The 144,179-nt window shown below is 42.0% G+C and overlaps 2 protein-coding genes across 2 annotated transcripts; both read left to right on the plus strand.

The window, feature by feature from the left end:
- The first annotated feature begins 3,501 nt into the window (after positions 1–3,501).
- Positions 3,502–89,678, plus strand: LOC308665426 (carboxyl-terminal PDZ ligand of neuronal nitric oxide synthase protein-like). The gene is given in 13 exon segments (XM_081323442.1): positions 3,502–3,722; positions 32,330–32,401; positions 46,127–46,222; positions 47,592–47,594; positions 47,596–47,663; positions 50,257–50,365; positions 55,534–55,675; positions 56,001–56,161; positions 57,447–57,617; positions 59,190–59,355; positions 64,215–64,367; positions 80,446–80,743; positions 83,268–89,678. Coding segments are annotated over 13 exon segments (2,028 nt in total). The 5' UTR covers positions 3,502–3,599; the 3' UTR covers positions 83,734–89,678.
- Positions 89,679–93,128: 3,450 nt separating this feature from the next.
- UHMK1 (U2AF homology motif kinase 1) lies at positions 93,129–113,926 on the plus strand. The gene is made up of 8 exons (XM_081322690.1): positions 93,129–93,747; positions 96,200–96,492; positions 98,150–98,341; positions 99,338–99,432; positions 107,782–107,858; positions 108,787–108,885; positions 112,489–112,577; positions 113,661–113,926. The coding sequence occupies exons 1-8, from the start codon at positions 93,483–93,485 to the stop codon at positions 113,805–113,807; spliced, it is 1,257 nt and encodes a 418-aa protein (XP_081178816.1). The 5' UTR covers positions 93,129–93,482; the 3' UTR covers positions 113,808–113,926.
- The last annotated feature ends 30,253 nt before the right edge of the window (positions 113,927–144,179 follow it).

Raw genomic sequence — 144,179 nt, forward strand, 5'->3', positions numbered from 1 at the left:
TAAGCTCGACCCTCTTGATTGTGATCCTAGGGGATCTCATAGCAGTCTCCCTTGGGCATGATGGGGTTCTCAAGAGGTCTCCCAGCCAACAGACAATCCCATCTCTTGGCAGGTGCTTTGCTGCGGCAATCCACAGCTCAATGTCCTTCCTTGCCACACTTGAAGCAGGCGGTGCTGTGAGGTGGGGCAGATGAAGATCAGGCGGTCTCCCCCCGCTTTTCGGTCTGCAGCTTAAAGCTTGATCTCACAGGTGGTGCTAATGCTTGCGTTGATTGATCTCCACTTCCTCAGCCAGCAGGCACCAGTAGTATAGCCGCCACAGGACTCCGCGGGCTACGCAGGCATTGTACAGCTCTTCGTTGAGTCCATCCTGGAAACAGCTAACCAGGATGTCCTCTGGCTAGCGCAGGTGATTGGCCAACTCTCTGGACTCCTCAGTGTACTCAGCGACTGGTCTCCTTCCTTGCTTCACTGTCTTAATCTGCTCCCGGGCATTCTTATCAGCCAGCCGGTCTTCGAAGTGTCTGTGGAGGGTGGCCATAAAATGGTTGAAATTTCTCAATTCAGGTGCGTTGCAATTATACAGGGTCAACATCCAGTCAGCTGCTCCCCCTTCCAGTGCCAGAGTGACCACTCAAACTTTCTCGACATCAGTTGGCAGTGTTCTCCCATAGATTTACATGTAGGTGAACACTTGTGCCAGGAAGTAACCCAGTCACTTCAGGTCTCCATCAAACCTCACCCTGATTGGGATCGGTTTCACCTCAGCCGGCTGAGGTGCTTTGCCTCTGGCTCCTTGAGACGGACCGCCCCACCGCTGTGCTGCCGTCTCGGGAACCTCTGGCTCATCCTACTTTGATTTGTCCTCCGACTCTTCTTCCAACTCACGGCTTTTTTTCAACTGCATCTTAAATTCATCGAGGGTCTTTTTCACGTACTCCATCACAGCTTCCATTGGCCCCACTTTCGGCTCCTCTTTCTCTCCGTCTTTATCAGGAGGGGCAGGTTCTGGATTCTTTTTCTTTGCTTTCTTTTTCCCTCCTCCTCGGGCCAGGGTAACTTTGGGGGCTTTTCCTCCCATCCTTTCTCCTTACCGACTCCAAGTGACCATCTGGCTCGGTCTTCTTCACCAGAAGTTCCAGCTTCCTCCAGGTCCCTGGAGAGGCTTTCATCAGCTTTCAGGCAAAGGAGATCTTCGGACCATTTGTCTGCCTGGAACTCCTCCATGTTAGATTTCATTTGTGACTCCCCCGGTAGGGCAGCAGCTTCTCCGGGTTGAGTACTATGTAGATCTCGCCTTATGTAAGGTAACCACTTCAACTAACCACCCAACAAAGTAGAACTCTTGAAACAGGCATTGTCTCAAAAGGAACTTTTATTAGGGAAGTCAAGGCAAGATCTGGGGAAAAGCCCGCCGAAACGGTATAGTTAAGCAAGCAATATTCCTCCTCCCACCAAAGCCATAATGTCCGTTTGAAATCCAGCCAATCCACAGGTGGTCTGAAGAGCGGGTAACTGGCACCATTGGCCATATCTCAAGGTCTTTCGTTTCTTTGTAACCATCTCCCTGATAAGGGAGACACATTCCTTTCTCAAGGGGAGGGAGGCAGCAAGAGAGAGTAGAAAGAGAAATTATCCCAATCTAAATGCAAAGCTCTCCCTGCCCCAACAGAACGGCAGGCGCCAAAAGTAGGATATACATGCAAGGTAAAGAATAAGGGTTTGGGGACCTGACAGAATGATTCAGTCAAGTTTGGTCCAGTTACGGATCTCTGCCCCTGTTTAGGCAGACTATATTGTCTTTGGGCATGGCTCTTCTCTATTTCATGCTTAGTTTACAACAGACTTCCTGCTGCTGGAAATTAGCAAATAAACAACCTTCTTTTATATCCTAATCTTTTCTATCTCCTGCAGATACAAATCTTGCCATTTGGACCACCTTCTTGCAATACAAAGTTAGGACCTGTCTTGTCCTGGTGATCTGATTCTTAGCTACTGTTACTGCAGGATTTCCTCCTGGCAGTGGCTCTCCTGCAGTGTCCTGCCACTTCTGCCAAATCTGGCAGCGGATCTCCAGGCTTGGAAGGATGGGAAACGAACAGCAACCAATTCTTTCTGGACACCAATTCTCCTAATCCCGTGTACAACCATAAAAGTATGGGGTCTCCTACTTGAGAAGAAGGTTGGACTACAAGACCTCCAAGGTCCTTCCCGACTCTGTTACTCTCTATTCTAAGTGTCAGGAGAAGGGAGTTTGGAAGGAAGCTTCCAGCCCCCCTCCCCTAAGGTGGTCCATCATACCCTGAGGGAAATGGGGGGACACTGCCATTCCGTAGAATACATGGGGGAGGGGGGGAAATGAATCTTTAGCAATCACCCCATGGGATGGGAGAAGCGACACCCAAAAGACTCACTTTAGCCTCCTCCACTTTCCTTGTGAACAGATCATCTCTTCTGTCTCAATGCCAAAGCAAAATTATGTCTCTTTGAAACGCGGCCAGCATATTTTTTTCCGCAGGCTCAGGGACTGGAGATTTTAACACTGCGGACTGGACGGGCCGTCTGAGCAAAATGTTCTGCGGGTTAAATTATCATTACTGCCTGGAAAAGAAAAGGAAAAAAAACACACCACAATAACGGACCTAAGTTTCCTTTTGCTGCTCTAAAAGTAAACACATTTGTGTGCGCAGCCTCCTCCGTCCTGCCGCCCAGCTCGAATGGCAACGCCACCGCCGAAAGGTCCAGCCGACAGAACGGAAGACGGCTTCAAGGAAAGCGGGATGGCGTAGGACTGAAGATGCTGCCAGAAGAGACTTAACCGTACAGTCGCGTTGCTTCCTTCCTTGAATGTCTCTGGGAACCCCATGTCTTTTTCTATTTGTGCCTCTCCAGCAAATTTGAAGAGTTCCCTCCTTACTGCGGCCTATACTATATAAATATGTTGGGGGGAAAAAAAGAATAGCTTGGGCCGGCCTTCTTCCACTTACTTTTTCTTTCTCCCCCCCCCCCACTCCTTTCCACAAAGATGCATCTAAACCAGGGGTCTTCAAATTTGGCCCTTTTATGACTTGTGGACTTCAACTCCCAGAATTCCTCAGCCAGCTTTGCTGGCTGAGGAATTCTGGGAGTTGAAGTCCACAAGTCATAAAAGGGCCAAGTTTGAAGACCCCCTGATCTAAACACAGAACTACTTTCGTCGCCCGACAGTTTCTCGCGGCGAACCTGGGGGGGCCTCACTTTACGGCGCGCGGACTCGCATCCACAGAGAGCGCGACGAACCCAGACTCCTCTCCAGTCCCGCCCCGCCTGCTTCGCCATTGGATTCTCGTAGGAAGGAGATAAACCCTCCCATCGGACTCTCGGGCCCCGGCTTTTCGCCCGCCTTGGCGCATGCCCCGGGAACGCGCTGCCCTTGCTTCTCGGGAAGTCCCGCTGTATGGGACACCACCGGGAGAAAGCCCAGATCCCACCTCCAAGCAGGTCCCGCCCCGCTTCGGGATCAGGCGGAGGAGGCGGCGGCTAGTGGCGCTGCCGTGCCTTACAGAACGTCGCCAGCTTGGCGCGCAGCCTGCCCGGGGAGCCGCTCGCTTTCCCTCGCCATGCCGGTGGGAGCCTCTCCCCCGGTCAGGTCTCGATACAACCTAGTGGACGACAGGCACGACCTGCGCATCCCGCTGCATAACGACGACGCCTTCCAGCATGGCATCGTCTTCGAGGCCAAGGTAAAGGGGCCGTCTGGCCGGTGGGGCGCCGTCTGATGGGGGCCGGGCAAGGAGGAGTGCTTGCTTAGCAGCCCCTGGGCGCTTGCAAAGAACGGGGAGGACTAGAATTGGCCAGGGGGGGGGGGAAAGGAAAATGGGGCTTTCGGCGATTTGAATCTCGGCTCCTTTGGTCTTTCGGAACTTCCTCGGCTCGGATGTGGCACAGTTGTTAGGTCGCTCTTCCTTTAGTTCTTCTCGGCTGGCGTTTGGATGGGTTCTTCGCGGTCTCCTCAAACTCTACGCTCGGATCCCGGCGTCAAGTTTTAGGGAAGGGTTGCAACGGAGCCTGACTGGGGCTTGGAATTCCACCGCTCAACACCTTCTGGGAGAAAAGACGCCTGTTCCTGCTGACCAGGTCGACTCCCAATAGTTGTTGTTGTTGTTGTTGTTGTTGTTGTTGTTGTTGTTGTTGTTGTTGTTGTTGTTGTTCTTCTTCTTCTTCTTCTTCTTCTTCTTCTTCTTCTTCTTCTTCTTCTTCTTCTTCTTCTTCTTCTTCTTCTTCTTCTTCTTATTATTATTATTATTATTATTATTATTATTATTATTATTATTATAAATTTTATTTATATACCGCCCTTCTCCCGGAGGACTCAGGGCGGTGAACAGTTACCTTTCCTGCTGAGCTCCGCTCTTGCATCTTTGCGCCGCTTTGAAGTTCTTTTCGGGGTGTCTGTGTCAAACTCTTATCTTTACAGTACAAATAGCTTCCGAGGCTTGTTCCTCCGAGGGTAAGTCCGGAGACGGGATGAAATTGCTTTGGAGAGGGGGTCGATGGTTCTGCCAAAGACGCTTCCGAGGCAGGATTCCTTAGTAGCTGAGTCCGCCTCGTTGGCTTTCCTAGTCATTCATTGGTTCAACTTTTCGCTTGCATTCTGGGAATTCAGTTTCCAGGTTGGATTACACCTGCAGATACTTCCTCGTTTTATTCCGCGCAGAATTAATGTCTGAAGTTTCAAGAACAGGTGCTTTTTCACTGTTGCCTTCAGTCAAAGACCCAGCGTCTTTGGATGCAAATAAATATGCAGCAATTATACTGTGATAATTTTAGAAGTTATAATTCAGGGTAACAATAAGGGGCAGTGGACCATGGCTTTTTACCTTACTGTACTTCTAACCTACAAATCCCATGGATATTTTTCAGAAAACTGTCACTGTGCAAGACTACTTTGCTCTCCCAATTAAGCACTTTTTAGATTGAAATTATACTCCAATCTAATTTAATAATTTATACAAGTATTACACAAATGTGAACATTTTGTTTGTTTCCAGCATCAACCAGACAATGACTGATGTAACGTCTACAGAGTTGTAATGAGGAGAAAACGAAATAGCTTATTGAATGTATCTTTTTCTAATTAATATTTAACTATAAGTAACCTAATGGAATGCAGCCTTAATTTCTGTGATGCTCTTATGCTGACTGTTCATTGATTCTTTAAAAATGTAGAATTGCAGACCCACAAACACCTAGGAACATTGATACGGTGTTTGATACAAAGAAAGTAAAATTAACTTCAAAGGCAAGTGTTTTTGGAAAACTGCACAATTGCTGGAAACATAGATGGGCGGTGGCTTCCCAGTCTTTCGATACATCATACATATTCTCCAATTTCCCTTGCAAAATAGACAAACAGAAGGCTTAATGGAAAAGAATGTGAGATAGAAAATTGGCAATTGATCCAGTGAAAGAGTTGAGTATTGGGTACCAGGGACAAATGAAGGAGCCAAGAAATACAGATAGCAACTGATCACTTGGGTATAAGGATCATTGTGGAGACAACTGTTGTTAGGTAGCACAAAGGAAAAAGTTCTAATATTTTCCATAGGCTCCTTAAAGGTTGGCTGCTTGCATTTTGTGGAACCTACGTGACACAAATAAGCTCAGAATTGGTCTTTTCTTTAGACCTTGAAATTGTCTTGCTGTGTATCATCTATGGTAACTATTTCTCAGTTAATAAAAACACTTTGAACTCTTGAATTAAAAGCAGGGTACACATAAGATAAATTAAACTGCATACATATAATGCTGTCTTGCACTGATATTCTACTGCTTACATCACTGATGTTCATCTAGCCCCACAATCCACTCTTTTTTTTAATTGTGGAGAATTCTGACATCATTGACCTGTTTTTGAAAGTGATGTTATTGTCCCTGTTTCATCCATTAGCTACTTATGTCTGAAGCGGTCAGTTCTAGTTCAGACACAGAGAAGTTCCATCCTTAGGGACTGACAGGAATGAGTAACTAACAATGTTCTACTTACAGGATACTATATTGCATTTATGTAGTTATTTATTTGGGCCAGATATGATTCCCCTGTAAATAGTGTTCACAGGAGAAGAAGAAAAAAAGTTGATTTTCCCTTATGCAGTGGCACAGAACCTTATCCAGCCTAATGCTTCCTTTCAGTAAATGGCAGATGTTAGGGAGGAATGCAAACCACAAACCATGTAGATATCATTACTGCATATGTGGCTGCTTTGATTCCATTAACATATTTCAAAAAACTTGATCTACCAACCCATATACAAATATCTTTATGGAATTCACAGGAACTTAGCTAATTATTTATTGGTATTGGGGAAAGGCATCATAAATGGTTATTTTTGAGCCCATCTTAGGGAAAGTATTCTCCTTGGCATTTGGGCAATGACCTGTATGGTCAGATGTTTATTGAGTAGTACTCACCACTTCATCCATCGAAAAAACTGGCTACTTCCCATACAGAGTCTTCACTTAAGTTATCAATATTTGGAAATAAATTTGGTGAGTTAATCTGCTAATATCAAGAACACAATTTTGCTCTATTTTGGCTATTAATAACTTTACAGCACCCTTAACAATGGCTTGCACTTAAAAGAAACAAGCAACCAAATGTTTTATAAGGAAGGATATTTTGGGGAAGACAGAATTTTGCTTTTCATAAAGAGCTTTACTCACACTCCCAAGAAAGAAACCACAGTGGTCCTTCAGGTCTCCTTGCATTATTCAGGTGATGGAGGACTTGAACACATAGATATAAAGGACAGAGCCAGTTGAAGGAGCATCATTCTGTGCTCAGTTTTGAGACTGTGTAATTTGACTTTGTGCATGAAGCACACCTTTAACATCAAAATGCATGATATTATTACCGGTATTTGACTATTGTACACTGAAAAACCTGCTCACTATTTGGATGAATAACCCTATAAGGTGTCATCTAATTACCACTTTGTCCTTATCTCCTTCATAGTTCATCTGGTTTTGAACTATTGAGCAATTTTTATAGGATAGAACAATAACAAAAAGTACATAATAAAGATAAAGGATGATCTGATTTCTACAGTGTTGAAATGCTAGAAGAGGCCAAGCTTAAAGAGAAAACAGTCAAATAATATATCAGCGAGAAAGGGAGAGACATGGATGAGAGGGCAGAATTTATACAATAAGCAGAGGTTGAAGGTATCTATAGGCTTATGGGAGGTTCTTGAAGACCATTTGAGGATGACATATATACTTCATGCGTGTGGAGAGACATACATACAGAACACACACATAAAATCAAGTCGACAGTGCCCTGTTCTGATTCCATTTGGCTCTTTAAAATCTTTATCAACTGGAAAGTTATACAACCAATTGTATTTTCTCCTGACCACCATATGTTGAATATTTCTTAAACAGTATTGTTTACCTCCTCCTGCAACATTCCTATCTAGGATCTTAGTCAGTCTGGGTTGAGGCTTCATGGATAATAACAATTCTTATAGCTGTATTTAACTAATAGCACTTCTGTGAGTGTAACTTCATATTTCCTGCATATACTGTATCCAGACTCAAAATATAGAAGTTCCAAACAAGGTATCTGAAATCCTGTAAGAAACTGATACAAGAAAGGAGCTTTATAACATTATCATGCTGTTCTTTTTCTTTAGAAAATGCTTTCAGGTAATTATTGCTTGCCCTTTTGCAAGATTATTTTACAGATGGAACATTAGCTGAATTGAGTTATGTGTCTCAGTAACTTTTGTACATGACTGCTAAATGTTAATCAAGGTATTCTAACATAATAGATTCCCTCTATGTTCCAAGGGACTATTGGAGAGTCTCTAGGTCAGGGGTGTCAAACTCAATTTCATTGAGGGCCGCATCAGCATTGTGGTTGCCCTCAGGGGGCCGGGTGGGTATGGCCAGGCTGGGCGTGGCCTACTGGGTGGGTGTGGCTAGAGTGTGTATGGCCTGCTGGGTGGGTGTGGCCAGCTCTACATCGTTCGCATCAAGGGTGCCTATGGGGGCCTGGGCAGGAGTGAGACAGATCTGAGGGTCTCTGGCAGAAGGAGGGTCTCTGGGCCAAGGCCAAGGCAGTGGGGGCCGTTCCTTCACTGTTTCCAGGATGGCTTTCGCAGGCCACATGAAACCACTTCACGGGCCTGATCCGGCCCCGGGCCTTGTGTTTGACATGTCTGCTCTAGGTAAATTATGCATGGAGCCCAGCTGATGGAGCCATGAGGGTGTGAAGTAGCAATAATGAGACAGTCCCCTCCCCTTCTCCTTTTCCATAAATTTCAGAATATTCCAGGCTGACGCTGGATGAGAGCTTCCATTCTACATTACCATGACTTCTCAACAGACAGCTGGTGATGATAATCCAGTACTGGCATTTGGCTGTATAATTTAAAGGGATTCCTGTTTCTAAATTACAGGGAGGAAGATTCTGATTAAACACTAGAGAAACTTAGAGGAGGAGTACTGGACCTGGCTAGCTAGGGAGGTTCTGAAATCATGCCAGTTTTTCCCAAAAGGAGCAGGCAGGTGGAGAGTTTATATTCGAGACAACAATTGGTTGGAGAGCCGGATTTTCATCTTTTAAATATTCCAAACAGGTGGTTAGTTAGCAACTCATGTCCTCTTAAGTAATTATATAGCAGGCTTAATAGAAGGTTCTGTTTAGATATTAAAATTATGGTACAACCAAGTCATGACTCTGTTATTTTTCTTTTGGGGGGGTAGGTGTCACTGTTTTCCATGTGACATACATGTACGTAAATGTATAAGAGAGAGAAGTTTTAGATGGATGTATATTTCTGAAAAGGTTGCTCTGTCTTCTCTGAACCAAATGGTCACAATTTGACAACTGTACTTGTTTCCTTCAAAATCGCAACTGATTCTGCTTATTTTGCGTACCGTATATACTTGAGTATAAGCCGAATTTTTCAGCCCACTTTTTAGGCTGAAAAATTCCACTTCGGCTTATACTCCAGTCAACAAAAAAAACTTACCGAGGACTTGTGCGCGGCCGAGGCTTTGGTGCTTCCGGGATCGCCCGCACCTCTCCCAAGCCACCGCCGTCCGAGACCTGCCGAAGTTTGGGGAGGTTTGGGGAGGTGCGCGCGCACCTCCCCAAACTCCGCGCCTTGCCTGCCTGCTTCTTTCCGCAGCGGAAAGAAGCAGGCAGGCAGGGCGCGGAGGAACGGAGACTTGCCGACGTTTGGGGAGGTTTGGGCGCCTCCCCAAACCTCGGCAGGTCTCCGTTCCTCCGCGCAGACCTGCCGACGTTTGGGGAGGTTTGGGCGCCTCCCCAAACCTCCCCAAACCTCGGCAGGTCTCCGTTCCTCCTGCCGACCTTTGGGGAGGTTTGGGCGCCTCCCCAAACCTCCCCAGGTCTCCGTTCCTCCTGCCGACCTTTGGGGAGGTTTGGGCGCCTCCCCAAACCTCGGCAGGTCTCCGTTCCTCCTGCCGACCTTTGGGGAGGTTTGGGCGCCTCCCCAAACCTCCCCAAACCTCGGCAGGTCTCCGTTCCTGTTTGGGGAGGTTTGGGCGCCTCCCCAAACCTCGGCAGGTCTCCGTTCCTCCGCGCAGACCTGCCGACCTTTGGGGAGGTTTGGGCGCCTCCCCAAACGTCCCCAAACCTCGGCAGGTCTCCGTTCCTGTTTGGGGAGGTTTGGGCGCCTCCCCAAACCTCCCCAAACCTCGGCAGGTCTCCGTTCCTCCTGCCGACCTTTGGGGAGGTTTGGGCGCCTCCCCAAACCTCCCCAGGTCTCCGTTCCTCCTGCCGACCTTTGGGGAGGTTTGGGCGCCTCCCCAAACCTCGGCAGGTCTCCGTTCCTCCTGCCGACCTTTGGGGAGGTTTGGGCGCCTCCCCAAACCTCCCCAAACCTCGGCAGGTCTCCGTTCCTGTTTGGGGAGGTTTGGGCGCCTCCCCAAACCTCGGCAGGTCTCCGTTCCTCCGCGCAGACCTGCCGACCTTTGGGGAGGTTTGGGCGCCTCCCCAAACGTCCCCAAACCTCGGCAGGTCTCTGTTCCTGTTTGGGGAGGTTTGGGCGCCTCCCCAAACCTCCCCAAACCTCGGCAGGTCTCCGTTCCTCCGCGCAGACCTGCCGACCTTTGGGGAGGTTTGGGCGCCTCCCCAAACGTCCCCAAACCTCGGCAGGTCTCCGTTCCTGTTTGGGGAGGTTTGGGCGCCTCCCCAAACCTCCCCAAACCTCGGCAGGTCTCCGTTCCTCCGCGCAGACCTGCCGACCTTTGGGGAGGTTTGGGCGCCTCCCCAAACGTCCCCAAACCTCGGCAGGTCTCCGTTCCTGTTTGGGGAGGTTTGGGCGCCTCCCCAAACGTCCCCAAACCTCGGCAGGTCTCCGTTCCTCCGCGCAGACCTGCCGACGTTTGGGGAGGTTTGGGCGCCTCCCCAAACCTCCCCAAACCTCGGCAGGTCTCCGTTCCTGTTTGGGGAGGTTTGGGCGCCTCCCCAAACCTCCCCAAACCTCGGCAGGTCTCCGTTCCTCCGCGCAGACCTGCCGACCTTTGGGGAGGTTTGGGCGCCTCCCCAAACCTCCCCAAACCTCGGCAGGTCTCCGTTCCTGTTTGGGGAGGTTTGGGCGCCTCCCCAAACCTCGGCAGGTCTCCGTTCCTCCGCGCAGACCTGCCGACCTTTGGGGAGGTTTGGGCGCCTCCCCAAACCTCCCCAAACCTCGGCAGGTCTCCGTTCTTCCTGCCGACCTTTGGGGAGGTTTGGGCGCCTCCCCAAACCTCCCCAAAGGTCGGCAGGTCTGCGCGGAGGAACGGAAACCTGCCGAGGTTTGGGGAGGTTTGGGGAGGCGCCCAAACCTCCCCAAACAGGAACGGAGACCTGCCGAGGTTTGGGGACGTTTGGGGAGGCGCCCAAACCTCCCCAAAGGTCGGCAGGTCTGCGCGGAGGAACGGAGACCTGCCGAGGTTTGGGGAGGTTTGGGGAGGCGCCCAAACCTCCCCAAACAGGAACGGAGACCTGCCGAGGTTTGGGGAGGTTTGGGGAGGCGCCCAAACCTCCCCAAAGGTCGGCAGGTCTGCGCGGAGGAACGGAGACCTGCCGAGGTTTGGGGAGGTTTGGGGAGGCGCCCAAACCTCCCCAAACAGGAACGGAGACCTGCCGAGGTTTGGGGACGTTTGGGGAGGCGCCCAAACCTCCCCAAAGGTCGGCAGGTCTGCGCGGAGGAACGGAGACCTGCCGAGGTTTGGGGAGGTTTGGGGAGGCGCCCAAACCTCCCCAAACAGGAACGGAGACCTGCCGAGTTTTGGGGAGGTTTGGGGAGGCGCCCAAACCTCCCCAAACGTCGGCAGGTCTGCGCGGAGGAACGGAGACCTGCCGAGGTTTGGGGAGGTTTGGGGAGGCGCCCAAACCTCCCCAAACAGGAACGGAGACCTGCCGAGGTTTGGGGACGTTTGGGGAGGCGCCCAAACCTCCCCAAAGGTCGGCAGGTCTGCGCGGAGGAACGGAGACCTGCCGAGGTTTGGGGAGGCGCCCAAACCTCCCCAAAGGTCGGCAGGAGGAACGGAGACCTGCCGAGGTTTGGGGAGGTTTGGGGAGGCGCCCAAACCTCCCCAAAGGTCGGCAGGTCTGCGCGGAGGAACGGAGACCTGCAGAGGTTTGGGGAGGCGCCCAAACCTCCCCAAAGGTCGGCAGGAGGAACGGAGACCTGCCGAGGTTTGGGGAGGCGCCCAAACCTCCCCAAAGGTCGGCAGGAGGAACGGAGACCTGCCGAGGTTTGGGGAGGTTTGGGGAGGCGCCCAAACCTCCCCAAAGGTCGGCAGGAGGAACGGAGACCTGCCGACGAGCCGCGGCCACACAGGGTATTCCTGTGTATTCAGGCTTGCAGAACGGCGGATCGGCTTATACTCGAGTCAATAACTTTTTCCAGTTTTTGGGGGTGAAATTGGGGGTCTCGGCTTATACTCGAGTCGGCTTATACTCAAGTATATACGGTATATTTGTTCCCTTTGATCATGTGCAACTCCTTCAGATTACACATTTTGTTCACTTTGCTTGAGTGATTCAGTAGTCCCAGATTGGAAAAAAAAAAGAACTGGCTTGCTCAGTGTCACAGGATAATCTGACTTCTTCCCACCACTGAATCTCCTCTTGCTTCATCCTGCCTTTTTAGACAACATGCCATTTATCTCCAGGGTTATTATATTACAAACATTAGTGTAAGGGGGGGGGGAGGCAAAGGCAGTACCTTGTTTGGGTTGCAGCACTGGAGTCCTGCTCTATATTTAGATTAATCTCTATAATTTTAGTCCCATTCTTAAATGGTGTGCTTGAAGCCACAACTAGCCAGTATATGCTGTGAATCAAAATCTCAAATGGTAGTTAATTGCAAACACCATTCTTCTCTCATTAACCTGCCACTTTATTAAAATGAGCAAATGACCAGGTTTCCATTAATTTTTCACAGTTATCATATGATTGTTGGTTTTAACACAAGTTGGCAAACTGCATGAAAGTTGGAACAAGAATTTGTAAAATTATCTTCTACAGGAGTAGAACTTGGAACTTTTACATTAAGCAAATGGAATGAAAAAACTCACTGCAATGGCTGCTTTTCTGGCCAAGGGCCAGATAAATCTAATAAGATGAATGAGGGCCATCCATCTGGTATCCTCACATTTTATTGTTCAAGTTTAAGCACTGATTAGGGAGTATTTTCCTGCTTTTCTTTTTAAAATAAAATGGAGAGTAGAAAGTGGTAGCAGTGAACTAATTGGATTGAAAGCTAAAATTTGGCCAAGGATTGTTAATTTTACCTAATGCTCTGTTTTATTTTTAACATTGCCATTTTCTACTTTCCTTCCACTAGTAATTTCAAAAGTAACTATCATTAAAGTACAAAAATAACATACAGTGGGTACCACAAACAAACAAAAATCTAGCTTGTCAGCAATACACAATGTCTATTGATTTAGTTTCCCCAAAATTTTATTGGATTTTATACTTGGATTTTCCTATAGTGCCCAAAGTCAATATATAGTGTAGATGTAGCTTATCTGCTTTCAAAACAGTCTCTTTTAAACATTTAAAAAAGGAATACAGTATGTTGAGGAATGTTGTGCCGAAAGCAATTAGAGCAGATCTGGGCATTTCATCTGGGTCACATCTGGCCTTTTCACTGTTCCTGTCTGGCCTACATGAGGTTAATTGGATATTACAATCAAATGTAAACAAGTACACATCAAGCATGCAGTACAACTCCATTGCTTTTATTTTGAAGGCAACTGATATTTTTTTCCAATTTACATAAAAGTGTGTGTGCATGCACGCCTACACACCTTCACAGCCCTATTGGTTTTATCCTCCACAGCAGTCACAGTTTCTCATGTGGCCCCTTTGGAAAATTAATTCCCCACCCTGAATTAGAGAATGATATATTTATACCTTCTTTAAATTAACACATGGCCAAATAGTAAAAAGAAAAACTTCATATTCTATTGTGTACTAAACCTTAGGTGAAGAACTTTAGAACATCTTTGCTTGTCCTTTGTGTGTGTTTTAGCACCTCATAAGGAATGTCATTTAAAGGAAGGTTGTGGGGGAAGAAATAATGCACTAATGCAAGTATAGTTAGTGATACATATTAAGTCAGATGTGGTTTTTATTGTTAGCTGCGAAGTCGTGTCTGACCCATCACAACCCCATGGACAACGTTCCTCCAGGCCTTCCTGTCCTCTACCATCTTCTGGAGTCCATTTAAGCTCATGCCTACTGCTTCAGTGACTCCATCCAGCCACCTCATTCTCTGTCGTCCCTTTCTTCTCTTGGCCTCAACCTTTCCCAGCATTAGGCTCTTTTCCAGTGTGTCCTTCCTTCTCATTAGATGGCCAAAGTATTTGAGTTTCAACTTCAGGATCTGGCCTTCTAAAGAGCAGTCAGGGTTGATCTCCTCTAGGACTGACCGATTTGATTGCCTTGCAGTCCAAGGAACTCGCAGGAGTCTTCTCCAGCACTATAGTTCAAAGGCCTCAATTCTTTGGCGCTCAGCCTTTCTTATGGTCCAAGTTTCACAGCCAAACATTGCAGCTGGGAAGACCATAGCCTTGACTATATGCACTTTTGTTGGCAGGGTGATGTCTCTGCTTTTTAGTGTGCTATCTAGATTTGCCATGGCTTTCCTCCCAAGGAGCAAGCGTCTTTTAATTTCTTGGCTGCAGTCCCCATCTGTGGTGATCTTGGAGCCCAGGAAAATAAAATCTGTCACTACCTCCATTTCTTCCCCATCTATTTGCCAGGAATTGAGAGGGCCAGATGCCATGATCTTGGATTTCTTAATGTCAAGTTTCAAGCCAAATTTTGCACTCTCCTTCTTCACTCGCAACAAGAGGCTTTTTAGTTCCTCTTCACTTTCTGCCATTAGAGTGGTATCATCTGCATATCTTAGGTTGTTGATATTTCTCTTGGCAATCTTAATTCCAACTTTAGATTCATCTAGCCCTGTCTTTCTCATGATGTGCTCTGCATATAAATTAAATAGGCAGGGTGACATTATACAGCCTTGCTGGACTCCTTTCCCAATTTTGAACCAATCAGTGATTCCGTGTCCAGTTCTCACTGTTGCTTCTTGACCCGCATATAGATTTCTCAAGAGACAAATGAGATGGTCTGGTACTCCCATCTCTTTAAGAACTTGCCACAGTTTGTTGTGATCCACACAATCAAAGCCTTTAGCATAGTCAATGAAGCAGAAGTAGATGTTTTTCTGGAACTCCCTAGCTTTCTCCATGATCCAGCGTATGTTGGCTATTTGATCTCTAGTTCCTCTGCCTCTTCGAAATCCTGCCTGTACTTCTGGTAGTTCTCGATCCACATACTGCTGGAGTCTAGCTTGTAGGATTTTAAGCATAACTTTACTAGCATGAGAAATGAGTGCAATGGTGCGATAGTTTGAACATTCTTTGGCACTGCCTTTCTTTGGAATTGGAATGTAAACTGATCTTTTCCAATCCTGTGGCCACTGTTGAGTTTTCCAAATTTGCAGGCAAATTGAGTGTAGCACTTTTACTGCATCGTCTTTTAAGATTTTGAATAGCTCAGTTGGAATACTGTCACCTCCACTAGCTTTGTTGTTGCTCAGCTTTCCTAAGGCCCACTTCACTTCACATTATAAGATGTCTGGCTCAAGGTCAGTAACCACCTCACTGTGGTTATCAGGGATGTTAAGCTTGTATAGTTCTTCTGTGTAATTTTGCCACCTCTTCTTAATCTCTTCTGCCTCTGTTAGGTCCCTGCCATTTTGGTCCTTTATCATTTATTTATTTATTGATTGATTGATGGGATTTATATCCCGCCCTATCTCCCGAAGGACTCAGGGCGGCTAACAACAAAACATATAATAAGTACAGAAATTAAGATAAAAATACAGTAAAATTAAAATCATCTGTGCAATAAATTAAAATTAAAAACTAAGAATAAATTAAAGATTGTAAATATAATTAATTAAAATGCCTGTCAGTCCAGGTCAGCCTGGTGGAATAGGAGTGTTTTGAGGCCGCGGCGAAAGGATTGGAGATTTTGGGCCATCCGTAGCTCAGGGGGGAGCTGATTCCATAGGGCTGGCGCTCCCACAGAGAAGGCCCTCCCCCTGGGGGTCGCCAGCCGACATTGCTTAGCTGACGGTACCCTGAGGAGGCCTTCTCTGTGTGAGCGTACTGGGCGATGGGAATTTGTTCCCGGCAGCAGATGGTCCTGCAAGTATCCCGGGCCTAAGCCATGTAGGGCTTTAAAGGTAAGTACCAGCACCTTAAATCTCACCCGGAGGGCAACTGGTAGCCAATCATGCCCATCTTTGCATGAAACGTTCCCGTCATCTCTCCAATTTTCTTGAAGAGATCTCTGGTCCTCCTTATTCTATTGTTTTCTTCTATTTCTTTGCACTGTTCATTTAAGAAGGCATTCTTATCTCTTCTAGCTATTCTCTGGAATTCTGCATTCAATTGGGTGTATCTTTCTTTTTCTCCCTTGCCTTTCGCTTCTCTCCTTTCCTCAGCTATTTGCAAAGCTTCTTCAGACAATCATTTTGCTTTCTTGCATTTCTTTTTCTTTGGGATGGTTTTAGTTGCTACTTCTTGTACAATGTTGCGAACCTCCATCCATAGTTCTTCAGGCACTCTTATCTATCAGATCTAATTCCTTAAATCTATTTGTCACCTCTACTGTATATTCATCAGGGATATAATTTAGTTTATACCTGAGTGGCCTACTGCTTTTCCCTACTTTCTTCAGTTTAAGCCTAAATTTTGCAACAAGAAACTCATGGTCTGAGCCACAGTCAGCTCCTGGTCTTGTTTTTACTGACTGTATAGAGCTTCTCCATCTTTGGCTGCAGAGCACATAGTTAATCTGATTTCTGTGTTGACCGTTTGGTGATGTCCATGTGTAGAGCCGTCTCTTGGGTTGTTGGAAAAGAGTGTTTGCTATGACCATTGTATTCTCTTGACAAAATTCTGTCAGCCTGTCCCCTGCTTCATTTTTTACTCCAAGGCCAAACTTGCCTGTTATTCCGGTTATCCTTTGGCTTCCTACTTAGCATTCCAATCCTCCATGATGATAAGGACATCATTTTTTTGGTGTTAGTTCTATAAGGTGCTGTAGAGCTTCATAGAACTGGTCAATTTCATCCTCTTCAGCACCGGTGGTTGGGGCATAGACTTTGACTATTGTGATATTGAATGGTTTGCCTTGGATTCGAACTGAGATCATTCTGTCATTTTGGGGATTGTATCCCAGTATTGCTTTTCTTACTCTTTTATTGACTATGAAGGCTACTCCATTTCTTCTGAGGGATTCTGATGGTTATCTGAATTAAATTCACCCATTTTTGTCCATTTTAGTTCACTGATTCCTAAGATGTCAATGTTCAGTCTTGTCATCTCTTGTTTGACCACATCCAGCTTGCCTTGATTCATGGATCTTACATTCCAGGTTTGTATGGAGAAAAAATCTTTACAGCATCAGACTTTCCTTTCACCACCAGATACATCCACAGCTGAGCGTCCTTTTGGCTTTGGCCCAGTCGCTTCATTCTTTCTGGCGCTACTAGTACTAGCCCTCTGCTCTTCCCCAGTAGCATATTGGACGCCTTCCACCGTGAGGGGCTCATCTTCATGCTGTTTTCATCTTCCAAGCTGAACTCTTTTCTACTACTATACTGTCTCTCTACGTGCAGAAGTATATGCACAGCCTGGAAGAAAATAAAATTGCATATTTAAGAGAGGCAAGAAATATTTCAGAGAATTAATATAAATAATAATAAATAATCCACATAATAACTGCATGCTGATTTTGCAGAACATTCAAGTTTTATACTGCTGTTATCAGAGTTATTTTTCAGAATATTATTAAATTTGGGTTGTGTGACATTTGTACATTTGTGTACATTGCTTCTCCCTGTGATTGTGATACTCGGATATGAAAAAAAATGTGAAAGTGCATTGTACTATCCAGTATAGTAACAATATTTTTAGAATTGTTTCTTGGCAGTTTCTGATCTTTCCATCTTAGATTTGAAACATTTAGAAATTACACAATAAATGAGATTATAAATCTCATTTGTCAGTGGTTTAACAGAAGTGAGTGCAATGAAATTTAATGACTAAATATTTTTAAAGGAAAACAGTAAAAAAGGGGAAAAGTTAACACTGCTGTTAGTACTGATGCTAATCTTTATGATGATACTACAATTTTGAATTGGAAAAATGCACCTTAAGTGAGTCTTACAGCAGGTCGATATAATAACTGCAGAGAAGAAGCATAGTTGCATATTTCTAATTTTGATGATGCCAAAATGATGGAGGCTGGGTCATGATATCATGACAGACGTTTTGTTCTTTTGCATATGTTGCAGCATTGCATCCATTTAGGTAAGGGGCAGAGTTCGTGTTTTGAGATGAGAATGTATATTTTATCTCTGCCCCGAACCCCTGCTACTTCTGTACAGACACCTGTGACCAAATGTATGATTTTAAAATATAAGTTACTCTCAGTTTATCATGAAGAATTGGTTGCCATGGGCTAATATAGGAAACTGACTCACTGATTGTAATGTTAATTCAACTGATATGTTTAGATTTATATATAAGTGTATGCCTTGTTTTCAATATTAGTTGCACTAGCTAGACTGTAATAATAATAAAAAGTTAAGAATCAGGATAATGAATGAAAATGAAATCATAGCAATTGTTAAAAAGCAGCAGTGCTGAAAGGTTATGTTCATACAATGCACTAAACCTAGTCTGTAGTAAAATTGGCAAGAGTTACTTTTAATTTAAAATATCCCCATAGTTTTTTGGAGTGGAACCAATCTATCCTAAGTATAGGATTAGATAGATTATACCACGCAAGCACAGAAGAGATGCTTAATTTTTTTTTCTTCTGGCTGATTTGTACAAAAGTGAGTATATAAAGTAACTTACTCTTATAATAACCTTTGTCTAATTATTTCACCTTTACTCCAGAAAGTGAGTTGGAATGGACTTTGGAAGCCCTCTAGTCCAACCCTCTTCTCAGGCAGGAGACTTTCTATCATTCTGGAAAAATGGTTGTCCAACATATTCTTGAAAACCTCCAGTGATGGAGCTCCCACAATTTTAGGAAGCAAGCCATTCCATTGATTAATTTTTTTCATTGTCTGGAAATTTTTCCTTAGTTCCAGATTGGGTGTCTCTTTAATGAGTTTCCAGTTGTTAATTCTTGTCCTGCCTTCAGGATCTTTGAAAATAAGTCAACCCCCTCTTCTATGTGACAGGCCCTCAAGTACAGGAAGACAGCTATCATGTCACCTCTAAGACGTCTCTTCAATAGGCTATACATGCCTAGGTCCTTAACCATTCATCATACTGTTTAGCTTCCAGACCCTTTATCATTTTTGTTGGTCTTCTCTGTATACCTTCTAGGGTCTCAGCATCTTTTTTGCATCATGGCGACCAGAACTGTACACAGTATTCCAAATGTGGCTTCACTAGTGCAGTATTACACATACATTCACGCACACGCATGAGCGTGCACACACACACACACACACACACATACACACCTTTTTAGAAACTATCCTTTTATGTTCTTTTTCTAAATGGCTCAAGGTAGTTCACAGTAACATTTAAATTATTTAAAATACATAAACAACCATGTAAAGTACAGTATTGAAAGCAACATAAAACCCACATTAAAACCATTTTAAACTATTACTAAGTATTGGCAGATGTTATCTCAGAACCACTGTACCATATCTTTCATAAATTCTGAAACACTGGGGAAGTACCTGAGGATTGGAAAAGGGCTGATGTGGTTCCCATCTTCAAGAAAGGGGGGGGGGAAACAGACCCAGGAAACTACAGAGCAATCAGCCTGACATCAACACCTGGGTAGATACTGGGGAAAAATAATTTAAAAACAGATCTGTGAACATCGAGAAACAAATAAAATTATAACTAGTAGCCAGCATGGGTTTGTTAAAAATAGATCATGCCAAACCAATCTTATTTCATTCTTTGACAAAGTGACTAAACTAGTAGACCAGTGAAATGCTGTGGACATAGTATACTTAGGCTTCAGTAAGACATTTGATAAAGTAGACCACAACCTATTCCTTGGTAAGCTAGGAAAAGATGGAATAGACAACATCACCACCAGGTGGATCTGTAGCTGTCTGGCAAACCATACTCAACGAGTAGTCCTCAATGGCACTACATCCACATGGAGAGAAATAAGCAGTGGGGTACCACAAGGCTCCATCTTAGGCCCAGTACTCTTCAATATCTTCAAAAATGACTTAGATGAGGGAATTGAAGGGGAGCTCATCAAATTTGCAGATGACACCAAACTGGCAGGAGTAGCCAACACCCCAGAAGACAAACTCAGGATCCAAAAAGATCTCGACAAACTTGAACAAAGGGCCCTATCCAACAAAATGAGTTTCAATGTGGAGCAAAGCAAAGTTTTACATTTAGGCAGGAAAAATCAAAGGTACAAGTACAGATTGGGTGAGACCTGGCTCAAAAACAGTAACTGTGAGAAGGATCTTGGAGTCCTAGTGGAAAATCACTTGACTATGAGCTAGCAGTCTGCAGCAGCAGTCAAAAAGATAATACAATCCTGAGTTGTATAAACAGAGGCATAGAATTAAGAACATGTGAAGTATTAGTACCGCTTTATAGAACCCTAGTAAGACCACACCTGGAATACTGCAGCCAATTTTGGTCACCATATCACAAAAATGATGTTGAGAGTCTGGAAAAAATTCAGAGAAGAGCAACTAAGATGAACAAAGGCCTGGAGACTAAAACATATGAAGAATGGCTGCAGGACTTGGGTTTGGCTAGTCTAAAGAAAAGAAGAAATAGGGGAGACATGATATTCCAGTATTTGAGGGTCTGCCACAAAGAAGAGGTCACGTTATTCACCAAAGCACCAGAGGTCAGGACCAGAAACAATGGTTGGAAACTGATCAAAGAGAGAAGCAACCTGGAATTAAGGAGAAACTTCCTGACAGTGAGCACAATTAACCAGTGGAACAGCTTGTCTCCAGAAATTGTGGGCGCTCCATCACTGGAGGTTTTAAAAAAGAGGCTAGACAGTCACTTGTCTGAGATGGTATAGGTTCTCCTGCTTGAGCAGGGGGCTGGACTAGAAGACGTCCAAGGTCCCTTCCAGCTCTATTCTATTCTATATATTTTTGAAACTCTCTTGAACTGAGTATTTTCCATAAATCGGGCGATGAATGAGAAAGACTTATCCCACTTTACCATCAGACAAGCTGGTGGCATTCAAAGGTTTCTTTTCATCTTAGTGAACAGTGGAGATTTAGCAAAAAAAAAAAGAGTCTCTCAATCCAGATCAATGATAGTTAGATGATAAACAGCACTTTATATTTCATTGATGGGCAATTATATTTAAGAGCACACTTAATATAGTCTCTCCAAGTAGCTCCAGCGACTAATATTGCCATTGCAATTTGAACAAACTGGTTTCCAAACCTTATACCAAGATAGTCCTAAGTAAAGCTCATTGTTGTATTTATAAATGTATTAAAGGTAAAGGTAAAGGTTTCCCTGTCAGTCGTATCTGACTCTGGGGCACAGTGCTCATCTCCGTTTCTTGGCTGATGGAGCCAGCATTGTCCGAAGACAATTTCCGTGGTCATGTGGCTAGCATGGATATATGCCAAACGCACATGGAGCTCTGTTACCTTCCCACCAAAATGATATCTATTAATCTACTTGCATTTGCATGCTTTTAAACTGCTAGGTGGGCAGGAGCTGGGTCAAGTAACGGACCTCACCCCGTTTTGAACCTGGGCTGTCAGCCGTCCAACTGCATCTTTAACCACTGAGCCATCACAAGATATATAAAGGTAAAGGTTCCCTCGCACATGCGTGCTAGTCGTTTCCGACTCTAGGGGCCGGTGCTCATCTCCGTTTCAAAGCCGAAGAGCCAGCGTTTGTCCAAGGACGTCTCCGTGGTCATGTGGCCGGCATGACTAGACGCCAAAGGCGCACATAACGCTGTTACCTTCCCACCATAGTGGTCCCTATTTTTCTACTTGCATTTTAACGTGCTTTCAAACTGCTAGGTTGGCAGAAGCTGGGACGAGTAACAGGCGCTCACTCTGTTACGCGGCACTCGGGATTTGACCCGCCAAACTGCCGACCATTTGATCGACAAGCTCAGCGTCATAACCCACTGTAGTTGTTTTCTTCAGGGAACAGGCACACAACTAGTGAAAATTGCCTTCAACCAGAGCCTAAACATGGAACACTAGGCTGAGAACAAACTCTTGGAGCCTCCCAAATTGCTCACTTGTTCTTTCTAGGAAGTGCAGAGAAGTCCAGAAGAAGAGAAACTACTCTATTTTTCTCACAGACAGCACATTTGTTTGCCTTGCTTATATTGCACTTCAGTTTATTACCCCTCAACCAGCATAAAGACAGCATTGGAAAACAATGATGTGAAGAAATAGACTTGGGTGTCATCCGTAGATTAATAAGACTTAGCACCAAACGTGATGATGTCTCACCCAGGAATTTTATGTAGATATTTAAAAAGAGCCCAGAGGAGCTGTGATGGTGCAGTGGTTAGAATGCTGTATTGCATTCTGCTGCTGACTGCTCAAAGTTGACTCAGCCTTCCATCCTTCAAGGTCGGTAAAATGAGGAGCCAGATTGTTGGGAACAATGTTCTGACTCTGTAAGCCACTTAGAGAGGGCTGTAAAACACTTTGAAGCGGTATGTAAGTCTAAATTGCTATCTCCGTTTATTTCTGATGGCATAAATTATGATTAAACAATAGTCTTATTAGCAAAATTTAAACACATAGCTCAAAGTTAAAAGTTATTTTTCTTTAAAAAAAACTTTTTTTCTGAAACAAAAAATCATGTAGGAAAAGTTTGTGTATACCATCTCAGACAAAGACCAGAATAGTGAGGTAAAGTCGAGTGTAGTAATTGATGTACAGACAATGAGGACCCTTGTCCCTGACCAGAGGGTATATGTGATAGGCATAAGGGTGGACCGGGACGTTTCCCAATTCTATGTGCTGTTGGAGTGGAAGAAAAGTGTTCTGGAGTGCTTTCAGGTTGAGAGCCTTCAATGGACTGAGGCAGGGGTGTCAAACTCAATTTCACTGAGGGCCGCATCAGCATTGCGGTTGCCCTCAAGGGGCCGGGTGGGTATGGCCAGGGTGGGCGTGGCCTACTGGGTAGGCGTGGCCAGCTCTACATTGTTCGCATCAAGGGTGCCTATGGGGGCCTGGGCAGGAGTGGGACAGATCTGAGGGTCTCTGGCAGAAGGAGGGTCTCTGGGCCAGGGCCAAGGCAGTGGGGGCCGTTCCCTCACTGTTTCCAGGATGGCTTCGCGGGCCACATGAAACCACTTCGCGGGCCGGATCCGGCCCGCGGGCCTTGTGTTTGACATGCCTGGACTGAGGATATTAAGACAGGGGTGATATTCTTGACTGTTTGGGCCACACTTTTGACTAAACCATTGGGCCAGAAAAAGGAGACACGTGCTTCGTTTACTGTAGGGGCATCAGAGGTAGAGTCTGTACAGGCTGGGGGAAGCCTGACCTCCATACAAAACTTGACTGGCAGCTATTGCATGGGGGCTGGGTATAAGAAACTACATATTTTCTTGGGGGTACAATCAGTACCAGAGGGAGAGGAAGAATATGAAACCTGGATGGAGCAGGTGGTACAAGCAGTTGAAGAGTGGGATATACCAGATGCCCCAAAGAAGCAGAGAGTTAGAGAAAGTTTAAAGGGCCCTGCTGCAGAAGCTATTAGAAGTCTAAAGTTGAGCCGAAGGCACTTTACTGTGCATGACTACCTCTCCCTATTGCATGATGAATTTGCACCTGCTGAAACAGTTTCCAGCTTACTGTTTCACTTTGAGCATATGTATCAAAAGAGAGGTGAAAAGCTGTCTGAGTATATAAGATAATTGAACAAATTATTATACCAGGTTGTGGAAAGTGGGGGGGCTGGATCCAAGCGAAGTGGAGCAAGCCCAGATGGAGCAACTTTCCCGGGTTGCTTTAGCCTCAGATCCAGTCTGGAATCAAATAAAGACCAAAGCTAAAGGGAGTATCTGGGGGTATCATGAGCTCATAAGGAGGGTTAGGGTGACGGAAGTGGTAGAAGAGGCTAAAGAGGCTACAGCTGATTTATCATCAGGATGGCCCCCAGGTGCGGGAGCAAGGACGGGTGGAGAGGATGACAATCGGCTGACAACTATGCAAGCTCAGATATCGAACTTAACTAAGATGATGGCCTTGTGGATGGCAATGGGCGGCCCACCTCCGAATGGAGGATGGGCCAGACCAGCCAGTGGGAGGATGGACTCTTCCACCTCAGCCAACAATCTGGCAAGTTCAGTGATTTGTTACAACTGTGGGGGTGTAGGACATTATAGGCGTACGTGTACAAAACCGTATAGAAGATCAGGGAATTCAGTTCAATCAGGAAACTATCGAGGGCCCCAGTGAGGGAGCCAACTGGATGCCCAGCAATATCAACTAGCTCCAATCAAAGGGGTGATTGAGGGCAGGTTTGGGTGCCAACTCTTGGGAGTGCATCTCCCCCTAAGCTCCCATCGGTGATAGGGGCAAAAGATCCTGCATATCTTAGAACCTTCCAAAGTTAGAGTGATAGGGCCCCAGCAACAGTCTGTGTGGACTCAAGTACAGGCTGTTGAACCAGATGCTATGTCTCCCACTGCCAAAATTCCTAAACAGCTGGTGGCCCCCTCCTCGATGGTGCCAGTACAAGTGGAAGGTATTTATACGAGGGCCCTCTTGGATTCGGGTGCACAAGTGACATTATTATATCAGGATTTTTATGATAGACACCTGATGCATATACCAATATAGAAGTTGGGCGATTTCAAGATTTGGGGTATTGGGACTGAGAAGTTCCCATATGATGGGTACTTGCCCATCCAGTTAACATTTGGGCCCTTTATTGCTGGGTATACAGAGACTTTTGACACCTTGGCCATTGTGTGTGCCTCTCAGGGCTCATTGATTGTGGGGATGAATGCCAATTTAGTTAGGCGTTTGCTCACCCTGATTGTCCCAGTAGGGAACAACTCGGTTATAGGGGATGTCCATCCCTCACTGCAGACAACATGCTGATATTTGATGCAGGAGCAGCAGGCCCTGGCAGAGGGGGTGGGGCATTTATGGAAATTAGATCAAGCAAAGAGGATATTACAATCAGGGGAAGTGGCATGCTTGCAGGCCTCTGTCAGATTAGATTGGGAACAGCCTGGCCCTTACCTCATCCTCGAATCTGATCCTAGAAGGCAGAATGCCGGAGTGGAGGTAATTCCAGAGGTAGTCTCTACAAAGGCCTTACGGCAGACCAGAGGACAGATTTCAGTTGGAGTCCAAAATATTATGAACCTCCCTGTGAGGTTGAGAGATCATATGTTCAACTACATGTTGATGCTAGTCGGGATGGTCTTGGGGGTGGTGGTATTGTATCAGGAGCATGACAAACATCTGAAGCCCATTGCATATATCAGCAGGGGCCTAACTATAGCCGAAAAGAATTATCCCACCTATAAGCTGGAAATTTTGGCACTTAAGTGGGCAGTAGTAGATAAATTAAAGGACTACCTATATGGGGCAGAGTTCAAGGTTAAGACAGACAACAAACCACTTATGTGCTTGCTCACAACTGCCAAACTCGATGCCACAGGGCATCGGTGACTAGCTGCCCTTTCCAGATTCAGGTTTAGCTTGAGTTACCGGCCAGGTGTGAGGAACGGGGATGCAGATGCCCTGTCGAGGAGACCTCACGATCCGGGGGTACATCTTGTAGAATGGGTCCGATTGACCTCTAATGGTATTCAAGCGTTGCATCAGAGGGTTGAGCACCAAGTTCAAGGAGCAATTGGGGAGGAAGCAGTCGGGATCACTACTGCAGGTGTTCCTAAATTGTATTGTAATCCCATTCAAGTTAGAGGGGAGGGTATGTTTGTTCTGACTAAGAAAGATTTGAAAAGAGACCAGGCGGAAGAACCCCTTTGTAGCCTGTCTGAAAGAGCTTTGAGAAGTGGTCACTGAGAGGTTTTACTCACTGACCTGTCAAGGGGAGCACGGGTGCTGTATAAAGAGTGGGATCGCTTACAGCTCCGGAATGGTGTGATTTATTGGAAGGGTCCTTCTGATGGGCCCGAGGTGAAGTGGCAACTCTTGCTCCCAGAAATACATAGGGAGGTAGTGTTGACTGTGCTACATGATGAACATGGACATCTGGGACCAGAGAAGACCTATAAGCTAGTGAGGGATTGGTTTTATTGGCCTTGTATGAAGACAGAGGTTGGGGATTATTGTCGATCCTGTCTGCAATGTATCCAAAGAAAGACCCTAACTTCCAGGGCTCCACCGATGGGCCATCTGCAAAGCTATGGGCCCTCGGATCTAGTTTGCATTGACTTTTTCTTCCTGGAATCGGATACAAGTGGGCAAGGAAATGTATTGGTTGTAACTGATCATTTCACTCGTTATGCACAAGCCTTCCCAACAAAGGATCAGCGTGCCACTACGGTAGCCAAAGTACTTGTAGAGAATTTCTTTGTACACAATGGGCTACCTCAGGGCATACATTTTGGCTATGGGGCACTTAAACAGCAATGCACAAAACAGGAAGTTGGATCAACCAATCAGCACACAGGGCACACACCTCCCACACAACACGCAATTGGGATTTGGAGAGTGTGCGCATTGGCCCATCTGCAGCCATCTATTACCTACATTTACCCATAAACCACTTTGCAGCATAGGTGTGCGGCGATGGTTATGTGCAATTGTTGGCAACTCTAAATCAGACTTAATAAACACATTTCCTTAAGATAGGGAAGGATGTTTGTGGGAATAAATTTTTCGGTACATGTAAATCCTAGCTGAAAATATTACATAAACATCTGAAGTCTTCATTCCATATTTTGAACATTAGTCCATCAAGTAAAAGGTCTTTGTTTTTGAAAAATAATCTTGGCTGCATGATTTCAATTTACAGACAGCAATTTTACTAAGTGTTTGTGATTGACAAAAGAGTTTTTTGAGTAGGAAAAATTTGACATAGACTTATTTCTTGCAGGCGTTAGCCTCCCTCCAGTCAGATGATGGAGACATGCTCTTTTTATTATTTGGTGGAAGATGCCATTTTTATTAATGGCCTGCGGTTAAGCAGAGCTAACAACTGTACTCCAAATATCTAAGCTGAAAACTTAAAACTTGATCAGGGCAATGGCTTATCCCATTGGTGTTGTTTGTATCAAGCCTTCCTTTCTGTGCTGTGAGCAGGACATCCACAGTGTTAGAAAAAAAGAGAAGAGAAAAATTTTCTCAGTGTAGTGTTCTTAGGCGGGTTCCCGATCAAATAAGGGCAGCAGGCTTGGATGCGATCAGCTGGTTTATTACATCTCCACAGGAACAACTTAGCCCGCTTTCAAACCCCCCTTTTATAGTCGAGCTGGCGAGCCTTCAGCCAATCCCGGTCTGAGGATTCTCCCGCCACTTCCGTCTTTGACCAATCCGCGGTGAGTGCATGCGGAGCTGTCAGCTCGCAGCTGTTTATCGGTAGCCGCATGTGGAGCTGTCAGCGGTAACCGCGTGTGGAGCTGTCAGTTGTCAAAGAACTATCAAACTTGCGTTAATCGTTAAATGCTCTTTTAAACTCATATATTACACTCAGCTTGTCCCTTGCTGTTTTGTTCTCATTCCTGTTTTCTGTTATCTTCTTACTTGGAATCCCCTATTGAATTCACCCAAACACCCACTACCGAGTGGCCCCCCAGACATTCTGCTTAGTTACACTGTTAAGAAATCCTGTATTTTTAAAAAAGTGTTTCCCAGGGGGTAGAATTATGCTTACTTGGTGGTGTGCAGGAAAAATACCAATTTTAATAGATCAAGCTTCTTGAATGAGAAGCGAAACGTCGTCTTCTTCAGGGAAAAAAAGTCCAGTTACCTTTTGAAAAAGCACATTTGGGCCAGTAGGAAATATTTTGGTGTTTAAATTGAAGATCAGGGCCATTGGACCTAGGAATTTTTGCCAGCGCAGTGGCAGACAAAGCTAAAGTTGAGAAGAAGAAGAATATAAAAGGTAAAGGTTCCCCCGCACATGCGTGCTAGTCATTTCCGACTATAGGGGCCGGTGCTCATCTCCGTTTCAAAGCCAAAGAGCCAGCGCTTGTCCGAGGACGTCTCCATGGTCATGTGGCCGGCATGACTAGATGCCAAAGGCGCACGGAACGCTGTTACCTTCCCACCGTAGTGGTCCCTATTTTTCTACTTGCATTTTTACGTGCTTTCGAACTGCTAGGTTGGCAGAAGCTGGGACGAGTAACAGGCGCTCACTCTGTTACGCAGCACTCGGGATTCGACCTGCCAAACTGCCGACCTTCTGATCGACAAGCTCAGCGTCCTAACCCACTGAGCCACCGCGTCCCTGTTAAGAAGAATATATACATATATAAAATTTCTGTTTCACTGATTTTGCAGATTTAATATGGATGTACTTGCCTATCACATTACTTCTCTTCAGGGCAAGCAGTACTATGCAGAGTGGAGAAAAAGAATAAGGAATAGACAGCTATACAAAATTAAAGGCATGAGACTGGAAAAAGTAAACTAAATTTAGCTTACCTCAATACCATTCATTACTTGTCTCCAAACATCTCCATCCTTGTAAACCATTCTCCTTTCTGTATATCTGTACAGATTTATGTCTTTTGTTTTTAATCTGTTGCTTTTCTTTTTTTTAGAAGCTCATCGAGTTTCATTCAGCATCACTTTTCATTCAGCATCATTTTTTTCAGTTTTCCCCTTCCTCCTGATTGATGTATTCTTTCATGTATTTGACTTCAGGTCTTTCTCTTTATATGACCAAACTATTCCAATGTCCTTTTGCACTTGTATATTCAGCACATTATTTACTCTCTCTCTCTATTTCACCATGCACACACTTCCTAAGAATCACACTCCTGTGCACAGAACTTACTTTTATGTTTCTTCTGAGAAACCCAACTCTCCGTTCCATAACAAAGAGCAGAAGCAAGCTCTCATACACTACACAGCTGTGTTCACTTATTTCGACAAACATTTGTTCTTCAAAGTAGACTGTATGTTATGACTTTCTTTTTGCTAGCATTTCTGCTGTTTAAAATATTTCGATACATTTTCCTATGTTTATTTATTTGCTTTACTATTTTACATTTTTCACCAAACTTACAATTGTTCGTTTTCCTTATCCAAAACAATTTACAGTGATTCATTAATTTTCAGATTCATGCTTCAGGTTGAGTCATACAGTCTTCTGACATTGCAATATTCAGGATGCAATTTCCTACAGGCTGCGAAATAAGAGTTTTATGACAGCTAGCATAAATTTTCACATTTTGCAGCATATTTAAATATTTAAAAAGCTGGGTGGAATTGCTAACACTTCAGAAGATAGACTCAAGATTCAGAAGGATCTTGATGGACTTGACCACTGGGCCAAATCCAAGAAGATGCAGTTCAGTGGCGAGAAGAGGAAGGCCTGCACTTAGACAAGAAAAAACAAATGCACAGGTTTAGAATAGGTGGTACCTGGCTCAACAATAGTGCCTATGACACAGATCTAGGTGTTCTAGTACAGGGCTTTTCAACCTTTTCACCCATTGTACCACTTTTAGGATAAGGCAATATCCAAGTACCACCAGCCGCCCAGCAAAAACATGATAAAAAAAAATAATGATAAAGTACAGGTAGTCCTCGACTTACAACAGTTCGCTTAGTGACTGTTCGAAGTTACAATGGCACTGAAAAAAGTGACTTATGACCATTTTTCACACTTATGACCGTTGCAGCATCCCCAGGGTTATGTGATTTAGATTTGGATGGTTGGCAACTGATTCATATTTATGACGGTCACATTGTTCCAGGGTCATGTGATCGCCTTTTGCAACCTTCTGACAAGCAAAGTTAGTGGGGAAACCAGATTCATTTAACAACCATGTTGCTAATTTAATCTCTTTTTCTCCCTCTCTTTCTCTCTCTCTTTCTCTCTCTCCCTCTCTCTCTTTCTCTCTCTCTCCCTCTCTCCCTCCCTCTTTCTCTTTCCTCTCTCTCTCCCTTTCTCTCTCTCTCCCTCTCTCTATTGCTCTTTTTCCCCCTCTCTTCCTCTCTTTCTCTCTCTCTCTCTCTATTTCTCTCTCTCCCTCCATCCCTCTTTCTTTCTCCTCCTCTCTCTCTCCCTCTTTCTCTCCCTATCTCTTTCTCTCTCCTCTCCCTCTTTCTTTCTCTCCTCTCTCCTTCTTTCTCTCTCTCCCTCCCTCGTTCCGTCTTTTTCTCTCCCTTTATTTCTCTCCCTCTCTCTATCTGCCTCCCTCTCCCATTGTCCCTTTCTTCTTTCCTTCCTTCCCTCCCTCACTCTCACTCTCACTCTCACTCTCACTCTCACTCTCACACTCTCACTCTCATTGTCATTTCCTTCCTTCCTTCCTTCCTTCCTTCCTTCCTTCCTTCCTTCCTTCCTTCCTTCCTTCCTTCCTTCCTTCCTTCCTTCCTTCCTTCCTTCCTTCCTTCCTTCCTTCTCCATTTTTACCAAGAAACCTTATGCCCACTTAACTTTAACACTTCTATCATAATCCAAGCAGGGGGTCTTCAAACTTGATATACAGCAGGGGGTCTTCAAACTTGGCCCTTTTATGACTTCTAGACTTCAACTCCCAGAATTCCTGAGCCAGGCACGGTGGCCAGGGGATCGATTTGGAGGTGCGGAGGGGAGGGGAGCGGCCGAGGGCTGCCCGTGTGACCTTGAAGTGGCCACCTTTGGAAGTATCAATGCTTGAGCTGGGCAGAGCGAGTAATGAGAGAGGAGCAGACTGATTGCCTTACCGGTACCTGGGACCCCGACACGCCTTCCCGGCCATGTGTGCCTTGGACGGGGCCGCGCTTCTCCCAGGTGCCTGGGCACAGGGCCAAGCAGGAGCCCTGCGAGCGGCAAGCCAGCGTGAAGAGAGAGAGAGAGAAGTGCAAGTGCCCCCCCTCTCTCTCCCTCTCTCCTTCTCCCTCTTCCTCTCCCTCTCTCTCTCCAAATGGGGGAGGACTGGGAGCTGTAGTTGAAGGCTGAAACACCTTCAGCTGTAACTGCTCGCACGTGTTTGTGTGTGTGAGAGCAGGGATCAATGCTGCTTTCCAGGTGTTAAGTGCTTCTCCGGGATTCAGCAGACACACCAGGACCAGTGCCGCTTTCAGCCCATACATTTAACCCACCCAAAACTGTCCCCTTCCATTGCAGAACAAGAAGTAAAAAGTGTTTTTTTACTAACCTGCTTTCAGCTGCATTCCGTTTCTCCGCTTCTCTGCCTTCGCCACGTGTTTGTGGGACTATTGGTAAAAAAGAGTTTCTAACTTCTCACGGGATGTCTCAAGAAGTTAGAAGGTCTCATGGAACTTTTTTTGTCCCACAAACACACGGCTGAGAAGTGAATGGAGAAACAGACTGCAGCTGAAAGCAGGTTAGTAAAAAAACACTTTTTACTTCTTTTTTTTAACTTTTTTTTACAGTGCTGTTCAACCCGTCCTATGCGTACCACCAGCCAGGTGCTCACGTACCACTAGTGGTATGCGTACCACCGGTTGGAAAGCCCTGTTCTAGTATACCACTACTTAAGTATATGAGTCAGCAATGTGCTGAGCTGCCAAAAAGCCAATGCAGTTTAGGGCTGAATCAACAAAGAAATTGTATTAAGATTAAAGGAAGTGATAGTACTGCTCTATACTGCGCTAGTGGGTTCATATTTGGAATACTGCCTCCTGTTTTGGATATCACAGAATAAAAAAAATATGCTGAGACCCTAGAGAATGCAGAGAACAGCAACAAAAAATGATAAGAGGTCCAGAGATGAAATTTTATGAAGAACAGCTAAAGCAGGGGTAGGCAACCTTGGCTCTTTTATGACTCGTGGACTTCAACTATGCTATGCTGACTCAGAAATTCTGGGAGTTGAAGTCCATGAGTCATAAAAGAGCCGAAGTTGCCTACCCCTGAGCTAAAGGAACTAGATTTGTTTAGCTTAATGAAGGGGAGACATGATAGCAATCTTCCAGTACCCGAAGGGCTGCCACAGCATCAACTTATTCTCCATAGTACCTGAGGGTAGGACAAGAAACAAGGGTGGAAGCTCATCAGAGGGAGATCCAACTTGGAAATAAGGAGGAATTTCATGATGGTGAAATAGCTTGCCTCCCAGAGTTTCAGTGCTCCATCACTGATGGTTTCCAAAAAAAGACTGGATAATCATTTGTCTAAAAAGGTATGGAGACACCTGCCCTGGGCAGGGGGTTGGACGCCAGGGCCCCTTCCAGCCCTATTTCCTATGATTCTAAATGCATGTTGCAGCTTCTTCAATGAATAGGTATCCCTTTTCCACCCCAACCTTTGCAGATACATTGAGAATGCAGATACAGTGGTGAAGCACCAATATCCACAGCAAGCCACCTATGCATAGTTTTATCACTGTACAACCCTTTCCTTACATACTTGTATCCAGATTTCATGTACAACTATATGACGTGCAAAGTTTGCAGCATGCATCCTGTTGTCCCCACCTTCACTTCACAGATGCATGTGTCTGGAGGATACCAAGTTGGGGAAAACTGGTGTATGTATTTCCTGGGTACAAAGAGGAGTAGCAATAAATATTTTCTTGCCGAACCAATTTTAGCCATCCAGCCCTGTTTAGAATACTTTGGTACTCTGATATTCTGCTCTAACCCTTCTACTCTTTCTCCTCCTTCAGTATATTGGCAGCTTAGATGTACCTCGGCCGAACAGCAGGGTAGAGATTGTGACTGCTATGAGACGCATCCGGGTAAGTGATGGCAACATTATTCCAGCTTGTTTATAGATCCCTGAAACATCTCAAAGAAAGATTGGGTTACTCTGTTCATTATTTCTGTATATTCAAATGTGTGCACTTTTCAATTAAATACTGGGTATCTGCAGTATTATCATTGCATTCTGAATATTCTCCATCCTGTAAATTCTTCCAACTCTGGCTTTATTTCGGAGGAGAGTGAATTAGTATCTCTTGTCAGTAAACAATATCCTATAGGAGGAAAAATCTAATGCACTGAATTAACACTGGTGTGATCAGTTTTGAATGCCTTAGAGCAGGGGTGTCAAACTGCTGACCCTGTGGGCTGGACATGTCATCCGGAAGCCTCTCCCACCCCATTGCCAGCAATGGGAAAATAGTCCCGATAATCATAAACTTCTTGTCTCTGCCTGAAGGAGTTTACCATAAGAATTTGGGGCAGAGAAAAATAGGAGATGGGTAGAGGGATGAATTAGTAGGGGAAGATTATACACTGCTGTCACATTTTGAGAAAGCAGGTTTTGGAGAAGCCTTAGAGGGCTTTTAATCTGTATTATAAGGAGGCCTAACAGGTCTGCACTTCTATATCATAGTGGTGGATTCCCATCAGTGTTGAAGGAAGGTTGCTTTGCTTGCTAGAAGACTGGAAATTAAGTATTGTTGACAGAAGATATTTGTTTTGTACAGACACGTATTACTGGTATCTAGATCACTTCTGCTCTTATCGTGTGCTTACGAAGAAAATAGTAGAAATGACACATGTTTCTGTCTTAGCTGCTCTAAATTCCTTCTTGAGATAAGAGGCAGAAAGGAAGGGGACTGGTATCACAGAGGTAAAAGAATTAAAGTAGGAAATTCAATAGCTTAATATATTTTTTTAATATGTAGCAAATCAAGTGTTTAAAACTTTGGTATAGTCCTCCCAGTTACTATGGGTTTTACTGTATATTATGTGAAGTGTTGTGGAGGCAAATGGCAGGGAGCAGAACCAAACTCCATAAAGTCACCAATGAAAAAAATAAAATAATCCCAAGTACTAATATTAAGTTGACTGTAATTTTTAAGCTCTTGCTGGATCTTCCTTTATTTTCCTTTAAAAATGGGAACATTTGTCCTTCTCTAGTCCTCTGACACTTCACCACTGGTCTCAAGATTTTTCAAAGGTGGCACATAAAAAATCAATCGAACCATCAGTGAATTGTTTCAGTATCCTAGGATGAAATCCATCTAACCTAGGAAATGTAAACTAATTCAAAGGAAAAACATTTTTTTAAGTCCAAGATATTGTATACATGTGACTACAGCATTCATAACTACTTTTCCCAATGTGTAAGGAGGATTTCATTTCCTCAACTAGGAATTAATCTTCTTTCCTTGAACTGATAAATACTTACAGCCTCTAATCATATGAGTTTGGTCATTTGCTGTTCTAGTCCTTTGACTTTTTCTTCAAAGACTGCTTCAAAGTTTCGTTTGCTGCATATATAACTAGATTGTTTTAAGATTGGAAACAAATTAAGCCACTGGATTGTGCGCTTGATTCTGCTGATCCATAAACATCACAATGAAAGTTCACTTTCATGTTATTTCTGCTACTTTAAGTGTGTATGCTGCTTCAAAATATGCAGATATTTCTTTTAAAGAAAAAAAGTAATACTATCTTTTTTATTTAAAATGGGTATAAATAGTTACTGGAATTTGTTTTGCATATTTCAGTGGGACAAATCTAAACATCCTTGAAATTGTGACCATCTTTCTAGATAGTCTCCAGATCAGTAGGTTCCATATTTTGTAATCACACTTACTTAATTGTTACACTGATTGTGGCATAAATCTTGAACTAAGCTAGTGTTTCAAGTATATATGTTTAATTATAACTATATATCCCTATATGCCTATTTTTTTTAAAGAAGAAAATTCCCCAATATATACCAAAGAGCAGACCAAGCACGGGCCAATTATTCTGGATAACTGATGGCATCATCCAATTATTTCTGTCTTTGCCATCAACTGTTTGTGGTGAAGGGATCACTATAGTGATCACTGTGTGACATTATGGGATGTTTAATGTTAATATTACTCCGTGTTGCAGAAATGGCACTACCTGTTGTCTGTATGCCTTGGCAATGATTTCTCCAATCCCCTGCCCAACTTCCCCTGGTCTTCCTATTATTATTATTATTTAAACTACACATAGAAAAGGACAACCAACTTTCCTGTCTGCTCTGCCTCTCAACTTGGCCTTTCTTATTCCTCCTAATGGAATTAGACAGGGAGGGAGGAGGGGAGAAGCAGACAGGCAAGTATCAGCACAAGAACTTGAGTTAATATAGTAGAATTTCTTATTCTAAGCAAGGAACTGCTTGGTTGGACCTATGTAGTCAACAAAAGTTGAACTTGCATCAAGCTCATCTTTGTTCTTTATTTTACTTTGTAGTAACATTTAAAAAATAAAGTTGGACCAGAAGGAAAAGTCCTTAGTGAGACATGTCAAACTCACGACGTCATGTGACGTCGCGTGACGTATCAGAGCTTTTTCCCATTACAGGCAATGGGGTGGGCGCAGTTTCCTGGTGACTTGTCCGGCCTGCAGGCCAGCAGTTTGACACCCCTGCCTTAGTGGGTCATGCTTAGAACAGTGAGCTTAGGAGGGAATAAATCATATGAGCTCCATTCTGGAAGATTTTGCTGGCTGTAAGATCTGCGTGGAGGGGAAATCATTACCAGCCTTAAGCATGTTCTGTATTTACAATACCAGAAGCAGCTTACAAAATAAAATAGTGGGTGTGTGCAGGTCAGTGCTTCGTTTCCTTTTTGGTATATTGGTGCTTTATGATTGACAGCACACTATGGTAAAGGTTTTGTGAAACTGCCTGTACTATGCTCTTAACATTTTAAGTGTATTCATGGTCTCAAAAAGGTTGGGCACCCCTGAGTGTGAGTAACTGAGAGCTGTACCGGTATTCCCAGTTCAGTTTTCAGGAGAGCTCTTGGGACTTTGAGATGACAGGGCTTATACCGCTAGAATTGTTTCCTTCTTCCTGTTCCTTCAAGTCACCTGCTTGTCTGCCTCTACTGAAAACTGGAAAGGACAGGCTGATCTGATATTCTGCTCATGCTCTTTTTACCTGCCTGATTTTGCCAGTTGGAGCACTTCCCAACTCCTCTGTTTCCTGCTCTGCTTTATACTTCTCCCACCTCTCCTAGCTTTGCATGAAGAGTAGCAGCTTGTGGGGGAGATGCTTTGGCATTTGTCTGGAATGCTTGGAATTGCTGTATGTTGTGACCTTTCGCCTTTGCCTGTATTAAGGATTTTGTGATGTGCTGCACAGTGTTTGAGAACTAACTTGAATTCCATTTGCTAGCCCCATTCTACCCAAACACTAAACATTTCAACCATAGTTTCATTCCATACAGCATTAACCTTGTGAACTCTCAGGCTTCCTCCTTCCGTTATATATTTAAGATGGACAATATTTAATATTTTATTGTTATGTATATGTAGGGGTGTGGGTCTGTAGATATGTTGTTTATAGTATGTTTTAGCTGTGTGTCATGTATCTGTTTCACTTTGAGAGCGGGAAACTAAATTTCATTTTTGATGTGTGCTGTTGTGCCCGCAGTGAAAAAAATGGCAATAAAGATTATCTTATCTTGTTAATGCAATTCTCTTCTCCTGATGATATGTCTTAGGCTTTATCCATTCATTTTATTTTGTCTGAAATCTGTCCCAGATTCATTGTGTACTTACAGCAATGAAGCAGTGAGTTAGAGGGTTGAAATATAAACTTTATATTTAGCTTTAGCATCATATGCATAAATAGCAAACTAAATTTTATACCTAATAAATTCTATGTTTTTTTGCCAGTACTTAAAGTTCAGTACACAAGATCAGTGGGTATGGTGAAAAATATTTGTAGCTCAGGTGATAGATATTGGAGGTGGTTTGTTCTCCGAGCTTGTTGTTTAGTTTCCAAATGTTTCACCAGGTTAGGTAGCATCATCAATGGAACTTCAGTTGAAGTGTCTTGTTTCAGTTCACTTCTGCTTTTATAAGTCTTATGTGGTCAGTTGGTCCCTCACACAGCATGACCAGCCAGGGTGATTTCACAACCAAATGACCCTCACATGACATGACCAATTGACCACAATAAGACCTATAAAAACAGAGAACTGAAAAAAGACTCTTCAACCAAAGTTCTGCTGATGATGTTACCTAGCCTGGTGATGAAACGTTTGGAAAGTAAACAACAGGCTTGAACAAACCACCACCAACACTCAGTGGATAAGGATGACTTCAAGATTTGCACAAATACAAACAATGTTAATGAATCAAAGGCCTCAACCATAGAATGCTGAAGGATTCAATAATAATTACTGACGTTACGAGATTGCCCAGATGACTAGTAACTCTCTTTTGCTAAGATTTAGTCTGATGACACCCCACCCCACCCCCCCAATCCTTATAGCTTCCAGGCCCCAGAGGATTTTGTTGCACATTGTAAGTAGAAATAAAACACACAAAAAGATCTTTAAAACATATTTCATAGGTGTGTTTTACTTTTGAAATGCTCTACTTTTTTCCTGTTTATCCCTCTTTTACTTTCCTTAGTGCAGGGGTGTCAAACTCAATTTCATTGAGGGCCGCATCAGCATTGCGGTTGCCCTCAAGGGGCCAGGTGGGTATGGCCTGGGTGGGCGTGGCTAGAGTGCGTATGGCCTACTGGGTGGGCGTGGCCAGCTCTACATCGTTTGCATCAAAGGTGCCTATGGGGGCCTGGGCAGGAGTGGGACAGATCTGAGGGTCTCTGGCAGAAGGAGGGACTGGGCCAGGGCCAAGGCAGTGGGGGCCGTTCCCTCACTGTTTCGAGGATGGCTTCGCGGGCCACATGAAACCACTTCACGGGTCGGATCCAGCCCCCGGGCCTTGTGTTTGACATGTCTGCCTTAGTGGGTTTTTAAAATCAAAGAAAGTACTATAGAGAGTATGTACCAGTGTTTCTAAACATTGGCTGCTTGAAAAGGTATGAATTCCAACTCCCAGTTTTTCCCAGCGAGCTTTAGCTGTGCTGGCTGGGGAATTCTGGAAGTTGAATGCAGCCAATGTTGAGGAACATTGGCCACTTTGATACATATAAATTTTTTGAGAAGATTGTATATGACTACACTGGGTATTTTGAACCCACCAAAGCAATCTTTCTGAACGTACATAAAAGATTCTGAACTTTATGATGCTCAATAGAATGTTCCATATCCCACTGTGGTTCTGCTAAAAAATGTTTTCACCCCCAATTACCTCAGGGAAAAGCAAGACATCAAAGATATTCTGGTTGGTTATTAGCTTCTTGCTTCTTATTTGCATGAAATACCAGCTAGATGGTGGCAGCACCTAACTGACCTTGGCTGATCTTGAAAAGCCAAGTAGAGTTGGATCTGATTAATACTTAAGAAAAGAACAGGAAATTCGGACTTCCGGTGGCTCTGCGGCGACGGAGACAGCCTTCCCGGGCTGCCCGCGGCTCAGCTGAGTTTTTTTTCGCCCGAAACAGCGCCGATCAGCTGTTCGGGCGATTTTGAAGCCCCCTCCTCGGGAGAAGAGGAGGGGGTGAGGCCCCAGGTAGGGGTTGAGTTCTCCGGGGCCGCCTGAGCTTGGAGCTTGGGCGGCTGAAGGATTGAACTCCCCCGAAGCCTGGGTTGCTCCCAGCTGGCCGGCGTCTCTGCTCCGGATTTCTTGGAGCAGAGCCAGGCGTCTGCGACCACCCCTGCCTGAAGAAAGGACTATGGATTAAAAGGAGCAGGCAGAGCGGTACAAGAGGAAAAGGTGAAGAGGATTATTTTATTTTACTCTCGAGCTTGGTGGACTTTTTAAACTTTAAGTGAAAGTGCGTCACAATTGAAAGTTAAAGATGGCGACTAAACCTCCCCCTAAAACTCTTCGGAGCGGTGGATCTTCTCCGGTGCAACAATCATCGTTACAGGCGCTGCATCCTCCTGATGTATTGACACCGAAGGATTTACGAGATGCGCTGGATAAACATGCCCAGGTAATTCTGGAATCAATTAACCAATCAATGGGTGATAAATTTGCACAGATGGAGGAGAAATTGGAGAAACTGGAGGAGAAAATAGAAGAGAGGATGGAACAGAAGTGCAGCGTGATGAAGGTAGACATTTTGTCTTCAGTGCATAAAGTGGCGGAATGTGTGGAGGATTTAGATGAAAAAGTGGATGATTTGACCCAAAAGAATGCAATATTAGAAGTAAAAGTACGGGAGAATGAAAATTTAAGAGACAAAATGGAAAGGGAGTTAAGCCTTGCCCAATATTACCAGATGCAGCTTGCTGTTAGAATCAGAGGTTTAAAGGAGAATATTAAGGAAGATTTAAAGCAGCTGGTTTCTGAGGCTCTCGAAGTGGTATTGAACCAGCCAGCATCTGAAATAAGAGCAGCTATGGATAAAGTGTTCCGTGTGAATTCATGACCCAGCCAGAGAACTCTGTTGTGGACCTGATGGAGATAATAACACAATATGGGAAGGTTTCTGGATTTAAAGTTAATACACAGAAAACTAAAATTTTGGCCAGAAATATGACAGTTTCGCAAAAGGCTCTCTTAGAAGGATTAACTGGATTTGAGATTGTTAAAAGGGTCAAATATTTGGGGGTGATTTTGTCGCCCTCTAATACAAAGCTATATAAAAATAATTATGAAAAACTATGGGGGAAAATTCAAAAAGAATTGGAGAGTTGGGAAAAATTGCAATTGTCTTTGTTGGGACGGATTGCAGCAGTAAAAATGAATGTCCTGCCTAAATTTTTATTTTTATTCCAAATGATACCGATTCTTAAGAAAGATTCTAATTTGGAGGAATGGCAGCGAGGTATCAATAAATTTGTGTGGGCAGGGAAAAAGCCACGAGTTAAACTTAAGATTATGCAGGATACTTGTGAGAGAGGTGGCCTTAAATTGCCTAATTTTAAATTATATTATGAAGCTGCTGCATTAGTAGGAATAAGTGATTGGATTAACTTGACGCAAGGGAGGTTATTAAATCTTGAGGGCCATGATTTGTTGTTTGGCTGGCATGCATATTTGCTGTATGATAAGAAGGTAGACAACGTGTTTAGGGTGCATATTTTAAGACAGGCATTGCTGAGAGTTTGGAAGAAGTATAGACATAAGTTAAGTTGCAAGATACCATTGTGGGCAATTCCAAAACACGCAATAGAAAATATACATGCTGGCTTCAAAAATGATGTGACTACGTACAAGGAGATCCTTAGCTTGGAAAGAAATGTTTGGTGTTTGAAATCATATAGCCTCTTGCGAGATGAGAAGGTTGTTCAAAATTGGTTTCAATATACTCAGTTACGGGCCAGGTGGAAAGAAGATCAGAAAAATGGATTTACAATGACTGATGAAAATTTGATAAAGCAAATTAGAAATCAGGGACCAGCACATATCAAACGGATATATCTTGCATTGATAGAGATTGACTCAGAAACAGAGCTTGTTAAGGATTGTATGATAAAATGGGCCCAAAACATCCAGGAAGTTATCACAATGGACACTTGGGAAAAGATTTGGGTGAGGAACGTAAAATTTACTCAAGCTCAAAATCTAAGGGAGAATTTTTACAAAATGTTTTATAGATGGCATTTATTTATTTATTTTATTTTTATTTTAATTCCATTTATATCCCGCCCTTCTCCGAAGACTCAGGGCGGCTTACAAACTTAGCAGTAGCCTTCATTCTATGTATATGCCTGCTTATTAGGGCTTTCACACACCCCCAAGCGGCATTATTACAAAGTCAGCTTAATTGCCCCCAACAATCTGGGTCCTCATTTTACCTACCTCGGAAGGATGGAAGGCTGAGTCAACCTTGAGCCTGGTGGGACTCGAACCTGCACTAATTGCAGGCAGCTGGTGTTACTTAAGGAGGCATTAGCCCACTGCTCCACCAAAAAAAAAAAAAAAAAAGCTTGCAAGTATGTATCCGAATTATCAGCCTAAATGTTGGAGGTGCGGAGATGAAGATGCAACATATTTTCACATATGGTGGACATGTAAGAAGGTTAAGGCTTTTTGGATAAAAGTCTGGTGGAATATGCAGAAGATTTTTAAACAGAGGATAAAGTTTTGTCCGCAACTTTTCTTGTTGGGAATAATTGCAGACGCTACAGTTGTGGACACTAAGTTGATGTTGAACTTAATTACGGCAGCAAGACTTTTGATAGGCCAATATTGGAAGAAAGAGGAACTGCCGACCATAGAAGAGTGGACTTTAAAGGTTTCCGACCTGGCAGAGATGGCGAAGATTTCGGCCTATTTGAAAGATCACTCGCAAGAACGCTATATTATGGAATGGAGAAAATGGATTGAGTTTATCCAGATCAAGTATAGGGTTAAGAAGTTTTATGTAGCATTTGAATGAGTCTTCTTTCGTATTTTTTTCTTTTTTTTTTCTTTTCTTATTTTAGTTTCTTTTTACACATATTTGATATTATTAAGGCTTGTCTTATCCTATATAAGCTAGAGAGTGTTGGATTTTAGAGTTTATAGTTGTTAGCATATGATTGTTTATGATTGCTTTTTATATATATACCTTGTATTTAGCTTTGGGAAGTCGGGGGGGAGGGGGGGAGGGGAGGGGGGGAGGTAGGGGGGGGAGGAGGGAGGGGGAAGGGGGGATTTTTAAAGGAAAATTGTACTTTAAAACTTTTCAATAAAAAAAAAAGAAAAGAACAGGAAATTCCATGCCCTAGTTAGGTAAGCTAAACTAAGAAATTGAAAAACTGTCAAAGAAGAATGAAATTACCACTTTGGAATTGTTGACAAAAAATTGCATATAACCATAACATTTTTATTGGTGTAAAAATAAAAAAGAACTTAATAAATATGTTTAAAATTTATATAATCCTGCAGTTAAATTATGTCATATCAAATGAATGTGAGGCTATTATAAATTATTTTATTTTAACAGAATAACAATAATACTAGCAATAATAGTATTGCTCGAGCAGGGGGCTGGACTAGAAGATCTCCTTGGTCTATTCTATTCTATTCTATTCTATTCTATTCTATTCTATTCTATTCTATTCTATTCTATTCTATTCTATTCTATAACCATAAAATAATTGAATCAGACTCCTAAAGCACTTTTCATGATAATTTGGCCTGAAAAGGCAGGATAAAATAGCTCCAAGGCACTAAAAGCTAGAAGAAAGACTTCCGGTTTGCCACCGCGTTGGCCACGGACATTTGGAAGACGAGCTCCGTCTTCCATGTTTGATTTTGCATCTCTGGGGGACCCTAGAAAGGGTCAAAAGTCACCCTGTAGGGGCAACCAGCAAGGAGGGCATCCCCGCTTGATCACGAGAGGGCGGTAGCTCTTCTGCTTGATCTGGTGCAGCCCTCCAGACTGGCAGACAAAAGACCGGCCACAGAAATATGGCTTGTCACCAGGCTGCAGACAGCCAAAGCCAAACTTACCACCAGGCACCTACAAAGAAGTACAGATGAGACTGGGTGAGGTCTGAACCTCTCTTCAATCCTAACTATTTTTCCCACCTGTATAAGCTGCCTAAAGTATTTTTCCCCCTGTGGAGAGAGGGAAGGGAAACTCTATCCCACCCTCTAATAACAGCGGCGACTGACTATCCAGGGGAGTTTAAAATGTTGAAACAATAACCTGATTTTAACTGGATTTCTATCTTTCCAAAACTTGAGGACTAAAAGATTTCCTATTTTTATTGAAGATTTGGGTTTTTACTTACAAAAAAGAAGTAAAATTGAAAAAAAAGACTATAAAAATCTTGGTTTTTTAAAAAAAATCTAAACTGGTATGGGTGACACCTTGTGGTTAAACCTGATATTGATTTAAATATTGTAGAAAATGATTAAAAAAGAGATTAATTGGCTTAATATTTAGGATTTAGATTTATAAGGGAAATGAAAATTAACTATTAGGATTCAGTTTTGAACTATAATATAAAAATGGACTGAGACAATAAAGGATACTTTATTAGTAAGTGGTGAGGATGAGAAATAGAAAATGTTTATGAAATAAAATAAGAATGTATTTAAGTAACTAATATGTGTATTTTAGATATGATAATTTTTATGTAGTGAAATAAAGGAAATTTGGGTTACCCGAAATTTAAATACTATGGATATTCAAGGTTAAGTTGGAATACCATAATGAAAAATTGAAAATTAGGTAAAATTTTATAACAGGACATGGATATGTATAAGTAAAAATATATTGATAAATGTTTTAACTGAACGTGCTATAACTAGAAATGTACTAGCTTAAAGATGATATAACAAATATTAATGGAAATAGAGAAGGAATTTTTGATGATGCAACCTGAGATATGTACTAAAGATTTTGTTATTGAACTATTGATTGCCCAATCACCACGCTGCTTTCCAAATATTTAAATGTAAAACTGGAAAACCAATAAAATTTGTTTTAAAAAAAGAAATAGAATATAGTCAAATAGATAAGATATGTATTCTGAATACTGGACTTTGTGATGTATTATGATAATGGGAACTTTGGTTACTTAAAACTTGGAAACTAGAAATATTAAATGTTAAGTTAAATATTAATGGGAAATTAAAAACTGGGGAAAACTAATTAGGACATTGATTGTCTATAAAGACTGAATGTTAAAATAATAAGGATATGTATAAGCCAAAAACTGATAAATGTAAGACTGTCATTTTTATCTAATTGATTTAATAAGAATTGTATCAATTTAAACAGGAGACAGTAAATACTAAGGGGAAAAGAGAGGAAAAATGTAATGTAACAGCTTGAGACTTGCACTAAAGATACTTGTATGTCATTGTATTATCAATTAACCCAGCTGCCACAGGCTTTTCAAATACTTAAATGTAAAATTAGAAATAAAATAAAATAAAATAAAAGCTAGAAGAAAACCAAAAGGCAATTTCACCATTCTCTGTCTTCTAAAATAATATAAATTCTAAAATAAAAGAAATATCTCAGGATGGAAGGAGCAATAAAACATTAACAGTATGTTGGCTTGATAAAGAGTAAACCTAAGAAGAGAGCTTAACAGATGTGTTTCTATCTTCTTTATGGTACTGAAAAAACACATTATGGAGAGCAATCCTGAATGTCAAGTCTTGCAACAATTCACAAGGCATCAGATCTTCAAATTGGAGTCATTAAAGTGAAGGGTGGAAGCAGTTCTATCAGAGGATTTTTTAGATTCAGTAGGTGCACAAGTTTTCAGTCCATTTTTTTCTAGCCCATTGTTCCAGCCAATGGGGCAAGAATACATGACTGAAAGAGCCAATCAGGGTATAGCGACCACCCACTTCTAGAACAGTCAATGTAGGAAACATCATCCCAGTACAAGTCCATTCTGCCAATCAAACCACTGAAACCAGAACCATCAGTGGACTTGAAGGCACTATCAAAGTAGGTTTATTTGCCCAATGGAAATGCGAGAATAACACCTGTGGCAACTGCTAAAACATCTGGGCATTCTGTCTCAAGTACTATAGTCACCTAGAGTAACTACAACTATGTGTCTGGAAATTGAGCAAAACTAATGACATAATTACTAATTAGGAAACATAGGAAGTGTTTCAGAAAAGACTATACTTTATGGCCATATCTTCACTCTACAAAGTTCACCTATTGCCTGAACTGTTGAAGAACTTCTGTTTTTCTCTGTAATAAATAGCAAAAACCATATCTGGTACAGTCATCTACTAAGACTAGTACATACCTAGCTCCTCCTAGAGAGGGCACTATAGGACCAATTAAATCAGCATGCACTAACTACAAAACTCTTGTTTGTTTGCCTTGAGCTTTTCTTACTTACAGAATACACTCTGGACTTTGACTCCTTACAAATAGCGCAATAAAAACGTGTTGCATTTTAAGTCCCTCAGATAGGTCTGGCATCCTTTGCAGAACTCTAAAACTTGCATAACCTAACCTTCTATGTAATAAATGTACACAATTATTATGTGTGGGTGTGTGTGTAAGTGTTTATGCACAACCATCCTGCTGCTTTCCTAACACATATAAATTATCCAGCTTAACACCTTGTGCACAAATCCTCCCACCTTTCCTGATGAAGTTTTGTTTTGGTGAACTAAAGTGCCTTCTTGTAACAATTACCGGGAGATGTATTGGACAATGTGACCAGAATTGTCAGAGAGGAGAGGACATTCGTTCTTTAACTGTTTCCCATCATTTATTCACAGCTAGCTTTCACTTTGAACCTGCTGTAATGATTCTGCTCATTAAATGTTACATTAGAGTAATTAATAGCTCTGGTGTTTTTCTTAGTTGGGCTTTTCAGCTGGAGGTTGACCGCCACTCTCACCCTTCACTCACAAAAGCCCCTCACTTCTCTTTCTCACCCTTTGCAAAAGCCCCCTTCACATACCTGCCGACAAAAGCCCCTTGCTCTCTTTCTCACTTTTCGCTCACAAGAGCCCCCCTGCTCTCTCTCATATCCTAAACTCACAAAAGCCTCTCACTCTCGCACTCACCCTTTGCTCACAAAAGCCCCTCTCGCAAGCACTCTCTTCATCGCTTCGCTCACAAAATCCTCTTCTCTCTCTTTCTCTGTGTTTTTTTTCTCTCCTGCCAAAAACTGCTCCTTTTATAGCCTCTCCTCTCCACCCTTCTCCTCCTTTTCCAGGTGCACCGGAAGCTCCGATCAGCATGTAGTCGTGCGTGCTGATCCTAGAGCTTCTGCCAAGCCCTGACAGACTGCAGTTCCAACTGATCTCCTCCAGGCCTGTGCAGCGCCGCTTTAGCTCATTTCCTCCCTTGCTACACTTGCCTTGGGTCGCATACCACCTGCCAGGTGCTAAAGTATTACTGGTGGGAGGAAAAACTGCAAAGCTACTTCTCCAAAGATTATTGGCAAACTGCAAGGGAGTATGGAAATCGCAGGAACTGGCTCCTGCCAATGGGAAACTGCCCATTGCAAAACTCTTATGTTCACCATTTTCTTTGGAGCAGCTACTGAGCTAAATTGAATTGGATCAACTTGCAAAGATTCCATAAATTCAACTGCATCAGAGACACCCAGAAATATAGCACTGCCTGCAGATCATTTGTTGCAGAAGGGGGTTGTGCTCCTTAATGATTAAGTGGCTATAAAGAAGACAGTAATAGCTGTGAGAAAATGAAAGTGGGCTCAGCACAGGTTTAATTTAATTTAATTTAATAATTTGATTTCTATACCGCCCTTCTCCCGAAGGACTCAGGGCGGTGAACAGGGCAATACACAATAAAAATCAGATACAAAAATTAAAAAACCATTAAAAACCAATTAAACATCATGCCCATAAAATCAATACATATTGAGTTAAGAACTAATTTTAAAAACCCAACCCCATCCCGTCAGACCAGGCCAGCTTGTTCGAAAAAGAATGTTTTAAGATCGCGCCGGAAGGAGCGAAGGTCGGGGGCCGTCCGGAGCTCAACCAGTAAGCTGTTCCAAAGGTCTGGCGCGCCCACAGAGAACACTCTCCCCCTGGGGGTCACCAATCGGCATTCTTTGATCGGCGGCACCCTGAGGAGGCCCTCTCTGTGGGAGCGCACTGGACGGACATGTCCTACAGTTGACATGTCCTACAGTTGACATGTCCTACAGTTTGCTGAACAGTGCTGAAGTTAGGCCTTACTAACACCTGTGTTTTACACCTGGCAGTATGAATTCAAAGCCAAAAGTATAAAGAAGAAGAAGGTGAATCTGTTGGTATCTGTAGAAGGTGTGAAAGTGGTACTAAAGAAGAAGAAGAAGAAGGTAGGTTCTTGATTTCTAAAACTTTTACCCTGTAGTACAGTTAAAAAAAATCCACCTTTTCTGGATGTGCTACTAGAGCCATCAACTTTAGCTAAAATAAATTCTGGGGCTTTCCTCCCCCTGTGTAACAAATGTGGGCATGTAATATACTTCTCTCTCTCTCTCTCTCTCTCTCTCTCTCTCTCTCTCTCTCTCTCTCTCTCTCTCTCTCTCTCTCTCTCTCTCTCTCTCTCTCTCTTTCTCTCTCTCTCTCTCTGTGTGTGTGTGTGTGTGAGAGAGAGAGAGAGAAATCATATTTCCCAATAGCAAAGCCAAAACAAACCCAAGTATTAATTAAATAAATTTCTGATTTAAATTGATTTCCTATGAATTAAAGGAACTTAAAATAAATTTATCCCCCTCTGCATAGATCAACTGTTTCTCTTACTGCTCTCATATAGATAAACATATCACACTTAAAATACTGCATCCAGTTTTGCTCACCATATTATAAAAAAGATGTAGAGACTCTGGAGAGAGTGCAGAAAAGAGCAACAAAGATGATTAGGAGGCTGGATACTAAAACGTACAAAGAATGGCTGCAGAAATTGGGTTTGTTTAATTTAGTGAACAGAAGGACTGGGGGTGACATGATAACAGTGTTCCAATATCTGAGGGGCTGCCACAAAGAAGAGGGGGTCAACCTATTTTCCAAAGCACCAGAAAGACAAGACAAGAAACAATGAATGGAAACTAATCAAGCAATCTAGAACTAAGAAAAAAAAATCCTAACGGTGAGAACAACTAACCAGTGAAACAGCTTGCCTTCAGAAATTGTGGGTGCTCCATCATCCGAGGCTTTGAAGAAGAAACCAGACAGCCACTTGTCTGGAATAGTATAGGTCTCCTGCTTGAACAAGGGGTTGGACTAGAAGACCTCTAATGTCCCTTCGAACTCTCTTATTCTGTTATTCTTTTTTCTGGTCAGTGGAATAGCACAAGGGTGGGGGAGCAGGGAAAACTGGATATGGTGTTCAGAGAAGAGCGAAATGACTGGGATGAGGGAAGGGAAGAAGGTAATTAGAAAAGGAAGGAAAGGAAAGAAAGAGAAAACCTCCCCAGGCATTACCAAAAGAATTAAAATTAATTAGACAAACAGCAGGGATGAACTCAGCTGGCTGGGGACAGATAATCTTCAAAGGCTTTCCTGCTTTTCAGCTGCAGAGTATGCAGTCATATTCAGCAATATTTTCCATTCTCGGTGAAGGTGAGGACCACCTCTCCCAGGACAATGTAGCTATGAAAGAGCTTGGTCCCTTAGTAATACTGTCTAAAGGACATTCATAAATGTTATGTCACTCAGTGAAGCATCTGTCCTGCTTATACACAGCTCTCTTTTACAGAAGAAAGAGTGGGACGGGGATGAGAACAAGCTGCTGGTGATGCATGACCCTATCTACAGGTAAGAGATTTGAGTGAGGAAAGCACACAGGTTAACAGCATCATTATTGGCCTTTGGGAGAAGGAAAAGTTAACTAGCAGTGTGCATATTATAGGCAAGTCTCCAATGACTTAGACAAGGTTCTGTTTTGTAGACGGGGCTATTGAGAGCAGTAGCAATAGCACTTGGACTTATATACCCAGTGCTTTTTTTGTAAAAGAAAAAGGTGCCGGAAGTCACACATGTCACACAACCTGCCTTGCCTACCCTACAAGGTTCCATCCAAAAAAGGTGCTGGAACTCCATTCTGAGCATTCTATGAGAAAAAAAGCCCTGTATATACCACTTCATAGTGCTTTATAGAACTCTCTAAGTGATTTACAGAGTCAGCATATTCCCCCAACAATCTGGGTCCTCATTTTACCAACCTCAGAAGGATAGAAGGCTGAATCGACCTTGAGTGGGTCAGGATCAAACTCCTGCAATGCTGCATTTTAACCACCATAGCTCTTAGAGGGTTTAAAGAAGAAGGTAGAAAGTGCCAGCAAATTTGGAAAACTCAACAGTGGCCACAGGATTGGAAAAGATCAGTTTACATTCCAATTCCAAAGAAAGGCAGTGCCAAAGAATGTTCAAACTATCGCACCGTTGCACTCATTTCTCATGCTAGTAAAGTCATGCTTAAAATCCTACAAGCTAGACTTCAGCAGTATGTGGATCGAGAACTACCAGAAGTACAGGCAGGATTTCAAAGAGGCAGAGGAACTAGAGATCAAATTGCTAACATACGCTGGATCATGGAGAAAGCTAGTTCCAGAAAAACATCTACTTCTGCTTCATTGACTATGCTAAAGCCTTTGATTGTGTGGATCATAACAAACTGTGGCAAGTTCTTAAAGAGATGGGAGTACCAGACCATCTTATTTGTCTCTTGAGAAACCTATATGCGGGTCAAGAAGCAACAGTGAGAACTGGACACGGAACCACTGATTGGTTCAAAATTGGGAAAGGAGTCCGGCAAGGCTGTATACTGTCACCCTGCCTATTTAACTTATATGCAGAGCACATCATGAGAAAGGCAGGGCTAGATGAATCAAAAGTTGGAATTAAGATTGCTGGAAGAAATATCAACAACCTAAGATACGCAGATGATACCACTCTAATGGCAGAAAGTGAAGAAGAACTAAAGAGCCTCTTGTTGCGGGTGAAGAAGGAGAGTGCAAAACTTGGGTTGAAACTTAACATTAAGAAAACCAAGATCATGGCCTCTGGCCCTCTCAATTCCTGGCAAATAGATGGGGAAGAAATGGAGGTAGTGACAGATTTTGTTTTCCTGGGCTCCAAGATCACTGCAGATGGGGACTGTAGCCAAGAAATTAAAAGACGCTTGCTCCTGGGGAGGAAAGCCATGGCAAATCTAGACAGCACACTAAAAAGCAGAGACATCACCCTCTTCAACAAAAGTGCGTATAGTCAAGGCTATGGTCTTCCCAGTTGCAATGTATGGCAGTGAAAGCTGGACCATAAGAAAGGCTGAGCGCCAAAGAATTGAAGCCTTTGAGCTATGGTGCTGGAGAAGACTCCTGCGAGTCCCTTGGACTGCAAGGCGATCAAACCGGTCAGTCCTAGAGGAGATCAACCCTGACTGCTCTTTAGAAGGCCAGATCCTGAAGCTAAAACTCAAATACTTTGGCCACCTAATGAGAAGGAAGGACTCACTGGAGAAGAGCCTAATGCTGGGAAAGATTGAGGGCAATAGAAGAAGGGGACGACAGAGAATGAGGTGGTTGGATGGAGTCACTGAAACAGTAGGCGTGAGCTTAGATGGACTCCAGAAGATGGTAGAGGACAGGAAGGCCTGGAGGAACATTGTCCATAGGGTCGCGATGGGTCAGACACGACTTCGCAACTAACAACAACAAAGAAAGTGCTGGTAGATAGCTGATCATTACATGGGTTTGTCTCTCTTTTCCCCAGGTCATTTTGTTCCAAGTGGTATGATATTTGCACACAGTCCAGAATGAATCCAGATTGGGACCTGAGACTAGGCTAGCAATTGGCAGAGGTTTCTAGGTCTTGATGTGACAGGGACAGCACTTTGAAGGATAGCCCCTATTTCAGTCTTCTCTTTTCACTAATCCAACTTCATGCTTTACGATATGAGCACTGTACAGGCAGAAGTATTTGTGAGATGGAATTCTGGAATTCAGATTATAATTCTATCATGTTGCAGCTATAGCCTGCATGACAGAAAATAGTAATTGGTAATTGACCGTGTGCATTTTAAGTATCAACCGGTTCACTAAACAGAAATGGCTAGCGTTGGAATATTATTCCTGTCTATTAGTCATATTAGCAGATGGTAATAACATATCGTGATTAATAAACTATCTGCTTAGAAAAGAGTGCACAAGTGGTAGAGCGAGGAAAAGGAATAAACTGCACAATAGTAATAATGTAAAGATATTATTATTTATATATGCCAGTATTAATTACAATTGATCAATGAAAACCCATACCTTGACTTGGCTGTCTTTTCTCCAAGACAATGATAGACTAGCCTGTTTCGTATGTGGTATGTATACATGCACATATAGTTCTACTGTTTTTGCAGGATATTTTATGTGTCCCATGATTCCCAGGACCTGAAGATCTTTAGTTATATTGCAAGGGATGGTTCCAGTAACACCTTCCACTGTAACGTTTTCAAGTCAAAGAAAAAGGTACGTTGCAAATTGGCAAGTTATAAGCTTAGGGCCTCTTATAAATCCCTCTAACAACTGAAGGTCATCATCCCACTCTGGGGATATTGTGCATAGTTTGTATCTCTTATTTTCCTGGAGCCTATTTACATGGGAATTGTAAAAAGGTTTGCAGTATTTTCTTCTCCTTAGGTAGAGGAGAATAGGTGCTGGGGAAGGAGCCTTTGTACTTTCTAAACCACTCACATAGACCACATAGGAGCCGTGACCAGGGGGGCCTTTGCCCAGGTTCGCCTGGTGCGCCAGTTGAGACCCTACCTGGACCGAGATGCCCTACGCACAGTCACCCATGCGCTCATGACCTCCCGGATAGACTACTGCAACGCTCTCTACATGGGGCTGCCCTTGAGGACCACTCGGAGTCTTCAGCTGGTGCAGAATGCAGCCGCACGAGTTGTGATGAGGGTTTCCCGATACTCCCATGTAACACCTCTGCTCCGCGAGCTGCATTGGCTTCCGGTTGCCCTCCGGGTGAGATTCAAGGTGCTGGTGATGACCTATAAAGCCCTAAATGGCGAGGGTCCGGGATATCTGAGGGAACACCTGCTGCCGGCATCAAGTTCCCTTCGTCCAGTGCACTCCCACAGGGAGGGCCTTCTCAGGGTGCCGCCGGTAAAAGACTGCCGTTCGGATAACACCCAGGGGGAGGGCCTTCTCTGTGGGTGCGCCTGCCCTTTGGAACCAGCTGCCCGTGGAGCTTAGGACTGCCCCCGACCTTCACTCATTTCGCCGGGACCTGAAGACCTGGCTCTTTGAGCTTTCTGGCCCAGGCTGAGAGTTTTAATTGGGGTTTTTATATTTTTACTTCAGGGACTGAATTTAATCATTTTTAATTGTTTTTTAATTTTTGTATTGATGTTTTAAACACCTTGTAAACCGCCCTGAGTCCTACGGGAAAAGGGCAGTATATAAATCTAATAAAATCTAAATCTAAATCTAAACAACATTCTTACTTATGCTCTGTGTTGATGGTACTTGAAACCAGGGCTTTTTTTCTAAAAAAAAAAAAAAAAAGGTGCCGGAACTCAGAGGTGCTCTCACTGGGAGCGATGCCGGTGTCTGTAAGAACCCCCTCTTGCTACGGCGTCACCGCCAGTCTTTGCACTCCCACCCCTGAGGCTTGGAGCCACAGACCACGGGGATTCTCCTCCCCACAGCTGCTGTGGGGATTCCCCTCCCTGCAGTTGCCACGCCGCAGCCCATGCTGAGCCCCCACCCGGAGCTGCTCTGAACCCCGACCCAGAGCTGTGTTCCTCATGGCAGCGGTCTCCAGCGCTGAACAGCTGACGGCCTCTGGCATCGTCCCTGACACCAGCTGAAGATGCCCCAGCCACGGAGCGCTGCATCGGGCCGCCCGGTGTCTCCAGCGCCAAACAGCTGATGGCCTCTGGCCTCGGCACTCATTCACTTACTGCCCCGTCACTTCCAAACGCAGTAAGTGAGTGAGCAAGTGGCGTTTGGAAGCGTTTAGAAGCGACGAGGTACTGTCCATAGGGCTTTCATGGCAAAGATACTGGAGTGGGTTGCCATTTCCTTCTCCAGTGGATCACGTTTTGTCAGAACTCTGCTATGATCTGTCCGTCTTGGGTGGCCCTACACAGCATAGCTCATAGCTTCATTGAATTACGTAAGCCCCTTCGCCAGGACAAGGCAGTAATCCATGAAGGGGAGTTTAACACATTAAGATAAAATAAATTCAGATTACACAAAATTGAGTGAGATAGCTCAAGCCTTAGAAGGTAGAAATAAAACTCAAAAACCATCTTAGATGGGTTAGGGAAATTGGTGAGAATAAAAGAAAATGTCTACACAAGTACGGAATTTCTTTGAATCAGAAGGATTCAATTTTACCCATACAATTTTACTTGCTTTTTTAGTTTTCTAGAAAATCCAAGCTTAAATCTGGGCCTGAAAAATCTTAGCTTTCCCTTTCTCTTTATCCCAACACATCTTTTTTTAAATTTTCATTCCACTTCAGCTCTCTCAGTTTCAGCTAGGCAAGATTGTTTTTTTAACTCGGACCAGAAGGGTTAGGCAGATTCTCTTCTTAATAGAGCCAGAGCATGTCACATAGCCTGTTCTGAGGCAAAGCCAATGTGTTTTGGTTGTCTGGGATGAAAGACACAGAGAGGATTACCTTTACACATTGGCTATTGCTGAGAATTATGGAAATTGACACCCCATCATCTGAAGGTTGGTCAGGTTAGAAAACACTGTTCTGTTTCTAGGTTTAAGTTGCATTACTCTTAAAGATGCTGAGCTTGTCAGCTGGAGAGCTGACAGCCTGGGTTTGAGACCTGAGTTTCCATGCAATGGGGGGGAGCTCCCATTACTTGCCCAAACTCCTGCCCACTTAGCAGTTCGAAAGCATGCAAATGCAAGTAGATTAATAGATTAACTTTGGTGGGAAGGTAATAGCATTTCATGAGCCTTTGGCATATAGCCATGCTGGCCACATACCACGGGAATTGTCTTCGGACAACACTGGCTCCCTAGACCAAGAAACAGAGATGAGCACCATGCCCTAGAATCAGACACAACTGACAGAGAAATCTTTACTTTTACCTTTTATTCTTAAAAAAAAACACCATTTAAACCTAAATGACACCATAACTTTTATGACAGTTATTATTTGTTCTCTGGGGATATAATGTAGGAATGGCCACTCCAAAAATGTATTCCTTGTTAACGCCTTCATGTCTAAGTGACAAACTACATATTATTGCAAAAATGTATCTAGCTTGTTGCTTACTCAAAATTCAGAATAGTGTTATATATCTGCCTTCTGATTCAGGTAGAAGTTTATAAGAGAGTATCAGGTAAGTCTACCAGTATATATCTGAAACAAACTCAGAAGGAACAGCTTAAAGTCGAAGTGCAGCTTCTCAGTCATTCAGTACAACATTCAATGGACTGATTTGCAAATTTAGAAAACCCATCTGTGATTCTTTCCATGTCACTAAACAGCAAGACTCCAAAGTTGAAAGGGAAGAATGTAGGAAAATAAGCTCTTCGGGAGCAGATTATCTAATTATGTTGAGACAATATGTTGGCTACAGAAATCAGAGAAAAGCATTACATGGAAGAAAGTGGATTATTACCCAAATTGACAGCCCAGGTTCGAATCTCAGATAAAGGGTATGACTGACTGATGAGAACATAAAGAGTTCGAAATGGCCATATCAGCCTCCCAAAATTCTTTATTAGCAATTTGAATAATTTGCATATATATATATATATATATATATATATATATATATATATATATATATATATATATATATATATATATATATATATATATATACACATATGTGCAAATTATATATATACCGTATATACTTGAGTATAAGCCGAATTTTTCAGCCCACTTTTTGGGCTGAAAAATTCCACTTCGGCTTATACTCCAGTCAACAAAAAAACTTACCGAGGACTTGTGCGCGGCCGAGGCTTTGGTGCTTCCGGGATCGCGCGCACCTCTCCCAAGCCACCGCCGTCCGAGACCTGCCGAGGTTTGGGGAGGTGCGCGCGCACCTCCCCAAACCTCCCCAAACGGCAGGTCTCCGTTCCTCCGCGCCCTGCCTGCCTGCTTCTTTCCGCAGCGGAAAGAAGCAGGCAGGCAGGGCGCGGAGGAACGGAGACCTGCCGACGTTTGGGGAGGTTTGGGCACCTCCCCAAACCTCCCCAAACGTCGGCAGGTCTCCGTTCCTCCTGCCGACGTTTGGGGAGGTTTGGGCGCCTCCCCAAACCTCCCCAAACGTCGGCAGGTCTCCGTTCCTCCTGCCGACGTTTGGGGAGGTTTGGGCGCCTCCCCAAACCTCCCCAAACGTCGGCAGGTCTGCGCGGAGGAACGGAGACCTGGGGAGGTTTGGGGAGGCGCCCAAACCTCCCCAAACGTCGGCAGGAGGAACGGAGACCTGCCGACGTTTGGGGAGGTTTGGGGAGGCGCCCAAACCTCCCCAAACGTCGGCAGGTCTGCGCGGAGGAACGGAGACCTGGGGAGGTTTGGGGAGGCGCCCAAACCTCCCCAAACGTCGGCAGGAGGAACGGAGACCTGCCGACGTTTGGGGAGGTTTGGGGAGGCGCCCAAACCTCCCCAAACTTCGGCAGGTCTGTGCGGAGGAACGGAGACCTGCCGACGTTTGGGGAGGTTTGGGGAGGCGCCCAAACCTCCCCAAACGTCGGCAGGTCTGCGCGGAGGAACGGAGACCTGCCGACGTTTGGGGAGGTTTGGGGAGGCGCCCAAACCTCCCCAAACGTCGGCAGGTCTCCGTTCCTCCGCGCCCTGCCTGCCTGCTTCTTTCCGCAGCGGAAAGAAGCAGGCAGGCAGGGCGCGGAGGTCCGGAGACCTGCCGACGTTTGGGGAGGTTTGGGGAGGTGCGCGCGCACCTCCCCAAACCTCCCCAAACTTCGGCAGGTCTCCGGACGGCGGTGGCTTGGGAGAGGTGCGCGCGATCCTGGAAGCACCGAAGCCTCGGCCGCGCGCAAGTCCTCGGTAAGCTCCGGGCGGTCACTTGCTTCGCGTCTCCTGAGGGAAGGGGGGGCGACTGGAGCGGGCGTGTTTCCTCGCCTGCTGGGCGCCGCGATTTGCCCGGGGAACGCGCGGGCCCCGAATGGCAGCGTGGAGCGAGGAAGCGGACAGCCAGGGCTTCCCCGAGAGCCGCGGCCACACAGGGTATTCCTGTGTATTCAGGCTTGCAAAATGGCGGATCGAGCCTCTGCTGGCGGCAGAGGCTTGCAGAGCGCGGATCCAGCCTCCGCCGGCGGCAGAGGCTTGCAGAGCGCGGATCCAGCCTCCGCCGGCGGCGGAGGCTTGCAGAGCGCGGATCCAGCCTCCGCCGGCGGCGGAGGCTTGCAGAATGGCGGATCGGCTTATACTCGAGTCAACAACTTTTCCCAGTTTTTGGGGGTGAAATTGGGGGTCTCGGCTTATACTCGAGTCGGCTTATACTCAAGTATATACGGTATATATATATATACATATATATATATACATATATATGTATATGTACTATATTGTACCTAACTGAATATTAAGAGAAGGGACATAGATCTTTTCCCTCAGAAATAACTGTACCTTGGTCTTCAGAGGGGACGTTCTTATTGCTCTTTTTCTCTCTACCTTGCAGAGTCAAGCCATGCGCATTGTTCGAACAGTGGGGCAAGCATTTGAAGTTTGCCATAAATTGAGCCTTCAGCATACACAGCAGAACGCTGATGGCCAAGAGGACAGTCATAGTGAAAAGGCCAGCGAGGATTTGGAAGCACCAGGTAAAAAGACAACAACAATGATAGGAAAGGTTCTCTTTCTATGAACAGAAAATTGAAGTCCCAGACAGACAGGAAAAGAAGTGGCAAAACTTTATTTGAGTGAAGAATGGGTTCAATGACTTGCCCAGAGCAGGTTGAAAAATGCCCTCAGCCCTCGGATACAGAATTGAAAGAGTGGAGCTAATCTTTCTCTGCATGGAAATAATCTTTCTTTGTGGGCCTACTGGGACTTCACTTTTGCCTCTCCTAAACCAGATGTTAGGACCTTATCTTAGATCCTGCCTAGATTGCTGTAATAATTTTTGCTACTGATAATTTCTCATAGCCTGTGGTTTGACTGAACCTGTACCTATCAACACTACTGAGGAAACAGATATTGATGCCGTGGACACTAGTCGATCAGGGAGTGATCACTTGGAGTTTACCAGGGGAGTGACGGACCTTGACGCTGTTGGTAAAGAGATGTCTGGTCTTCTTTGCAGCAAGGTATACGTCTCCTTGTCAGTGATGCTTCTGTTCAAAGAATACAGCTCTAGGAAGAGTGCTTGAATAACTCTGCCTTTTATAGAATCAAAAGTCTAACTGACACGTGGTCCACTACCTTACAGAGCATAGGCTATCCTAATCCTGAAGTGAAAGTAATCAGGAAAATGAATCAAATGAAATACTTATGTTCCTGAACTGAAAAAAACCAATTGTTTCCTTTTCTTGCATTGTTCATGAGAAATGTATCGTTTCATTAATGGGAATTATCCATTCATATTTAATTTGTGGGAAGTATGAGAAATATCGATCAGATGGTTGGCACTTTGGCAGGTCGAATCCCGAGTGCCGCGTAACAGAGTGAGCGCCTGTTACTCGTCCCAGCTTCTGCCAACCTAGCAGTTCGAAAGCACGTAAAAATGCAAGTAGAAAAATTGGGACCACTACGGTGTGAAGGTAACAGCGTTCCGTGCGCCTTTGGCGTCTAGTCATGCCGGCCACATGACCACGGAGACGTCCTCGGACAAGCGCTGGCTCTTCGGCTTTGAAACGGAGATGAGCACCGGCCCCTAGAGTCGGAAACGACTAGCACGCATGTGCAGGGGAACCTTTACCTTTACCTTTATGAGAAATATATCATTCATTGGAAATAAATCGATCCTACACAGTAGAGCCTTTGCCAAAGGAATGGTATGGTGATACATGTCAGCCCATTCCCAATGTTCTCAGCAGATGATCTCTGTTCTTGATGCTATGCAATATTTGAAAACTGTGTACTTCAGAAGCTCAGCTCTTTTCTGTTTCCCTGCCAGATGTCTACACCTTCTCCATCTCCTCCTTCACTTGATATTGGCAGGAAACAATGATATTTTAAAATCTCTGATGTTAAGATGGCTACCTACCTAGATGATAAATTATATTAGCCAGAATGAGTAGAATCTGATCCTCTTGGGTCGAAGCCTCTGCATCATCATGGTTGATGCTGTTACTTTTTTTTTTAATTGGGCAAAGAGAAAGTAGTATGGATGGTTTCCCCAAAACTATGGATGAGCTGGAGGAAATTGTCCTGGTTGATGGTGTTGTTGCTGAGCTATGTAAGCACCAGAACCTCTGTGGTCTCCTTCCTAAAGTAGAGTGTAACCGTGCTTTGGTTGTGCCACTGTAGCTGCTCCTTTCTGCCTATTGGGTGGGGAAGAATTATGTTCCTGACAAATAAAAGATGTATACTGGGGTATAGGAAAGTCTAAACTGCATCCTGCATTGATCATTGCATCTGCTTTTTTCATAGGACTTGGTTCATAAAGAGAATATCTTCATGGCTTCTCCTAAAATGCTTCTCCCTTCTTCTTCTACCCAGTTGCCTGAGCCAGAGGTTCCCCTCTCTGCTCATCACCAAATGCAGTTTCTGCAACAGCTTTTGCAGCAGCAACAGCAACAGACTCAGTTTGCGGTGGCTCAGGTTATTATCTATTTTGCAGGAAGATCTAATTGAAGAAAAGTCTGCATAGAAATCCTATACAAAGTCATCTGAACTGTGTTAGTGTATGAAATGTTCCAGCCTGAGCTTGGCTAATAGTTGCCTGTTCAACTGCAGTTCTTTAGCTAGGAAATAGCAAAAGATTTAAAGGAATAGAACCCTAGATCAGCAGTTTCAGTGCCAACTTTACTGCACAGCTCTCATGGAATATCCTTTTCTTTACTGCCAGTGTATTAATTTATTATTATTTATTTATTAATTTGGTTTATATACCGCCCTACTCCCAAAGGACTCAGGGCGGTTTACAAGGCAAAATTTAAAAACAATACAATATAAAATTAAAATTAAAATTAAATTAAGTCTAGCCGCAAAAATTAAAATCACAATTTAAAAACATTAAACCCCTCAGTCCAGACCAGATAGCTCAAAGAGCCAGGTTTTTAGGTCCCGGCGAAATGAACGAAGGTCGGGGGCAGTCCGGAGTTCCGTTGGCAGTTGATTCCATAGGGCAGGCGCGCCCACAGAGAACGCCCTCCCCCTGGGGATCGCTCGTCAGCAATCCTTGACTGGTGGTACCCTGAGGAGGCCCTCCCTGTGGGAGCGCACAGGACGATGGGAAATTGACGCTGGCAGCAGGTGCTCCCTTAGATAATCCGGGCTCATGCCATTTAGGGCTTTATAGGTCATCACCAGTACCTTGAATCTCACCCGGAGGGCAACTGGAAGCCAATGCAGCTTGCGGAGAAGAGGTGTTACATGGGAGTATCGGGAGACTCCCATCACAACTCGCGCGGCTGCATTCTGCACCAGCTGAAGCCTCCGAGTGGTCTTCAGGGGCAGCCCCATGTAGAGAGCATTGCAGTAGTCTAGCCGGGAGGTCACGAGCACATGGGTGACTGTGCGTAGGGCATCTCGGTCCAGATAGGGCCGCAACTGGCGCACCAGGCGAACCTGGGCAAAAGCCCCCCTGGCCACGGCTCCTATATGATCTTCCAAACTGAGCCGTGAATCCAGGAGGACGCCCAAGTTGCGGGCCCTATCAATGAAAATGTAAGAATATTTGGTGGTGGTTGAAACAATATACCATTTGTTTTCTTACTCATGATCCGTTCCCCTTGGAGACTGATATCACTCTGAATGTTGTTTTTATCCTTAAGCCAATATCTTGGTTTCTTTTTAGTATCTAAGACAGGGGTGTCAAACTTGCAATGCCATGTGACATTCGTAACGTATCGCAACTTTTTTTCCCCATTACCGGCAATGGGGTGGGCGCAGTTTCGCCATGACGCATCTGGCCTGTGTGCCAGCAGTTAGACATCCCTGATCTAAGGGCTCTGCAAAGTATTTGGTGGGTTGGATCTTCTCCTCAGTTTCTGCAGGCCCAAAAGACAGTTTCACTAGCTATCTCAGGGGAAGTAATCTTGAAGTATATTCAGCCTCCATTCATATCTATATTCAAAGTGTAGGGTTCTGTCAGAAAGAAAGCTCTTCTGTACTATCTACTTCTCACTGCAGCTATGTATAACCACGTGTTTTTTTGTCTCTGTTTTGCAGGTACATCTGTTGAAAGACCAATTAGCTACAGAGGCAGCTGCCCGCCTTGAGGCACAGGCCCGAGTACATCAGCTCTTGCTTCAGAATAAAGACCTTCTTCAGCATATATCACTTCTGGTAAAGCAAGTGCAGGAATTGGAGGCAAAACTGCTGGGAGTTAACACCAGTAAGAGCTCTTCCTTCTCCCGTCTATAGGAACCATTTCTTTTCCTGTCTTAGTTTTCTGTCCAGAACACATTTTCCGTTTGTCTTTCATGCCGCAATTTTTTTACAGCAAGTTATATCTGTACCAAATGTAAACTAATTGAATTGTTTGAGGAAAAGTAAAGTGTCTAGAGGAAAAAAGCAAAGGGTCTAGGGCAGGGGTAGGCAACCTCGGCTCTTTTATGACTCATGGACTTCAACTCCCAGAATTCCTGAGTCAGCTATGCTGACTCAGGAATTCTGGGAGTTGAAGTCCATGAGTCATAAAAGAGCCGAGGTTGCCTACCCCTGGTCTAGGGTCTCATCTGTCTTTACTCCGAAGGGAAAATTAGCCCAACTTATCAAATGCAGCACCGTAAAAGACAGAATAGAAGTACAAGTAAAATAGACACTTATGGGTAGAAAAAGGGGTGGAGAAATAATGCTGTTTTGGAGCTTTTACCAACATAACAACGTCTCTTAAGTCATGTCCAGTTAGACTTCATTTTCCTCCAGCAACACTCTCATCATTTCTTAACACTTTTCAGGACCTGCAACTTCTCTGTGAACCACGGGGAGAGTCAAGAGCGATGGGTTGAGACAGGCCGTACAGGCATGATCTTGTCCAAATCCTTGGGTGCCCTTTGATTTCAGGATGTTATCAAGACTTTGGGAGGACTGTGCAGCAACCCACCCACCCCCCGAGCATCCCCCAGTTCCCTCTGGAACCAATTGTGGTCTATCATTGCTAGGGGCGTATTTGAAGAGATCTGACCTCTTTGCAGAGGAGGCAGCATAAGAGAGTCTCAAGAACACCAGGGCGTGATCTGACCATGACAAGCAGGATAATGTTAGATCCCCCACCAGTTCACATTGCCATTGCTTCAATAAGAAAATCATTGTCAGACCTAGCCTGGCTTGGACATTTAGGAAAGAAAGACTCTCGACTCCATTTGTAGCGAAAGGTATACTTGTATTAAAGCCAAGTTGTTACAGAATAAGCAAAGCCAGATCTGAATATTCCTGCATAAAGTCAGTGGTTTTTCCTTTCTCCCAGGTGTTCCCACTTTGGTCATTTTCTTAAATGTCCAATGATATTCAAACTAGGTGATTTAGAAACAGTTCTAAAGTTTGGCATCTCTTTGGCAGGTGTTTGCATTCCATTCCCAGGTCTGTGTCCTTGGATCTCTCAACCGTTGTCTTTGGTTGGCACTTCTAGTTCCTGTCATCCCCCCCTCCCCATATTCCTCCATTGGTACTCCCCCTTTTTTATGGAAGAATGAAATGGAAGCAAGGCTGAAGCGGTTTGATAGCAGATCTGACAATCATGAGGTCACTGTCCTGAGTCAGACCCAAGCCACCATGGTAGTCATGAACTTCTGAGCTGTTTCCAAGGTTGAACCCAGTGATGGCAGGTTGAAGTCCTCCAGAATATAAGTCTAGGGAACTCCACTGCCAGCCCTGAAATGGCCTTCAGTGGCTCTGGCAGGGAAATTGCAACACAGCAGGGAGGCTGGTATGTTAGCAACAATCCCTATTGATCCCATGAGCCCAGTTTCAAAAACAGGATCTCACAACCAGAGACCTGGGGAGTAAGACCCCTGAAGGCCAAAAGAGACTCTGATGATCACTGCCACATCAACTCTCTGAGGTCTTGGCTGGTGCCAGATCCTAAATCTGGCTGGTCATATCTCTAACAAGGGAACCCCCACTTCCAGATTCAGCCAGGTCTTGGTGATGCATGCCAGATCTCCTTGATGTGTTCTTGGATAAAGGGAGCTTTGTTGACTGACCTGGCATTCACCAGGAGCTGCCGAACCTCCGGGCCATCGAGAATATACATTGGGCCATTTCCCCCTGTAATAGCCTGCCTTCTGGCTCCCATAGCATTCCATGGCCATTGCCACTGTAACTTATTGTTCCCTCCCTTCCCCCTGGTCTCCCTCCTCTGAGAACCAAGAGCTCTGTCATCTTCCTCCAGCCACTCTCATTCACTTCCTAAGCCATCCTGGGGAGATAGGTGAAGGAGCGAGCCTTCATAGGGGTATAGCTCAAGCTTGTAGCACCAACAGGGCTTCAGAAGGGAACTTATCAAATTTGCAGGGGAACCAACCTAGAAATAAGGCAAAATTTCCTGACTGTGGGAACAATCAGTGGAACAGCTTGTCTTCAGAAATTGTGTGTGCTTCATCACTGGAGGTTTTTAAGAAGAGACCGGACAGCCATTTGTCTGCCTGAGCATCGGGTTGGACTAGAAGACCTCCAAGGTCCCTTCCGACTCTGTTATTCTGAGGGCACTCTCACCCAAGACTCTTCACCGACTCTCACTTTGGGTGGGGAGCTGCAAGTATCCACCCTAACGCAATAGCCACTCCTAGGCTTTCACCCTAGGAGCGAGGTAATCTCAATTGAAGCATGGATGGGTGGATCCTTTAGTAGCGCACCCGATCTTGCTGTGTTCTCAGTCAGGCCCAGATTATTTTATTCGTTGGAAGAAACACATGAAAACATAGCCAGATTAAGCGAATAGTCAATCAATCAGTCTCGGCATCTCCTGGATTAATATTAATTGAATTTTGGGGTGATCACATGAATTTCTAGTGGCTTTTTGTGAAGGATACACGTGCACTTAATTCATCAGAGTTCTTATGATTATCATATTTTTATTCCACCTTTTAAAAAATACAGTTCAATATATCTAATTCTCCTGCCTATTCTTTTCCAAACAACAACCCTGTGAGGTGAACTGGGCTGAGAGGAACAGGCCCATAGTCACCTAGCCATCTTTCATGCTGAAGGGAGGTCTCCTGGTATCTAGGTCAGCATCTTTGCCATGACACCAAACTGTTCTCAAGAGTTTATTGTGTTGCGGACTTTCATATAATGGTGAAGTTGTATGATATGTTTCACTTTCATTAAACTGTATTCTTGACATTCTGGTTTAATGTTTGCTATCTTAGGAGTGTTTTTATATCTCTTAGTGATGTGATTTTTCTTCACACATTGTTTTTTTTTTATGGTCATCAAAAATCTTCATTCTCCAGTTTGGCCTTCAGTTTATGCATAAAGCCAGCTGCTGCTGTAGTGATGTCTTAATTAGTAGAATAGAATAGAGCTGGAAGGGACCTTGGAGGTCTTCTAGTCCAGCCCCCTGCTCAAGCAGGAGAACCTATACCATCTCAGACAGGCGAATGTCCAGTCTACACTGACTACACTGTTATGTAGTCTATTGCTTTTGTGTGTTGTTTGCTTATTTTAGAATGATGTTCCTTCTGAATGCAGCTTTAGCTTGCCATGGCAATATCTATGGAGATTCTCAGTCATCCAGGTCATAGCTGCCTCAAAGATGCTTTTTCAAAAGGCAACTGGACTGGAGATTTTTTGAGGAAGAAGAAGATGTTTCTCTTCTCATCCAAGAAGCTTCATCAGTGTTGATGAAGCTTCTTGAATGAGAAGTGAAACATCGTCGTCTTCTTCCTCAAGAGAACAGTCCAATTGCCTTTTGAAAAAGCACCTTTGAGATGCCATGGCAATGAAGTTCAGTGCAAGGTATTTAAAAAAAAATGTAATTTCTATCATTAAAAAATTCAGGTGTCACCTCGTGTCAAAAAATGCTCTTAGCTTCACTGTGTTTCAACTATCCTATAACATCCTCACAAGTCCATAAAGAACAAGGATTGTGCACTCTTGAACTGAATTGCATAAATAAGGCAATTTCTTTCTTTGTATGAAAGTTTGTTTCTATTTTATGCAGAGCTCCATGCAGAAAGATTTAGGGATTAGGACCCATTCCATTATAAATATAATGACATCTGTGGCCTTACCAAAGATCATAGTAATCACATTCCCAACTTTGTAAAATACTACTATTCCCACAAAGAGATTGTTTGCTCTCTAGCAGATTGTTCTTTGACTATGAACACCATTCTTTAGGTATGCCTCATACTCCATGGGATATTGGGCATCCTTCTGATCTTACAGGATGAACAGAGACAAATGCAGAAAGATTATCCTATAAATATAAGACCAAAATCCATGTGATATTTTATAGATGACAACCGATAGCTTGAATTGTACCAATTGTACACTGAGAACATATAGCTGGTCCAGGATTTGACTGCAAAAGCAGTTTGGAGTTCATCACAGTATTGTCAACCATCCCACTGGGTTAGACAGGAAAAGCAACTCCTGCTACATTTTTTTTACCAAGAGTATAACTTTACTAAAAATTCTACATGGGTACAGAAGTAGAAAAGCCAGTTCTAATTATTTTGTGTGCAAACAACATAGGAAAACTTTCCCTTTTTCCCCTGGACCTCCCATTGTCCATTGTCGACCAATCATTTGCACTCACTTTGTTTTGGGAATGTCTGTCTGCCTCGGATGTTCCCAACCAGTGACCTTGGGGTGTTGGGTCTGCCTCAGGCTTCCAGTCGACACACTTGCATTTTCCTCACAAGCCTCCATTACATTCCAATGCATCCCCTCCCCCCTTCCCTTACTATTGTCTGGTTGTGAGCTGGGCTGTGTAGCGAGTCAGCCATGAAAAGTATGCTTGTAACATATGTCCATTCTGTGAGCTGCACTGATTACTAGTGGTTTTATGAGTAATCAGCACAGCTCACAGATTTTAGATGTGTTATAAGCATACTGTGATGCTCCCCAAACTGTTTTTGCAGTCGTAACCTGGACCAGCTGTATATTCTCAGTGGTCTTCAAGAGCAGCAGAAATAATTGCAACAGGTAATTGTTCTCTTGGATGGTTAGAGTAGCCATCTTCTCTGACATAAACATGGCAGAAGTAATTGCTCTGATGCTCCATTCTTTCTTCTTGTCTTTCAGTGGACTATCAAGACAGCTTGTTGGAAATAACCTATCGATCAGGTGCCCTGCCTGTTCTGTGTGATTCCACTACCCCTATGCCTGAGGACACCCACCTTCTTCAGCCTGACAACAGCTTCTCCAATGTTTCCAGTTCTCTGGGCAGCCCTTTAGGTAGGAGTGACTGTTTGGTGAAACTGGAATGCTTCCATTTCCTTCCTAGTATGGACCCTCCTTTGGGCAGCCTGGAGCTCATCAAATTTCGTGAGTTTGGTATTGCCTCTGAGTATGAATCCAACATGGATGAAGGCGAGGAGTGGGACTCATGGGCCCAAGAGGAGCCACGTCGCCTGCTCAATATCCTGGACAAACAGGGGCTGGGAGATAGCCTGGAAGATGAGGTTGCCCTTTGAAAGAAAAATGAAGTGTCTTAGGTCTGATAATATATGAAATGATGTTTGCATGTCCTTTTAAAAGGTCTCAGCAAGCCTGTCTATTTCTGTTCTCTCTTCTGAGTACAGATTCTTCCTGTGAAAGAGTGAACCTTTGGAGGAATGATAGTTCCTGGTCCTCACTGTTAGGCCATTTGAAAAACTGCTCTTTTTCCACTGACAGAACAAGTATTACCTCAGATGTCCCACGTCTCTGATCTTCTATCACTTTAGAGCATTGGCATCTCAAAAAAGTTAGTTTTCCTTTAGGAAAGCAGTTTTGAGAGTGAAAGTATAGTATTGAAAGTGCGTGGATAAAAACCCAAAGCCAGCAATGGGAGTGAAGAAGTTACTAGAGGCCTGGAAGGATGTCTTCAGCGTACAATATTTCCCTTGGCCTCTCCCTATAAATGTTGGAAACAGAATATATCATGCAAGTCAAGCAATGTATTCCATTTGCCTGGTTTGCAAAAAGCCATTAGGAAAGAGAACATACTGCGTACAATGTGTTTGACTTTGGTACAGAATTGCCTTGTCTGTACTGTGCTGCCTTCTGTGGGTAGAATATGTAGAGTCCTGCTCTTAGCCAAAACTTTGCAACTTTCTGCCTTTCCTGTTTAAGCCTCCCTATTTAATCTTCAGACAGGACCAGTAAGCGCTTTATGTCTGTGAAATTTGAAGAAAATGGTTCAGCTTTGAACAAATTGCACAGGGATAAATTGTTTAACATGACATCCATGCTCTTTTGGAATCTGAACCTGTTCATTCATGAATACATTACAGAAAAGGCTTCCCCAATTCCAAAAGAATAGCTATAGTATTTTGTCTTTGGAGAAGCATTTTAAGAAGAAGTCCTTGTCAAAGCAGCTTCTCGATTGTTCATCCCAAACAAATGCAGACTATGTGGCTAGCCTGACACCTCAGGAAACCATCTCATGGGAGTGGTTTATTTGGTTCCAATCTAACATCTGTAAACATATCTACTGTCTTTCATTTGATCATCTGCTGCATTGCATGAACTCAGCTGTATCTTTGATGCAACCAAGTTTAGCACAGCCAATCACGTCTGTCTTTTCCATATGATAGATTCTGTCCCATATAACTGGGTGCTGATTACCTAGTAAAGACTCTGCTCTCATACTTATGTTGCTGATATGTCATTTGCATATAGCCCAAATACACAAGTAGCCTTTCTGCCTGCAGTGGTAATGGAAAAAGGTTAAATTGGCATGTGAAGTTTCTTTCTAGATTGTATTTTAATTCAAATGATAAATAACTTTGTTTAGTGTTTGCTTTTTATGTTACAGCAGTGTGACAAATTTACCTGGACCTTTCCTTTGAAATGTGCCCAGATTAACTTCTTAATCATTAGTAGTTAAAATATTTTCTGCTTGATATTGTGATTGCTGCTTCGGAATTAAGTCTGTAGAGTTTGATTTTGTTCAGAAATACTTTCTGCAAAATGGTTCACTAGATTTTTTTTAGTTTTGATTGCAGTAATTTTAAGGAACAGTTAGATAAAGCTGCAGAAGACTTAGGCCGGGGGTGTCAAACTCCCGGCCCACGGGCCAGATGTGTCATCTGAAAGCCACGCCCACCCCATTGCCAGCAATGGCAAAACTGTCCCGATACGTTGTGCGACGTCACGTGACGTCGTGAGTTTGACATGTCTGAGTTAGGCAGGAAAAGAACTGATGTGGTTCCAGTCTACAAAAGGGGGGGAAATGGATCCAGTAAACTGCAGACTGACATAAATAGTTGGGAAAATTCTGGAAAAGATAATCAAGCAGTGCATTTGTAAGTATCTAGAAACAAGCAAAGTTATTACTAGAAGTCAACATGGGTTTGTCAAAAACAGATACATCTGACAAAGTAGACCACAGCCTACTTCATTGTAAGGTAGACTAATCTGAGCTAGACTGCCTCACCACCAGCTGGATACATAACTGCATTCAATGTCTAGTCCTCAATGGAACTACATCTAAATGCAGGGAAGCATGCAGTGGGGTACCTGAAGATTCTGCCTTATGCCCAGTGTTCTTCAACAACTTCACAAATGATTTAGAAGGGGAACTCATAAAATTTGAAGATGACACCAAGCTGGGGGGAATACTAACCCTTTAAGAAGATAGACTCAAAATTCAGAAGAATCTTGAGACATTTGAAAGCTAGGTACTATCCAACAAAATGCAATTCAGTGGTGAGAGAAGTAAGGCCCTACCTTATAGGCAAGAAAAACCGAACGCACGGGTATAAAATAGATTGTACCTGGCTCAGCAGTAGTAAATGAGAATGATCTAGGTGTCCAAGTAGACCACCATTTAAGTATGAACCAGTGGTGTGCTACAACTGCCAAAAAAGCTAATGTAGTCCTAGGGTCCGTGAACAGAGGGATAGTTTCAAGATCACATAAAGTGTTGCTACTACTTTAAACTGCATTGGAAGACTACACTTGGAATATTGCCTCTAGTCTGCTCAGCGTAATGCAAAAATGATGTTGAGACCTTGGAAAGAGTGCAGAGAAGAGCAACAAAGGTGATTAGGGATTTGGAGGCTAAAACATATGATAAATGATTAAGGAAACACCAGCAAACAAGAGCACAGCGAACAAATAGCTGCATGTGGAGTCAGAGGCAGCTGGCAGCAGAGAACGAGAGAGCCAGCTCCGGAGCACAGCTAAGCAGCCCAATGCTGGAGGGGGTGGGGGGAGAAGGCAACGGAGAACAGCAAACTGGAACCAGAGCAACACACACACACCCATCCGACAGAGCAGCCACGCAGGATAACAAAGGGGACACCAGAGGACTTCTAGGCCAGCCCGGCACAGGGAGATGGATGTGGCAAACTGGGCCACGCAACACACTGGCAGCTCAAGTGGTGGAAAGGCAGCTGACAGCAGTGCGAGGCAGAGGACTGGTGAGACAGCTGGGGGAAGCGAAAAGGAGGTGGCCGGTGGCAATGCGAGGCAGCGGACTGATGAAGCGGCTGGGGACAGCACGGAGGCAGTGGGCAGTGGCAGCAGTGGACTGGGAGGCCTGCAGGCGATGGCATCCTTTTCTGAGGACTGGGAGGCCTGCAGGTGGAGGTGAGGCAACAGCAGCGGACCGGGAGGCCTGTAGGCAGTGGCAAGGCAGCAAGACAAAAAACACCAAATATCAAACTCATGGAACAGACAACTGAGGCTATTGTGGTATGCAGTACATGTTCCATGTATGCACTGATGCCCAAAGAACACCCCAACTATATATGCATCAGATGCAAATTATGTGAACTATTACAGGAAAAGATTAGGAACTTAGAAGCAACTCTAGCCAAACCCCGACACACGAAAGAAAGCTCCACCCAGACGGAACCAAACAACGAACAAATAACTCCCACTTGAACCCACCGATAAACCCTTGGAGGAAAATATGTCACACACAGAAGGAAACACAATACCCAAAGAAAGAAACAGCATACCACAAACAACCCCCCTCGGCCCAACCAGAAACAGCCCCACTAAAACTGACCAATTAATTTCTCCCCTTAGACGGAAACATGCAGACCCACAACCCCCCTCTCAAAGAAGACATGCAGACACCTAGCAAAAAGACAACTTCAAACTTCCCTAAAAAGGTCACTTCAAATATCCCTAAAAAAGCCACTTCAAATATCTCTTAAAAAGCCACATCAGCAAACACACCTGAGATAAAACAGAAAAGCACCCCAGACTGCAGTACCCCACAAAAGGAAAGGAGAGTGTTGGTAATAGGAGACTCCATCCTCAAAGGAACAAAACCATCCATCTGTAGACTAGACATACAATCCAGGGAGGTATGCTGTCTCCCTGGAGCAGAATAATTAGGCCCACAGATTACTACCCCTTCCTCCTCCACCACACTGGGACGAATGACACAACAAACAACCTGAGTGCAACAGTGAGGGACTACAAACAACTAGTCAACAAAGTTAAAGCAGCTAGGAGCACAAGTAGTGTTCTCATCCATACTCCCAACGAAAGGCCAACACCCATTGAGGCAAAAAAGAATTTTAGAATTAAACCACTGGCTAAATGGTTGGTGTCGCCAAGAAAACTTTGGTTTCCTGGCTCATTGAATTTCCTACACGAGGGACTCTTGGCAAGGGATGGGCTACACTTCACGAAAACAGATCTCCAAACAACTAGAAACAAAGTCATAACTAGTAGCCAGCATGGGTTTGTTAAAAACAGATCATGCCAAATCAATCTCATCTCATTCTTCAATAAAGTGACTAAACTAGTAGACCAGCAAAACACAGTATCTAGTATACTTAGATTTCAATAAGGCATTTGACAAGGTAAACCTACTGCACGGTGAGCTAGGAAAAGGTGGAATAGACAACATCACCACCAGATGGATCTATAGCTGGCTAACAAACCGTACTCAATGAGTAGTCCTCAATGGCACTACATCTACATGGAGAGAAGTAAGCAGTGGGGTACCACAAGATTCCATTTTAGGCCCAGTACTCTTCAATATGTTCATAAATGACTTAGATGAGGGAATTGAAGGGGAACTCATCAAATTTGCAGATGACGCCAAACTGACAGGAGTAGCTAACACCCCAGAAGACAAACTCAGGATCCAAAAAGATCTTGACAAACTTGAACAATGGGCCCTATCCAACAAAACGAGTTGCAATGTGGAGAAAAGCAAAGTCTTACATTTAGGCAGGAAAAACCAAAGGTACAAATACAGATTGGGTGAGACCTGGCTTAAAAACAGTAACTGTGAGAGGGACCTGGGAGTCCTAGTGGACGATCACTTGACTATGAGCCAGCAGTGTGCAGCAGCAACCAAAAAAGCTAATACAATCCTGGATTGTATAAGCAGAGGCATAGAATCAAGATCACGCGAATTATTATTACCGCTTTATAAAACCCTAGTAAGTCCACATCTGGAATACTGCAGCCAATTTTGGTCACCATATCACAAAAAAGATGTTGAGAGTCTGGAAAAAATTCAGAGAAGAGCAACTAAGATGATCAAAGGCCTGGAGACTAAAACATATGAAGAATGGCTACGGGACTTGGTTTGGCTAGTCTAAAGAAAAGAAGAAATAGGGGAGACATGATAGCAGTGTTCCAGTATCTGAGGGGCTGCCACAGGCAGAGGGGGCCAGGTTGTTAACCAAAGCACCAGAGGGAACGACAAGAAACAATGGTTAGAAACTGATCAAAGAGAGAAGCAATGTGGAACTAAGGAGAAACTTCCTGACAGTGAGGACAATCAACCAGTGGAACAGCTTGCCCCCAGAAATCATGGGCGCTCCATAACTAGAGATTTTTAAGAGGAGACTGGACATTCACCTGTCTGAGACAGTATAGGTTCTCCTGCTTGAGCGGGGGTGTGTGTGTGGACTAGAAGACCTCCAAGGTCCCTTCCAGCTCTATTCTATTCTAGTCTTACGAAGAGAAGGAATACAGGTGATATGATAGCAGTCTTCCAGTACTTGAAGGGTTGTCACAGAGAAGCAGTGGCGTAGCGTGGGTTGCAGCACCCGGGGCAAGCACCCGGCCGCTGCACTGTCCCTCCCCCAGATAGTCCCTCGCTCTCTCTCCGCACCGCCCGCACGCCTGGCACACACACCCCTCCACAGTGGGCGGCGACCCGGCGGCTCGGATCGGATTCGCACAGCCAGCACTGCAGTGAAAGAGAGTGAGTGAGCCAGGCAGGGGCAGAGAGCTGCGAGTGCGAGCGCGCCCCCCCCAGATGTTGCGCCCGGTGCGGCCGCCCCCCCTGCACCCCCCACGCTACGCCACTGCAGAGAAGACAGGGTCAACCTATTCTCCAAAGCACCCAAAGACAGGACCAAAAAATAAGAAGTGGAAGATCATTAGAGATCCAATCTAAAACTAAGGAGAAATTTCCTGATAGTGAGAACAGTTAATCAGTGGATCAGCTTACCTCCAGAAGTTGTCACTGGAGGTTTTTAAGAAGTGATTGGATAGTCACTTGTCTGGATTTATATAGCATCTCCTGCTTGAGCAGGGTATTGGACTAGAAGACCTCCAAGGTGTCTTCCAATCCTATTATTCTATATTTAAAGTTCTGAACTATCTCTGTGCAAAGAAAGTGGAAATTTAATTTGTACTGGATAGTGTGAAATATTCCAATTTATGCTCCTGTATATAATTATGATTGGCAGTCAATGGCAGTGGTGGCCCTTTCCTTATTCCTACTTTTACCATTGGCGGTACCTCAAACTGAAACTGGGATTTGTTAGGGGTCCATGATAGAGAACCATATACGTATTCTTTTCATTTTTCTTTTTATCTTTATCTTTATTAGACTTATTTATTTATTTATTTATTTATTTAATTAAATTTCTATACCGCCCTTCTCCTGTAGGACTCAGGGTGGTTCACAAGGTTTTTAAAATAACAATACAACAATTACAAAAATTAAGAACAGTTAAAATGATTACATTTAGACCTTGAATAAATATAAAACCCCAATTAAAATCCAATTAAAACCCCAATTAATACTCTCAGTCCAGGCCAGAAAGCTCAAAGAGCCAAGTCTTCAGGTCCCGGCGGAATGAGCGAAGGTCAGGGGCAGTCCTAAGCTCTACGGGCAGCTGGTTCCAAAGGGCAGGCACACGCAAAGAGAAGGCCCTCCCCCTGGGTATTATCCGCCGGCAATCTTTTACCAGCAGTACCCTGAGAAGACCCTCCCTGTGGGAGCGCACAGGACAAAGGGAGCTTGATGCCTTTCAAAAATTGTCAAACAAATTCTGTTTTGCTTTCCTGTTTTCATTTGTCAGCTGTGTCATTATTTCATTCACAAAGCATCTCCTAAGCTTAAAGAATTATTACCCCCAGACTTTCTAATTGGAGTAGCTTTGGTAGCAATGGGAAGTCAGAGATAATATTTGTCTGGGCATTTTATATGTTCCCAGAATCAGCAGATGCTGGTTATAGGATGTGTGGCCAAATGCAACTCAGGTGAGGAATGCAGAAAAACAAGTAACTTCACCGGATGGTGGGTGGCTTCAAACATTCAGCAGATGCCCGCTGTGCTTTTCCGTTAAGCTAATTATAATATTATGTGTTGATATTACTGAGAACTCTTAAAGCGAATTATGGACGAGATCACTTGCAATGCAGTTTCTGAATATACCCTGGGTTTCCAGGCTTCCTGGAGCAGCCCTGGATTCTAAGGAAATTGTAGAGTTTGAAGAGTGTAGTAGCTGACACAGGGACAAGAATAGAAGTGTTCCTGGCTGTAAGGGCTTGTACCCGTGGCAATGGACATTGTCCTGCCTAACTTGAAATGGATACCTTTGAAGAAAACTCAGATGACAATAAAGCATTTCCTTTATGTTGTAGTGTGTGTGTGAGGGGTGGGTGTGTTCTCCTTCCCCTCTAAACTCCCCTTGCTTTCCTCTGAATGTCTACTTTCAGAGATCCAGGCCCATTCAGGTAAAATCCTACGGTAATGGCCCAGGAACAAGCTGAATGCCCACATGTTCCTTTCCTGACTCCCCCTTTCTTGCCTGGTATGTAACTTCAGCAAAGCTTCTTTGTTTTTAAATTAGTTCCCCGTGGAGCCCAAAATTTACCCTGTTCTGGGAAGAACACTTAAATCACTATATATCAGAGGAATATATCAAATCAAATCAGCTTTATTGTGGCTTCACATGAATGGGAAGTAGAGAGAACATAGCATAGCCCATTCCTACATTGCTAAAGCAGGATCAGAGAAGCCATAAATCAAGGCCTATTCTTAATCCATCAGTTAGATTTTCAGGAATGCAACTCAGGGAGAAAGTGCCTTCTAAATGAATTAGGTGGGTGACTTATTTCCCCACTGTTATTTTTTATCCTGCAAATCTAGTTGAAAGGTAGAAAGAGAGCAGTGTGGCCTCTTTGGTGTCTGACAGCCATGGCCAAAGTAGTGGGAGAGGGCTGTTGCTATCCCTCAGGCTGGGTCCTATGGTGAAAAATTAATCTCAGGGCTGTGCTAAGGACATAGTCAAGGCAAGGAAGTGAGTGGTGAGGAACAGGAAGTGAATGTTGAGAAATGGAAAGAGCATATATAGATCCAAGTGGAAAGAAAGCAAGTAGGATGTGGAGATGGAACACTAAGATGATGAGGCTGCAAGTGGCGAAAGCTAGAGCAGTCGAAGCAGCAGTAGCAGCAGCATCCTCAGCAATGGTACTCACAGCTACATGAGGTGAACATATTATGTAAAAAAAACACCATCAGATCCACTTAGCAGAGTCCATCTCTAGCAGGCTATGAATATTACTTAGGGGTAGCCCCAACCACCCACTTGGAAATCCAGAACTGAATCCCTAGGAGTGACTCAGGTTGTCTGTCTGATCACCTAATATTAGTGTATTTTTCTACTTCATATATTTTCTTCAGAAAGCTCCTCTGTATTTCTGTACCTCTTGTGTTCTTTTGCTAGCTCAGTGGTTATTATGGAATTACTTTTTCTGTAAGTGCACTTAAGCCCAGGGTGGTGGTTTTGGCTTTTGGCTTTTGCTAAATAAACCTTCCTTATTTCTAAAGCAAAATTGTTGTTTCTGCTTTCTTTGCTTCCTTTACTTTCTCTGTTCTTTGCAAACTTGTATTTTTTTTACATTTTGTGAATTGTGAAAAAAGACAGGTGATATGTTCAAGGTTCCTGAAAATCCGCAGCTGAAACATCTTCTGTAGAGAAAAGCTGCATGGGAATCAATGGCTAATGTTGTCAATAGACAAGCCAATAAGAAATATCAGTTCCTGTATCTCTCCTATAAAGCAGCTTTCGTTCACACAAAAAACTTTGTACAGGAACCCGCTGCACCAAGACGCAGTTGCTAAGAGTGGCAGGTCAGATTTCATGAAATGGTGGTAACCAGATCCATATGATCACTCTTGTCATGTTAACCTGGAAATCCTCCTGGGGCACCTCAATCCATTCAAACTGATTGATTCCTTTCTTGTATCACAGGCGAAAGCTTCCCCATCCCTTTCAAGACTCAAGTATCCAGAAAGATATTGAGGCTCAAAGCTATTTATAATGTTCCAGTAGATTAATTCCACTAGACGGTAACATCTTGTGTTAGGTTTTTCTGAATTAATCTCAAATGCAAGCATCTATGACAAAATTTGGGGTGGGAACTAATTTGTTCTGAAACGCTGATACATTCCCCCTATTCTATGAAAACCACTTAATGTCACTATCACAGAGAATAAATATTTCTTTGTGACAAAGCACACAACAGGATACAGTAGAAGAGCAACAGAGAATGTATAAGAGGCTAGAATAATGTAGCTGGATGGATTAACTGAATGTTAACATACAACATATACATACAACATTTTAACAGAAGTTGATGTTCAGTGCATCATTTGGAACCTGTTGACTTCCCATGACAGGAAGTACCCAGCTTTCACTTCTTCCTTAGTGGGGAAATGCAAGAGAAATGATCGTGGCCAGTACTTTTGAAGTGATTCTGAGAAATGAGGCTCTACAATGTAGTCATGCAAGATCTCTTGGGAATGCACTTAGGGAGCTTCTAAAGCTCTTTGGTGGCTACATAGCAGTTATTCCTGTATAACTGAAGACAGAGGTTTCTGTGCTTAGACACACAATAAATCAGGAACTGAATCCTTTTCTGCTCATAAAAGATATCAATTAAACATGCAGGAAAAGAGAATGATGCTTTCTTTTACTTTTTCTAAAAAATCATTTTAATTAATCATTTGCTCCAATATTTCAAATGCTTAAATCTTGAGGGGGTTTTTTTGCAACATACAAGAGAAATAACACAGGGGGAAAAATATTCTGAAAATTCACTTGCGTTATTGATATATTTGTTATAAACTGCAGTGAACTCTCATGTTTTCAAAGCAAGTTATCCTTTCATGGTTCCTAGAAAGAAGTTAAATATGCAAAGTGCTGTTAAAAAGATGAGAAATAAGGATCAAGCAGAAATACCCCCAAAAATGTTTCAAGAGCTGTTACTATATGCTACTTTTCAATGAAACACAGGTTATGGTTCTTATTTTCAGGCAATCATTTCAGAATAGGAATATTATAAAATTCTTACTAAATACTTCCAGTTTAGCATCTGAAGATATATGAAAATGTAAACAATGTTAATATTCAAATGCCAAGATTATCCATAACTCTCCATCTTTACAATATATTTAAACAATCTTCTTTGATCATGCATGTAATTACTTTTACTTTATGTTTAAATCAGGGGTCTGTAACCTTGACAACTTTAAGATTTGTGGACTTCAGTTCCCAGAATTCCTCAGCTATGCTGGCTGAGTAATTCTGGGAATTAAAATCCACAAGTCTTAAAGTTGTCAAGGTTGCAGCCCCTGGTTTAAATGCTGGAAAAATCTAAACCTCTGTCAGTATAGAAGCCTTCTTCCGTAATAGTTTCAAAAAAACTTTACAGGCTCAATTCTCAGTAATAAGCAAGCTGAACAGAATACAAAATGCTCCCAGATAAACATAGTTATTTTGAATTGGTGCTTCCTACAGCAACCCTATAAAGGAGTGGACAAGTATACTCATGATTTTTAAATGTCTTGATTGGACCAAGTCCTGAAGTAGAGGTATAAGATCTTTTTCAAATGCATCATTAAATATACATTGTCTACACTTTATTAGTTTCTATTTTCCTTCAGCAAAATATGTTCACCACCAATAGGTTTGCCATATAAAGTGAGTCTTTTGAAATTTTGCAAAGATCCAAAATGTATAGTTAGCAATAAAACTGGGTACATTGCATAGGGTGTTTAATCTTAATTTATCTTACCAAACTTTTTTTAAATTCCAGGTAGTATTAATGTGATACATAAGATCACTCACTATGTTTTGCTTTTCCACTCTTAAAAACAGCAAGAAATGTAATGTGTTGTTTAACTGCTTTCCTCTCACATCTCTTATGTAATAATTTCTTTAAAAATTTGTACAAAATGGAGAAGAAATCAAAGAACTTGCTAGCCTAAACAATGTAACAAATTCACCTTCAGGCACCCATCTCTTGTTTCCTGTGCTTTGTGCGGAAAAATGTCATATGCAGCCTCTTCTAGGGGTGTGGAATGCAACGTTTATCTGCTGAAACTAGAATTTTGGCTTCTGACTCAGTCTGCTAGGCTGTGGAAGAGAATCAAAGCTTGTTGGGTTTTTTGTTTCCTGAAAGTGAGTGAGTGCATAGAAGAAAAATGAGGGAGCTTTACTTGGATCTGTTGAAGGATTTGTAAATTCGTTCCTCATATTTGCAACTACATAGACATTAGGACCTTTTTAAAGGAAAAATTAAATATATAGTCTTAATTATTCTACTGACATAGTCTTTTTCTCTCCTTCAATTTTTTTATTTTCAAGCTCTGGCTATGTTCACACACTATATTAAGCCATAAACTAATCATACAGGCTAAGTTAATGAAACACTCTTAAGTTACAAAACAAAGTAAAACAAGGATATCATGCAGTACAAATGCAACCGTTTACTCATCCAGAGACGTATTTGTGGGAATACCGTCTCTGATCTGAGCTTTATCCTTTTGTTTAGGTTCCTGAAATATATTCTCAGCCCACTTCTGAGATTGCAATTTTGTTTATTATTTGCAGTCTGGGCATTCCTCCAATCCCATCTGCTAATAGGGCCTGCATTACAAGCTACCAATGACCTGGCTCAACTTTCGCTGGAGAAGGAGCATTATGTTTTATCACAAGGTGACCTTTTGGCAACTGAGCCATCAGATTCAGCTTTTGTTATAAAACAAGTAATACGGCAAGTAATCCAAGTGGGTGATTCTCTGCAATGTTGCTGGAGAGCATTTAATAGAAGTAATTAGGGAAGCTGTTCATAAAATTATAGTGGAAAGGTAGAAGGGAAATATCATATGAACACTTAGGGAACTGGGTGTGTCTAGCTAGCCTAACAAAGAGATGAATTAGGGGTGACACAATAACTGTGTTTGAATACTGGAGCAGTTATAGAGATGAGGAGGTTGACTTATTCTCCAAAGCGCATGAGGGCAGGACAAAAAGCAATGGGTGGAAGTTTGTGAGAGAGAAATCCAACCTGGAACATAGGAGAAACTTCCTGACAATAAGAACGATTAATCAATGGAACGGCTTACCTCCCAGAGTTCTGGATGCTCCATCACTGGAGATTTTCATGAAAAAATTCGACAGCCATTTTTCCAGGATGCAATAAACTCTCCTGCTTTGGACAGGGGGTTAAACTAGAAATCCTCCAAGGTCCTTTTCAGCCATAGGATTCTATGGTGGTAGATAAATCTAGAGGGAGCTGATCCAGTGACCCGCAAGGCATCTGCCAAGTTTGTACCTGAAGATAACATGAACAATACTTTCAGTGAAAGCAAATTTAAAGAAAACTGAAAATAATAACGGCAGGATCAGGCTTAGAGGGATGCTAGTAAGCTCTATGTGTAGAAATTCAAGATTTTGAGAACAGAAGCCTATTTGAATGCATTTGGATAAGGATAGAAAGAGAGAGAAGCAAAATTGGCCTTTGAGAGATTACACAGACCACCTTTGTATGCAACATTTTGCAAATTACTCAGGCAACTGGAAAACATGGATGATTCTTTCCTAATAAGGATGATAAGCCTTTCAGAGAAGTGGGCTTTAATAATAAGTGATTTCAAATATTTTGAAATCTGCTGGAATTTTAATTCTACAAAAAAAATAGATCAGCCAACAATGCTTCAGATCAGGGCTCTTCAAACTTGGCCCTTTTATGACTTCAACTCTCAGAATTCCTCAGTTAGCATGTCCACAAGTCATAAAAGGGCCAAGTTTGAAGAGCCCTGCTTCAGATTGTCATTGGAACTTTATCATTTAGAATGTAAAAGGTAATAAAATTCTTCATTTTAGGCAGAATGGTTTATACACACGCATGATAAATAAACAAGGATACTTACTGTCCTATACTTAATTTTGACTTAAAAGAAATATGTTGATGAAGAGATGTAATAGAATGTAGTAGGCTGGATTCCCAGGAAGGAAAGGATGTATTCCAGAGGAATAAGAAGCAGCTCAGACCAGATATTTTGTGTGAGAGAAAGAGAGTGAAGACAGTTTTCCTCCCTAACAGTTCTCAGAGAATATGGTAGATTTAGATAGAATGCTTCATTTTGGCAAAATGCTGTCTATGGGAGTGGAACAATGAAGAAATCACATGACTTTCTTGGTTTTTTGGCCTGACAAGTGTCAAGTGAAGAAATTGGAACTATGAAAATTCAGTCTAATCTGCCATGTAGTTTGAATTATAGAAAGGTCATATGGTGGAGTGGTTGCTTCCCAAAAGAGATCTATGGAAAAGGTAAGCAACCTGAGCCATGACAGGTGGGAGAAGGGTATGGGACCCAGCGGGGCGAGAAGTGGAGCACAGGTTGCCTCAGAGGATGGGGGAGACCTGGGACAGACCATGTGTGAGCTGGGGAGGTGCTGCAATGCTAGGCCTGGGCCTACCTCAACCCTGAGGCACCGCTTGCTCCACTTAACTGCAACAGGGAGAGCTGTGATTGAGATTGAGTGCCTTGTTTAATGACCATCACAAATTGCAACCATAATGGGCAAACTTCATTATACTCGGAAACTGAGGATTACCTATAAGCCTTTAAGATGTACTAACTTCAATTATCTTCTTCACTGTCCTTCAAATATTCTTCCAATTCCCACCCACTCCCTTTTTTTCTTCAACTGTCTGGTTTACTTGTAATATTCCATATCCACTATGCTCCTTAATAAGTAGAGTCTTTCAACATTACTGCATAGATAAAGGGTATGATTCATTAGTGGGGGGGTTTTTTGTTTTGTTTTTTTTGTATTCCTATTTGGGGTTTTAGTTCTGCTTGAGTCCAGTCAATATTCCAGTGGTGTAACTAATGATTGGAATTGCCCAGTTTATTAATTGCCTTAAGCTTTCATCCTTAAGCTTGGACTTTAAGATTTTCTTCACTCTCATGATATGTTCACTTCCAGCTTTCTTCTTGACTTCAGTGTGCTTGATGTTGTCAGCTTGAAGGATGCCCAAGTATTTGTAATAATCATCTTCATCCATATATTTCCATAGGGTATCGTGATTCTTTCAGTTTTCAATATTTTTTCCTTCTTGATTGTAGGGTGGCAGATTTATACAGTCCAAATCCATGGCAATATCTTGGTTGTATTGAGTAGTATTCTATTTCAGATGTTTTTCCAGATCATCCATATAAAGGAGATAAGATAGCCTGGCAGATATTTTTTACATTTGGTAGCCATAGCCTGACTTGTTACTGTTGTAGACAGAGGATTCAGTGCTGTGACAAACATAAGTAATGTTAGTGAATCTCCTTGAAAGATTCCTCTCTTGATATTAACCTTTCCCAGTGTGTTACCACTGACCAACAACTGTGAATTCCATTGTGTTATTTAAGTTTGTGCAAAGCTCCTAATAGTTCTACTGACTCCTGTTATTTCTTGGTACTTGATTATCCAGTTATGTGGCAGGGAGACAAATGTCTTCTTGTAATCAATCCAAGCTACATTCAAGTCCCTTTTCTTGCAGTTTTCCAAAATCATCTTGTCAGTTAGGAGCTGATTTTTTGTTCTTCCTCTGTTTGAGCAATTTCCTTTCTGCTCAGGTATAAAGCACTTGTTTTCAACCAGATGTTGTTGGACTGCATTAATTACAACACCAGTTAGCAATTTGAAAGTTGTTGGTGAACAGGTAACAGGATTGTAGTTGCCTGGTGCTGCTCATTTTGCTGGATCTTCCATTATCACATAGGTTTTACCAGATATTAACCAATTTCACCTCCTTGCAGTATATTGACTTATATGGCAGTTCTGGTTGCCATCATTAGTGAATCATCTGCAGTTGTTAAGTGCAATGTCATGAGACCACACTTGCAACTTCTTTCTTGCTTTCCCAATGACTTTGCTTATTGGAAATTGCCTGTGAAAATCACAAATGGTGATCATGTGACCGTGGGACACTGCAACCATCGTAAAGGTGCCAGAAATATGGAAACTTTTGCTTCTCCTAATTTCTGTTTCTTAAGAACCAAAATACAGATTTTTCTATCTTGAATTTTCAGCTTTGGGCTTTTCCAGTCAGTATAAAGAACGGTGTTTCAGTGAACCATTGCAAGAAACCCAGCATTTTTTTTCTTTATTCCTTCAGATATGGTCAAATTCTCTGTCTCATTTGACAGACAAATCTCAAATTCCTTTCCTGCCTCAAAGCTATCCTGAAGATGTATCGATTGTAAATAAAACATGATCATTAATGCTGATCAATTAGTTACCGTACTACTTTTATGTTAATTTGCTTATTTTTTTCTACATGGCAGAAAATTCCTAAATCAAGATGAAAGAAACCGAGTTGCTGCAGAGGACCAGATCTATGAAATACAGTTCTTTCTTTGCCTCACAAGGCTCTCACTTAGGGGAGGGTCTTTCCTCTTTTGTTTTAGGATAAATTGGATCAGTGTTATGAGGGAATTCCAAGTTTAAAAATATTCACTAAAGTTGGGTTTTCCAAATAGCACTTAGCAGGAAAATGAATTAAGAACTAGGGGAGGAGCAAGAAATAATAATAATAATAAAAATACCAGCTTTGCATGAAGTCCAACTTTCCTCGGTAAATATGAAAGTTGATTTTAATTTAGCACAGCAGATCAAAAAGAAAAAGAAAGTAAGTTGAGATTTTTCCACATTTTTGCAACAGGTACCAACCTGAATTCCATTGCTGCTTCCATTGTTCTCTTGAATAATATCTCTGCCTGGCACCTCTCCTTATTTACAGAGGTATTCTCTTTCTTTTTTAGTTGACCAAAGTATGTTTGAGAATTCAAATACTACCCTGGCACCAAAGTTGCCCATTGTCAAATCTGCCTTCCGCTCCTCCACTGGTACAAATCTGCGAGGGCAGCCAGAGTGGAAAACTGGCGGTCAACATCTAAAAAACCTCAGCATGTCTGTTGGTGCAAAAGTCAGTGATTTCCTGCGGAGGAAAGAGCCCACCAACCACAGCATCTTTGGGGTAACAGAAGTCAATGAGCGTGCAGAGGCAGCCCTCCCTTTCACACAAGGCACACTGCTGGGAGGTCAGGACCAGGCAAATAGGTAAGTGGCTCTATGAGGTTTGTTAGCAGTTATTTTTTCATCTTTCCCAGATCTGGGGTACATCAGCAGGGGCAAAATAAAATAATTTTAAAAAAGCAATCATTTCTTCCTGGTTCTCTGCCACTAACTAATCTAACCACAGTCTTACCTTTGCTAAGAGAGGAAGAAGAGGAGAAGATTCAGGTAAATGATTCAGTTCACATTTCACTCCTTCGAGATGAGGTTAAAAATTAAAAGAAAGAGATATTGCTGTAAGCCAAGCCAGAGGTCTTGAAAGGCAAATAACTTTATTATAACAAGTCCAAAGCTGAGGGGGACTTCAGACTGATGAAATAAATATTCAAGAGCATATCTTTAAACCTAAATTCCTCTGTTCATTTTCCTGTGCAAGTACTACTTGCAATGAAGAGACTGGGTTTCTGATGCAGAGTATATCACCAATAAATAAATAAAAGCCCTGTTTTCTGTCTTAGGCATTGCTAAGTATGTAGCAATGTACGTAGATGGTACGTAGATGGTATATACGTTGCCAGTGTGTATATAGTATTTCCCCTCCCCCTAAAACAAACGTTTCTCTGGAACTTAAACCAAGGTTCATTCATTTAATTATTCTGGGGAGGTGGTGTGAGTGAAATTGAAAGCCAAAAAAAAGAAAAAAGCATTTATCTCCTTGGTTTTAGCGCATGCATTCCTTGGAGGAATATGTACAGAGAGGTGAAGCAAGCCACGGTTAAAAGAGGAAAGAGATGTTTGCGCCCAAGCAGAAGGTGCAAACAGTTGAAGTTTCAAACTATCAGGCAGCCCAGCAAGGATGCAATCAAACATAAGTTGCTTTGATGGTGGTGGCTTGGACAAGAAGGAAATCACAATTGGGTTTTGATGGAAGAAATTTGGAAAGGGGGATGTTGCTAACTTTTTCAAGTAAATGGGCACTAGGACTACTGTGTGGAAGTTTTGGAAGATGCTTTCTCTAGAAACATGAAGAAGATGTCTTATTTAGATAACTTCTCTACTTCCTGAAGGTAAAATGTTCCAGTTGTCAAAGTATTGACTGTTTCTTGGTTGCCAAAAAAAAGCTTTTAGTAAGTCTTGTAAAGTTTCTTGTGAAAAAGCTATTGATAATCAAACCTATAACCTGAGATTAATTACAAAAGGATAGTTATTAGTTTATTAGAAGCACATTGATTTGTGCTTCTTAGATTGTAAGCCGCCCTGAGACTTCGGAGAAGGGCGGGATATAAATGGGATTAAAAAAAATAAAAAATGAAAAAATATCAATTGCAAGACAAGAATAGATACTTTATTAATTGGTCATGACAAAAATATAAAACAAAAATAAAATACAGAATCTAATTTCAGGGTAAAATAGATAAAAGAAAAACCCAGTAATACATACATGTTTTATATATATGTATTTTACATTCTTTATACACAAGCATAATCAATCAGCATTCAGAGAAATACATTACCTTTACAGGATACCTTAATTTGAGTGATATAATGGGTTCTTAGATCAACTTCCTTATATAAACTTAGCAGTTCTGCTCACAATATATAGGTTAGAGCCCAGGAGGAAATAGGACAATTTGCAAGTCATATTTCAGTGGGCTGTTCTTTCCACTAGGGATGTTGTATCTAAACCTAAGAGGGGCATATAGTTGACAATCATGAGCAATATCTTTGGTGGCTGGCTCACTACATATACAGATCCTCTCATGATATGGCAGGTGGTAGAAGAGCCCATATTTAGCCATGAAATCCAACAACTCAAATCTGGGGCTAGAATAGGTTCACTGACAGGTATTTTTCAAATTGAAAAATAATTTTGTTCTTAGTCAACCAACTTACCTAATTTTGCCAATAACTCCATGTCAGTTTGACCTCTGATATTTAGGACTCTTAACAATTTCCCTTGCTTGGGAGGCAGAATAAATACTGGATGGAAGGGAGACAAGGAGATGTTTTTGCTCAAGTAAAAGTTTTAACATAATACTGTATTTCCCCGATATATGTACAATTCTGCAGCCAAAGGTAATGCCTCTGCAGCTGAGAATGAAACTCCAGATTGACGTGCTCCCCCAGCCTGCATTTCACCATCAGAGGCCTTCCGGAAAGGCCTCTGCACCCGAGAACTGAGTACAGATTGAATCTGTAGCTGAGTTCTTGGCTGCAGAGGCCGTTCCGGAAAGCCTCTGACAGCAAAATGCCGTAAAAGTGGGTCAGTGAGGTGAGGTGAAGCGAGGCAAGTGTCGATTCATGGGAGGCCTGGCTGCAATGCTAAGCAGATAAGGGGTGCATGGAGCAGCTCCTCTGCCCACCCCCACCCTAGCTTGATTTGAAGGTGTGTTCCTCACCCCCAAACTAGGGCTTATTTTGGGGGAAGGTCTTACTTTTGGGGAAACACAGCACTGCCCTGTTCACCGCCCTGAGTCCTCCGGGAGAAGGGCGGTATATAAATTAAATTAATAAATAATAAATAATAAATAAATAAACTTCTCTTAATGAATCTTTCCTGAACTTTTAGGCAGACATCAACAACTGTAATTCCAAGGCTTAATCCACCCCCACTGAGTACCAAAAAGCGTACTCCAAGAGCTCTGAAAACCACTCAAGATCTGCTGATTGCTTCCGAACCACAGATGAAGACTACAGAAATCTTACTTCCTGAGGAACTCCGGGAACTTCAGTGCCCACCCACTAATACAGAGGCAGCTTTTAGAGAAATTAATTCATTGACCCAGGGGAAAGTTGGAACCAGCAATAGGGTATTTGATGTGCCTGATCTCATTCATAAGAAGAATACGGAGCCCAAACAAAGTGCAATTCACGGTATACCTTCTTCTACTCTCCCAGAAAATGTGGCTCTTAGACTTGAGTTAAGTGCTGGTAAACGCATTCCTGAACACCAAAGCTGTAAGATGCCTTCAGAAGCAAAGATACCAACCTTAGAAGGTGAAAGTCATAGCCCAGACTTGTTGTCTTTTGAGTAAAACTGTCTTTTATTTGCAGCAGTGCCTCACTTTTATTGCCAAAATGATCATTGTAGCAGTTTTTTTAATGAAAACTTTCTGAGCCAGGTGTTGGAATTGACCCTATATTCCCTGAAAGCAGCTTTCTATTCTCAGGAAGTGGTGGCAGGAAGCATCTTGAGGAAAAAGTGGGTCTCTTTTCCAACAGATTTCTTGCATTCAGCTAGCCATAGGAATGCATTCTGCATGCTATTTCTGCTGTAGTCCCTTGTGTGGACAGCGTCAACAATTATAATCTGCACAACCTGAATGTGAGAATTTTCAGTGGTGAAACTGCAACCCAATTAGAACATTCTTGATATATTCTTCAAATGCACTTTTAGATATCTGTAGTAGGATGGAAATTATTTGAAATTGCCTTGCACGAGCAGAACAAAAATGCAGCAGTACTTCACGTAAGACTCTCTATGCTGATTTATGATCACTAACAGATGAATCTTGTTTCAAAATTTCATAAGAGTGTTAACTCAAAGTACAATTCAAAGTCAAAGCATTATTTTTTGAGAGAGGCGAGAGGAGGGGAATGCATTCTGGTCCAAAAATTAGGTTGTGTTCACTTCAGTTTCCCTGGATGTTTCCCATGAATGTATTTCTTTAGCCATTGCTCTGATTGCCATGAGTGGAGAGGTTTTGGGCTCCTGCTATGTATAAAACAGCTTCATTAACAAATCTTTTAATTCCTGAGGATGAAAAATGCCAACAAAATCTCTGCATAGTCATGTTCCTCAGAAGCAGGAAGAAACTCAATATGAGCCTTACCTTACTTAGATCAAAACTTCCCTTCACTGTTTCGGCTGGTTTGGACTTTATAAATGTGATTAAATTCCATCCAAAAATCTAGGTGGAGTTCTGTCTATTCAGGTACCAAGGGATCTTTACTTTTTTGCTTTTCTCAAAAAGCATAGCAAAAAAACTAGACGTGAACCAAGATGAAGAAACTCTTATAGAGCAATATGATGCTTGAGTTCTCCCTTTGCCTGCCATCCATGTGTCTGTCAGGAAGAACAATCTTTGCTAGTGATGCCTTCCTTCCAGTCCATCATATAACCCTTCAGCCCTTCATATCTGTATCACTTGCTATTTATGCTCAATAGTGGGCATTTGAAACCAAAGAATAGGGTTGATAAAGTGAGCACACTATACTAAAATTAATCTGTTCTTGACTATCTGTACACCTGGGAGATACTGTCTTTCCTGCTCAGGATTAGATTGTTAATGAATCTTTCCAGTGCATTTTTTTCTATATACATCTATAACTTAACGGCATGAATATCTATCTAATTGTATTCCTTGAACATGTCAGTTAAATGGTATCAATCTCATATAGGAACTTCCAAATTCGAAAAGCAACATAATTCCTCATATTATTTTCAATATTGGAGTCAGCTGGGAATCTAGCTATTTTTGCAAGTTTACTTCTGTTACTACTCAAATTCTTGTCTGTTTTTTCTCACAAGAATTTTTATTGAAACAAATATGCATGATATCTAAAAGTCAGTAAATTTCCTTTTCTGCTCACCCAAAGTGAAAATTTTAACATTTGAGATTTCTATGGCATTTCTTGGTTTCAGTAGGTTTAAAGTGTGAAATCTATTTCAACTGTCAGTTATTGTCAAGTATTCCTTTTGATTGTATATTATTTCACCAGTGCTATACACAATAATTTATTCTGTATCAACTTATTGGATGGTGGTATATACCAACTGGCTTTCAAAATGTCTGATAGGCCACAGTGGATTCTTTGGAAGCATTTCTTCTTCTTCTTATATGTACAGTAAGCCTCCATGAAATACTGTTTGCTAACTATTATACTGACCTTCTATGATTTAGCCGCAAAAGAATATGGACTGTTTTTGTAGACACCCTCTGTTTATGATGCATCATGCTGAATTTAGAAGTGGCTTCATGTAAACTGAGCTCCAAGGTAAGTCCAAATCATTAGCTGTAAGTAGAGATTCCTGGATAGTTTCACTAAAATGAAAAGTGCTGATGGAAAGAAGGGAACTTAGAAAGACATCCTGACATTGCAATGCATGTCAGAGCCTTGGTGGAGCAGGGGGCTAATGCCTCCTTAAGTAACACCAGCTGCCTGCAATTAGTGCAGGTTCGCATCCCACCAGGCTCAAGGTTGACTCAGCCTTCCATCCTTCCGAGGTAGGTAAAATGAGGACCCAGATTGTTGGGGGCAATTAAGCTGACTTTGTAATAATGCCGCTTGGGGTGTGTGTGAAAGCCCTAATAAGCAGGCATATACATAGAATGAAGGCTACTGCTAAGCTTGTAAGCCGCCCTGAGTCTTCGGAGAAGGGCGGGATATAAATGGAATTAAAATAAATAAAAATAAATAAATGTTAGTTTTTAACGGCACAATCAGACACTAAATAGTACTGATTACTGTGAAAAATCAGTTACTGAAATAAAATACCACTAAATGTCAAATAGGGACATTGGTTGCTTGAAGTATATATCTTCAGCAATGATTGTGAAAAACAATTATGAATTTTTTTTAAAAGAAAATTCATTTTTGCTATGTTTCATGCTCTTAAAGCCTGGCAGAAATTCAGCAGATGAAGTTTTTTCTAGTATTGCTGCTAGTTTATCAAAGAAATTCTTGAATCATTCTTCTTGAATCATTACTACAAAGCACATAGCCTTTGCTGGAAGGGCGGGGAGCCAATTCCTATACAGAAACTAAAATCACAGTGAAATCGAAGTGTGTGTTCTGAGCCATCCATTCAGCTCCCACTCAACTCTAATCAGCACCGGAAGGCCATCTGCTCTCATGACATAAAATATCAATATGATGATGATACTTGATTTACTTCTCACCCTTGGGCCAAACAGGAGATCCTGTTTAAATGTTGTCTAGATGTTTGGAGCTTAATTAGGTGTGGATGAGGAGGACCGGGGTTGAGGCTTAATTCCAGCAAGATAGATTGATCTTGGTGTGTAAGTCTCCCATTCCCAATTCCAGAAACGCTCTGACTTCAATTCTGCATCCAGCATTGCTCTGAAAGGGATTAGCCATAACTTTATAGTTCCTACTCAAGGAGTGAGCAACGAATAAGTGCAACAGTTACAACTCCTCCTAGAATGAAAAGTTTTGCTTGCAATCATTTTTGGTATTAATCACCTTTCTACTGGACCTTTGCACTTTTCTTGGAGAATTTTGAAAACACAACTGATGAGGCAACCCAAATAGTCACAAGCATTTCTCATTGCATCTGTGTAACTGCTGCTGCCATTAATTATCAGTTGGCCTCTGGGTGTGGTTCAAGTTGTGGGTTGTCACTTTTAATGCCCTTCATGCTTCAGGGTCTGGATATCTGCCTTTTCCCAATAACATCATCCTGCCTAAGAAGATCAAGTAGGTGATGCACTCTTCATGTCCTCTTGCTCAGGGAATGTCACCTTGAGAAGCCACAGAAACATGACTTCTCTATTGCTGTCATCTTTCCATGGAACAGCACGTCCAGACCTTTTAATTTTCTTTTTGGCATTCAGGATGTCTACAATTTAAGTAGGCCCAGGGGTTTGAATGATTGTTTCCTCAAGTAATTTAAAGTTATTATTTTGCTGATTGTGTTTTATTCCTGGGCTTTATGTTGATTATTACATTCATTACATTGTATGGCTGTTTACTGTCTATTGTTTTGCTTTTATCCCAACTTATGAAGGGGGAATTCTGCATAGTTCATAGTTGACTGTGACTGGAACAATCTATTTTATTCCTAGCCTATAAACAAAGTGTGTCAAGGAGAGACCCAACCTAGAACTAAAGAGACATCCCCTGTCAGAACAATTAATCATTGGAAAGTTTTGCCTCCAGAACTTGTGGGTGCTCCATCACTGGAGGCTTTTAAGAAGAGATTGGACAGCCATTTGTCCAGAATGGTATAGGGTCTCCTGCTTGAGCAGGGGGTTGGACCAGAAGACTTCCAAGGTCCATATGTAAATATATATAGATAAGATAAGCAAGCCAAGGCTGCAATTTATAGGTGGTCCTTATTACCACAATTGGGATTGGAATTTCCATTGCTAAGCAATGTGGTCATAAAGTGAGACATTATAGGACCGTATCAACTAATGACAGGAACCCTAGCCCTCCCCGTTGCTATCATTAGCTGAAAATAGTGGGTTGTTAAATGACTACCCACTGGAATCTGAGCCATTCTGAACTTGGCTTCTTCGATTCCCCTCACTCACCTATCTCTGCCCGTTGGCTGCCCTGCACCTGCTTTGTGGGGCGACAAGCAGCCCCAGACCTACATGGCTCTGGGACTGCTTGCCATGCCCTGGGAAGCCAGAGCCGTCACTCTACTGCTCTCCTGCCTCAGCTGACCTTCACTCTTTTCTTGCTCTGTTGCTGACAAGGCCTGCCCACCTTGGCTTCACCAAAAAAAGAAAGACAAACCCTAAAAGCAGCCCCTGAGCCATGGTGCGTCAAAATACTCTTTTGCAAAAAGCTCCTGGAGCAAAGCAAACAATTCGCTACACAAAGTTCCCCAGGCTGGCTCAACAGCGTACCACAAATAAGAATAACTACCCAATGTGGAAGATCGGAAATGGTTTTGCCCATTGTGAAAGTGCCGGGGGATAGCTCAGCTTCTGTAGCAAATGCTTCCTACATATGGCTCCCTCAGCCTTCAAAAAGCTTCTGAGGTCTTTCAAAGTAATACGAGAATATAGACACCTGCCATTCTTCAAATAGCACTCCACATTCCCAATGCTTTGGCAAGCCTCAGGAGCTTCCCAAAGGCAGTTTAGCTTTCCAAATACGTAAGGAGCCATGTGTAGGAAATGTTCTCCACAGAAGCTAGAATACGTGGGATAGCATATCTGAAAAGAAAACAGCAAAGGCAATAAGGCATTTCTGCTTCAACTACGGTGGCTGAATGCAAAAGATGAAAGATCGGTGCAGAAAGAGAAGGCAACTAGGTCAACAAAAGTTTGGCTTCCCGGCTGCTTTGACTTGCCGGGACAGCTGAGGTTTCGCACTGTACTGCACCCAGAGGCTGCTTGCCACCCCACAAGGCAGGGATCAGGGCAGCCAAAGGGAGAGGGGAAATAGGCAGATGGGGGAATTGATGTATCCCTGTTGCATTTATATGCAGACAGCTAGCTGAGCTCCCAACTTTTGATCATGTGACTACACGAGTATTTGCAATGATTGTAACTTTGGACATGGGTCATAAGTCCATTTTTTCCCCCAGCAGTGTTGTAACTTTGAGTAGTCGCTGAAGAAATGACTCATCATAAAGTACGGACTCTTGATAAATTTCTTAAGAAGACCATCTACTGAAGTATGCACATTTACTAATCCTGAAATCGAACCCCATTTTAACAAGATATTGGGTGCTTCTGTAGAAAATGTATAATGTACTTACTTTTTTAGAATATGCCCAGTAATTATTGTGACTCTATTGCCTCCCGTGGTTTGCTGTGCCTCTCAGTGGGGAAGAAAGGGAACAGTGGTGCTATTGCACTCACGCCCTTCTTCACAACTTTCTAGAGACATTTCTCTGGCTGCTGATTATGTGAAGAAATACTGGATGACATAGGCCAGGGGTAGGCAACCTCGGCTCTTTTATGACTCATGGACTTCAACTCCCAGAATTCCTGAGTCAGGAATTCTGGGAGTTGAAGTCCATGAGTCATAAAAGAGCCGAGGTTGCCTATCCCTGACATAGGCCTTTAGTCTGATCCTGCAGGATTTGTATGTTGATACATAGAAACTTAAAGACAAATTCACTGTTTTAATGAAGGAGCACCTGCAATAGAAGTAGCAACTAAAGTCATACTTTTTAAAATAATGATTTAAACCTTTTTAGTTATATAATCTAAGTTAGTAAAGGAATATATGCAGGTTTTGTCTAATTATTCAGATTGCACAATAAAAGCATTTATTGCACCTTAGCATTGTTGTGATTTATAATAAGCTACGATTCAGAATCTACCGTATATCTAAAAAAGAGACCGAGGGGGAACAGGACCCTGCTGACCAGATCCTGAAGCAGGCAATGCACTTCACGGTGGAAGCATTTCGGGACCTTAAAGTCTGAGCGATGGAGGGGGAGAGGTGAGGAGCAGCTTGAAGAAGCTATGGGAGGCAAGAGCGAGTCAGTGACTGCCAAAAGTGCAGCAGGAGTGGCTGGTTCTACTGAGACACAGCTGCCCCTCAATGGGCTGGACCTCTAAGGAGTAAACGCTCCCCAAGCAGCCAGGGGAAGAGCCCCGCCACCTGAACCTGAACCCGAACTGAAGCTGGTCCCCCTCAGGGTGAAATTCAAGTTCCCTTCGTCCAGTGCGCTCCCACAGGGAGGGTCTTCTCAGGGTGCCACCGGTAAGAGATTGCCGGCGGGTAACACCCAGGGATAGGGCCTTCTCAGTGGGGGCACCTGCCCTTTGGAACCAGCTGCCAGTGGAGCTGAGGACTGCCCCCGACCTCCGTTCATTCCGCCGGGGCCCGAAGACCTGGCTCTTCGAGCTCTCTGGCCCAGGCTGAGGATTAATCTTATTTTAACTGGGGTTTTATTTATGCAGGGACAAATATAATTTTTTTAAATTTGTTTTTAACTTTTGTATCTTGGTTTTTAATCACCCTGTAAACCGCCCTGAGTCCTTCGGTATATAAATGTAATAAAATAAAATAAAATAAATAAATATAAATGTAATAAAATAAATAAATAAATAAATAAATAAATAATTCAACAGGGATCCCCAGCAACTGGGATTCTTCCTCACTCACATTCTCACCTACATGCAAGTGTACAGGAGGACCCTCCTCAGTGAGGAAGCTACAGTCAGGATCGTCACCCTGGCTCTGGAAGATGCCGCAGCCTGTTGGATGGTGACCCTGCACAACTCCAATGCTCCAGAGCTAAGGAGGTTCAATTGCTTCATGTTGGCCTTGAGGCGGCACTTTGAAGACCACCTGGCCAATCAAAAGGTGCGAGACCGCATAAAAACAGCCAGGCAAGGGCGCCGCCCCATAGCCGAATACACAGAGGAGTTCTGGGACCTGGCGTACTGCCTCAACTGGCCTGAGGACATCCTGGTTTCCAGGACGGACTCAATGATGACCCGTACAATGCCTGCATTGCCTACAGAACCCTGGTCTGCCTACACAACTGGTGCATCCTGGCTGAAGAAGCAGAGATCAACCAGAACCACAACCCATACTGGTCAGGGAAAACTTGGAAGAGGTCTCCCACAGAAGAGAAAGGAGAGGCAGCCAAATCCATGGTAGCTCAACTGCACTCAACAGCCTGCTTTAAATGTGGTAAAGAGGGCCATCGCACTCTAGAGTGCCGCACAAAAACCCCTGTCAAGAAGGAAGACTGGCTGTCTGGAGGGAAACCAATGAGACCTGCTCAATGCCCAACAGACTCAGCCCTGAAAAGCATTGAGGTTGTGGCATTCTATGCAGCCCCAAAATCAGGAGGGGGAACTCCAACCCCACAGGATGATGAGCTGGGGATGCCTGAGAGCGACTACGATGATGACCCCTTGGTAAGTGGGCCGACCGCACCAATCATGTTGCCCACAAGACTGTTCATCTTGGGCAAGGAAGAAAGGGTGGCCCTAAATGCCCTAAGGCTGCACCGGGTGCCTGATCAGCCCAACCTTGGTAAGGATACTGGGGGTCCAATTAAGGAGGTTAAAAAACCCCATCACATTTTGTCAACTCAATGGGTCTGTCACAGAGAACTTCCCGGCCAGCTTCAACACCGAACCCCTGGGCTTAACCTTAGGGAGCCATTCCAAGACTCTAACCTTCATAGTGGCACCTGGAATGGCCCCTTGTCCTAGGATTGACCTGGTTGAAAAAGTGGAACCCAAGGATAGATTGGTGGGCAGCTTGAAGCTCCCAAAGAAACCTAAACCATTCACAGTTGGGGATCAAGTATACCTATCACTAGATTCCTGCAGTCCTTGCAACCATCAAAGAAACTAGGACCAAAATATGTAGGGTTGTTTCTGGTTAAACGCATAATAAACCCAGTTACAGTAGAACTGGCTCTCCCTAAGGCCCTTTTGGCTTCTTTCTGTCCCTTGCCCATTCTTTTGGAACCAAGCTAATGTTTTAAATGAGCAAAGGAAAGCGAGTTGCAAGCCTGGGGTTGTTCATTCCTTCCTTTCCTGTCTTCACGAAACAACCAAGGGTGACTTCCAGATTTCTCTGTGCTCTTTGGAAAGCGGGGAAAATTTAATTTTCACTATTTTACTCATGCATTAGGAGGGGCCATGGAATTTACACCTTAAAGGATACTGACGGCTGAGCAGTCTTCTATAATTGCAAGTCTAATAGCCCACCAATAGACTTCTGCAGCACCCAGCAGCTCTTGGTAGAAATCTAAATAGTAGCCTAGAATGGAAGGGAGCATTCCCAGATGAGCCTGTAAGCAGCCTTCTCATCTCACCCTTTGGTGGTCACCTGACTTCGCTTCTGCCTCCATCGTTTTGTGTGTTCTTGTGTATCTATTTTTATTTTTTATTTTTTTACTGGAAGTGACTAGAGTACTTCGGAAATTCCTGGCAAGGTTTTGTAAGTGATTTGCATGAGAGTGACTGGCCCAAGGTCAAACTTAGCTGACTTTGTACCTAAGGTTTCCCAGTTTATATCCTATGCCTCCTTAACTGTGTTCTGCTGGATGTCATGTAATGGCTGGCACACTATAGTAGCAGTCACACGTTTTGCGGTTGTTATTGAATGCTGCCTGCTTAAAGGAAAAGCAGCATTTTATTAAGCCAGCTTAATATATATATACATATATACATATATACATACATACATACATATATAAAAAATCCAGAGCATGTTTGTGCCTTCTCCGTTGCTCCTCGTGTAAAACTACGCATATTCACCGAAACTTTCCAAAGTAGGCCGCTCGTGCATACGTTTGTCTCCACCTCGACTCGGCTGGCCATTTAGCCGATACCTTGGAGCCTGCAAGTAATGTTACGGAGGGAAGTCCTTGGGTGTTCTCCAAATTCGGTTGCACGCTTGCAGCTGTTTCGTTACCCAACTGGGTAACTTCTACGTGCCCTGGAGAAAGCACCAAGGACTCCGCGGTTTAATCCAAAATTACAAATACTACCTTCTACGCCAGGGGTAGGCAACCTCGGCTCTTTTATGACTCGTGGACTTCAACTCCCAGAATTCCTGAGCCAGCACAGCTGGCTCAGGAATTCTGGGAGTTGAAGTCCACGAGTCATAAAAGAGCCGAGGTTGCCTACCCCTGTTCTACGCAGTGCTTTTTTTGTAAAAGAAAAAGGTGCCGGAACTCACACATGTCATACAACCCGCCTTGCCTACCCTACAAGGTTCCATCCAAAAAAAAAGGTGCCGGAACTCCGTTCTGAGCTTTCTATGAGGAAAAAAAAAGCCCTGCTTCTACTCATCTACCGCTACTTCGCAGAGCCTTTCCACAAAAGCTCCGCGATTTTCTCCTCCCGAGGCTTTTCCCAGGCTCCTGGTTGCGCTTGCGCCAACTCAGCTGCTTCCCGGCGGGAGGCAGGTCCAAGAGGAGGCAAAGGCGGGCGCGCTGTCAAGGCGTCACGGAGCTGGCTGCCGGCTGTCGTGAAGGCAGGGGAGGGGGGGCGAGTGGCCCTCCTTTCCCGGCTCCTGGCTCCCGGCCGCCGAGGTGTGGACCGCAGCGCGAAGGGGATGTGACTGCCATTTTCCCGGCCCTCTTGGTCTCCGCGGGATGGCGGCGGCGGCGGCGGCGGCGGCGGGGTCGTCGGTGGTAGAGGCGCTGGGTCGGCTGTGGCAGGTGGAAGCCCTTCTGGGTCGCGGGGCTTCCGCCGCTGTCTTCCAGGCGCGCTGTCTCGGCGAGCCCGGGGTCCCACTGACCGCCCTCAAGGAGTTTCTCCCGCCGAGGTCCGGGCTGCTGGCCCTTGGGGGCGACGTCGACCACGGCTTCAGCAACGAGCGCGCCGCGCTGGAGGAGCTGCGAGGCCACCGTAACATCGGTGAGAAGCGGGGGGGGGGGGGACCGGGGGTGGCGGGTGGGAGGGCAGGAGGAGGTCAGACTGGGAAGCGGCTGCGGGGCAGGATCTTCACGGCTATGCGGGCTTGCAGTAGTGCGTGGAAAGGGGGAGAAGGGCTCCGGGACATATTTATTTATTTTTTATTTTTTATTCCATTTATATCCCGCCCTTCTCCGAAGACTCAGGGCGGCTTACAAGCTTAGCAGTAGCCTTCATTCTATGTATATGCCTGCTTATTAGGGCTTTCATACACCCCTCCCAAGCGGCATTATTACAAAGTCAGCTTAATTGCCCCCAACAATCTGGGTCCTCATTTTACCTACCTCGGAAGGATGGAAGGCTGAGTCAACCTTGAGCCTGGTGGGACTCGAACCTGCACTAATTGCAGGCAGCTGGTGTTACTTAAGGAGACATTATTTTATTATTATTTTTATTTTTTATTTTTATTCCATTTATATCCCGCCCTTCTCCGGAAGACTCAGGGCGGCTTACAAGCTTAGCAGTAGCCTTCATTCTATGTATATGCCTGCTTATTAGGGCTTTCACACACACCCAAGCGGCATTATTACAAAGTCAGCTTAATTGCCCCCAACAATCTGGGTCCTCATTTTACCTACCTCGGAAGGATGGAAGGCTGAGTCAACCTTGAGCCTGGTGGGATGCAAACCTGCACTAATTGCAGGCAGCTGGTGTTACTTAAGGAGGCATTAGCCCACTGCTCCACCAAGGCTCTGTGCAGAGTGTAAGTGGGGTTTCCCCCCCCCCCCCCGTAATTTGATCCCGCTGAGTCACAAGCGAAGGGTAAATTGCATCTCAGTCCTTAAGCGGGGACGAAAAGTCCTTGAGATCCATATTTAGGGTGCTTTCACGTGAGGCTTTTGTGAAATAATTGCCCTGCCTTTAATGACATTTTGCTTATAGTAATATGGTTGGCAAGGTAAAGTATGTGTACAGTTTTTTTTGTTTTTTGTTTTTATTTTTTATTTTTTTTTATTAAAGAGTTTTGCAAAAACAAAATTTTACAATATATCCCCAAATCCCTCCCACCCCAAACCCGCCCACTTCCCCTCCCCCACTTCCCAGAGGTAAATACAGGATTATAGTTACAATAATCATATTCTAAATAAAAATTATGCATAATATACAATTAACCAAAAACTCCCCTTTAACATAACTACAAACAAAGTACCAATAACAATATCCCACTAAAATCTACTCATAAGCTAAATGGAACTTTTTAGTCCCATATTTGTTCTGCATATAATTTTGTTTTTATTTGTAGCTAACATCTTTCCATCTGTCTGGTTTCACGCTTCCTAGACCAGCTTAGCTATTCCTCATCTCTTCAGACTCTAAGCCAGGATTATCTAATGTGTTGTAACTATTTGTGGACACCGTAGCCCGGCATGTCTAAATGTTTGCAGTGTTCATAGAGAACATAGGTTTGGGCGTTTTGTAACTTGTTAGGGCATTTGATTTAGCGTAACTGTTGCCCTGTACTGTCCAATTGAATGTTACAAACAGACACAAGAATTTTAGTATGAAGATGTCAGGAATATTGAAATGGTGACTGTCATATGGTAGAAGGCTTATCTCTGTCCCTTGATATTTTTGTAATCTCATTTGTAAGAGCACATACAAAGTGGTACTCTGATGATCACATACCTATCCATTGATGAGCATCTACTAAGATGACAGAATGAGACTGTTGTTGCAAAAAAGATACATGAAACTAAGAGCACATATTGCTGTATGTTGCAGCCTAATTGTGCAACATTGAGAATAGCACTGTGCCTGAATCTTAAAACTGCCTCCAATCTGTTTTTGGTCTTAAGTATACTGCTGTCCTGGGCATATTTTCCATCAAGAACTAGTCAATCATCTATTATGAAATCTAAAGAAGAATACCCTTTGTCATTTAACAGAACTATTTCCCAATGCTATTGAACTGTCTCCAAATACAGAACTAGCCAGTTTTCTTATTTAGCATTTATTAGTAGGAGTAATATTTATACTATGGAGTGCTGCTCAATTCATGGCATGTAATACTTTAATGTATCGTGTGCTGTTTACAGATTGTGAGACTTGCAGCTCAATATTGTTGAGGTCATCTACAAATGTCTTAGAGGTCATACAGAATTATAACAGGGATAGTGAAAATCAAGGGTAGACAGTAGTTCAACTCTGAAGGTAATGTAGGTTGTCACATTCAGAGTAAGCAATGTAAGGATTGTTCTGTCCTTATTTTCATTTTACTACACATAATTTTTAAAGTCAGTGTTGGGGAAGTAGGATGGATTTCAGGTCAAAATTAGATGGAGAATTCCTAAGCAGAGACATTGCTCCAACACTGAGACAATCAACTAAAATTGCTACAGACTGATGTTTCTTCATTCTATAACTCCTACCAATATTTTTTATTTCTTGTTTGCAGTAACCTTGTACAGTGTGTTCACCAACTGTTCTTCTGCCAAACGTCCATCGTATTGCCTTTTATTAGAGTTGCTGGATATCAGTGTGTCAGAGTTGCTTGTGCATTCTAGTCAGCGTGGCTGTTCTATGTGGATCACTCAGCACTGTGCACGTGATGTCCTGGAAGCCTTGATATACCTCCACCATAAAGGTTATGTCCACGCAGACCTGAAGCCACGCAACATTCTATGGAGTGCAGAGGAAGAATGCTTCAAGCTCATAGATTTTGGTCTTAGCTTCAAGGAGGGGAATCAGGTTGGTTAGTTGACCCAAGAAAATCATCAAAGAAATAGGATTAACTGTAAAAAGTGAAGCTAAGTGCTTTACGAGATCCCTTACATTTAAATTTAACTGCAGGGTAATATCTTTATGTTTGCCAGAGTTTCTCCAAAAACCAGTCTTTTTCCAATTTTGCAAAAAGTTAAAAGATTCTTGCTTGTGGAACGTATAATCTCTTTCTGCAATGAAAGACACTTTCTTACAGCTCTTGTATATAACACTGAAGTTGTTTGGAGGAAAAACTCCATAAACCTTTTGTGTGGTGGTGGTGGGGTGCTCATGCATACTTACTAAAATGTATTCTCAATCCTTTACGAAAAAAGTCAAGATGCAGCATTCATCTGTACTAGTTATGTGGACACTAAGGTTTATGCTAGCTTTTAAGGACCAAAATATTCTGAAATTATTCTTGATTATCCTCAGTCAATATCTACATTTTGTGCTATTGATAATTGGTTTGTTTTTTTAAAATGAAGACCTAAGGTCTTTAGACATCTGGTCATTTAATGGAAAAATAAACCTGATTTGCTGATTCACTAGTCACTGCTCTAGCCATGTATTAAAACTGTTTGGCTGAAATTAAAAACGAGGGGTCCTTGGCTCTCTAAGCTTGGTTGTTTTCTTGCTGACATTTCATTACCCAAACTAGGTAACATCATAAAAATTGTACATGCTGGTTCTTACTTTCATTTTGATAATTATCAAATTCTAGGATATGAGGTCTGAGTGTAAAGAACTAAAGCAGGTAGCAATATCCTAAGATATCTGTTTGCAGTCCATCTCTTATACATAGTCCTCGACTTATGATCACAACGGAGCCCAAAATTTCCATTGCTGAGCAATGAGTTTTAAGTTTTTTTTGCCCATTTTACAATCTTTTTTACATAATTGTTAATCACTGCAGTTGTTAATTTAGTAATACAGTTGTTAAGTGAATCTGGCTTCCCCATTGACTTTTCTTGTCAGAAGGTCGCAAAAGTTGATTACATGACCCTGGGACACTGCAACTGTCATAAATAAATGCCAGTTGGCAAACAGCCAAATTTTGATCACATGACCATGGGGCTGCTGCAATGATTGTAAGTGTGAAAAACGATATACGGTAAATCACTTTTTAGTGCCATTTAACTTCAAATGGTCACTAAACAAATGGTTGTAAGTTGAGGACTACCTGTGCTTCAAGAAAATAGATTATTGGTTCTGATAAACCAGTTTTCCATCCGCCAGCATACTAACCTGTAGCTTTGGGGCTGAGAGACTTAGTTTTTGTTTCTTTACCAAATTTTCATATTCATTTTTTATCAATCATATGTTAATAGAAAATCCACTTGATTTCCCTAAATTGAAATTCCATGCCATGATGATTATCCAGGTATGATCAGAATATCCATTCTTTGTTCCCTTGGAATATTATAATTTTCTTTGTTGCTTAGAATAATATAATTATACACATAATAAAAATATAGTTGAATGACAGCATAGAGTAGACACTCTGTGCAGTGGCTAGGATTTGATTTGGAAGACTCTAAAAGCTTTCTTTGAGAAACCATTTGCATCACAAAAAAAGCCATTTATTTCTGTGTCATCTTGGTTGGTGAATTTATAGTTCTCAAATATTCTTGATCTTTGTTAGGATGTGAAATACATCCAAACTGATGGATACCGAGCGCCTGAGGCTGAGCTACAGAACTGTCTATCCAAGGCTGGACTCCATGGTGGAATTGAATGTACTTCTGCTGTTGATCTTTGGAGTCTTGGAATAATATTATTGGAGATGTTCTCAGGAATGAAATTGAAACATATTGTTCAATCTCAGGAGTGGAGGGTAAGCTCTGAGTTTCTTTTCAGTTCATTTTTTAAAAATTCAGTCCACCAAACATCTCTGTTTTTGTAGCAGTTGACTTTCAGGAACTTTCAAATTTTATAAAAGATATAAATAAGTGTCTTATTTGGCTTCAGTCTGCCTTATTGGGCAAATGAAATGTTAAAATTTTTGGTTTTCTTGAGGGAAGCCAAAGAGGCAGAGATAGAGCATACATATAAAACTTTGCTGAAAATCTGAAAAAGATGGGGAAAATGGTTAGAGGATCCTAGTTGTTCCTTCTAGTAATGTCAGAGCTTGAACACCTGCCTGTAGTTCCCTTTGTTAGGTAAAATAGTAGTAATAGTAAATAACAACAATATAAGAAGTATGCTTCTGCCCATAGCAAGTTTGCTTATCTGCTATAAAGCTTTGGATCCTACACCTCTTACACAATTATGTGCCCTTTTGTTGAGAGCAACTGTTAATTGGCCTGGTAATTGATTTCCTTTGGAAGAATATAACAATATTATGTGGTAAACCAGACATAGGACTTTGGAAATATCAGAAGGCCATCAAATAACACAAGGTAGATCAGCTAGCACTTGCTATCTGCACTAAATAGTACCAGATGTTAGTGAGAGGGGAATGCATTTACTGCAGAAAAAAGACTTTTCCCCAACCAAACAACAACCTAATTGTTCTGTGTTGCAGATTGAGCAGAAAAGTAAAACTATTACTGTGCTATGTGACTTCACTGTGTGGTTTCATCACTGGAAAAGAATAGTGTATTTGCTGAAGAGAATGAAGACTGAGCAGCTATAGAATGAGATAATTGTAGGAATGGAAAAAAATATTCAGTGTGCTTGGTTATCATTTATTACAATGGGGATTTTTAAATATCCAAATTTTGAGGGCTGGGGGAGTAGGATAGCAACCAACTATGTTGCAGCCCAATTAATCCCTTTTGGGGTTGATTGTTGTTTTATTCTCTTTTTTTTCTTTTCTGACTCCTTCTAGGCAAATAATTCTGCCTTTATTGATCACATTTTTGCCAACAAAAGTGTGATAAATTCTGCTATCCCGGTCTATCACCTCAGAGACCTCCTCAAAAGGTATGCTGTCCCTATTTGAAAGAAGAGCATAAAATGGTCCCTTTTACAAAAGGTTGTGTCCTTAGTTCAAGATCAGTTCCAGAAATACAGCTTGTCCCCATTATTGGTTTTGCCAAGAGTGTAGAATTGTGAATCTGAATAATAACTTGGATCGTTGCCTGCTAGTTATTGTTGGTGTAGATACAGGACAGTTTAAATTGGTGACATTGCCAAGTTCATAGCGGAATTCCACATGCATAAGTCCACCAGTTTAGAAATTACATGTCCTATGTTTTCATTCAGGTAGCAGTTTAGCTTTGCCTTCTGTAAATCTTCAGATGACTTAGTTTAAAAAAGATAATGCCCTAGTAGTTTAAAAGTTGCAATTGAAGATATATCTAGTGTTAGAAGTAAAACTGGTGACATAAGAGACAGCAGTTCTGAGACCTGAGAGAACTGTTAAGCCATCCAGTTGAATTGAATTGAATTTATTAAATTTATATGCCGCCCTTCTCCCTAAGGACTCAGGGCGGCTCACAACAATAAAAGTTAAAAACATAAAATACAAAATTTAAAAAAGATTTAAACAATGAAGTAAATACATAACAATAGACCCAATAAAACCAAATTTAAAACTACAGTCAGTCCAGGCCCAATTGTTGAAACATCCATGTCTTCAGGCCACGGCGGAAGGACTGAAGGTCAGGGGCCATCCGCAGCTCCGGGGGCAGTTTGTTCCAGAGGGTCGGTGTGCCCACAGAGAAGGCTCTCCCCCTGGGGGTCGCCAGCCGGCATTGCTTAGCTGACGGCACCCTGAGGAGGCCGACTCTGTGGGAGCGAACCGGGCGATGGGAGGTTGATAATGGCAGCAGGTGGTCTCGCAAGAAAAAGGTACAGTGAATAAGCAAAACTTATTCAACATCAAGTAATCTGTCAAGCCCTGGGCTTGTATCTTGTATCTCTAGCACAGGGGTGTCAAACTCAATTTCATTGAGGGCCGCATCAGCATTGCGGTTGCCCTCAGGGGGCCGGGTGGGTATGGCCAGGGTGGGCGTGGCCTACTGGGTGGGCGTGGCTAGAGTGGGTGTGGCCTACTGGGTGGGCGTGGCCATCTCTACATCGTTCGCATCAAGGGTGCCTATGGGGGCCTGGGCAGGAGTGGGACAGATCTGAGGGTCTCTGGCAGAAGGAGGGTCTCTGGGCCAGGGCCAAGGCAGTGGGGGCCGTTCCCTCACTGTTTCCAAGATGGCTTCGCGGGCCACATGAAACCACTTCGCGGGCCGGATCCGGCCCCCGGGCCTTGTGTTTGACATGTCTGCTCTAGCAGATAGTATCTGGGCTCTGAACTCATTGGAATCAAGCTTTTATAAGACCAGGACTAAAGAGAAAGTCACTGGGGATGGTGGCTTTCTGTTGTGGCTATATTATGTGTTATCTGGTAGCTTCCATAAGTGGACCTACCATTCATTTCTTTTCTTTTTTATTGAAAAGTTTTAGAATACATTTTTAATAACATAAAGTTGCCTCCCAAAGGATTTTAATAGAGCAGTAAAATATTCACAAGTTTCTACTTGAGGTTGCTTATTTTGTTTTGCTTTATAAGGACTATATATGCATGACCATATGGAATCAATTGTTAAGAATTTCCTTTCTTGACAATGAAGACCCAGTTCGAAGATTAATACATGACAAATTTTGTTAAGACATCCTTTATAATCTGGTATACAAGTGTCCTTCCAGAAATCTATACTGTAATCACTTTGTTTTGCAGTTTTCCATGGAAAATATAATCAGAGCTCTTCATCAATGGATGTTTTGGGGATATAATTTAACTACAAGGGAAAAGATACGATTTAATAATGGTAATTTTGGCACTTGAGAATAATACAACTCAGGACATTTTGCTGTAGTTTCCAGTTCTACAGTGCTGGGCATTATGGATAGTCTTCACTTAATAACTGTTACCACAGACCCCCCCCCCCCCAAAAAAAAAAGGGTATTTATGACCTGGATTCAAAGTTGTGACATCCATATTTCCCTCCTCCCATGCTCAAATGATTGCATTTTGGGTGTTTGGCAATATCCATTTTACAGCTGTTTCCAACATCCCACAATCATGTGATCTACAATGTTTTTTGCTGGAAACTAGCATTTTCTTCCAGTTTCCAACAAAAATGCTCCTCCCATTGACTAAAATGGGTTGGCTTAATGACCACGGTGTTTGCTTTACAACTGCTGCATTTGCTTAATGACAGCTGCAAAAATACGTAACAAATTATGATGACCTGCTTAATGGCCATCACAGCTTAATCATAATTTCAGGTTCAATTACGGTCATAAGTTGAGGAATACCTGTAATGGAATACTAACGGGAGTGGCACAACTTAGAAAAGGGGAATGGAAAACTCTCGATGTGTGGCAGTGTGATATCCCCCTGTCATCTTTGTACATCAATGTAAGATTTGTTAACTGTGCTAATAAAACAAATTAGCACACATAAACAAGACCTACCTGGTGAGGTTCTGCAAGATTAAAAAGAGAGAAGCAAACATAATCACAATATTCAGAAAAGGAATGAAAGTGGACCTTGGAAACTATAGCTCAATTAATTTAGTACTTTTGTACTTGGTGGGGTATTTAAGTATCAGGCAGCACATCAGAGAAGGAACACTAGTGGTACCATGGGCCTACCTGGGTTTGTGAGGAGTAAGATACGCCAGGGTAATTTTTTTTTATCTTGACTAATTTGGTAGGCTTAAGGAATGTTATTGATGTAGTTATACAGGTAGCTCCTCAAGATACGATGGGTCACTTAACGAAGATTCAAAGTTACGACAGATACCCCAAAGTTACATATGACCCTGTTTCAAAATTACAGCAGCTGCAGCACTCCCATGGTCATTAGCCCTTACAACCACCCATAGGGATGCTGCTATATTTATTTATTTTTATTTTATTTTAATTCCATTTATATCCTGCCCTTCTCCGAAGACTCAGGGCGGCTTACAAGCTTAGCAGTAGCCTTCATTCTATGTATATGCCTGTTTGTTAGGGCTTTCGCCCCCCCCCCCCAAGCGGCATTATTACAAAGTCAGCTTAATTGCCCCCAACAATCTATCCCCTGCCTCTCTTTTTTCACCATCCCAAACCAATGGGACCCCGCAGCATTTGAGTCTGCTCCCCATGCCTCCTGGAAACAGCTTTCATTTTCAGTGCTACAACAATTCCTTGTGGTAATGGCAGCTGCCTTTGGAGTTTTCTGCCCTGATCAGCTGGACATTGAGAGACTGCAAACTTTTTTTTTTTTGGCTCTTGGTAGGCTTTGGGAAACTAGACCTTGCATGCTAAGTTGGCAACTTCAGCATCACCTTTGTAAAACCTTTCCTTTGTGTTAAACCCCAGCCACATTTCTTCAATAAATAAAATGAAAAAAGCTGGGAGGGACAGACAGTTTGATTCCCCCCCCCCCCCGCCACCGCCAATTAGGTGGCAGAACTAAAGTCCCTGCCTCTGTTCTCCAATCTCAATCTCTTATCACTTTTAATAACTTAATTTGCAAAAAAATTACTGCGTGCCTGGAAAGAGGAGGATAAAATCTATAAGTTACTTAACTTGACTCCAGGTTGAAGAATAGAGAAAAGGAAGCAAGCAAGCAAAGAAAATCTTTCTGCAGCTTTTTGCCTCGAGGAGCTGAAGAGAAAAAAAATTCAGCTCAAAAAGTCTAGTCGGCTAGACACAACACAGCAAACAGAATAGAAGCTGTCCTGTAAAGGCGAATTCTAGCTGGGTCCTAAAGACAGTCAGGCAAAGAGCAGAAACTTTCCAAGGACCCAGCCTCTCTCCCATTTGCTGCATGTGATGTGCTCTAGCCAGCTAAACGTTTTGAACCGAATTGATTTTTTTTCAGCTCCTCAAGGCAAAAAGTTGCAGAAAGATTTTCTTTGCTTGCTTGCTTCTATTCTTCAGCCTGGAGTCAAGATAAGTAAACTTTCAGATTTTATTATCCTCTTTCCAGGCATGCAGTACGTAATTTAGTGAATGAGGTTTTTTGAAAGGGATAGAGATTGGAGGTAAGAGGTAGAGAGTTTAGTTTTAGCAGCTAATGTGGAGGAGGGAGGGGGAAGATGAAAAACTCTGTCCCTCACAGCTTTTTTGCTTTCTTTATTGAAAAAAAAAGTGTCTTTCTGCTGGAGGGAGGGGGTTAAAACAGAGGAAAGGTTTTGGGAAGCTCCTTGTGAAGTTGCCGTCTTTGCAGCTTTCCCAAATCCTAGCAAGAACCGGGAGAAGGTTTGCCCCTACGGCCAGCTGATTGGGGCAGAAAACTCCTTTTTTTGTCCCAGAAAGGCAGGGACCCATGGCAGGAGGAAGGGCAGCGACAGAACTAGGAAAAGCAGGCACACCCAGCATTTTCCTTTCTCATTATTTCTCACTGGCAAAACAATCAGCTCTGCAGCAGGTACACCTGTCAGCGGTCCAAGGTATGGGAAGTGGAGCATGGGGTATATTGAGTTGGGAGAGGCCTTGGGAGGCTTGAGGCAGGTGGGCTTGTGCCTGCACTAGGCCTCCCAGGATCTCCCCCATGCCTAAAGCACCTGATGTTCCACTTAATGACCCACATGTTTGTTTCACAAATGCACCGTGAGAGCAGGGATGGCTGGTGATTAGTTGAGGCAGTTCATTTAATGTTTGTCCCATTTATGCAAACTCCATTACGATCATAGCTCGAGGACTACCCGAACCTTAATCTCTGTAAAACCTCGTGGCAAGGTAGTTAAATACATCTAAAGGGTGCTAAAAATGTCTTGAATCACCTTGGAGGGAATTGTCAAGTGAGATCCCCTAGGGCTGCGGTCCCCAACCTGTGGTCTATAGCCCACTACCAGTCTGTGGTCTGCTGGTCACCGGGCCACGGAACAGGCTGGCCAGTGCACGCATGTGTGTACGCGCACTCACCCCCATTCGTGCTAGTGCTGCCACCGCTACGCACACGGGGCACCGTATAGTGAAAATGGGATGCCGTATGGCGAAAGGGCACCGTGTGGCAAAAATGGGGCGATGCTAGCAAATGTCACACAGGCGCTAGCACCTCCCTGTTTGTGTTGCACATGCTCATGGCCTTTGTGTGTGTGTGTGTGTGTGTTTGTGCGTGTGCGCGCATGTGTGTGCGTAAAATGCTTCTTCCTCCCTTTCCCCCCGGTCTGCCAACCGAGAAAAGTTGGAGACCTCTGCCCTAGGGTCCCCCGTTCCTTTTTTTTTACACTTTTTTTTTCTTTTTTGTTGTTGTTAGGGTTGAATGTCTGCTTTTGCTTTGTTTCATTTTGTTGGGTTTACTGTTTTTTATTCTCATGATAAAATAAAAAATAATAATGAAAAAAATAAATTTACTAGGAAGATGGAGCGGAAGAGACACTGTTCAAATTTGCAGATAACATCAACCAGGAGGATCGGCAGTGATTTTAGCCAATGCAAAACCACAATGCAAAATGACATTAAATCATTAAATCATATCCACCAGAATGGAGTTCAGGACACCAGAATAGTTCATGAAAGGAAAAGCTGTCAGCAAAATGGGATCTAAGCCGGTGATTCCTGGCTGGAGAAAAATCTTGGGCTTACAACTGAGTCGACATGTTGACCCAACGTATGACATTGGTAGAATAGGTATATGCAATATTAAGAGTCACTACGAAAGGAACTGAAAATATATTTGCCAATATTAAGATATCCTTACACAAACCTAAGCTTAACTGTGCTTGAAGTATAATTTTGATAATCATATCTTTAAAAGGATACTGTAGACCTGGCAGCAACCATAGAACCTTACTCAGCTGGACTAACTCCTACCCCTCCCCCCATCTACAGACAGAGCTATTAAAAACTACTTCCTCTATGGGAAGACTCCCTGGAGAGACAGGAAGAATAAGACAGATAATAACAACAGTGGCCACAGGATTGGAAAAGATCAGTTTACATTCCAATTCCAAAGAAAGGCAATGCCAAAGAATGTTCAAACTATCGCACCATTGCACTCATTTCTCATGCTAGTAAAGTTATGCTTAAAATTCTACAAGCTAGACTCCAGCAGTATGTGGATCGAGAACTACCAGAAGTACAGGCAGGATTTCAAAGAGGCAGAGGAACTAGAGATCAAATTGCTAACATACGCTGGATCATGGAGAAAGCTAGAGAGTTCCAGAAAAACATCTACTTTTGCTTCATTGACTATGCTAAAGCCTTTGATTGTGTGGATCATAACAAACTCTGGCAAGTCCTTAAAGAGATGGGCATACCAGACCATCTTATTTGTCTCTTGAGAAATCTATATGCGGGCCAAGAAGCAACAGTGAGAACTGGACACGGAACCACTGATTGGTTCAAAATTGGGAAAGGAGTCCGGCAAGGCTGTATACTGTCGCCTTGCCTATTTAATTTATATGCAGAGCACATCATGAGAAAGGCAGGGCTAGATGAATCAAAAGTTGGAATTAAGATTGCCGGAAGAAACATCAACAACCTAAGATATGCAGATGATACCACTCTAATGGCAGAAAGTGAAGAAGAACTAAAGAGCCTCTTGTTGCGGGTGAAGAAGGAGAGTGCAAAACTTGGGTTGAAACTTAACATTAAGAAAACCAAGATCATGGCATCTGGCCCTCTCAATTCCTGGCAAATAGATGGGGAAGAAATGGAGGTAGTGACAGATTTTATTTTCCTGGGCTCCAAGATCACTGCAGATGGGGACTGTAGCCAAGAAATTAAAAGACGCTTGCTCCTCGGGAGGAAAGCCATGGCAAATCTAGACAGCACACTAAAAAGCAGAGACATCACCCTGTCAACAAAAGTGCGTATAGTCAAGGCTATGGTCTTCCCAGTTGCAATGTATGGCAGTGAAAGCTGGACCATAAGAAAGGCTGAGCGCCAAAGAATTGAAGCCTTTGAACTATGGTGCTGGAGAAGACTCCTGCGAGTTCCTTGGACTGCAAGGCGATCAAACCGGTCAGTCCTAGAGGAGATCAACCCTGACTGCTCTTTAGAAGGCCAGATCCTGAAGCTAAAACTCAAATACTTTGGCCACCTAATGAGAAGGAAGGACTCACTGGAGAAGAGCCTAATGCTGGGAAAGATTGAGGGCAAGAGAAGAAGGGGACAACAGAGAATGAGGTGGCTGGATGGAGTCATTGAAGCAGTAGGCGTGAGCTTAGATGGACTCCAGAAGATGGTAGAGGACAGGAAGGCCTGGAGGAACATTGTCCATAGGGTCGCGATGGGTCGGACACGACTTCGCAACTAACAACAACAACAATCAGATCAGCTTGCTCCCATGGACTCTTCTTTCTCTCCTCCATAAGGTCCAAGAGATTCACCACAAAATATTGAGGATGGGCAAATACCTTACAGCAAAGGTCTCCAACCTTTTTGATTTGGCAATCCGGGAAGAGAGACAGGAACCACTACGGCGTGCATGCAAATTGGCTGCGTGTATGCATGCGCAAAAATGAGCCCCATACACACCCACACAAATGGGCCTCGTGTGAGTGCACGGCCACATGCAAATGGCTGTGTGCAAGCACATGCACACATGCAAATGGCCATACGTGAGCGCATGTGCACATGAAAACAGGGCTGCCGGGCACCAATGCTGCAAATGGGGCGGCCCTAGTGCTGGTGGGATGCTATGGGTGGCACTAGTGCTGGTGGGACGCTCGGGGTGGGGTGATACTAGCACCAGCAGGATGCTCAGGGCGGCACTAGTGCTGGTGGGACACTCGGGGACAGGGTGAGGCTAGCGCCAGCGGGATGCTCAAGGCGGCACTAGTGCCAGTGGGATGCTTGGGGACGGGGCGGCGCTAATGTCAGCGGGATGCTCGGGGCGGCGCTAGCACCAGTGGGACGCTTGGAGGGTGGCTCTAGCGCCAGAGGGATGGGTGGTGGTAGCGTGAGTGTGGGGGAGTGAGTGCGCACGCATGTGTGCGTGCACTGGCCATTCTTTCATACTGCCCAGTGGGCCATGGCCCACAGGTTGGGGACCCCTCCCTTACAGGCATAGAAACAATTTACATATACCTCTGTTGACATCAGGCTATCCAGCACAGTGTTCATCTCACAGAAAAGCTCTTCTGCAAAAGAGAATTTTATTCCATTTGTGAATTTCCATGCAAGGTAGTACAATTCAATCAAACCAGGAAAACCCTCAATTTCTAGAGAATATCTGACAGTAAAAATAGATTGATAGAAATTTACTTTTTATCATCTTCCATTAAAGAAACTGGCGACAAAGAAAAAAATCTGGCTTGGGATTTTTTCTATGTTTAACATATTGAAGTTTTCTTGTAAATTTTACTGGAAAGTAAAAACATTTTTGCTGTTCAGCATGCTTCATAATGACCAAGAAAAAAGAGTTACTGCTGCAGAGGCCTTGTGTAGTCCTTTCTTCAGCATTCCTTTTGGTAAGTCGTAACCATTTTGCCATCTTTTTAAACCCACTAGGAATGACTGGTGATTTATCCTTGATTATTTATTATATGAACCTGGTTATATGGCTAAAGTGCATTAGTGCAGGTTAACTCTGCCCACAGCCTGGAATTCAATCTTGACAGGGCTCAGGGTTGACTCAGCCTTCCATCCTTCTGTGGTTGGTAAAATGAGGACCCATATTGTTGGGAACAATGCAAATCAGTCTTCTACATTGTAAATCACCGAAAGAGTGCTGTAAAGAGTTATGGGGCGATAGAGAAGTCTAAATACTATTTCTATTACTAACACACTAATCTAACACACTTTTAATTACAGTAACTTGGCTAACTATGAACAATTAACACTTCTTTGTATTTATTTTATGCCATTTATTTTTTCCATGCATTTCTAGTAAATTCAGTATTAAAGTGATATCCAGTTTTCAAATTTGACTCACTGTGTATGCATGGCACTATAAAAAATATGACCATTTTTTTTGGTTTACTGGAAGTATTTATACTATAATCATATCTAGAAATTTTCAGAATCTGCCTGCTTTTCCCTCCATTACAATTCAGTTCTCTGACTATGGCATGTTATTATATTTCAAGCAATCAAAATGTATATCGGGTGCTTAGGAGATAATATATATTGGTTGTATGCCCATTGAGAAGCCATAGTTGAAAAAAGTAAAACAATGCTTGTTGGGAACAAATGGTCCTCAAAACCTGATGCTTTCTTATGCCCTTTTTTAGCCTTAGTACCTGATTTGCCTATTTTCACCATGAAAGTTACAGTGAAAATATTTGACTAAAAAAAACAATGATAACAGAATACTCTCAGGATTAAGGCCGAAACTTCTAGCAGTGCTTGCTAATTAGTTTTAATGGTTATCTTGTCACTTACGTGCTATTTAAACAGCTCCTCATATTGAAGATTTGGTGATGCTTCCCACTCCAGTGCTAAGATTGCTAAATATTTTGAGTGATGCTTCTCTTCAAAACGAAGAAGAATTTGAAGGTTTGTATGGTATTCTTTTTCAAACAGTTCCTTATTTAAAAGTAGACCATAGAATATTCTAAAGTGGGAACAGAAAATAACAAGTAGCTTTAGCAATAAGAAAAAAAAAATCCCAAGGTTTTCCTATCTCCGAATAGGGATTTTCTGAAAGAAAATATCTCAGACCAAAGGGGAAAGGCATTAGAGAAAGCCTTAGAGTGGCTGGATTGGGCAGATGTTACCTAGCAGTATTGAAAAATTTGTTAGATCCAGAGAGCACTTCTTATTTTGTGTGTTATTTTGAAACAAAGATGGCTTTAGTGTGGCATTTTTTTCTTTATTAATTTATAATATAAAATACAAAAGCAAATAATAGGAAAAGTAGAGGAGGAAAAGAGGAAGGGGAAAACTCTAGAGCAGGGGTGTCCCTCAAGGGGCCGGGTGGGTAAGGCCAGGGTGGGTGTGGCCTACTGGGTGGGCGTGGCTAGAGTGAGTATGGCCTACTGGGTGGGCATGGCCAGCTCTACATCGTTCACATCAAGGGTGCCTATGGGGGCCTGGGCAGGAGTGGGACAGATCTGAGGGTCTCTGGCAGAAGAAGGGTCTCTGTGCCAGGGCCAAGGCAGTGGGGGCCGTTCCCTCACTGTTTCCAGGATGGTTCGCGGGCCACATGAAACCACTTCGTGGGCCGGATCCGGCCCCCGGGCCTTGTGTTTGACATGTCTGCTCTAGAGAAAAATGGGGAAAAGGCATTGACTTCTGACTCCCTTTAGTGCAGTAGAATAAGAAGTAACATCAAACCTCAACTTTTTACTTTTACATAATAGTATAAACTAGCCATTTCTATAACAACAGATCTATCTAATCAGTGAAGCCCATAATCAACGTTTCATTTTTTTTCCACCTCAAGCATACAGTCCACAAGCAGTTTCCAAATAGAAACAAAAGTACTTATGCTTTTTTTTTCTTTTATCAAAGCAGTCAAATGCCATCTCTGCTAACCCCTGGCATTTCCAAGTGTGATAGCACCTCCAAAAGTTTCTGCCTGAAACACTAGGACCGTGTCCATGCAATATAATTATATAATTACAGGCTAGATGAATTCATTGCAAGATAGCTTGAGTGCAGGATCCATTGTTGATTCCCAACGTCCATTTAAAATTAATCTGCCTCAAACTCAAGTGGTGCCTTGTCAAAGCAGAAATAAAGTGGGACACAATCATTTCCCATGATTTGGATTCTATGCTGTCGTTTTATATCCGAAATAGAATTTGCCTTTTTAGTAGCTATATCATTATTCAACTTGAATTTTCTTTTTTCTTGTAAAGTTTTGTATCGCCTGCAAATTTGGAAATTATCCTTTTAAATATTTTATCCAGATCCTTAATAATTATTGTATACTGTATGAGGCCCAAAACCAAGGCCTTCATCATTTTACATCTCACTGTTTTCCAAACTGATATAAAGTAATTTATGAATGCCTTTATGAGCAGTTGCAAGGAAGAGTTAGTGGGAGGGAAATACAGTGAAGCTGGTTACTTGGAGAGTTAGAACTATAACAAGGAGACATGTGCACAGGCTTTTAATAAACTAGCTATATGTTTTGGAATTAGCATTTTAAAAGCAAACAGCCATGAATTGAGTGACAAAAAAGATACGCACAAATGCTATCACAAAAAATGACTCTTTGGGCCATTTCCAAGTTCAGGAGTCTCTGTAGATAGAATGAGATTATTTTAAGGAACACAGTTAGCTACAAATTCAAGAGTAATGAACTGACTTGCCCTGTAAATGTGTACTTAATTGCCTTAAGTCCCATGAATGTCAAAAATTCCAGCCAGTAGGAAAGCAGGCTACTTATATGTTCAGCAAAACCATAGCAAGCAAAATAAACATGACTTGACTCAACGCACATCAATGCTAAGGAAAAAAAGCACTGTAAAAAGTTAAACTGGGTTTGGATGGGAGATGATCAGGAAATATCTAAAGGCTAGACTGTGATATTAAAAACATTCTAAAAGAAGGCTGTAAATCTCCATGTTGTTGCCAAGACAACAGTGATCACGGTCAACAAGGATTGATCTTTACTTCCTTTACCCACCTTTACTTTTCAGAACCAGCCAATGTTGTACAGGTCTATAGCTGATTTTAAAGGGATGCAGAGGTCTTGTGTGAAGGTGCCATCAGTTTCAGAGGCTTCTTGAGAAACAGTTATTTGACATCAAATCACATTAATTGTCAGTGTTTAGATGGGAAAAGAAAAACTGAAACATCCTATGGCCTCCGAGATATAGGTGGTTGCTAGGAGGGGGAGGAATGACTTTTTATCTATATTCCAGGCTTATAAAATCTGAGTATTAAAGTTGCTTTTGATTAGAACTTTTCAGTGTGTCAGGCCTTTTTAGGAAAGTGGTGTGCCATCACAGAGGGAGCAGAATAATGAGAGTAGCACCATACCCAGGTTGCACACTTGTATAAAAGGGGTGGAGCTTGTGCAGTGCTACTTTTAGTCATTTTGACAGAGGCAGAGGAATCTTAGAAACCATTTGTAGAATTTCTGACTCTGCAGGGACTTGTATGTGCAGTTCTCCAAGTTTGGGTCTTACCATAATTGATATATTTTTGCATTCTAAGCAAAATATGAATACAGCATGCAAGCCAGACATATGGCCCTTCCATAGATGTCCATAATGTCAACACTGCAACGATCCTGGCTGAAGCCATTTTGTTTTGTTTTAGGTTGCCACATAACTGGGTGGGGGGGATAGGTGATTTTAATGTTAGCCTAAACAATATCTTGTCCCGTGGGAACCAAGGTCATCGCTGCCTGGAAATTTGGCAGGCTGAGCCTTCCGTTAGAAAGCCCGCCAAAGTATTCTGTTGGGGAACGTAGTTGATTACATAGTGCTGGGGTGGGAAGTTCCACTTTGTAACATTGTAACACTTTGGAGGGAATTCCAGACTTGGTTTCACTTTTGACTAAGCCTATACTCTGTAGCCAATAAACGTGTTCGCCAGTAAACATGTTCTTTAAGGAAACCTCTAGCCTTGGAGTTCTGCTTTTACTGGTTTCATCTATTGCAGACATGTTAAACTTGTGATGTCACGTGACGTTGCATAACGTATCGGGACGATTTTGCCGTTGCCGGCAATGGGGTGGGTGCGGCTTCCACATGACGTATCCGGCCCACGGGCCGGCAGTTTGACACCCCTGATCTATTGGAACCATGACACGTTATTTACTGAGAGAGACTTGAATCAAAAAAGGTATTCAAGAGACACCAACTTTCCTTCACTTCTATAAATCCTTCTTTTCCATTCTGAGAATATGAATGTAACAGGACACAAGGCAAGTGACAAATGCCAAGGAAAGCCTCTCAGCATCAGTTTTACTATATCCTGGTTAAGAGTAGAAAAAATGTTCACAAAGCTTAGTATTGATTCATATGTCAAGTGAAATGCTATGTATATTACTATATAAAATATAATCATTTAATGTATTAATTTAGTTTTGCCCTTCCTGTGGTGATCTGCAACAATATTGTATAGAGTATTTAGTATAGTGTCTAGTTAAAATACCCAGACTCTTGTGAGTTTCAATTTTGGTTGGGTTTTTTTTCCCAGATGTAGTGGATGACATAAGGGAAGAATGTTCCAAATATGGACAAATAGTTTCCTTATTTGTTCCAAAGGAAAGTCCAGGAAAAGGACATGTGAGTACCTGGATAGTGGATAAAGTTATATATATATATTTTATTATTATTATTATTATTATTATTATTACTATTATTATTATTATTATTATTATTATTATTATTAGTCAGGTATCCAAGTGATGCTGTGATCATTTATTTATCAGCACACAGTTTACCTCTCTTTTGTCAGTATTTTTTTCATAATAGGGGAAAACCAGAAAAAAGAACAAAAATGTAAATAACTGTAATTGTTTGCTTCAGTAGGTTTTTAAGGAGGATGGCTTCAAAATCTGCAGCAATGTTTGTTAACCTTGGCATGTTCATTCTTGAGAATACAGTAGATTGATTTTAAATCTCAGGGTTTTGAACATCCCAGCAAACACTATTTTATTTTATACAGGAATTCCAGATTTCCAGAATATTACAAGTTCACTCTTTAGAAAATTGCTCTCCGCTGCTACCTACATTCTTTTTCTACCAAGTAAAGAATAGATTTTAATTATACAAAGATGAGAAAAAGGGGGTTTTATGAGATATAAAAGGGATAATTTGTTCATAGAACATGGAGATATGACAAAGGAAAATTTCTGTATCTATTATTTCTGTATTCCTATACCTATTAATAGTACTCCCATAACTGGAGGCGTGAATTCTGTTTTTTAAAAATTACCAATTACAATGTAATAAATAGGTTAAAGCAGCATGAATTTGTAGTAGAATCTTTCCCTATTTAATATATTTGATAATATGTGTTAACTGAACACAATTTAGCCACAGAAGGTATCTTAAAGAGACATCAGGAACATCAACATGGCATCTAAGGAATATGACTTGCAATCGTCCATCCTTTATATGCCATGTTACTAAAAAAAAAAAGGACTATGGTTCCTTTAGCCTTGTGTTGGTAAAGTTGCTGTTGAAGACTAAAACGGCTAATCTGTTCCAGAAGGAAAAGGAGTGAGATTAAAAAAAAAAGAGAAAGTTTGGCGCCACATCTTTTATTGTGTTTCCAGTATACCTTTCCTATTTTTCTTGCTCTTAGCTCACTCTGGTTTGTTGCCAGAGTTCAGTTTATAAACGTATGAACTTGCTACTTTCCAGGTTTTTGTCGAGTATGCCCACGCTGGTGATTCCAAAGCTGCCCAAAGAGCACTGACTGGGAAGAGATTCAACGGCAAGTTTGTTGTGGCTACATTTTATCCACTGAGTGCCTATCGGCGTGGGTACCTTTACCATACTGTGTTTTAGTCCAGAAGATGTATGTATAAAAAACTGTGTCACTTTGCCAGGCTGTTTTCCAGAGATGGAATCCATCTGAATCCTCATTTCCTTTCTTTGCACAAAAAAAATATTTTACTACACGTGAACTTGCTTTTGTTTCTTCTTGTTATTTTTTCTGTGGCAATTAAAATGCCAGAGAATGTGCTAAAATTGAAAAGCAAAGAAGAGTTCAGTGTGACAGAAAACTAAGTTTCAGTTGATAATTGTAACTGTGAACTCAGAGCCTCGAAGCATTGATTTGTATTGTGTTGATATAGTATCACTGGAATCCCAACATGCTACAAACCCTGCGTGACAAAGCAGCACTTTTCCTGCCCTTAAGGTTATAAATCTATGCCTTTATGTACTTAAACCTGAGCATATTACATCCTCTGCAGAATCCTTGGCATTAACAATAGTGTTTTCATGAGAAGATAGTGGAGGTCTTCTGAGGTTCTCGCTGTAGGGGAGGGGTAGACTTAATTCAGATCTGCTTGGAAGCCATAGGTGAGCTATAACCATTGACTATCTTGCTTTCCTACATAGCCCCAGCTGCATCTTCTCATGTGTACAAGCCTTTCAATGGGAAAAAGGCAAGATTCCTATGTTAAGGCCCATTTCAGTTAATTGAGGCATTGTAATAGAATCCTAGAGCTTATTTCTAAAACATTTTTTTAAGAAAAGGCCTTTTCTTAAAGACAAACCTAATTTGTATATACTGTACTAAATATACAACAGGCAAATCTATGTAGCTTTTGTGACCAGAAGGAAGACTTTTAGGGAAGTTATCCATAATTTAGGAGGGATTGCCAGGAATTTCTTGCCTCTAAAAGTTTCTCAACAGGAAATTTCAATATCAACATTTCTTCCCAGCTTCATCGGTATTACCAAGGAAGTGGGCACATAGAATATCATTCTATATACCGTATTTTCCAGCGTATAAGACGACCCGGCGTATAAGACGACCCCCTACTTTTTCTGTTAAATTATAGGGTTTGGGCTAATAACTCAATATTTCACTTCCTGGCACACAATCTGCATATTAACAACTCGTTTAGCGTTAGTACCCCTAACGATGTTGCTAAAATAAAAGAGGTAAACTTCGTGACCCTCCCAGTCTGTGCATAAAACAGAAATGAAAAGTCTTAAGCCTTTCTGTTCCCAAATACCAAGGTTTCCCCCGAGTTTTGCGCGGTTAAACGGCATTTGCGTATTAATGTTTCTCCACGGAGCACAAAATTCGCCCGAATTAAGGAAAGTGGGGAGCTAAAGAATCTGGGCTACAGGGAATACCTCTGGCACGACAGGCAACCCTGGGAAACACGAGGACTGTAGCGGCACCCTCAGTTCGCACAATCCGATCCAGAAAGTGCCCGGAGGCTCCTTCGTTACTTCTAACAGAACGTCTCCACGCCCACGTCTCGCCCGCCTCGCCTTTTAAACCCCGCCCCCTTTTCCCCTGTAACGTTTCCCTGCTCCGCCTGCTCTGAGATTTGCCCAGCTTTGCTCCTTCCCCGCCAAAGGGGGACCTCGCCTTCTTTCCTCTGAGCTCTCTCGCTTGGTGCGCTGCTGCTCTCAGTTCCGCACTCCGTGACCGGGCAAGCAATTCTTCTGGTCGACACGGGTCAGGCGGTGCCTCGGCGGGAGCAACTCCCTACTGTTGAGCGGCGCGCCTCTGGGGACCGCCTGCCCCTCCTCTCGGGGACCTGACAGCCAGTATTGGAAGCGCCAGCATGGCCAGTCCTAGAGAGAGCAATGGCGGCAGCTGCAGCAGCCGCCCCATGATATGACGAGAGTTTGCCCTCCATCACCCGTTCGCTGTTGGCCGCTTAACCACAGGTCGCCATCGCCTACCTCCATTCACCCAGCGATCCCGCCATCCAGCAGAAAAGTTCAGAGAGGTGAATAGTATTTTCCGGCGTATAAGACGACTTGGCGTATAAGACGACCCCCAACTTTTGAGAAGATTTTCATGGGTTATATATATATATATATATATATATATATATATATATATATATATATATATATATATATATATATAACTGATTCTTCCTGGAACGTTGCTTTCCTGAGCCCATTCAAACACATTGGTAAAAATGCTTGGCACTTTTCAAGTTTAACAGTTGGTTCTTCCATCTCAGGGCTTCTGATTTATGTTATCGTATAGTCTTCCCATCTTCTTTGAGTTCTGTCCATTGGAGTTAACTAGAGGCTGTGCAGCAATGTGCTGTGCTTCATTTTTAATTTGTATCACTGTGATTACTTCTCCCCTCGCTCCAATTTTGTTTATATCTGGGTGTTTCTTAGTACTTCTCATGCTGGGTCTCAGCAAGTTGTTTGGGAAAGAATATGAAAGTAGTAATGAGACACTTCATTTAAAAATATAAACCCTCTACCTTTTTATTTTTGATACCTGTATTTAAAAACTTGCATTCATAAGTTTTGGTAATGTTTGCAAACATGCAAAATTGGATTTTTCTCATAGTTGCAGATTTGCAGCTGGTCAATCTTGCAATCACCAACAGAGGCTCATATATCTTCACATGAAGACATCTTGTACCAGGTTCAGGATTTAGCTAAAGCACATTGAGAGGGGAATAGGAAGATAGTAGGAATGAATATTCCACAAAGTTTTTGAACTTCTTCTTGTAGCTAAAACTTTTCTGTACTACTTGCTACTGAAATTTGATAGCAAAATGATGACATAGTCACTCACTCTTTTCACTGGTAAGTTAAAGGAAATACGTGTATAAGGATCTAAAAGGTTTACTGCATCTATACAAGGCTTTTAAAAATATGGAAAAACATAAAACTTGAATAAAATAATGAGCAGGAATCCTGCCCACTCTAAAATATCATGATACTAAGATCCTGTCTGCTGTGGTCCTGAATAGATTAAAGAAAATTAGCAGCAGTTCAAAAGTTGACATTGTGCAATAAAGAGGAAACCTTCTGCCTACTAAATCCTAGAACACGAATTCAAAATTGCACCTTTTCAAGAAAATAAATTAAGAAGTTTGAGATTACAAAATACTAACTTGTTTATAAGATATTATATTCTACATTGATAGAAGAGAAACCTGGACTTGCACTAGGACTTAGCCCTAACTTATGATACCATGTGACAAAAAATGAAAACGCTGCTGTAAAAATGAATGGCTATTATATATTTTAACATTTTCTGTTAATGTTTTTTTTTTAATTTTGTCTATTTTGGATCAGCTGATTCAAACCTCATCAGATTTCTCAGCTTTCAAAGTTTATTCTGGGCCTTGGATTTAACAATAACCCATCATAGAACTTTTGCTTTGCTTGCAATTAGTTATTTAGAGGCCATTTCAAGCCAGAAATTATAACTTCATTAAAACATAGGAACCATCATACCAGCATGCCAGAACAATGACTTCAACTGCAGATGAATACTGTATACAATCTTACTCTTCTCACTAAAAAACCACACATTTCTTCTGAAAACAACTGTGTCGTTGCTTAAATTCAGTCTGTTTGCTCGAAGAAAGAAAGTGCTAGTGCCTGCCTCATTGTATTTAATTGTTTTGGTGTTTTATCTCTTTCCTATGCAAACTGTTCAGGTTATTTAATATCTACTGCTTTGTACATCACTGTTGAGCAGGTTGGCTTGCAAAAATTCATTTTTGAATAAAAAGAAATTGTTTCAGTGTTGCACTATGGTACCATCATTCCAGACTATGTAATGAGAAGAAAGCACTGGGCTGTTACAGGTGGGAATGTAGTTTCTTCAACAGAGCTGAACATCTTCAACTTTTCAGCTTCCTTAGTGTTTTCTAAAACTATGTGACTGAAACAGGAGAAAGCTGGAACATGATGTGATAACAGAAGCCTGTTGACTATGGGAATTAGGAAATGTTATGTAATTGTGTTTTGATGACTTTCAATGAACAACATTGAATTATCTCGCACTATTTCTGGGAGGCCCTTAGGCAGCTTATATTTGTGATGTATGAAGTAGGAATAATGGCCTGTCTCAATGAGTTCTTCATAAATCCATAAATATACACAAACCTTGAAATAGTATTTTTCCAATAGGCAAGGCCACCATTTATGTGAGTATATAGGGGAAATATGAGTACTTTAAAAATTGGTTAACCATGTATTTTTTCTCTACATGGTTAACCAATATATGAAGAAGCTGAACCCAATTTTTAGATGCATTTGGACAGCTACAATTCTCAGCTTATCCACAAATATATATGGTATGTGGGTGATTTCCATTATCTTTGATGCATTAATTTTCAGGACCATGCTTCTTGTATCATATTTAATTTAATTTAATTTAATAATTTGATTTCTATACCGCCCTTCTCCCGAAGGACTCAGGGCGGTGAACAGGGCAATACACAATAAAGATCAAGTACAAAAATTAAAAAACCATTAAACATCATGCCCATAAAATCAATACATATTAAGTTAAAAACTAATTTTAAAAACCCAACCCCATCCCGTCAGACCAGGCCAGCTTGTTCAAAAAAGAATGTTTTAAGATCGCGCCGGAAGGAGCGAAGGTCGGGGGCCGTCCGGAGCTCAACCGGTAAGCGGTTCCAGAGGTCTGGCGCGCCCACAGAGAACGCTCTCCCCCTGGGGGTCACCAATCGGCATTCTTTGATCGGCGGCACCCTGAGGAGGCCCTCTCTGTGGGAGCGCACTGGACAGAGGGAAGTTGACGCCGGTCGCAGGTGTTGCCGTAGGTAATCTGGACCCATGCCATGAAGGGCTTTGTAAGTCATAACTAACACCTTGAACCTCACCCGGAGAGCAACCGGTAGCCAATGCAGCTCGCGGAGCAAAGGTGTAACATGGGAGTATCGGGAAACTCCCAAGACGACTCGCGCGGCTGCATTCTGCACCAGCTGGAGTCTCCGGGTGGACCTCAAGGGCAGCCCCATGTAGAGAGCATTACAGTAGTCTAGACGAGAGGTCACGAGCACATGGGTGACTGTGCGCAAGGCATCCCGATCTAGATAGGGCCGCAACTGGCGCACCAGGCGAACCTGGGCAAAGGCCCCCCTAGTCACAGCTCCAATATGCTCTTCCAAAGAGAGCTGTGAGTCTAGAAGGACCCCCAAGTTGCGGGCCCTATCTACGGGGGGTAATAGCTCATCCCCCATGGCCAATGATGGAATAATCGGAATTTCCCGGGATGCCGGCACGAACAGCCACTCAGTCTTGTCAGGGTTGAGTCGAAGCCTGTTCCTCCCCATCCAGACCCGGACCGCCTCCAGGCAACGGGACATCACGTCGAGGGCATCACTGGGGTGGTTTGGGGTCGAAATAAAAAGCTGGGTATCATCAGCATATTGGTGATACCCAACTCCAAAACCACGAATGATCTCACCCAGCGGCTTCATATAGATGTTGAACAGGAGAGGCGAGAGAACCGATCCCTGAGGAACTCCACAAATGAGAGGTCTCAGGGTCGATCTCTGCCCCCCTGCTAACACCGACTGCGAACGTCCCAGGAGGTAAGAGGAGAACCACTGGAGAACTGTGCCTCCCACTCCTAACCCCCTGAGACGTCGCAGCAGGATACCATGGTCGATGGTATCAAAAGCCGCTGAGAGGTCTAAAAGGACTAGGACAGAGGAACAACCCCTGTCCCGAGCCCGCCAGAGATCATTCACCAGCGCGACCAATGCCGTCTCCGTGCTGTACCCGGGCCTGAAACCCGATTGGTATGGGTCTAGGTAGTCAGCTTCCTCCAAGAACAAAGGGAGCTGATGCGCCACCACGCTCTCAACAACCTTCGCCAAAAAGCGAAGGTTGGAGACCGGACAATAGTTGTTTAAAATTGCTGGGTCCAAGGCAGGCTTCTTGAGGAGGGGTCTCACCACCGCCTCCTTCAAGGCGGCGGGAAAACTACCCTGACTCAACGAAGCAGTAATCACTGCCTGGAGCCAGCCTTGTGTCCCGTCCCGGGCTGCATAAGTCAGCCAGGAGGGGCACGGGTCCAACAAACACGTGGTGGAGCTCAGCTTCCCCATGATCTTGTCCACTTCTTCAGGGGTCACAGGATCGAACTCTTCCCAGATTAAATCGACAAGACCGCCCGTATCCTCTTCGTCAGACTCTGCCCAGTCGGAGTCCAAACCGGTCCGGATCCGAGCGATTTTGTCCGACAGAAATCGACTAAACTCCTCGGCTCGACCCTGCAAGGGTTCCTCCCTCACCTCCTGATTAAGGAGAGAGCGAGTTACCCTAAACAGGGCGGCCGGGCGATTATCTGCAGACGCAATGAGGGTGGCAAAGTGGTTAGACCTAGCCACCCTCAATGCTGCGAGATAAGTTCTCGTAAACGACCTTAGTCGTAACCGGTCGGATTCGGATCGGCTGGACCTCCAACAGCTCTCTAGGCCCCGTCTCCGACGCTTCATCTCACGGAGCTCCATGGAGAACCATGGGGCCCGTTGGGATCTGCGTCGGGTCAAGGGCCGCATGGGTACAACTTGGTCGAGTGCCTCTGTGGCTGCCCTTTCCCAGGCTTCCACCAGGGCATCGACCGAGCTGTGAGCAAAGGAGGCAGGTGGGGGCCCAAGCGCCGTTTGGAACCGCTCAGGGTCCATAAGGCGCCTAGGGCGGAACCATCTTGTTGGCTCAGCAACCCCACGACAGGGAGTGGCAAAACGGAAGACCATCCGCAGGAGATGATGATCGGTCCATGACAGGGGTGAATTAATTGGGGAACCCCCCCAAGATCATCTAACCACCGTCCGGATAGAAAAACCAGATCGAGCGTGTGACCCCCCCCCCCCGTGAGTTGGGCCCAGAATAACCTGCTTCAGGTCCATGGCCGTCATGGAAGCCATGAACTCCCGAGCTAACTCAGATGATCCCCCCAGGGATGGTAGGTTGAAGTCACCCAAAACTATAAGTTTGGGGAACTCAACCACCATATAAACCTTGGATGCAAATCATTTAAGTTCTCAGCCAACAATACATTATCTGCATACAAAAATACAATCACATTTCTATCCCTATCCAATAGCATGAATAACTACAAGAATTTCATAGAATCATAGGACTGGAAGACAAGTTGGGAGCGCTTAACACCAATTTCTGCCAAGAGTAGGAATTACCCTAGCACTTCAAACTAATGGCTATCCTGAAAATGTGTTTAAAAAACCTTCAGTGATAGAGCATCCACAATTACAATAGTTTAATGGCTCTGATAGGAAATCCCTCTGTTTCAAGTGTGGATCTCCCTCTGCTTCCACCCGTGATTCTTGACCTATGGAGAAAAAAATCTACACCTTTTCTGTAATAATTTCAATATTTGAAGACTGGTATCATGTTTCCACTTAGTCTTCTCACGCTGAAGACGCCTAGTTCCTTTAACTGTTACAGGATTTTGTCTCCTTGGGATTTACCTGTTAATAAACAAGCACTGGGTCATCTTTTCTTATTTCATGCTCAGTGTTAAACTAAGCATACTTAGTCCTATGCATGGTTTATTTCTATCGCATACTGCTCTTACTGCATTCAGCAACTGACTCTTAACCACACAGTGACAAAAAGAACTATCATTGTAACACATGCACTTTCTTTAATCAACACTAATAAAGTGATTTCTATTCTACATTCATTTGTCATTTGTCTGTTGAAGAGCATCAATCTGGTCTGCATATCTCCTTCCCATATAAAGGCCCACATGTTCTAGGTTTTCATTGTCACTTTTCATACAATTTCAGTCTGAATGCTTGCAAATATTTTCCCAAACATGCTTTACAAACTAATTCCCATGCAGTTTTTGCATTCACTCTTGCTATTTCTCTGCTAGTCTTTGAATTATCAGGCATGGACTACACCTGCGTTAAATAAATTGCATAGCTCCTCCATCAGCAAATCATACCCATACATTAATATTTCTCCAGTTACATCATCTATTTCTGCAGCCATACCATTTTTTCAGCATTCAGCATTCATAATATTTATGATTTCTTTTTCATTAATACTTTTTTTTGATAATGAGCATTTCTAACATTTGTTTCAATTCCAATCTTCCCCATATTACTACCAGTCCCATTCATTTCGGTTTTCATTAATCACTCATTTATCAGTCAGTTTAAGGACCCACCTCAGCTAACCACCCAAGAAAGCAGAACTCTGGAAACAAGCATTGTCTCAAAAGGAACTTTTATTAGGGGCTAGTGACAGTGGGATGCAGTGGCTCAGTGGGTTAGGATGCTGAGCTTGTCGATCAGAAGATTGGCAGTTTGGCGGGTTGAATCCTGAGTGCCGCGTAGCACAGTGAGCGCCTGTTACTCGTCCCAGTTTCTGCCAACCTAGCAGTTCGAAAGCACGTAAAAATGCAAGTAGAAAAATAGGGACCACTACGGTGGGAAGGTAACAGGGTTCTGTGCGCCTTTGGTGTCTAGTCATGCTGGCCACATGACCATGGAGATGTCCTCGGACAAACGCTGGCTCTTCGGCTTTGAAACGGAGATGAGCACCAGCCCCTAGAGTTGGAAATGACTAGCACGCATGTGCGGGGGAACCTTTACCTTTACCTTTTAGTGACAGTAGGAAAGTCAAGGCGAGATCCGGGGGAAATCCCATTCAAATGGTTTAGTTAAACTAGCAATCTTCCTCCTCCCACCAAAGTCATATTGTTCATTTGAAATCCAGCCAATCTACAGGTGGTACAATGTTTGGGTAACTGGCACAGGTTGGCGCACATCTTGAGGTCTTCCCTGATAAGGGAGACACATTCTTCTCTCAAAAGGATAGAGGCGAGAGAGGAACAGTAGAAAATGAAAGTTATCCCATGCAAGTACCCCCCTTCCCAGCAGAATGGAAGTCCCCAACAAGACCACATATGCAGGGAAAGCAATAAGGGTTTGCGGATCTGACAGTCAGTTTGGCTCATTTTTAGATATGACATAAAGGTCAGCAAAGGTCAGTATATCATGCTCAGTTTGCTCAAATTATTCTGTGTCCAGTAGGATCTAGAGCTTTTCTTTCCTCCCACCTTTCCCAGCTTTAGAGCCTTCTCTAAAAATTAAGTCTATAATAATGTATTCAAAATAGGATGATTGGAGCCTGGTTATTTGTTCCTCAAGTGAGAATTCTTAAGTTGAAAATCCTGGAACAGAGCCCTACATAAAGGATTTGACTTCAGCAAACAAAGTTTGTGGATCAATGCTTTATTCTTGTTTGCAATGAATCTACCTAAGTCATGCCTGAGAGTCTTCTGGTGAGTAAACCAATTCCTGAACAAAGGATTAAGGGTCCAGAAATTTAAGATATACAGCCTAGAGTGAAGTCTGACCATGAGACTCAGAGTATGTGACAACATGGACTATGTTCACATAACAACAGGGCTAAGTCATCTATTTCCCTGGCATACATGTACCTCTGATTATCAGTAGTGCATGACAGAAGCAGCTTCTTTCAACATACTTGCTACTTCTGTAAAGGAGGCTCTTATTGCTTTGCTTTTTTTAACAAATGAAGCAAACTCAACTACCACCCATTTTGCTAGTATCTGGGTTGACACTATTGGAAATGGAGACTTCCTGTAAGGACTTGCCTCAGTTAAACCTCCCAAGAAAGCAGAACTACTGAAACTTGCATTGCTTCAACGGGAACTTTTATTGGAAGATATTAGTATAGTAATGCAGGATCTGAGGATTTCCTATGTGAAACATTATATTAAGGAAGATACTTCAATGAGGATAGAACAAAGCAAAGAAAGCATACTGCAGAATACCCGTAGGTCCCCCTCCCCCCCTTTTGAATGGCAGAACCTGAAAATGAAAGCATAAAAAAGAGACAAAATGCATAGGGGTCTGACACTTCCTTTTCTCCAAAATGGGGGAAGGAATATAAAAGAACCTGAAGAAATGGATCTTACGGCAGCCTCATTTTTCCATAGCCTATCTAGAATATACTTTTTCTAGCAGCTGGACAAGAAGTTATCTCTCTATAAAGTCTTGTGTTCCTGTTCATCAAGAAGGCTTTGAGAAACTTGTAGTCAAGTAATTTCCATTTTATTGCCCCATTTGAATTCATGGCATTGATAACACCCTGGATCTCATAGAATGCTAACATCCAATAATAGTAATTTTTATATATAGCACACTTTGGAATATGGGAAAGCAATTAATTTTCTTGGCTTGTTAAATGTATTTTAATTTTCCAAAAAATACTTTTTGTCATTTTTAAAAATCCTTATGAAGACATTTTACTATTAAATTTCAATTTAAATCAAGGATACACCATCTTGCAATGCCGATAGGTATTTTTTTTAAGCAAAGTGAAGTTCCCACTAAAACTGCTGAGTTTGGATGAGAACTAGTCTCATTCTGGACAGTAGGTGAGAGGTGTGAAGGTTGCAATTGTCGTGTTTGAGGATATGAAGTTACCATGTGCTAAATGGAAGAAGAGAACAGCTTTTGAATAGCATGGATCTTTTCTGGATTTATATTTGTTTCTGTATCCTTCATAAAAATGTCAGCATTCAATTTCCTTCTACTTCATGACTTGCTTTGTCATATCTTTAAAACCACTGCCATGCGAGAAAGATTTTATTTTATCATTTTATGCATTAAAAATATTTTTTTGAGGGGGTTTGTTTATAAATTGTGAAGTTTAGATTTTTTAAGCACATTGATTTCTAACTCAGACTCTAACTTGAAATACAATAATATTGACCACCTTTATAGAGTCATTGAAATGAGATTCAGTAATTTAATACGAGGGCAATTCGGAAATAAACCTCCATTTGGTTATCAATGACGGACACTCACAGATACAGAACTTTTATTATACACATTAGAAAACTACATTACATTACTTTTCAACATAATCGTCATTCAAATTGAGGCACTTGTCATAACATCTTACAAGGTTTGAAATTCCTTGGTAGTAGTTGCTTGGTGCCAAATCTGGGCTATTGGGGGGTGTGTGATCAAAAACTTCCCAATGGAACTACTTCAAAAGTTCTTGGGTGCATCTAGTAGTGTGCGGGCAAGCATTATCATGAACCAACACCACACCGGAAGTGGTGCCATAGCAAATCCCACCAAATGTGAAGATGCCAAAGGAATACTGCTAGTGAAGTTCATGGAGCATGGTTCGATGATCAGTTCAGAAGTCTACTGTGAAACATTATGAAAACTCAGACAAGCCATCCATAACAGGTGTTGGGGCATGCTGACTTCCAGTGTGGTGTTGGTTCATGATAATCTAGTCATCTAGTCCAACTCCCTGCCCAAGCAGGAGTCCCTATACCATTCCTGACAGGTGGCAGTCCAGTCTCTTCTTGAAAGCCTCCAGTGATGAAGCACCAACAACATCTGGAGACAGTCTGTTCCATCGATTGATTGTTCTCACTGTCAGGAAATTTCTTCATATTTCCAGGTTGAATCTCTCCTTGATCAGTTTCCATCCACTATTCCTTGTCTGGCCTTCAGTTGCTTTGGAAAATAGGTTGACCCCCTCCTCTCTGTGACAGCCCCTCAAATATTGGAACACTGCTATCATGTCTAATATTCACTTGCCCTCCTTGCAATATGTATGAACAGGTGAAGAGAGTTTGGATGGTAGAGAAGAAATAATGAAGAGTAATGAGGAGGACATGATAGGACATTGTTCCTGGACACTTCCTCTTGCTAATAGCTGCTTCAGTTTGTGAAGCAGACCAAAATTATGTAGATATACTATCTTCTGCCTCAGAAACAAGGCCAGCAACCTGTAGTCAAGGAAACTGTAGGCCCAATAAAGGGAGAAGATGGGAAGGAAATTACAGGCAACAGGGAGAAAGCAGAGCTGCTCAGCCCATACTTTGCATCAGTCTTCACAAAAAAAGAAAATATAGCCCAACATACCAAAAAAAAACCCACTGCAAAAGACAAACTAGAAACAAAAACTAAAATAAGCAAGAAAATAGTAAGGGAATACCTATCCAACCTTGATGAATATAAACCCACCAGGACCTGACAGACTACATCCCAGAGTTCTGAAAGACCAGGCAGATGTTATCTCAGACCCATTGCACCACATCTTTCATAAATCCTGGAGCACTGGAGAAGTACCTGAGGATTGGAAAAGGGCTGATATGCTCCCCATTTTTAAGAAAGGGGGGGAAACAGACCCAGGAAACTACAGACAATACGTGGGAAGATCCTAGAAAAGATAATAAAAAACAGCTCTGTGAACAACTAGAGACAAAAAAGTTATAGCTAGAAGTCAGCACAGGTTTGTTAAAAACAGATCATGCCAAACCAAACTTATCTCATTCTTCGATAAAGTGACTAAACTAGTAAACCAGTGAAATGCAGCGGATGTAGTATACTTAAATTTCAGAAAGGCATTTGACAAAGTAGACCACAACCTACTCCTTGGTAAGCTAGAAAAAGGTGGAATCAACAACATCACCATCAGATGGATCTGTAGCTGGCTGACAAACTCCTCAACTGCACTACATCCCCAGGGAGAGAAGTAAGCAGTGGGGTACCACAAGGCTCCGTCTTAGGCCCAGTACTCTTCAATATCTTCATAAATGACTTAGATGAGGGAATTGAAGGGGAACTCATTAAATTTGCAGATGACACCAAACTGACAGGAGTAGCCAACACCCAGAAGACAAATTCAGGATCCAAAATATATATAGTCTGGGTTCCAAAAATTAACTTACTAATACATATTAAGTTCCTTTCTCTCTGCCTCATTTTTCTAGCCATTGAAAAAAGCTATCCCATGTTCTAAAGTATACTGAATCTTCTTTCTCTTTCATTTTCAATGTCAATCTGTCCATTTCTGCAGAATCTAAAAAAAAAATATTAACTCATCCTCCATTGGTAATTCTTCATTTTTCCAATGTTGAGCGAATACAATTGTCTCTGCAGTTAATACATGTAATATTAGATATATACACTCTTTCTCATATTTTCCTACAATTATGCCTGACAAAAATAATTTTGACTTAAAATCTATATGTTTTTTAGTAATTTTATCTAACCATATGTGTATTCTTGACCTACCATGGTGGCCATATCTGCAAATCCAAACAAGATACAAAAAAAGATGTTAAAACATCTGGAATTTATAAAGAACAGACAGAATTTGACCAGATACTACTGACATCAGAAGAAAAATTGATTAAGAGACTTCATAGTTAGGTTTGGATGAACAAATGCTTCCATTGTTGAGAGCCATTCAGGTATTTTCATGTACATTTTTGCTTTTACTTTTTCCATTCTAGAAGAAGTGCATTTCTTATGTAATGATTTTGAAAGTATCTGTGTATTTTATTCTTCCCATGCCATAGAAAGGCATGCCATCCAAGTTGTAGGTCATGCCCTTCTAGGTATAGTAGTCTTTTGTCTCTAAGGGTTATCCATTCTTTTAGTCATGTTAATACAGCTGCTTGGTAATATAACATCCAGTCTGGCAGTCCAAATCCTCTGCTTTCTTTTGCTTCTTGTAGCATTTTCAATCTAATTCTAGCTTTTTTTCCTTGCCAAATGAATTTCAGCATTAGTGTGTTTAGTTCATCAAAGTTTTTCCCCAATCTTATAGGTATTGTTTGAAATAAGAAGAGTATTATTGGTAGAATATTCATCTTCACTGTTGCTATTCTCCCCAGCATTGAAAGTTGTAGATTTTTCCATTTTTCCAAGTCTAGTTTTATTTAATAATTTTATGTAATTATCTTCTTTTATTGTTGCACATCTTGCTGTTAAATAAACCCCCAAATATTTGATTTTTTTTACTATTTGAAGACCTGTTTTTTTCTGACAGTTGTTTTTTTTGTTTTTCTGTGAGGTTTTTAGTTATCACTTTGGTCTTTTCTCTATTTATTTTTCAGACCTGCCACTTCTCCAAATTCTTCTATCTTTTTCATAAGCTTAAGGCTTCTCTCAAGTGGTTCTTCTAGTATGAAGACCAGATCGTCCGCAAATGCTTGTAATTTGTATTTTTTATCTTTTATTTCCAATCCTTTAATTTCTGTTTCCTGCCTAATGTTTCTGTTTAGTACTTCCACTGTTAGTATAAATAATAATGGGGATAATGGACATTCTTGTCTTGTATCTTTTTTTAATATTGAAGTTTTCTATAAAATCTCCATTTACAATTACTTTAGCTTTTTGTCTGTAATAAATTATTTTGATTATATTTATGAAGTTTTCTGCAAAATCAATTTCATCTAATTGTTGAATCATAAATTGCCAATTTATATTGTCAAAAGCCTTCTGTGCATCTAGAAATATTAACACCATCTGCTTCCCTGGGTGGATTTCATTCCAACATGCCTAAGATCATTCTTAAGTTATTTTTTATTTGTTTTTTAGGTAAGAATCCATTTTGGTCTGTACCAAATTCAGTCAAAAATTTCCTAAATCTTTCTGCTATTATTGAGGCAAAAAGTTTGTAATCCACGTTTAATAGAGATATTGGTCTATAATTCTTTATTTGCGTCGGGTCTGAATCTTCTTTAGGTATTAAAGTGATCTTAGCTTCTGTCCATGTATTTGGTATTTTAGCCTCTAAAAGTATTTCATTACACAGTTCTTTCATTATTGGACTTAGTGTGTCTTATAAACATTTATAAAGTTCTGCAGGTAACCTGTTTGGACCTGGAGTCTTATCATTTTTTTGCCTTTTTATAGCCTCTGTCACCTTCATCATTGATATTTTTTTCATTTAAAATGTTTTGTATATTTTCTGGGATTTTTGGTAAATCTGCTTTTTATATATTGTTTTATTTTTTCCTGAGAAAAAAGTATCTCATAAAAGACTTTGATTATTTTTTTTAATTATATCCTTTTGGAACTGTAAATCACCTTTTGAGTCTTACAGTTTATTTATCAATTTTCTCTCTCTTTCTTTTTTCAGTTTGTATGCTAGCCACCTTCCTGGTTTATTAGCATTTTTCAAAAAAATTCTGTTTGGCCCTTTTAATTTGTTGTGCCATTTTTTTGGCCTCTGCTAGGTTTATTTTATGTTTTATTATTTCCATTTGTTTTTTAAGTATTTTCTTTTGTGGATCTATTTGTACTTCTGATTCTAATTTCATAAATTCTTCCTTTAACTTTAACTGTTGTTGCTTTTTTTCTTTATTCTTTTTTGCCATGTAGGTTATAGCCAACCCTCTGAAGTATGCTTTAGCTGTGTCACACACATTTTGAAGCGATGTCTCTTCTTTTTTATTTTAAAAAAGAATTCCATTTCCTTTGTTGCTATTTGTATAAATTCTTTCTCTTTCAATAAGGATTTGTTCAGGGACCATCTTAATGTTTTCTTGGTTCCTCTCCAAGTCATTTTTATTGGGTGTGATCTGCCCATATATTGGGATCTATCTCAATCTCTTGTATAATCGTGCTTAGTTCAGGAGATATCCATATCATATCAATTCTAGACCATGATTTGTGTCTGTTTGAATAAAATGTATATTGTGGGTTTTTGGGTTCTTTTCTCTCCATATATCCTGAATACAGATTTCTTCTGCTATTTTAAAAAAAACTTTAGGTAGTATATTCTTTCCTTTCCCCCCTATTTTTCTACTTTTGTAGTCCAGTGTTCCATCTACTATTGCATTAAAGTCTCCCATTAGACAAATGTTTTGATATCTAGTGGACGATCACTTGACTGACCCAGCAGTGTGCAGCAGCAACCAAACAAGCTAATATAATCCTGGGTTGTATAAACAGAGGCAGAGAATCAAGATCACAAGATTATTACCTCTTTATAAAACCCTAGTAAGACCACAACTGGAATACTGCAGCCAAGTTTGGTCACCATATCACAAAAAAAGATGTTAAGAGTTTGGAAAAAATTCAGAGAACAGCAACTAAGATGATCAAAGACCTGGAGACTAAAACATACAAAGAACAGCTGCAGGACTTGGGTTTGGCTAGTCTAAAGAAAAGAAGAAATAGGGGAGACATGATAGCAGTATTCCAGTATCTTGAGGGGCTGCCACAAAGAAGAGGGGGTGACGTCATTCACCAGAGCACTAGAGGGCAGGATGAGAAACAATGGTTGGAAACTGAGCAAAAAGAAAATCAACCTGGAATTAATTTATTTATTATTTATTAATTTTATTTATATACCGCCCTTCTCCCGGAGGACTCAGGGCGGTGAACAGGGCAAATATATAAAAAATACAAAAATACAAAAGTTAAAAGGAATTAAACATATGCCCAACTAAAAACAGTGAATACAAATATTAAAATAACAATAAAAACCCCCACCCATCCCCCATCAGGCCAGGCCGGCTTGTTCAAATAAGAATGTCTTTAGATCGCGACGGAAGGAGTGAAGGTCGGGCGCCATCCAGAGCTCAACCGGTAACCGATTCCATAGCTCCGGGGCACCCACAGAGAAGGACCTCCCCCTGGGGGCCACCAATCAACATTCTCTGATCGGTGGCACCCTGAGGAGGCCCTCTCTGTGGGAACGCACAGGGCGGAGGGAAGTTGATGCCGGCAGCAGGTGTTCCCTAAGGTACTCCGGACCCATGCCATGTAGGGCCTTAAACACCATTACCAGTACCTTGAATCTCACCCGGAAGACAACTGGTAACCAATGCAGCTCACGGAGCAGAGGTGTAACATGGGAGTATCGGGAGACTCCCAACACAACTCTCGCGGCTGCATTCTGTACCAGTTGGAACCTCCGAGTGGTCCTCAAGGGCAGCCCCATGTAGAGAGCATTGCAGTAGTCCAGACGAGAGGTCACGAGCGCGTGAGTGACCATACATAAGGCATCCCGGTCTAGATAGGGCCGCAACTGGCGCACCAGGCGAACCTGGGCGAAGGCCCCCCTAGTCACAGCTACTATGTGGTCTTCCAGAGTGAGCCGTGCATCTAGGAGGACTCCCAAGTTGCGAGCCCTATCTACGGGGGGTAATAGTTAAGGAGAAACTTCCTGACAGTGAGGACAATCAACCAGTGGAACAGCTTACCCACAGAAATCATGGATGCTCCATCACTGGAGATTTTTAAGAAGAGACTAGACATTCACCTGTCTGAGATGGTATAGGTTCTCCTGCTTGAGGAGGGGGCTGGACTAGAAGACCTCCAAGGTTCCTTCCAGATTCTATTCTATTCTATTCTATTCTATTCTATTCTATTCTATTCTATTCTATTCTATTCTATTCTATTCTATTCTATTCTATTCTATTCTATTCTATTCTATTCTATTCTATTCTATTCTATTCTATTCTATTCTATTCTACTGTTCTCAAGTGGATTTTCATGGCATCATCTGCCAGGTGGGGAGGGGGAGATCCAAAATTATTATTCTGAGGAGTCAGGTTTGGAGAGATGGCTAGACTGTAGAATGTCTGCTTACCTACTGAACAAGATGATGCTCTTCACTCCCCATTTCAGACATGATGTAATTTGTCCTGTGTAAGCATACTTCTGCACTCTTAAGTATCATACTTTTAGAATTCGAAATAAATTCAATTTTCTAGGCAGTTTTCTCAGACACAACAAAAATATATAATAAAACTTGCAAGAAATGATAAAAATAAAGTCATAAAAGTACCATAAAACAATGTAAAGAATTAAAATAATATTATGCAATATGGTGTTTTCTTGATATCCAGATAGAAGATAGAACCAATACCTCTGGGGAAGGCTGATCTAAAAGTATGATAACATTTTTAAAAAAATAACTGATAAAATAAGATTATCAACTGCTGTAAAAAAATAAATCTGAACACAGGCACCAGGCAATGTTCTCCAGTAAGTACACTCCACCAAGATTCTGCTACTATAAGCTGTGTACTCGGTTACATGAAGACATTATTTAGAAGAGGGCCTTAAATAAGGTCTTTAGGGCCCAGTTGGCAGAAATGAAAGAAGATGTCCCTTTAGATAATGTGATCTATTTTAAAAAAAATATGTTTTATTGATTTTTTAACATACACCTTAATATTTGGTAAACATGGTGTTGTCTGGGTTAGTATTTAAAAAACAATCAATAACAATTAATTTCTATAATTCTATAGTCCATATAATAACTTTACTTGATTTCCTCTTCCAATAATATTCTCTTTAGCCAACCTTAAATTAATTAATACAGTTCTTATTTAAATAAATGACAATTAATATAAATATTTTTCTCATGTTTCTGCAAATAATAACCACATCAGTATAAAGATTCTTTTCATTGATCATCTTGATTGCCTCATCATAAATCCTGTTTACATTCTTATTTAAATTTGTTTTCCCCACAGTATTCAAAACTTTCTTACTGGTTAAGATTTTCTCAAAATTAGTTACAGTTACCGTAAGTATTTAAATCTTTTTTGTCTGTTTTCTCTGCTCACTCTCTGTTTTTATTTTGTGAGAATTTTTATGTTGTAAAGTTAAATTGGAGATGTGTTCATTTATGTTTTCAAGGTTATGTTTAATTTCCTCGTGGTCTGAGATTATTGTTGTTTGGATTAGTTGCAACATAGCATAGATCTCCTTCTGGAAAAGTATTTGTTTTTTCTTGGTATATTCTTTCTGCAGATCTCTAGTTTTCCATGATAGCCAAAAATAAGGGTTTTCCTTTCTCTGCAGATGGCTTTAGAGTCACAGTTGAGTTAGTATTTGTAATCCAGAAAGGTCAATTCTTTTTTTTTAAGAGTTTATAATTCTCACTTTATAGAAAGCCCAAGATGTTTTCTTTTCTTTTCTTTTTTGTCACAGCTGTTCTTTGTTATTAAGACATTGAAGGTCACCAAGATCAAATTTATCTTTTCCTGGGCTTTGACAGTTTCAGTAGTAGAGCAGCTGTTGTAATATTATCATCCACCACTAGATGTCAGCACCAGTTCTTTCAGTAATAAACACTTATTTACTTCTGTTTTGATGATATAAAAGGAAATTCCACCGATTCCACCGATTTCAAACTTATCCAAATTAAGTCTTATATTCTTTTTATTTCAATATATTTCTATTCCCCCTGAGAGGTTTAATTCTCCGCTTCCATCTGCATGATGGTGAGGCAAAAGTTCCCTTCCTTCTCACTTTTGGAGGCGTTTTGCTTCTTGGGGTTTTTTCCCCCCAGGAAATCAGTTTCCAAATAGAAGAGAGAAAATCGCTGTTCTTACCCAGTTCCAAACACGTTGGTTACAGTCAGCCTGAAGGAGTGCTTTTGGAGTTCAGTTGCTTGTAGCTTGGGCTAGACTCGGAAGTTGAGCTAGCCCAAGGGTAGGCAACCTGGCTCTTTTATGACTCATGGACTTCAACTCCCAGAATTACTGGCTCAGTAATTCTGGGAGTTGAAGTCCACGAGTCATAAAAGAGCCAAGGTTGCCTACCCCTGAGCTAGCCTCTTCTCGTGCTGGTTTCTGGAGTGCTTTTCCCAAACTGATCGAATTGACCGCCATCTCTCCACAATCGGCAGGACTTCCCCCATTCTGTGTTGCTTCTACTGGGTAATTTCAGGCCCATTTAGGGTCCCCTGGCAGGCAGAAATCAGCCATAGGGAGCGGAGCCCTGAAATCCCTTGGCTGCTGCACTACTGCATAAAACCGGAAGTCCAGATAATGTGATCTATTCTACATAATGTTCAAAGTTGGAATTACACGTGAGATTGGCAACTATATAGATAACAAAAAGCTATTATCACCAATTCTCAGTTATCATCAATTCTCAATTAGCTGATGGGTTTTCAGTGCTGGTCCATTTGTATTGTAATAACCCAAACAAGAAGCTGTACGAATAACTGTTGCAAGGCATGTCTATTTGGAAACCATTAAAGCTGGCAGATTGCAAGGCTGAGTGAAGGAATTATTTCTTTGTTCTGGAAACTTTTTTTTTTTTATTGAAAAGTTTTAAAATACAGTTTTCCTTTAGAAAACCCCCCTTCCCCCTCCCTCCTCCCCTCCCTACCTCCCCCCTATCCCCCCCTCCCCCTCTCCCTCCTCCCTCCCCTGCCTCCCCCCCCTACTTCCCCTCCTCCCCCCCTCCCCCCCCCGACTTCCCAGAGCAAAATACAAGGTATATATCTAAAAAGCAATCATAAACAATCATATACTAACAATTATAAACTCTAAAATCCATCACTCTCTAGCTTATATAGAATAAACCAATCCTTAATAATACTAAATATGTATAAAAAACTAAAATAAAAAAAAACTAGCGTCATTCCCATCTATGTTCTTCCACAATTCACTATTTCCTAAACATATTCTCATTTACACATCACAAGCACCTATCCCTATTAACCTCTCTAGCCAAAATAGGCTATAATAGATAGTTCTTACACAAATTAACCCACATTAACCCACAAAACTTTCTTCCTCTTCCTCTGTAGTAAATTGTCCATTAATTCCAAATTAAAGATTCTGTTACCATACATATCATCCCAAAACTCTTAAAAACACAACTACCACTTGACTATCAGTATGTTGTGGAAGTTCCATAGATTTCTACTGGTCCTATTTTCTTATCTTTTTTGAGCGTTTTAAGGCAGCACGCGTCACCCTCTGTTCTCTAGGATCATCCAAAAGAGTTGCAGCTTGATCTCCTCCTGTACCATTCTCGTCTATCTGTCCATCTTCATCCTCTTGATGTTCTCCTTCTCCAGATCCCTCTGCAGCTTCCAAAAGTGTTGATGGGGTTGCTTTTAAGACATTGTAAAAATCATGCGCTTGCTTCACAGTACCCAAACAGTACCTTTTGCCTTCATACATGAAGCTCAACCCAGCTGGGATCTCCCATCTGAACCTTATATCTCTTTGCTTGAGCTCTTGCACAAGAAATATAAAGTCCTTCCTTCTCTTTAAAATCTTTGGAGGAATTTCTTTTAGAACCAAAACTTCTTGACCAGCAATCACAACTTTAGTATCATAGGCAGCTTGTATAACTTCATCTCTAATTTCCCTTTTTACAAAATAAACCACCACATCTCTAGGCAACTTTCTCTGTTTAGCAATCCACGAGTTCACACGAAACACTTTGTCCATGCCTTGTTTTATTTCAGATGCTGGATGGTTCAATACCACCTCAAAAGCCTCAGAAACCAGCTGCTTTAAATCTTCCTTAATATTCTCTTTTAGGCCTCTAATTCTAACAGCAAACTGCATCTGGTAAAATTGAGCCAGACTCAGTTCGCTATCCATTTTGTCTTTTAAATCTTCAATTTCCAATACTTTTGCTTCTAATATAGCATTTTTTGAGTCAGTTCTTCCACTTTGTCATCCAGCACCTCCACACATTTAGCTACTTTATGCACTGAGGACAAAATGTCTACCTTCATCTCTCTGAGTTTCTGTTCCATCCTTTCTTCCATTCTCTGCTCCAATTTCTCCAATTTCTCCTCCATCTGTGCAAATTTAACACCCATTGACTCCAAAATTAACTGGGTATGTTTTTCAAGATCCTTCGATGTCAATACATCTGGAGAATGCAACGCCTGCAATAATGATTGTTGTTGCACCGGAGAATTTCCAGCACTCCGAAAAGTTCTAGGGGGAGGTTTAGACGCCATCTTTTACTTACAATTGTGACGCACTTTCACTTTAAGTTTTAAGCAAAGTCCATCAAGCTCGAGAGTAAAATAAAATAATCCTCTTCATCTCTTCATCTTTCCCTCTTGCACTGCTCTGCCTGCTCTTTTCCTTTGATAGTCTCTCCTTCAAGCAGGGATGGTCGCAGACGCCTGGCTCTGCTCCATGAAGTCCGGAGCAGAGACGCTAGCCAGCTGGGAGCAGCCCAGGCTGCGGGGGAGCTCAATCCTTCAGCCGCCCAAGCTCCAAGCTCAGGCGGCCCCGGAGAACTCAACCCCTACCTGGGGGCTCACCCCCTCCTCTTCTCCCGAGGAGGGGGCTTCAAATTCGCCCGAACAGCTGATCGGCGCTGTTTCGGGCGAAAAATCACACAGCTGAGCCGCGGGCAGCCCGGGAAGGCTGCCTCCGTCGCCGCGGAGCCACCGGAAGTCTCCCGCGGAGCCACCGGAAGTCTGGAAACTTATGGTTTAAGTACAGTAAGTAATTCATTGGCCTGAATTGATTAACTTAACTTAACTGATAACTTAACTTCAGAATAAATCATCTTGTATCTCTAGTTATAACAGTGGAGCCAGAAGCCCTTTCAAACTACAAATTTGATCCTTCAAGGGCTGGGATTGCAGCTTTAATCCTAGAGCCACTCAACACTTGAGTGATATGCTCAGCAGTGTAGTCCCAAATGCTATGTAAAGTAATTAATTGGAAAAAATATCATCACTCTCCCAATATTTAATACTTTTTCTGCCAGATTAAAACTCTGCAATTGGAGGCAAGTTTTTAAGAAGCTTAAATGGCTTCAGGCAAGGCTTGGAAAACTGTAACTTGTATTTGTGGAGAATGATGTTTGCTCCAGAAGAGGGTGATATCACTTACCAGATGTACAAGCCATTGGTGGCAAGCAGTGACAGATGCATTAGTTTTATGAAGAAGAAAATCCACAGGAAAGCTCCTTTCAGCCTTCACGTGCAGACCATTTAAACAATCCCTCTCCCACTTGCAAAGAGAAAATGGACATAAACTAAATCTTTGCAGAATGTGACCTAATTTGAGAAGAGAATTGATGTTAACTTCATCTCATTCAAATCATCATCTTTCTGCTCATCCTGGAAGCTACATCCAGGGATATCCATTAGATATATTGGGCCACAAATCTATTATGACAGCACCACAGTTATCATGGCAGTCAAGAAAAGTGAATTATCGTAACTGACATGCCTTGGGATACATACTGAGATCTTGAAAATAAGACAATGGAGAGTAGTTATATAGCATCTTTTTATTATCTGCTGTTTGTTGGTATAAACTTCCTTTGCTCCAGTAAGTAGGTATGTTGATTTATATTCCAGGCTGGTGAAATGCTACAAGCATCAATTTGTTAGTATGTGTCTTTCCAGTACCCTCAAAATATTCTACATCATTTCTGCTCTTTGGATGCTCTGTGTCCTTATTCATGTCTTTTTAACATGTATTGCCCTGTTCACTGCCCTGAGTCCTTCGGGAGAAGGGCAGTATACAAATAAAATTAATAATAATAATAATAATAATTTTACTTATTTCTTTATCTCCATGCCCTAGTTTAATGAACATTTGCCCGGACACATTCCCATACTTACATGATCAAGATCTTTTGCTGACATATCCCCAGATGCTTTCAAAATGCACTGAAATTGTTATTTCATTGGGTTTTTTTTGTAGGATATGTAATAAAACCAGAAAAAATTACATCAAAATCATTCTTTTCCAACATCACATAACATGCAAGTAGCATGCCATTATATTTCTAACAAAACTATAATTCTAAGAGAGAAAAACTTGTGTTAAGCCCTCCAGATAAGGGCATCCCCACATCTCTCTCTCTTTCTCTCTCTCCCTCCCTCCCTCCCTCCCTCCCTCTCCCTCTCTCTCTCTCTCTCTCTGTGTTTGTGTGTGTATGCACTTTATACACAAAGAGAAACCTGAAAAGATAATGGATTTCATTCTCACTGCTTACAGGCAATATCCAAGTATCCTGAGATTAAATTAAATGAAATTATTTAAAGTGTGAGCGTGAGTGCATTAAAATTTGTGTCCCCTAAAATTGTTTTGTGATTGATGAATGCAAAGAACAACAGAATTTTGTTGTTCTGCTCCATATTTTGACATAACTAGAGATGGTGTCATCTATCTTCTTTTGCAGTCATGCCATGAAACAGAGGGTACTGTATTTTAGCATGAACTGCTCAAAAGATCACTAGGAAAGAGAATTATAGAAAGCACAATAAAAAAGATTTCAGCAGTTGGTTTTATTGTAGTTTTGTAGGTACTGTTCATATCTGACTTTCTTCAAAACTTTGTACAAACTAGTAATCAACTGTATACATGATTTTAATGCTTGAACCACTTCTGAGATCCAGAAGTGACTTGATGAAGATGCTTTGGTCAGAGAAGCTCTCTTACTGGCTGGTTGTCTTTCAGGCTGGATTGTCATGTGACTGCCTGTCTGTGCCTGCTGTACAGGTGAGAGGATGTTCTGCACAGCAAGTGTAGACAGGCAGACACGTGACAACTCTATCCAGCCAGCCCATTGGCTCCCACAAGGAACTCTGGGATTAAGAGCACTGACTTTGTTGCAGGAAAAGACACATTAGAAAAGTAAACTTTAACACATCAGAGAGCTATCAAACAGAGAAGATATTTACTTTATTCAGAATATGAATTTTACATGGTTATTTTTTAAAAAAATATTTGCTGCAAAATATACAGAAAGACTGCAAGGAAACATGGCCCTAAACATATTTCCAAAGAATATCTGAATCCACTTCAAATATCTGCATTCTTAGTGATCCTTCTGTGATCATGGGGTATTGCTCTTTAAAATAGTAAAATACTTGCTATTAAGAGGAAAGATGCATTCCCACAAGCATTTTGGTAGAGAATGTCTACCAAATCTATATACAATACTTAAAAAAGAAACTAAATTACATCTTGGATATGGGAGAAACTGTTTCCTAAATGTGATAGTTTCATAACTTAAAAATTCACAGATTTCATCTTCTACTCTCATATAATATATTACACACAAAGAAAGGCCAACACTCTCAGCTCTTAGTGGTAGACTTATTACAAACTAAACAACAACACCCCCCAATTTTTGTCATTATTTTAAAATTTAAAAAATGTTCTTTATATCATGAAACGTACACAAAAATTGAAGCTACCATTTGACTTCTGGGTTCTATTAATGTCTGGCTCTGTGTGTGTTTCTGTGTGTGTGTGTGTGTGTGTGTTTTGCATACATTTTATGTTAAAACTAAAAATAATTTTATAATTATATTGCTATATATAGCTCTTGCTATGTTCCAACCTGATTTCATAAAGATCTATAAATTCTTATGAAACATTGTTAATAATTAAGAATCTGAACGGAAGTGAATGCAATATTATCATAACATTGCTCAAATTCAGTTCACATTACAAAGTAGATAGCTGATGTTCAGAGGTTACATAGGCCCTTCATTGGCAGATTTTTGGATTGTGATCATATTCACCTAGGTTTAATTTATAGAACTGTTCTGGGAAGATACATGTTTACATTAAAAAAAATTCTGAATGTTTTCTTTCCTGTGTTTTTTCTTATGTTTGCAGATACTTCTACATGGAGTGAAGTTATACAGATTAGTATGTAGATTTTAGTTATCTAACTTTAATGAAAATATGCTTCACCAATTTCCTACGAACTATTCCATTTGCACGAGTTTGTGTTTCAAGTAAATAAATCATTTGCTAATTAACGCATAAAAAGAAATGTTAGTATTTATGTAATGTGAAAAGTTGGAAAACTTAGGTAGCACGGAAAATGTAAAAGATTATTGTAGTTCATAAATCTTACTGAGTGATGCTACTTTTTAAATCTTTACTTACAGGCTTCCTAATTCTTATAATTTAAATTTTGTTTACTTTTGTGGAACATCTATAGGATGAGGATATCTGGGTGGTCTGCAAACGTACCTCAGTGAAATATTCTGAATACTAAAGTGAAAAGATTTGAATCATTGCTTTGACGCAATAATAGAGGAAACTAGGAATGAATGGAACAAAATTTATTGTTGATTCTGTTACTTGAATTTAGATGTGTTCTTAAGACCTTCATGTGGTTCACCAAATTAATTATTTGATCTATGTATTATTACCTAATTAGGAAAATAGTACCCTAACCATTTCATTCTAAAAGAACAGTAACTTCTTTCCAATACTTTCACCTATTCCTCTCATTTATTCTCTACGGTGAAATCATATTCATAGAATATAGAGAGACAAAGAAAAATCCAGACTGCTTAATATATTTATTCTAAAGAACTACATTGCAGTTGATAATTTATTAGGGACTGTAGGACTATTTTTTTCCTGCATCAGACAATTGTTCAGTAGCAATGACTGATTAGATGGTGCTGGAACCCATAAACCTTCATTTCAGTTTAAATTTTCCAGCAGCCTAATGTTCTGCTTTCCTGCTTAAATAAACTTTAAAAACTGCACTTTCACTGCTCAGGAAACCTTAATTTTACAGCCATCTGTCTACAGATTTCATTCTTCAACAATCACATCTTCAAGTGTTCATAAATCACTCACTAAGCACTCTTAACTCTTTGTATTTTTAGCTCCTTCTAAATATTGTTACTTGATAATAATGATTCCATATCAGTTTAAAACTCAGAATGATTCTGACTCCAATCATGAAGTCTAAAGTCTCTTCTTTGCTTATATGGGAATTTTTTCCTCCTCCCTGATTTTTGTTTGTTCATCCTCTTCGTCTGCGTTGTTGGGTAAGAGAGCTTTTTTTGTGTGTGGGGGGGAGTTGTCACAATGAGGAGTGTAAAAGGAAATGCAGCAAAACAAGTTCCGCTAATTGGTTTTGCTATATAGTGGATGCCGCCAATGTTACTCCTGTTTTTATTGCCACAATGAGTTTTAGAATGGAAATGTTACTTATTTAAAATTCTATAATATATAGTTGGAAAATTCTATAACATTCTTCATTATTTATAAATGTTATAGTTATCTGGGGGAGGGGGAACCTTTCCCCCCCCCCTAAATTAAAGGACCATTTGGCATTTTCGAATCTAGAAACTGATCCAAAAATTAATCTAGTAATGAAAAGAATGGTTTTTAAAAATATTAAAGTGTATGTGTTATTATCTAGTGAATCACTCCTTTTTAAAAAAAAATTGCTATATATCTTTGGTTTTTAATGGATGTTTGCTGTTTACTATATGTAGTAAAAAGTAAAATCTCGAGTTGATCGCTTTGTTATAAAAGCTTGTATAGAATACATAAATGATTTCTTGGGAGTAAATCCAGAAAAATGTGCAAGAGCAGACTGCATAGGTTATATCCAGTGTGGGAAAACAGAACCTGTGACAATGAATTATAAAGTTACAGACAGGCAGATCAGCAGTAAACCTAATGAAAAAAGTAATGGTATCCAAGTAGATATAACACGTCTATTAATAATTCGTATCAATACATTTTGTTTTTCCTTTACGGATTTCAGGCATAAATCAGACTCACAGCACAAGTGAAGGAAGAGTTTCGCTTTCTTTGCCTTATTGAAAATGCTCTTCAGTTGCTCTTCACTCCAGTAGGAAAACTTCCTTTGGAGCAGAGCATCTTTTGTATCTGTTGAGGATACGATTTTCCCCAAGAAGGAGACACACAGTGGCTGTGTTAACCTCTACAGCATCTCTAGTCTTGTGTATGGAATAACAACAAGACACGTTAAACACAATGAAGCATAAATTTTTGAAACTGCATAAGTTTTGCTATGGAAAGTTTTTAGGAAGTACTGTGTTTTTACTCATGGCAGATATACTTTGCTTGTAATTATAACATAAAAATCTTTCTCATAGATAATAATTTGAAACTTTATTAAATTATGATATGGAAATAGGGATCCCTCCCAAAAAAAAAACAAATAGCAAGTTTAGAGAAATGGCCTATGAAGTTGAGATGGTATCAAATCACAGCATTGACATTTTCTGCATACAGTATTCTGAAGTCTTCATTCAGCACTAAATGCTCCCCCTCTTCCCAGTTTTTGGATAGTTTGAACTCACCAAAGGAAATGTTTGCAACTATTTACAAATTCCAATTTTATCAGTGAGATTCATTGCCCAAGAACATAGAACTGTTTCCTCTGCAACCTAGACCTCTTAATTAACACTGAACTGCTATCACCCAGGCATCATTGTTCAGAGCAACCAAACTCTTTCTCTCAAGTTCTTAGCAGCGCTTCCATGTAATTATTATTTTGCAAGATAATAAACTGATTAGAACTATTTTTTTTAAAAAAATAAAAAGGTTTTAATCTGGCACTCTCATTCTAAACAATTTTTCTTGAGGTGATTTCTGGCCTCCATATGGAATAGCTATTGTTCAGGACATATGACTGGGGTGGGAGGGAGAGAGGGCCAGAGAAAGGCTGCATTAGCTCTGTAGCCTAACCAGAAATCTAGCTGTTTGTGGAAAACCAAAGAGCATCTCCTTCATGGAGGCTTGATCCATTTCTGCACTTCTGAGTGGATTCTGCCTGCCATCTCAGCCATGTGCTAATTCTTGAATTGCACGCAGTTATAATATGTGCGCCTGCATCTAGAAGTTTGCTTGCATAGAACAATTTGAACACTCACAATATCATTGAAATGTCAGCATCTCCGTTGGGGAGAAGGGGACAGCAGACCTAGATTTTGCTGCTTATAGATAAATATTTGCCATGAGTCAGAATGGAAGTGTAGGTATTTCTTATAAGCAACTTTGCTTTTTAATGAGGCTGGACCTAAACTTCTTCCAATTTTCTTTTCGTACAAACAGAAACAATATTCTGAAATTCCACTTTAAATTCTGAAATATCTGAACATCAAAAAATATCAGTAAAACTTGAAACATACATTTTCAACATTAGTTTTGGGTAATAGTTTACAAGGAATACATAAATAATGTTAGTAATTTAAAATTTCAAAACAGCACTGTTTCAATGGTACTTCTAAGTACCTTGTGGCCATAGCTGTCTGGGTTTTAGTATGCGCATTGAAGGTATAAGCTCTACTTTTGTTTTTCTTTGCACTTGAGCTAGGAGAACTCCTCTAGTCTTTCCTGCCAGAACAGGGTAAGGAAGATCCCCTCTTTTTTCCCTTACTCTTTCCTGGTAGGTCAGAAGCTCATCTGAAGTACAGAGGCCTTACCCGAACGTCTTCCATGCAGTACTGAAAAGTCTTCCTTTTCCCGTGTGCTTGGACAGAGCCCCTACTTTCTAGAATGTAAAACCTGTGAAGTCAAAGCTCTGGGTCTCAAAAGTTGAAAGAAGCCATCCCAGTCTTCTCAAGGCCTCCTCTGGCGTCGGTTACCGCTGCATTCCCTTGCCCAGTCTAACCAATGTGCAGACTACTGTACAACAGCATTGTCCTGAACAGGTAGTCTGAACACTGGGGCGACGGAGCAGGTTGGGGTTACGGTTACATTAATCCTCCTTTCGCCTGTGGGTTAAAAAGTTCCTTTCTTGCATCAGGGTCTGTTCTCTGCACTTCTCCAAAGCACTGAAGGGCTACAGTTCCTAGCCTTGACGTGGCACATTTGCAGTAGACTGTGGATCTGGCAATGAATTTAGGACTGGGGTGGGGGGGGGAGGGTTGGGCCTGAGCATCCATATATGGGATGATGTCACCCTAGGGAGGTTTGGGTATGCACTGTGCCGCTGGTGAGACCGCTGGAATTGCCTGCTCTCAGACATGGGTCTGTGTATAAAATGGTACCAGATGTTTTAGTGTAATGTTAAGCAGTCATTTCATCTTGAGGCCAGGTTTTTTTCTTCATCTGAGCAGGAAATGGGCCCCACTATGGAAAAGCTGTAAAACCTCAAGAAGCATACTTTTACTGCAGCAAGTTCAGTTTGGAGTGAATTAATGTAACTTTGAAAGAAAAAAGAACTCCTCTGGTAAAACAACTATTAAGGGAAATAATCGTATAAACTTTCAGATTCTTTTAGTTGAGCTTCCTTTTATTTATTTTTTAGTCATTCAGATTTTTTTTAAAAAGGGGTTTTTTTTCCACTCTTGGAGCAGGCAATCCAAAAGCAGGCCACTTTGGACTTGCACAGTAATTACAGGCACTTCCTGAAAATGAAGCCCCCATGAAAAGTCTGCAGAAATGTTCTTTGTCAAAGAGTCGACATAAGTAATTAGTTCCACATGTGCTCTTCCTATTTTTTTCCAGCTATTTGTGCTGGTTGGAGACATTGCTGGAGCCCAAGTCTCACTTTCAATGTTATACACTAAGCCTTCCAATTAGTTTTTGTGGCTATCAAAATGAATTGATTCTGGAGCATCAGGGCAGCTACCATCCTGATCTCAGTTTCTTTTCATTGATCCTTACTGAAATCATCCTGTTAAGTTTGACTAAGGATATGTGACATTACGGAGAAGCTCTGAGGGCTTTCTCCAACCAGTGCCCTTTCCCAATGAGATTCAAAGTGGCCTTCTTAGTGGTAGCACCCCAGCTGCAAAAAAAGAAATAGGCAAAACTGTGATATATTCCCAGACCTATAAAGACCTGCTTAGCTTTTTAAAAGAGCTTTAGTTTGAGATCTGAGTTATAAACATTACAAGTGCTATAAAATTCTATAAATTCTATAAAAAAACAAAAATTGGTTTCATCCTAAAATCCTGTTTATGAAAGAATACAGAAATGCCTATTTGTAATTAGGCCAAATCCTCAGTAAATTTGGCATTTCTAAAGAAAAAAATGCTTGCTGTGTAAGAAACATCCAAATAACAGCTGGTGATTGTACTTTATTGATATTTGTTGGAACTTTAAAAGTTAACTATAATAAGAATTTT

Source organism: Vipera berus (assembly GCF_964194415.1).
Source record: "Vipera berus genome assembly, chromosome: 3".
Taxonomy (NCBI): domain Eukaryota; kingdom Metazoa; phylum Chordata; class Lepidosauria; order Squamata; family Viperidae; genus Vipera; species Vipera berus.

Excerpts from the sequence above, each read along its gene's own strand:
- UHMK1 (XM_081322690.1), top strand. The coding sequence starts at position 93,483 with ATGGCGGCGGCGGCGGCGGCGGCGGCGGGGTCGTCGGTGGTAGAGGCG. Across the intron at positions 98,342-99,337 it reads TTCAATCTCAGGAGTGGAGG|GCAAATAATTCTGCCTTTAT; the intron begins GTAAGCTCTGAG and ends GACTCCTTCTAG. Across the intron at positions 107,859-108,786 it reads TTTCTTCAGCATTCCTTTTG|CTCCTCATATTGAAGATTTG; the intron begins GTAAGTCGTAAC and ends CTATTTAAACAG.